General features: G+C 41.4%; 2 protein-coding genes across 7 annotated transcripts; one reads left to right on the top strand and one right to left on the bottom strand.

Annotated features, from left to right (window-relative positions):
• Nucleotides 1–5,039: 5,039 nt before the first annotated feature.
• On the bottom strand, nucleotides 5,040–20,343 carry LOC138854336 (uncharacterized). 3 transcript variants are annotated; one of them, XR_011393535.1, is made up of 3 exons: nucleotides 20,261–20,343; nucleotides 12,817–12,900; nucleotides 5,040–10,895 (listed from the first exon to the last, which is right to left on the bottom strand). XR_011393535.1 is itself a non-coding variant. In XM_070096838.1 (2 exons), exon 1 carries the CDS (start codon nucleotides 16,430–16,432, stop codon nucleotides 12,965–12,967), a length of 3,468 nt encoding a protein of 1,155 aa, XP_069952939.1. In that variant the 5' UTR covers nucleotides 16,433–16,575; the 3' UTR covers nucleotides 5,040–10,895; nucleotides 12,817–12,964. The 3 variants fall into 3 exon arrangements, 2 of the variants coding, with proteins under 2 accessions (XP_069952939.1, XP_069952940.1); XM_070096838.1 differs by lacking the exon at nucleotides 20,261–20,343 and having other exon boundaries at nucleotides 12,817–16,575; XM_070096839.1 differs by lacking the exon at nucleotides 20,261–20,343 and having other exon boundaries at nucleotides 12,821–16,575.
• A 41,076-nt stretch (nucleotides 20,344–61,419) lies between these two features.
• On the top strand, nucleotides 61,420–129,755 carry LOC128699012 (protein PF3D7_1417600). 4 transcript variants are annotated; one of them, XM_070096834.1, is made up of 16 exons: nucleotides 62,474–62,558; nucleotides 64,304–64,520; nucleotides 67,197–68,686; nucleotides 69,034–69,300; nucleotides 78,630–78,948; nucleotides 82,566–82,750; nucleotides 99,796–99,909; nucleotides 110,337–110,461; nucleotides 111,726–111,855; nucleotides 112,333–112,460; nucleotides 113,464–113,593; nucleotides 114,073–114,200; nucleotides 115,214–115,343; nucleotides 116,891–117,018; nucleotides 118,033–118,162; nucleotides 126,348–129,754. In XM_070096834.1, the coding sequence occupies exons 3-16, from the start codon at nucleotides 67,924–67,926 to the stop codon at nucleotides 129,335–129,337; spliced, it is 5,667 nt and encodes a 1,888-aa protein (XP_069952935.1). In that variant the 5' UTR covers nucleotides 62,474–62,558; nucleotides 64,304–64,520; nucleotides 67,197–67,923; the 3' UTR covers nucleotides 129,338–129,754. The 4 variants fall into 4 exon arrangements, with proteins under 4 accessions (XP_069952936.1, XP_069952937.1, XP_069952934.1 ...); XM_070096835.1 differs by lacking the exons at nucleotides 62,474–62,558; nucleotides 64,304–64,520 and adding an exon at nucleotides 61,420–61,494; XM_070096836.1 differs by lacking the exon at nucleotides 64,304–64,520 and having other exon boundaries at nucleotides 62,467–62,558; nucleotides 67,197–67,508; nucleotides 126,348–129,755.
• Nucleotides 129,756–144,179: the final 14,424 nt, after the last annotated feature.

Here is a 144,179-nt window from a genome sequence, read left to right as displayed (position 1 = left end):
TAAGTTTAGGTCTATGACGAGTGGGGGGGGGGTGTTGCCAGGGATGGGATTTAGTGATTATTCTTACTGCAGCTTTTTGTTGGGTTATTATTGGCTTTAGGTGTGTTGCTGCAGTTGATCCCCAAGCACAAATAGCATAGGTGAGGTATGGATAAATAAGTGAGTGGTATAGTGTGAGAAGGGCATTTTGCGGCACGTAGTATCGTATCTTGGAGAGGATCCCAACCGTTTTGGATACTTTTTTGGTTATATGCTGGATATGGGTGCTGAAATTCAGGTTGTTGTCAAGGTATAAGCCTAGGAATTTGCCCCCATTATTTCTGGTAATTAGAGTGTTGTCAATCTTAATGTTAATTTGTGCATCTCCTGCTCTGCTACCAAACATAATATAGTAGGTTTTGTCAGTGTTAAGCATAAGTTTATTGGCTGTCATCCAAGTCGATATTTTAATCAGCTCCTCATTCACAATGGTGTTGAGGGTGGCAAGATTAGGGTGAGAGATGACATAAGTCGTGTCATCAGCAAAGAGAATCAGTTTTAGGTGTTGGGATACGTTTGGAAGGTCATTGATGTATATGAGGAAGAGCAGGGGACCAAGGACACTTCCCTGCGGAACTCCAGTATCAAGTGGCCGTGTTGCTGATGCTGTGTCTTTAATGGTGACGTACTGATACCTATTAGTAATATAAGATTTGAAATAAGCAAGCACATGGCCTCTTATACCGTAATGATCAAGTTTGTGGAGTAGGATGTCGTGGTCTACTGTGTCAAAAGCTTTTCTTAGGTCAATAAAAATTCCTAGTGGATATTCCTTATTTTCCAATGCTGTGTAAAGCAGATCTAGCATTTTTATGATTGCATCATTAGTGCTTTTATTTTTCCTGAATCCAAATTGGCAGGGGTTGAGTATGTTTTGAGCCATTATAAATGAATACAGTCTCCTGTGCACGAGTTTCTCAAAGATTTTGGATAGCAATGGTAAGTTAGATATTGGGTGCGGGAGCTGGAAGATTTTCCAGACAGTGGTCAATTTTTAACAACTGTTCCTGGAATTGCTGGGATGTTGCATCTGGAGGTTTGCTTGTAGACTACCACAATGACTAGGTTTTGGTTCTCGACCTTTACTGCTAAAACTTCCACTACATCATTTGAGGCATTAAGCAGTTCTGTGCAAACAAGTGACTCTGCAATGTACAGGCCAACCCCCCCCCCCCTTTTGCCTGTTCACTCTGTCACATCTATATAGGTTGTAACCTGGGATCCATATTTCGTTGTCCAAATGATCCTTTATGTGGGTCTCAGTGAAAGCTGCGAACATTGCCTTCGCCTCTGCAAGCAGTCCACGGATGAAAGGTATTTTGTTGTTTGTTGCTGGCTTTAGACCCTGTATATTTGCAAAGAAGAATGTTATCGGACTGGTGGTATTGTTGGTACTGGGGGGGGGATTTTTTTTCCGGCATTAGTATCTGTATCTGTTGGTTTGGAGTGGAGGCCATCGACTGTGGTTCCACTCCAGGAATGACTGGATTTGGTGTACGATTTCTGCCATTTCCTGCCAGTTTTTTTTCCTTCCTGGCACTAAAAAACCTCTCCCTCTTGAGTGGCTGTGGCTACCCAGGTTTTCCCATGGCCTGGATGTTTTGTATCTTTTTGTCCCCTTTAGATGGTATGCCTGGCAATTTAAGTTAAAGCACAGTCTTTCCTGTACTGAAGAGGTACACAGTTCAGGGTGAAAAAGCTTACAGGAAGGGAGTTTGCATTTTCCTGTTGTCATATGGGCATGGCATTTTCTAGGGTGGTCATAGTTGCATGTCCCATCTGTTTTTCCAGATTTCCCATGCCAGCAGATACCAGGTGCATAGTATGTGCACAGGCTTGGTTTCCGTTTGCCTTGGGTTTCTGTGACTGTATTCCCTGTTGGTGCATGTTTCCCTGTCTTACTTCTATCCTCCCTAGCACCAACAATGGAGCTCCCACCAGTTGTTTTTGGTAATATATCCTCACTATTGCTAGTGGAGTCCTCTTGTTTGCTATTTCCTGCAGTATTTCTAGTTTGCAATATTGGTTTTATCTTATCTTTGACTACACTTGTTTCCCTACTATGGCTCCTGTCCCCTATGAGGTCATTTATATGTATTCCTTCCTGCATATAATTCCCGACTACCTGGACAAAATCTCCAGCTTCACCATTACTGTCTCCCAGGACAGCATCTCCAGCTTCACCATTACTGTCTCCCAGGACAGCACCTCCAGCTTCACCATTACTGTCTCCCAGGACAGCACTATCAGCCCCACATTTACTGACTACCAGGACTTCATCTCCAGCCTTACAGTTTCTGACTACATGGCCAGTATCAAGGGCAGTACCATTCAGCCCAGACTTTTTATGTTCCCATCTGTTGTAGAAAGCTTCCAGGTTTTCTATGAAAGCAGCTTTGATGTTGTCCTCTTTTAATACCCTTGTGATTTTAGTCCACAGATTTATCTCATTTGGGCATACCCAAAAACACTTCCCTGTTTTAACACTGCTTGTAGCTAGTTCTTGGATATCTGCACAAGGGGCGTGACACCAATTTCCACAAAAATGACAATTTACCCATGTGGAAGCCCGTTTGTTTGACTGACCACAGACTACACACAGCTTCATAATGATTTGAATGGTTGATTTACTGCAATTCTAGTAGCAACCTCTTGAATATTTTATTAATAACCTCCTTAAATGAAGCTCTAGCTATTTGTATTTCTGTTTCTAACTGTTTTTGTATATTGGACAGAAGGAAAATATCTTAATATCACTCACCAATTTGACTGGAGATTAATGTGTATCATACTCAGAAAACCTCTGTCTATACATGAAAATAACAACTGGCCAGAGTTATAACATAATAGACTTATCTGAGGTTCCTGGAGCTGTCTTGTCCAGTCGCCTGATATCTCAAGTTATGCAGGAATGCACATCCAACAATTTTGCCTCCTATTTGAGAGGTGTCAGCCCAATTTTTAACCTCTAGAGCACGAAAATTCCTTCCCATTACACTAACGTTGTATCCAATTCAAATTAACAATGGCGACTGTCCATCTTTTAAAAGTACACTTTTATTAAATACAATACAGGGCATCTATTTCCCTATAGATTACCGTATTTCTGGAAAATATACAGTATTTTCCACACTGCGGCCAGGCGGAGTTCGTTGCTAAACGACTCAAATTAATCCTTCCTTTAGGAGACAATTCCAGCCGGTTCTGGCTTGAGTGGCTGTTCTCCTAGTAGGTCTTACTACGATTTCATTTTCCGGATCACTTGGTCTGCGTTATCTTCCATATCACTCGTGTCACTTTCCCTCAGATTTTCATTTACGTTTGATTGAACACCTAATTCCAAGGGAATCAATTTATTAATTGTGCGTAAACTTTCCTGGCCATGACACAACACTTCGATATTCCTGACAACACCTTGTGCATCTGGGTACAATGTCAATACTTTGCCCAGAGGCCACAATGTTCAATGTTGTTCAGTGTCAATTAACACAATGTCACCTGGTTGAATGGTCTGTTCATTTACTGCCTCTGTCGCACCAAAAAAGTGTTCACGTAGTGTAAGAAGATATTCCTTATGCCACACATTAGACCAATGATCAATTACTTTATTTAACATTTTAAATTTATTACACAACACTGCTGCATCATTGTAATCTTCATCACTTTCTTCCGGATTATCTCTATAGACAGGGGCAGCTTCCAATTTCCTTCCACATATTAGGTGAGAAGGTGTTAATACATCTGCATCAGGTGTATCACTCATGTATGAGAGAGGCCTATTATTTATACGATTCTCCGCCTCCACTAACACTGCATGGAATTCCTCCAAATTAATTCTCTTCCGGTGTAGTACTTTACGGAGACACCTCTTCACTGTGCCTATCAGTCTTTCATACAGCCCCCCCTGCCAAGGGGCTCTAGGAGTAATAAATTTCCAGGTACACCCTCGTTGGGTTAACAGAGATTGAACATCGTTACTATTATTTAATTCTATCAAGTGTTGAGCACCTGCTACAAAATTTGTGGCATTATCCGAAATCATCAATCTCGGACAGGATCTCCTAGCTGCAAATTTTCGAAACAGCTGTATAAACTGTTCTGCAGACAAGTCCTGTGCCACTTCTAAATGAACTGCCCTAGTAGCAGCACAGGTGAACAAACAAACATACATTTTCAGTGGAACACCATCTGAAGTACCTGTTAAAATTATTGGACCACTATAGTCTACACCTGTTACATCAAATGGTTTCACTAATTGTACACGCTCCTTTGGCAATGGTGGAGGACCTGGGTACATATAGGATCTGGCATCCACACGGCGACATATTACACAAGATTTAATCACCCTTTTTACACTTTGCAGTCCTTGTGGAATCCAGAAAGTTTCCCTAATACAATTTAAGGTATCTTGTACCCCACCATGCATTACATTTTTATGGGCATTTAGAACAATCAAATTTGTTAGATGATGAGTTTTGGGCAGTAAGATAGGGTGTTTAGCATAATCACCCAATTCAGCATTTTGTAACCTACCTCTGCACCTAATTACATTGTTCTCTAAATACAGCCCCAATTTCTCTATTATAGAACCTTTCACAATTTTTCTTTCCATCATCAATTTAATCTCATTTCCATAGATTTCTTCCTGTACCCTCTTTATCCAATATTCAAGAGGATGTGAAAACTTATATGAAATATTTATCTTGTTTATAAATTCAAACACCAACTTAGTTACATTGATCAGTTTGGGTAAAGAAGAATACATATTTATATCAATGGATAAAGAAGGACAAACTATTGGAGCGGTGGTCATAGTAATTTCAACAGGAGCAATATACGCCTTTTGTACAGGCCAATTAGCTTTATTTACCAACCAGCTCAGTCCTTTAAACCATGATACAGCATTTACAAATTTAGCATAAGGTAAACCTCGAGACAAGAAATCAGCTGGATTCTTCTCACCAGGTATATGATTAAATGTTAACATATGCTGACCCAAACTATTATACTTCTCTTGCATCTGATAAATTTCAGCGACTGTTTTGTACGTACACAATTTTACTGTTTCCATTGAGAATCCATTGTAAGGATACCTCATCAGACCAAATTACAGTGTTGCTAATATTTACCTCCTGCAACTTATTTCTTATATAATTAGCTAATTTGACACCTACATAAATGGCTGTTAATTCCAACTGAGGCAAGGTACGTGATTTAATTGGAGACACTTTAGCCTTAGACATAACAAGAGAAATAACACTATTACATTGAAGGTAAGCAACTGCTCCATATGCCAATTTTGAAGCATCACAAAAAATGTGGAGTACATTTTTCCCATTTGGATTGGCCACCTGGCGTGGGAACTCCAACATTGGAATTTTCTCATAATCACCAATTAATTCATCACACCTGTTAATGAATTCCTCAGGTAGAATTTCATCCCAAGCACATTTAAGTTTCCATGCTTCCTGAATTAATAATTTCCCTCTTATAGTAAGGGGTGACACTAAACCTAGTGGATCAAAACATTTGGAAGCTTCAGCAAGCAAAACTCTCTTAGTTAATTTATTGGGCATACTGTAATTATTAGGTTTTAACATTAACAAATCTCTCTCAGTATCTCAATTTAAACCCAATACATTACTACATTTTGGTACTTCATCTCCAGGGTAATCTTCACTTATTTTGTCCTTCAGTTTGGATGAATTACTATTCCATTCTCTCAGAGGCATATTTGCACTTTGCATTATTTTATTAGCCTCTCCATAAGTCATTAACAGTTCCTCTTCAGTTGACGTCACACCCAGGAAATTGTCCAGATAAAATTGTTTGCTCATTACCTTACTCAATGGACTTTCCATACGTTCAAGGTGTGCATTTATCGTCGCTTGAAGTAGGAACGAACTGGATGTAGCACCAAATAATACGCTCCTAAAGCGAAAGGTTTTCAGAGGGCTAAGTGGGTCACTAGGATTCTCAGGCCATAAGAAGCGGGTACAATCCCGGTCAGCCAATTGTAAACCCACTCTTAGGAAAGCTTTACTTATGTCAGCCGTAAAGGCATAGTGCTTCACTCTGAAATTTAATAAGATATCTCCTAATTTTTCCGTCAACGACGGACCTGTCATCAAACAGTCATTTAAACTAGGTACATTTTTGTTACTCCTGGCACTACAATTAAACACAATCCTCAAAGGAGTGGTCTTAGAATCCTTCTTCACTCCGTGATGTGGCAAATAGTGACCATAAATTTTGGCTTGCTCAGGAGGTACCTCTTCTATAAATTTATTAATTAACTGCTCAGCAATTATATCATTATAGGCAGTTAACAATTCTGGTGTCTTACTCAGTTCGCGGAGCTGAGCCTTTAACTGTCCATATGCCATTCTGTAATTAGTGGGCAATTCTGGATGGTTCAGTCTCCACGAAAGTCGCACCCAGTATTGTCCAGATTCAAATTTTACATCTATCGGGTATTGCTCCTGAGTAAAAGAATCGTCTGGACTTTCTTCATTTACATTTATTCCAATGCTGTCTAATTCCCACAATTTATGCACTGGCTCAACACCATCCTCTATGGAAGAATTATACTGGGGTACGATTTCATGAGTAAGACACACAGTTATGGTATTTGTAGTTTCCTCTAGTCATGAATTATTATTACGAGGAATCCTACCATACATTACATGGCCTCCTGCAGTCTTCAAAAGGGTGACACCACATTTCTTTACCATACCCTTTACAAAGGAGGCATAATAGTCACTACCTATCAAAATATTTATTGGGCCTACAGAATCATCACTTACACCAGAAGGTGCTAAATTTACATTATGTGAGAGTCTTTCTGTAGCTTTACTAAGCCCTACTGTAGATATTTTCTCTGGAAGTCTATCTACAATTACTGCATTAACACATTTTTTCTCATTGCCCAACCTGACAGTTACATAAACAGTGTCATACAATTGAGCTCTTTTATCTGAGAGAAAACCAGATAATTTTAAAGTTGTGGGATCTCCCATCTGTACTTTCATACCATCAAAACATTTACATTTTATGAAAGTACGCTGGGATCCCTGGTCCAATAATGCATTTACATTTTTTGATTTATGCCTTTTATCATCAATTTTGACCTGTAACACAGGTAAGGCTACTTCAGCAAAACCATCATTATTAACATTAGCAGCAATTTTTACATTAGCCACTGTTGTGTCAGGATTGTCAACATTATCATTATTATCAACATTATCATATAGACCTTTACACATGACTATATGGTGTCTTCCTTTGTGACATTGATAACAGAAGTTTAATTTGGCATAACAATCCTTTACATTGTGATTACCCAAACACCTGATACATCTGTCAAGTTCCTCCAATCTTTCAACTTTATCATTCCATGAATTGTATGCATTGCAATTCTTAGAAAAATGAGTACCCTTGCAGAAGAGACAATCTCTCTTTTCTTTGACTGGTTTCTTATTAACTGGGCTACTCTTAGGAGGGTACTTATTCTTCTTACCTTGTGGAGAATCATTATTTCTGATTCCTGCTACTTGATATGCACCTATGCAACTCTTTCTAGGAAATGAATTTTGATTATTAACATTTTGATAATTTTTCCTTTTGTGAAACTTGTCAGATACCTCAGAGTTATTATGTGTTGCATCTTTAAAATGAGTTGGTTGGCTGGTCTGCAACTGCACAATTAATTCTTGTAGACCTAGTCTTATTTCCTCCAGACCAAAATAATCCTTGTGATATTTGTTTGAGAATCATTCAAGTGTTTTACAGCTTAATTTATTCTGTACCATGACACTCAATAACCAGTCTGATTCCTTCAGATTACGTATATTTATTACTTAAAGTTTTGAGAGTGCTCTCCAGTTTAACTCTAAACTGCTGTAAACCTTTGTAAGTGTGAACTGGAGATTTTAAATTAACAATGATATTCACTAAATCCAACCTACTTTGTTCTATATTACCGTAAGTGACCTTCAACAAGTCAACTGCTTCCTTGTAAGAGTCATCTACATTGGGAAAGGCTTGTATGAGTATGTGAGCATCTCCTCTTACCTGTCCTTCGAGGTAAAATAATTTAGTTACACAGGCTAGGTCACTCCTGTCATGCACAGCTGCTTTAAAAATTGACCAAAATTTCTCCCAGTTTTCTCCAGGATTAAACACAGGTAAACATAGTTCTCGGAGTTTTGGCAAAGACATATTATTTGTTGGAGCAGACAGTCTTCAAGCTGGCACTGGACAAGCACCTAAAGTCGGTTCCTGATCAGCCGGGCTGTGGCTCGTACGTTGGTTTGCGTGCAGCCAGCAGTAACAGCCTGGTTGATCAGGCTCTGATCCACCAGGAGGCCTGGTCACAGACTGGGCCGTGGGGGCGTTGACCCCCGGAACTCTCTCCAGGTAAACTCCAGATTAACTGCCTGGTTTACACATTTTAATTTATTCAAGGCCTGACTTTTACAAGAATCTTTTCTTCTAATTCATAATACTGATTAATCATAAGATCTACTTCAGTCTCATCTACACAGTTTACTAACAAATCTCTTTCATATTTGTTGTAATATAATTTGTATGAATCATATCTATTATCTAAAGCATCTAAATACAATTTTAAATCATCAGTATTCACAGTTTCTTGATTCATTAATTCCAAACATTTATTGTATGCTTTTGTTACATGCCCTTTTCTTTGCTCTATATTCCATGTTTGTCTTCTACATTAATTTCCTCATTTTCAGCCATGATGCAATGTATTAAATTCAACTTAATAACACTGATTATGTACTAAATTATGCACTTTATAAAGGTAAATAGTACAACTTACCTTTAAATAAATTCTAGCTACTTGAGCTTAGCAATTACATGTATAATATAAATTTTAAATGTACATTAATACAAACTTGGCTCATCAAAATTAATATTATACAAATTAATAAATCCTTGCCAGAATTTGGCATAGCAAAATTAATATTATACACATTAATATTAGTTACACTTGGCTTATCAATTACACATACACTGATATAAATCTTGGCCAGAATTATCTTATCAAATTAATATTATACAAATACATTAATATAAATCCTAGCCACTTTGGCTTTGCAAAATTAATATACACATTAATATAATTAGCTACACTAGGCTTATCAATTACACATACACTTATACACATTAATACAATCTTTAGCCACACTTGACTTATCCAAATTAATATTGTAATAATTATAATCCACTACACATTAAGTAAATTTGTGAATTTAACATCCACCTCTTTCTGTCATTTCACATATAATTATTAAGTAATTAGCTAATTAATGACTTCATTAATTACCTCCAGTTCAAGAATGACCAAAGGGCAAAATTAAATGTGGAAAATTGCATTTATCTGAATGTAACTAATTATGTACATAACAGTAAATGATAACAAAGATAATTATTATTTATCAATGTTACATAGACAAGTAGGAATTTGGGACACCTAGGTCGCAAAAATGTCCCCCTTCGATACCTACCACTGTCATAACCACAAGTTGCTCTGGACCTATTAATTAAATGAAATATACATATACCAGGAATACTGGTAAATATATAAATTTGTGGACTGTATATTAAAAATGATTATATATAAATTCACATATACATAACAGAAGAAAAATATATCTTAATATCACTCACCAATTTGACTGGATATTAAGTTGTATCATACTCAGAAAAACCTCGCTAACTAAATTTACGAAACACTGGCCAGAATTATACACAAATCTACAGAGCTTATCTGATGTTCATGGAGCTGTCTTGTCCAGTCGTCTGATATCTCAAGTTATGCAGGAATGCACATCCAACAATTTCGCCTCCTATTTGAGAGGTGTCAATCCAATTTTAACCTCTAGAGCACGAAAAATTCTTCTCATTATATTAACATTGTATCCAATTCAAAACCAAGATGGCGAGTCTCGTCTGCCCAGACGCAGGCTTTCCGTTTTCTATGACATAAATATTATTAAATACAGTATGGCCATATATTTATATATAAATACTGAATTTCTGGAAAATATATACAGTATTTTCCACAAGCCCCTTACCAGCGTCAAGCAACCTCCCTCCAGGGGGCACTAGGGTCATAGAGCTGGGACACCTTCAATAATTTAGTTTAATCAGAAGGAAGCGCTAATCTGGTAGGTGTTACGTAAGAGCCCCGGGTATGTAATCCATGGAGATTATTACGTTCATGGTGACGGAACCCTAAACCCATAAGGGAAACAAGGCAAAAAACAAAATCCATATTAAATTTGGGGAAGCACTAAATCCACACAGATCATTCAGCACATGGAATTTAAATTAGTTTGACCAAAGGAGATAGGTAAAAGTTATTTCATACACTAAACCCATGTGAGTCTTACAGTGCTCCGGGTATGAGTCAGTGGAGGGGTTTATTTGAAAATTTGAATGGGTACATTATTACAATCAAAACTAAGCGGTAAACCCACAAGGACCATACGGCGCTCAATAATCGATACACTAGGCTAATTTCCATTAAAAAATTAAGTCTGCATTAAAAGTGGGGCGCTGAGCAAGTCAAGTGCGTTGGTTCCTGTAGATGACGAAGGTGTATCCTATGTGCCTGCTGATGCGGGACAATCTACAGCAACATCCGTGTTCCTGAACTTTTCGATCTGTTGTTGCTGGAACCAGAGGTTAAGAGACTGGATCTATTTCCCAGTTCAATCAGGCTGTGATGCATGCGTGAACCGGAGGGCCGCCAACAGCAACAGCCTGGTCGACCAGGCAATCAACAGGGAGACCTGGCCCAGGCCACACGAGTAGTAAATCTTCTGAAACTGGTCACAAGTATTGACATAAGGTGGCCAAATGTTCGTAAAAATGATTATGGGAAACAGAATTATAGTAGTTTCTTAAATACTGTATTTAATAAATTTCTCAAACTTTTAAATTGACTATTGAAGTATATGGATGTCATGTCAAATTCTTCGAAAAACAAAATCCCTCAGAATACTATATAATTACACATGCATAAAATAAAAAAAAAAACTTCGTAAAACATTAGATGATATTTTCAATAAATTCTTTAAATGAGTTTTGTTTTACTTGGTAGAAACCTTATTAGTATTTAACAAAATGCTTTAAAATGGATTTAATGAACAGTAGTAAAAAATATAAATGTACTTAACAGATAAATGTAAATAATATATCAATAGCATGGACAAGTGATGAGGCGTGTGAAACAGCTGGGTAGCTTTTTGGTGAGATGTTTCTGCCAATCTAAAGCTTGCTACACGGGCGAAATATCTCATCAAAAAAGATATCCAAGTGTTACACATGTGTGATATTTGACACACCACCATCATGGAATTTGGTACAAAGAATATAACATATATGAGGGTAAATGTCATACGTTGGCCATGAAACAGAATTTCTTATTCCAGCCAGTGTTTAATCACAGCAAAAACTTAACAGAAGTAAATACTAATACGTTTTGTTTCTCAATACGTTGGATTAATTTGTAGTGAATTAAAAATTCTCTTTCATGTTCACTGGCCCACCACGATGAGGTCTACGACAAGGGGCCAGGCCAGGCCAGGCCAGGCCAGGCCAGGGTTACTCGTCCAAAGGCGCAAGTCTTTGTTCATGGAACGCTGAACCATGATGGCTCTGGTGCCCTGGTGGTTAACACTCTCGCTTCACACGGCGAGGGCCTGGGTTCGATTCCCAGCCAGAGTAGAAACAGTGGGCGTGTTTCTTTCCACCTGTAGTCTATGTTCCCCATCAGTAAAATGGGTACCTGGGTGTTAGTCGACTGGTGTGGGTCGCATCCTGGGACACTGACCTAATTTGCCCGAAATGCGGAGTGTGAAAATTTGTGTGGACTGCCTCCAAGTGAGTCGCCTACCCTGGCAAACTCTGTTGACACCGAGCTCTGAGGTGGGTACCTCAGCCTCACAAGTGGCTTATAGAACAGATTTTCACAAATGATTGGTATTGCAAGAAACTTGCCTGCATGCACGTATAAAGGACTAACTTACTTGGTGTTGCAGCATATATCCTGATCTTCAACTTCCTAAGCCTAGCTTTAGCCCCTTTGGACTTCCCCTTGGGAACCACGTGCAACCAGGAGCATTAATTCCTGCAATATTCAATCGTTATTAGTGTCCTTCCTGCACCTCAGAAATTCCTATATCCAAGAGGGTATGTATCCCCTAGTAAACTATGCAGACTCAGACACTAGCTTCTGATGGCTCTGAGATGCTGGTACTTACTGGGCATGCTCTCTCTCTGTAGCACGCCGAGCCCACAGTAACTCAACCCACAATCTCCTAAGATACTGGCCAGATCCTACGGGAAAAGGTGAATATCTCGTCTTACTGTATGGGCTGATGGAGGAGATCATCTACGGTACATCGAGGTGCCTCTACCAGATTTCCCCAGGTCTCAGATGTGAAGACACGTGGGGGCGCCGCCTGCTGTTCATGGCACGTCTTGTCCAGTCGGTGTCTATCGTAAGAAGGACGCTATTCTGTCTTTGTGACCTGCGCCCCGCCATCCAAGCCAGGGCTGCCAGTTCTCCCTAGCTAACTTATCCTAGTGTTTGCCTACATTATCGGCCTATTACTACCTATGTTAAGGTCTTAGGTCTACTCTATCATTATCTACAGATGCCTTAGTAAACCTAATATTAGTGTACTACCAGTAAACTACTTACTCCTTCCCTGAAGAGTAAATCTATAAATTAAATAAGCTTACCAACCGCCAACCAGAGAATGCCGTGTTTGGGAGGGTTTAAGGGCCGCTCGGCTCAGACGACCAGACGCCCATGCTGGATCCGAGCTGTGGAAGTATTTGGACCAAATAAATTTCCACATCCTCCCGCCGGCGAAGGTAGGCGCTAAGTCTAGATCAAGTCTGCCTCCCGCAGGCCCCCCCAGTGGGCCGTGGACTCGAGCGCCGTTCGACGGGTCGTCCGGCCGCTCAGCTCACTCAACCTCTGGTCTGATTTCTCATGTCCCGGTCCCACCGTGTGGACCTCGAGAGACAAAAGCCTGTTGATGGGTCTTATTGTCTCGACACCGTTCATTCTCACTTTCACAATTCTCAACTGCCCAGCCTTGTCTGGGTGGGTTGACACTACCAGGCCAAGAGGCCAGTATGCCCTCGGCGCCTCGGATTCTACCAGCACCAGGTCCCCTTCACTTAGCATCATCTTATTCGCCTCGGGGTCGGCACCATAAAAATGTTCCCACAAGGTTGTCAAGTAATCCCTGCGCCACACCTGGTTCCATTTGTCCAGGATGTTCACCAGTCTGTTGTGACTCCTGTGCAGTTCTTCATTGATGGGGGGACCATCTGGCCCATAATAATCCAGCTCCTTGGAAGACTGACTTAAAATTGCGGGGAAGGGCTCAATCCTTCTTCCAAACAGCATGTGATTGGGGGTGAGGGCTTCTTGCTCGTCAATCCCATTTTGTACGTAGGTCAGAGGCCTGTTATTAACTCTTGCCTCTATCTCAACTAACACTGTCCTCAGTTCATCACAGCTCACCCTCCTGCCGTGCAAGACCTTCCGAATGCACCTTTTGACTGTGCCCACCATGCGTTCATAGAATCCCCCTTGCCAGGGTGCCCTGGGAGCTATGAACCTCCACTCGCACTCTATTCTCTTCAGGTGTTCTCGTACTTCTCCGTTGTCCCTAAGATTCCTGAAAACTTTATCGGCCGCCCTAAAGCTTGTGCCACTGTCCGAGATAATCAATCGCGGGCACGAGAATCTGGCAGTAAACCTCCTGAACAACTTCACGAAAGTCTCTGTTGTCATATCTTCTGCCAACTCCAAATGCACCGCTCGAGTAGTGGCACAAGTAAACAGGCAGACATATACTTTCTGAGGGCCCTCCTTAATGTCTCCTGGGTTCTTCAATGTGATAGCCCCAGTATAGTCTATTCCTACAGTCTCAAAGGGCCTGTCACTATGTACCCGCTCCTGAGGTAGCGGTGGTGGACCTGGGTATGGTAGGGTCCTCCCATCGTACCGCCGGCAGACCGTGCAACTCTTTAGCACCCTTTTGACGGCAGCTCGACCCTTCAGTACCCAGTAATTCTGACGTAGGCAGGTGAGGGTATCTCCAAACCCCCCATGTAAGGTCCTCTGATGGGCATCTTGTATCAATAGCTCTGTCGCCCATCCCTCCTTTCCCAGTAGCACGGGATGTTTGGCCCCATAGCTGAGCTCAGAGTTTTGTATTCTTCCCCTGCATCTTATTAGCCCCGCATGATCTAGGAACAATCCCAATGAGTGAACCAATTTGCTGTTCCCTGAGTCATCATCGTTGGACACGCGTCCTGACGCCATAACCTGCTGCCGGGTCGCAAGTACTTCCAGCACTCCTGGAAACCTCCCCCTTTGGTACTGCCTTATCCAATATTCTCTGGGACCCACTAGAGACAACTGTCGACCTTGGCTTACCTTGTCATGCAGCTTCCTCACGAATCGAAATACCATTTCTGTGACTCCTATAAGTTTTCTCCACGAGGAGTAGCGCCTGGGGTCAAATAATTCAGTGTCGTGTTCCCCCGCAAAATGTACTATGCTGCTGATTGTCTCCACGAATTTCTGCTCCGGCCAGCAATCCCTTGCCGGTAACCAGTCTGGGCCTTTGAACCAAAGCTCGCTTTTACTCAACTTTCTGTGTGTCACCCCTCGGCTTATCAGGTCGGCTGGGTTTTGATCTGTAGGCACATACAGAATTGTTGACGTTGACTGTAGTTCCCGTATCTCCTTTACCCGATTCCTGACATAGGGGAGCTTAGACCTGTCATTCTGGACCCACTGTAAGGCCACCTCCGAGTCTGTCCATACATAGGTGTGTGTCACCCTCAGATTACTTAACACCTCCTCTACGTACTTACCCAGTCTTGCTCCCAACAACATCGCCGTGAGCTCTAGCTTTGGGATCGAGCAATCCTTCAGGGGTGTCACCCGCGCACGACTGGTGACCAGATTGACTTGGTCCCCGGCCACCAAATACGCTACTGCCCCATAGGCCCTGGAGGAGGCATCACAGAAGACGTGCAAGTCATAATACCGCCCGGTGCACCCGATGGACCTGGGGGATGTGAACTCGTGCAATTCCGCTAGGTCTTTGTTAACCAGATCCCACTCCTGGCAGACTGTTTCTGGCAGTGGGTCGTCCCAACCTAGGTTCAGCTCCCAGGTCTGTTGCACCAGCATCCTCCCTCGAATGGTGATGGGTGTCAACAAACCCAAAGGATCGAAGGCAGTCTGCACTTTGCTCAGCAAAGACCTCCTGGTCAGCTTCCCTTCCCCATCAGGCTTCCTCTTTAGCCTAAGTCTGTCTTCCTTGATTTCCCACTCCAGTCCCAACACCGATGTTACCTCAGGCACTGAGTAGCCAGTATAGTCACGTTCCACCGTGCCCCGCAACGTTGGATTGTTTGTCACCCATTCTCTCAATGGCATGTTAGCCGAGAGCATCTCCTGATTAGACTCTCGGTAAATGTCCATCAACAGCCTTTCATCTGAGGTGGTACCCTGCATGTTGTCTACATAAAATAGGGTCTTCAGTAATTCTTTAAGCGGGCTGTTACAGTTCACAAGGTGGTAGTCTATGGTAGCCTGTAATAGGAATGGTGAACTAGTGGCACCAAACAACACTGCCCTGAATCTATAGGTATCATACCCTTGCTTGGGCATCTCCCTGTTAGCCAACCACAAGAATCTTGTGTAGTCCCTGTCCTGTGGCTGCAACCCAATACGTAGGAAGGCTTTGCTAATGTCTGCCGCATAGGTGTACTGTTCGGTCCTGAATCTCAACAACACATCTGCTAATTTCTGCGTCAGGGAGGGCCCTGCGAGCAGACAGTCGTTCAACGATGGCTCTCGGGGACTCGCCTGCGAGCTGCAGTTGAAGACTACTCTGATGGGAGTGGTTACCAACTCCTTGGTGACTGCCATGTGTGGAAGATAATGGGTGTTTTCCCCAGGGTTGGCATTGGGCACTTTCTCGATGAACCCAAGGGCCAGCTGTTCCTTAATAATATCATCATATTTCCCCACCAGACCCTTCTTGGTCAGGCTGTTCACCAATGAATTCAACTGACCACGTGCCCTCTTGAAATTAGTGGGCAGCGTTGGGTGGCCCGGTTTCCATGGGAGTCGCACCCAATACTGTCCGTCCCTGAACTGCACATGGTTCAAGTAATCTCGATATGTCTCTTCGTGTTCGGGGGGCGGCTGGTCACCTTTAATACCTACTACATCCAGGTCCCATAGTTTATGGACCGGCTCACTGTCAGATATGCCAACTTGCGCCTCTGACAGGCCTTCGTGCACACCAATCCGCATCACCAGTACAGCCTGTCGCTGTAATACCAGAGCCCTCCTTTCCCGGGGTCGCAGGGAAGTGAGCTGGTATTCTGCCTCCTACGATGTACCCCGCTGGAGTCCTGTACAGGCCCACACCTTCCTTGATAACCCTTCTCGTAGACACGAACTCGTCTAGGTAATCCCCTCCTACCAAGATGCCTACATTACTAACATTGTCTGTAGCAATGTCTGGTTCTGCTAGCTTCACACCCAACTCCCTCAAACGTTTGACTGCTGCAGCCAGTCCCCTAGTGGTAATGATATTGGGCAGCCTCTTCACCATCAAGGCTGAAATTTCCCGTCGATGCCCGGCTAACCTGACCGTCACATTGACTACTGGATAAGACCTGCGTGGGACTTCCCCACCAAACCCTTCCACCTTCATGTCAACTTTACCAACTGTCTCCAGCTTCAACCTAGTTGCTAGACTCTCCGCTATGAAGGATCTCTGTGCCCCACTGTCGAAGAACAAATGGGTTGTTTCAGACTTCTTCCCATTCGCGACCACCGCCATTATGGTGGGCAAGGCCACCGAGCCTTGAAACTGCTCACCAGAACAAATTCTCGGTGCCGTACTCACCACACTCATCGCTACTTCTGACTTGTTCTTGCTCTCCGCCCTTTCTTGCGGTTTGCTCTCCTTAACTTGTGCTAATCCGGCATCATTAGGACACAGTGCACTGTGGTGCTTTCCCTTCCGGCAGCCCCGACACTCCCTGAGCATGGTGTTACAGTCCCTGGCAAAATGTTCTCCACAACACTTGAAACAAAGTCTCAACTCTCTTAGCCGTTGAACCCTTTGGTTATAGGTGGTGAAGCTTGAACACCCTGAACTAGCGTGTTCTTCATCACAAAACACGCACCGTCTCATACTGGCCGCTTTAGTGGCTTCTCCCTTGGCCCTGTGGGTGGAGGGCTCGCCCTGGGCATAATACGTGCCTACTTTAGTGGGAGGTGGTTTAGGTCTATCTCTCGAATGTCTGGGGAAGTCGACCGACTTCTCCTTGGTAGGTAATTTCTCCCCCTGACCTATGCTCAGGTGAGATATGAGATCCCCTAACCCTTCAATAATTTGGTTTATCGTGAACCTATTCGTCCGATATTTTAAGTGTAACTCATGCACTGTCGTGCTAGCCAGTTTCCTCTGAATCACCTGGCTAAGGACCCATTTTGAATCATTCTCATCATGCAAATCTCTGAAACTATTGGTCAAGCTCATAACCTCAATACGGAACTTCTCTAGACTTTGACGGTCATGTCGGCAAGCCTCTAGATCCAACAACCGATAAAGTATAGCTACCTTTATCTCCTCAGTGTTGCCAAACATGTCTTCTAATTGGTCTTTGGCATGTTGGTAATTAGTGTCAGTAATCGGGTAGTGCCGGACCAGATCTAAGGCTTTACCCTTGAGCTGCGACCGCAAATACTGCAACTTGACGGCATCTGACAAATCATTTCTGTCATCTATCTGGGCTCTAAACTGATCCCAGAAAGCAATGTACTCTGTTAAGGTCCCATCAAACGTTGGTAAATTCAACTGGGGCAATCTGGCCAACACATTAACAGGCGTGCTGTTGTTCGTGTTCCTTGAAACATTTGCTGCCCCTGCTGTACCGGCCTTCAAAGTCTTTATTAACTGCCTGCAGAGTCTCATCTCTGCTTTACACTCTGCCCTTCGTTCGTCATAGTCTGTCCGTGCTACTTCGACCGTATATTCAGACTCACCTGTAGTATAGGCCTCTGTCTCATAAAGGATAAATGATCTCTCAAAGGCCTCCAGTCTTTGCTCCAAAGGTTTCAGGCAACTCTCTAGTTCCTCCCAGTCTACGTCCTGATCTTGCCTGACCATACGACACTCCTCACATGCTTTGCTCAGGCGCCCCTTATAGGCTCCCATAGACCGCTTTAATTGACTTAGAGCTGGGACAGCTGGTACTGCATCTTCACCTACCATAGTTGCGGTTTAGTTAAGATCACGGTGCTAATTTGTATTTCAATTAGCCCACCCCACAGCACAAACGGTATTAGGTGAGAATGAACGAGTCTTAAGGCTTCTCAACAAGCTTAACAATTCCCTTTGTCAAATTGACTACTATGAATCAAAAATGTACACTGTTAGCTCTCAAATCCCAATCAAAAATGTGTATCGATGTGAAAGCTTAATCTAGCACTCAACTGTACAATGCCAGCAAATAATTACAGGACTTAACCTAGTCTCAGGTTTAATTCACAAATCCCACATTAACATGAATCAAAGATGATGAAAATCACAATAAAAGTGCAGTATACAAATTAAAATCACTTGGTTAACACAAGTAAATTCAACAATTCAACTTGTGAAACAGTAAATAAATAATGTATGTAAACAGCTTGGCCTAACTGCCCAGCTTACTCTGTTTAGCGTGGATGGTTGGATAAGGTAAATCCTAACCTAGCTAGTGTGCTATAACTTAAACCTGGCTTTATAACTCCCTGTAAATAATAACTAGGTTAAATCTGTCCTAGCTACTATAACCTTTTGTAAATATTGCACAAGCCTAGCCTAACTGTGGCTACCTTGCAAATCCACTGTAAGTAATTAACACACAAGTCTCCTACTCTGGATTACTTGTAATCACTGTAAATAATTAAACTCACAAGCTTCTCTAGCCTACCTGGCCTGCCTGTAAATTACTGCAAATAACAACTTCTATGTATAGTCAGCTTGGCCTAGCTGTGATAGCTTAACCTAACTCTGTAAACTGGTTCTTAACTGTAGCCTAGCTATGATAGCTTAACCTAACTCTGTAAAACTGGTTCTTAACTGTAGCCTAGCTATGATAGCTTAACCTAACTCTGTAAAACTGGTTCCTAACTGTGGCCTAGCTATGATAGCTTAACCTAGCTATTCCACATCCGGTTTTCGAAGGACCACTTTTGTGAAAATTTGTGGACTGCCTCCAAGTGAGTCGCCTACCCTGGCAAACTCTGTTGACACCGAGCTCTGAGGTGGGTACCTCAGCCTCACAAGTGGCTTATAGAACAGATTTTCACAAATGATTGGTATTGCAAGAAACTTGCCTGCATGCACGTATAAAGGACTAACTTACTTGGTGTTGCAGCATATATCCTGATCTTCAACTTCCTAAGCCTAGCTTTAGCCCCTTTGGACTTCCCCTTGGGAACCACGTGCAACCGGGAGCATTAATTCCTGCAATATTCAATCGTTATTAGTGTCCTGCCTGCACCTCAGAAATTCCTATATCCAAGAGGGTATGTATCCCCTAGTAAACTATGCAGACTCAGACACTAGCTTCTGATGGCTCTGAGACGCTGGTACTTACTGGGCATGCTCTCTCTCTGTAGCACGCCGAGCCCACAGTAACTCAACCCACAATCTCCTAAGATACTGGCCAGATCCTACGGGAAAAGGTGAATATCTCGTCTTACTGTATGGGCTGATGGAGGAGATCATCTACGGTACATCGAGGTGCCTCTACCAGATTTCCCCAGGTCTCAGATGTGAAGACACGTGGGGGCGCCGCCTGCTGTTCACGGCACGTCTTGTCCAGTCGGTGTCTATCGTAAGAAGGACGCTATTCTGTCTTTGTGACCTGCGCCCCGCCATCCAAGCCAGGGCTGCCAGTTCTCCCTAGCTAACTTATCCTAGTGTTTGCCTACATTATCGGCCTATTACTACCTATGTTAAGGTCTTAGGTCTACTCTATCATTATCTACAGATGCCTTAGTAAACCTAATATTAGTGTACTACCAGTAAACTACCTACTCCTTCCCTGAAGAGTAAATCTATAAATTAAATAAGCTTACCAACCGCCAACCAGAGAATGCCGTGTTTGGGAGGGTTTAAGGGCGCTCGGCTCAGACGACCAGACGCCCATGCTGGATCTGAGCTGTGGAACTATTTGGACCAAATAAATTTCCACACGGAGCATAACAAGGGACTTTCTATATAGTAGTATGTCATTGTTATCAGCTAGGACTGTATACCCTGTACATGTACTTGTAGTAAAATAAAGATATTATTATTATTATTATGAACCAAACAAGTAAAACTAATCTCCCCCAACCTGACTTTGTAATACGGTCACTTAGCCTCACCCGGTTTGTTTACATTCCGTCAGATCCGGAAGCACTAAGTCTCTCCATTATATCTGGAAACTCCAAAATTTCAAGTGTTTTTAAAAGTTATTTCATATTTTATAATTACTTGTTTGAGTACTTTGGCATTTTTAGCGGCAGTAAGCTGCCGCTAAAAATAGTTATTTTTAGTGGTAGCCGAAACTACCACTAAAACTGGGTATTTTTAGTAGTAGCCTAGGCTACCACTAAAAATACATAATGTACTGATGTACACACCTGTACATCAGTACAGTACCCTTCTCCCTAAATATAATCATTCATCAACCTGTACATCAGTACAGCCCCTGTATCTCTCCATTACCATATTCCTCTACTTATACACAACTGTACATTAGTACAGCTCGCTTATCTCCATTACTTTCAACTTGTACACAACTGTACATCAGTACAGCACCTCTATCTCCATGATTACCATCTTCCTACTTGTACACAATTGTATATCAGTAGAGCACCTTTATCTCTCCATAATTATCAACTTGTACACTCCTGTACATCAATACAGCACCTCTATCCATGATTACCATCATTCATTAACTTGTACACAACTGTACATCAGTACAGCACCTTTCTCTGATTACCATCGTGTACACACCTGTACATGAGTACAGCTCCTTTATCTCCATGACTACCACCATTACACTTGTGCACACCTGTGCATCAGTACAGCACCTTTATCCATGATTACTATCATTCAACTTGTACACAACTGTGCATCAGTACAGATCCATTATCTCCATAATTACCATAAACTTGTACACAACTGTACATCAGTACAGTATTCTCCTAGTACGTACACACAAACACTTGTACATTATCAATAACACTAAAAAAATGTTATTAACAGTAAAATATCAATGCTTAATCTTTACAAAAACAAAGTTAATCTTACTATATGATTATTTGATAGTTATTAAAGATAATTATTTAAAAATTGATACTGCAATATAATTATAATAGTTTTATTAATATGATTGTCACTGTAAAGCACTAAGACATTTTGAGACTATTTTTAACTAATTAAAAAAATATTAAAAAAATGTTATGCTTAAAAATGAACGTTAGGGTGGAAGAGAAAAAACTATTAGGCTGAAAGAGAAAAAAAATAGGCTGAAAGGAAAAGATATTAGCCTGAAAGAGAAAAAAAGATATTAGCCTGAAAGAGAAAAAAAAATATTAGCCTGAAAGAGAAAAAAATATATTAGCCTGAAAGAGAAAAAAATATATTAGCCTGAAAGATGGCTAAGCGCTTCTTTTTCATTATAACAATAATAGCCTGAAAGAGAAAAAAAAGATATTAGCCTGAAAGAGAAAAAAAAGATATTAGCCTGAAAGAGAAAAAAAAGATATTAGCCTGAAAGAGAAAAAAAAAAATATTAGCCTGAAAGAGGACCCAAGTCCCCTTAGGTTGGAGGGTGGACCCTAGTCCACAGGTTTTGGAGGGTGGATCCTAGTCAACTGCTGTTGGATGGTGGACCCTAGTCCACTGCTGTTTGAGGATGGACTTTAGTCCACGAGATTTTGGGGGCTTATCCTAGTTCCTTTGTGGAGAATGGACCCTAGTCCACTGGTTTTGGAGGTTAGGTTAGGTAAGGTTCGTCAGGAAACAGGACAAATGTTTCCTGACGCGGGTCTTAGTCAGATGATGACCCGCCTTTGGAGCTTTTGGTCATCTGACCGAGGCCTTCCGCTGGCTTACCGGTCCACCCCTTTAAAAATTATGGTCATTTATAACCAGTCTGTGGTTTTGGAGGGTGGATCCTAGTCCACTGGTGTTGGACGATGGACCCTAGTTCACTAGTGTTGGAGGGTGGAACCTAGTCCATTGGTGTTGGAGAATGGACTCTAGTCCACTGCTGTTGGAGGATGGACTCTAGTCCACTGGTGTTGGAGGATGGACTCTAGTCCACTGGTGTTGGAGGGTGTACCCTAGTCCACTGGTGTTGGAGGGTGATCCTAGTCCAGTGTTGTTAAGGGTGGATCCTAGTCCACTAGTGTTGGAGGGTAGATCCTAGTCCACTGGTGTTGGAGGGTGGATCCTAGTCCACTGGTGTTGGAGGGTGGATCCTAGTCCACTGGTGTTGGAGGGTGGATCCTAGTCCACTGGTGTTAAGGGTGGATCCTAGTCCACTGGTGTTGGATGAACTCTAGTCCACTGGTGTTGGAGGATGGACTCTAATCCACTGGTGTTGGAGGGTGGAACCTAGTCCACTGGTGTTGGAGGGTGGACCCTAGTCCACTGGTGTTGGAGGGTGGATCCTAGTCCACTGGTGTTAAGGGTGGATCCTAGTCCACTGGTGTTGGAGGGTAGATCCTAGTCCACTGGTGTTGGAGGGTGGATCCTAGTCCACTGGTGTTGGAGGGTGGATCCTAGTCCACTGGTTTTGGGGGGTTTATCCTAGTTCCTTTGTGGAGAATGGACAATGGTCCACTGGTTTTGGAGGGTGGATCCTAGTCAACTGGTGATGGAGGGCAGACCCTAGTCCACTGGTGTTGGAGGATGGACTCTAGTCCACTAGTGTTGGAGGGCGGACACTAGTAAACTGGTGTTGAAGGGTGGATCCTAGTCCACTGGTTTTGGAGGGTGGATCCTAGTCCACTGCTTTTGGAGGGTGGATCCTAGTCCACTGGTATTGGAGTGTGGATCCTAGTCCACTGGTGATGGAGGGCAGACCCTAGTCGACTGGTGTTGAAGGATGGACTCTAGTCCACTGCTGTTGGAGGGTGGATACTAGTCCACTGGTTTTGGAGGGTGGATCCTAGTCAACTGGTTTTGGAGTGTGGATCATAGTCCACTGGTGTTGGAGGGTGGACCCTAGTCCACTGGTGTTGGATGAACTCTAGTCCACTGGTGGTGGAGGATGGACTCTAGTCCGCTGGTTTTGGAGGGTGGATCATAGTCCACTGGTGTTGGAGGTTGGTCCCTGGTCCACTGGTTTTGGAGGGTGGATCCTCGTCAACTGCTGTTGGAGGGTGGACCCTAGTCCACTGGTGTTGGATGAACTCTAGTCTACTGGTGGTGGAGGATGGACTCTAGTCCGCTGGTTTTGGAGGGTGGATCATAGTCCACTGGTGTTGGAGGGTGGACCCTTGTCCACTGGTGTTGGATGAACTCTAGTCCACTGGTGTTGGAGGGTGGATCCTAGTCCTCTGGTGTTGGAGGGTGTATCCTAGTCCACTGGTGTTGGATGGTGGATCCTAGTCCACTGGTGTTGGAGGGTGGACCCTAGTCCACTGGTGTTGGATGAACTCTAGTCCACTGGTGGTGGAGGATGGACTCTAGTCCGCTGGTTTAGGAGGGTGGATCCTAGTCAACTGGTTTTGGAGTGTGGATCCTAGTCCACTGGTGTTGGAGGGTGGACCCTAGTCCACTGGTGTTGGATGAACTCTAGTCCACTGGTGGTGGAGGATGGACCCTGGTACACTGGTTTTGGAGGGTGGATCATAGTCCACTGGTGTTGGAGGTTGGACCCTGGTACACTGGTTTTGGAGGGTGGATCATAGTCCACTGGTGTTGGATGAACTCTAGTCCACTGGTGTTGGAGGGTGGATCCTAGTCCACTGGTGTTGGAGGGTGTATCCTAGTCCACTGGTGTTGGAGGGTGGATCGTAGTCCACTGGTGTTGGAGGGTGGATCGTAGTCCACTGGTGTTGGAGGGTGGACCCTAGTCCACTGGTGTTGGATGAACTCTTGTCCACTGGTGTTGGAGGGTGGATCCTAGCCCACTGGTGTTGGAGGGTGCATCCTAGTATACTGGTGTTGGAGGATGGCCCTTAGTCCTCTGGTGTTGGAGGATGGACCCTTGTCCCTTTATGTTGGAGGAGGGACCCTAGTCCACAGGTTTTGGAGGGTGGATCCTAGTCCACTGCTGTTGGATGGTGGACCCTAATCCACTGGTGTTCGAGAGTGGACCCTAGTCCACTTGTGTTGGATGAACTCTAGTCCACTGGTGTTGGAGGGTGGATCCTAGCCCACTGGTGTTGGAGGGTGGATCCTAGTCCACTGGTGTTGGAGTGTGGATCCTAGTACACTGGTCTTAAGGGTGGAGCCTAGTCCACTGGCGTTGGAGGGCGAACCCTAGTCCACTAGTGTTGGAGGATGGATCCTAGTTCACTGGTGTTGGATGAACTCTTGTCCACTGGTGTTGGAGGGCGGACCCTAGTCCACTGGAATTGGAGGATGGACTCTACTCCAATGGTGTTGGAGGGCGAATACTAGTCCACTGGTTTTGAATGGTGGATACTAGTCCACTGGTTTTGGAGGATGGATCCTAGTCCACTGGTATTGGAGGGTGGATCCTAGTCCACTGGTGTTGGAGGGCGGACAATAGTCCATTGGAATTGGAGGATGGACTCTACTCCACTGGTGTTGGAGGGCGAATACAAGTCCATTGGTTTTGAATGGTGGATACTAGTCCACTGGTTTTGGAGGATGGATCCTAGTCCACTGGTTTTGGAGGGTGGATGCTAGTCCACTGGTGTTGGAGGGTGGACCCTAGTCCACTGGTTTTGGAGGGTGGATACTAGTCCACTGGCGTTGGAGGATGGATCCTAGTCCACTGGTTTTGGATGGTGGATCCTAGTTAACTGGTTTTGGAGGGTGGATACTAGTCCACTGGTGTTGGAGGGTGGATCCTAAACCACTGGTTTTGGAGGGTGGATTCTAGTCTGCTGGTGTTGAAGGGTGGACCCTAGTCCGCTGGTGTTGGAGGCTGAATCCTAGTCCACTGGTGTTGGAGGGTGGATCCTAGTCCACTGGTGTTGGAGGGTGGATCCTAGTCCACTGGTGTTGGAGGGTGGATCCTAGTCCACTGGTGTCGGAGGATGGCCCTTAGTCCTCTGGTGTTGGAGGATGGACCCTTGTCCCCTTGTGTTGGAGGAGGGACCCTAGTCCACAGGTTTTGGAGGGTGGATCCTAGTCCACTGCTGTTGGATGGTGGACCCTAATCCACTGGTGTTCGAGAGTGGACCCTAGTCCACTGGTGTTGGAGGATCGACCCTAGTCCACTGGTTTTGGAGGGTGGATCCTAGTCGAATTATTTTGGTTGGTGGATCCTAGTCCACTGCTGTTGGAGGGTGGACCCTAGTCCACTGGTGTTGGAGGATGGACCCTAGTCCACAGGTTTTGGAGGGTGGATCCTAGTTCACTGGTGTTGGATGAACTCTAGTCCACTGGTGTTGGAGGGTGGATACTAGTATACTGGTGTTGGAGGGTGGATACCAGTCCACTGGTTTTGGAGGGTGGATCCTAGTCCATTGGTTTTGGAGGGTGGATCCTAGTCCACTGCTTTTGGAGGGTTTATCCTAGTCTACTGGCGTTGGAGGATGGACCCTAGTCCCCTTATGTTGGAGGATGGACCCTAGTCCACAGGTTTTGGAGGGTGGATCCTAGTCAAGTGCTGTTGGAGGGTGGACCCTAGTCCACTGCTGTTTGAGGATGGACTCTAGTCCACTGGTTTTGGAGGGTGGATCCTAGTCCACTGGTTTTGGAGGGCGGACTCTAGTCCACTGGTTTTGGAGGGCGGACCCTAGTCCACTGGTTTTGGAGGGTGGATCCTAGTCCACTGGTTTTGGAGGGTGGATCCTAGTCCACTGGTGTTGGAGGGTGGATCCTAGTCCACTGGTGTTGGAGGATGGCCCTTAGTCCACTGGTGTTGGAGGATGGACCCTTGTCCTTTTATGTTGGAGGAGGGACCCTAGACCACTGGTTTTGGAGGGTGGCTCCTAGTCCACTGGTGTTGGAGTGTGGATACTAGTCCACTGATATAGGGTGGACCCTAGTCCACTGGGGTTGGAGGATGGACCCTAGTCCACAGGTTTTTGAGGGTGTATCCTAGTCCAGTGGTGTTGGAGGGTGGAACCTAGTCCACTGCTTTTGGAGGGTAGATCCTAGTCTAGTGCTGTTGGAGGATGGACCCTAGTCCCCTTATGTTGGAGGGTGGACCCTCTTCCACTGGTGGTGGAGAGTGGACCCTAGTCCATTGGTGTTGGAGGATGGCTCCTAGTCCACTGGTTTTTGAGTGTGTATCCTAGTCCACTGGTGTTGGAGGATGGATCCTAGTCCCCTTATGGAGGGTGGACCCTAGTCCACTGGTGTTGGATGAACTTTAGTCCACTAGTGTTGGAGGATGGACTCTACTCCACTGGTTTTGGAGGGTGGATCCTAGTCCACTGGTGTTGGAGGGTGGATCCTAGTCCACTGGTGTTGGAGGGTGGACCCTAATCCACAGATTTTGGAGGGTGGATCCTAGTCCACTGCTGTTGGAGGGTGGACCCTAGTCCATTGGTGTTGGAGGGTGGACTCTAGTCCACAGATTTTGTAGGGTGGACCCTTGTCCACTGCTGTTGTAGGTTTGGTCCTAGTCCACTGGTGTTGGAGGGTGGGTCCTAGTCCACTGGTGTTGGAGGGTGGATCCTAGTCAACTGGTGTTGGAGTGTAAGCACTAACAGGAATCAGTGGAGACTGAATACTGCCCTGTGTTCTGTTATTTACCTAAGAATGGGCCTAGTGTTAGCCATAAACCTTGAGTACACTGTGTTGGAGTGTTTACCTGGAGTGAGTTCCGGGGGTCAACGCCCCCGCGGCCCGGTCTGTGACCAGGCCTCCTGGTGGATCAGAGCCTGATCAACCAGGCTGTTACTGCTGGCTGCACGCAAACCAACGTACGAGCCACAGCCCGGCTGGTCAGGAACCGACTTTAGGTGCTTGTCCAGTGCCAGCTTGAAGACTGCCAGGGGTCTGTTGGTAATCCCCCTTATGTATGCTGGGAGGCAGTTGAACAGTCTCGGGCCCCTGACACTTACTGTATGGTCTCTTAACGTGCTAGTGACACCCCTGCTTTTCATTGGGGGGATGTTGCATCGCCTGCCAAGTCTTTTGCTTTCGTAGTGAGTGATTTTCGTGTGCAAGTTCGGTACTAGTCCCTCTAGGATTTTCCAGGTGTATATAATCATGTATCTCTCCCCCCTGCATTTCAGGGAATACAGGTTTAGGAACCTCAAGCGCTCCCAGTAATTGAGGTGTTTTATCTGTGTTATGTTCTCTGTACATTTTCTAGGTCAGCAATTTCACCTGCCTTGAAAGATGCTGTTAGTGTGCAGCAATATTCCAGCCTAGATAGAACAAGTGTGATCTCTTTTAGCTCCCTTGAGTTTTTATAGAGTGAACACTGCTCAGCTCCCTTGAGCTTTCTCAGAGTGAACACCGCTCAACTTCCTTGAGCTTTTTAAAGAGTGAATACCACTCCTATCATTCAGTCTAGAGACTAAATGCCATGGACTTTGTCCATACTCTATATATATGGGACTTTGCGATATTACTGAACTGTTCAGTAATATTGCACTGTGTCCCTTATATATATTTCCATTTATATACGGGATTGTCTGCAATGTTACTGGACTGTGTCCAGTAATGTTGCGTTGTGGCCCGTATGTACTTCAATTTATATGGGATTGCAATATTACTGGACTTCGTCCAGTAATATTGCATTGTGTCCCCATATCAGTTTATATGGAACTGTCTGTAATGTTACTGAACTGTGTGCAGTAATGTTGCTTTGTGTCCCATATATCACTGCAATCCTTCCCAGCATTTATGCTTCATAGTTTTTCGTTGTATCGACGTTGCCTAAACATCATAATTGGTAATGTCCACATTGTGATGTTGACGCAACATTGTTGGAGCGTAAGTTATGTGGTGTTAGCTGGGGTTCCCAATTTTATCCTTCCCCCACCCAGCTCTCTCTCGCGCCGCTCCCTACGGGAGCTGGCCTGCCGCATATCACCTTCAGCCTCTTGTCCTGGCAGTTGGTGAGCGATTTCTGGTGGTAGCCTAGCTGCCACTGGTTATCAGCCAAAGTAACCTTCGGTGCATGGTTTAGGGTTCCATGTAACAAAGGTTCTCTATGAGAACCTTTGGACGAGTAACCCTGGTCCGGCTCGAAGATCGCAGACCTCATCGTGGTAAGCCGGTGTAACTTGGAGCTGCATTTATCTCTTAAAATATGGTGAATTAGGCACATGTACAACATCTGGGTATCTTTATTTGTAGATGTTTCGCCAGCCAGTGGCTTTGTCAGTACAATACAAGGCCATAACCTGAAGAATGTAGAAATATATGCAAAAGATGAGATAATCAGTCCCTCAGCCTTGGAGTTGAAGATCACCGTAGTCTTCAAGACTACGGTGCTGTTCACTACAAGGCTGATGGACTGATTACCTCTTTGTAAACGTTTTTGCACTCTTCCTTGTACTGATAAAGCCACTGGTTGGCGAAACGTCTATTAATATGGCCAGATGTTGCACATGTCTTAATTCATCTTGAAGATATTGTATACCATTCATATACATCTATTACCTGGAGTTTACCTGGAGAGAGTTTCGGGGGTCAACGCCCCCGCGGCCCGGTCTGTGACCAGGCCTCCTGGTGGATCAGCGCCTGATCAACCAGGCTGTTGCTGCTGGCTGCACGCAAACCAACGTACGAGCCACAGCCCGGCTGATCAGGAACTGACTTTAGGTGCTTGTCCAGTGCCAGCTTGAAGACTGCCAGGGGTCTGTTGGTAATCCCCCTTATGTGTGCTGGGAGGCAGTTGAACAGTCTCGGGCCCCTGACACTTATTGTATGGTCTCTTAACGTGCTAGTGACACCCCTGCTTTTCATTGGGGGGATGGTGCATCGTCTGCCAAGTCTTTTGCTTTCGTAGTGAGTGATTATCGTGTGCAAGTTCGGTACTAGTCCCTCTAGGATTTTCCAGGTGTATATAATCATGTATCTCTCCCTCCTGCGTTCCAGGGAATACAGGTTTAGAAACCTCAAGCGCTCCCAGTAATTGAGGTGTTTTATCTCCGTTATGCGTGCCGTGAAAGTTCTCTGTACATTTTCTAGGTCGGCAATTTCACCTGCCTTGAAAGGTGCTGTTAGAGTGCAGCAATATTCCAGCCTAGATAGAACAAGTGACCTGAAGAGTGTCATCATGGGCTTGGCCTCCCTAGTTTTGAAGGTTCTCATTATCCATCCTGTCATTTTTCTAGCAGATGCGATTGATACAATGTTATGGTCCTTGAAGGTGAGATCCTCCGACATAATCACTCCCAGGTCTTTGACGTTGGTGTTTCGCTCTATTTTGTGGCCAGAATTTGTTTTGTACTCTGATGAAGATTTAATTTCCTCATGTTTACCATATCTGAGTAATTGAAATTTCTCATCGTTGAACTTCATATTGTTTTCTGCAGCCCACTGAAAGATTTGGTTGATGTCCGCCTGGAGCCTTGCAGTGTCTGCAATGGAAGACACTGTCATGCAGATTCGGGTGTCATCTGCAAAGGAAGACACAGTGCTGTGGCTGACATCCTTGTCTATGTCGGATATGAGGATGAGGAACAAGATGGGAGCTAGTACTGTGCCTTGTGGAACAGAGCTTTTCACCGTAGCTGCCTCGGACTTTACTCTGTTGACGACTACTCTCTGTGTTCTGTTAGTGAGGAAATTATAGATCCATCGACCGACTTTTCCTGTTATTCCTTTAGCGCGCATTTTGTGCGCTATTACGCCATGGTCACACTTGTCGAAGGCTTTTGCAAAGTCTGTATATATTACATCTGCATTCTTTTTGTCTTCTAGTGCATTTAGGACCTTGTCGTAGTGATCCAGTAGTTGAGACAGACAGGAGCGACCTGTTCTAAACCCATGTTGCCCTGGGTTGTGTAACTGATGGGTTTCTAGATGGGTGGTGATCTTGCTTCTTAGGACCCTTTCAAAGATTTTTATGATATGGGATGTTAGTGCTATTGGTCTGTAGTTCTTTGCTGTTGCTTTACTGCCCCCTTTGTGGAGTGGGGCTATGTCTGTTGTTTTTAGTAACTGAGGGACGACCCCCGTGTCCATGCTCCCTCTCCATAGGATGGAAAAGGCTCGTGATAGGGGCTTCTTGCAGTTCTTGATGAACACAGAGTTCCATGAGTCTGGCCCTGGGGCAGAGTGCATGGGCATGTCATTTATCGCCTGTTCGAAGTCATTTGGCGTCAGGATAACATCGGATAGGCTTGTGTTAATCAAATTTTGTGGCTCTCTCATAAAAAATTCATTTTGATCTTCGACTCTCAGTCTGGTTAGCGGCTTGCTAAAAACTGAGTCATATTGGGACTTGAGTAGCTCACTCATTTCCTTGTTGTCATCTGTGTAGGACCCATCTTGTTTAAGTAGGGGCCCAATACTGGACGTTGTTCTCGATTTTGATTTGGCATAGGAGAAGAAATACTTTGGGTTTCTTTCGATTTCATTTATGGCTTTTAGTTCTTCCCGCGATTCCTGACTCCTAAAGGATTCTTTTAGCTTAAGTTCGATGCTTGCTATTTCTCTGACCAGTGTCTCCCTGCGCATTTCAGATATATTGACCTCTTTTAGCCGCTCTGTTATTCTTTTCCGTCGCCTGTAAAGGGAGCGCCTGTCTCTTTCTATTTTACATCTACTCCTCCTTTTTCTTAGAGGAATAAGCCTTGTGCATACATCGAGTGCCACCGAGTTAATCTGTTCTAGGCATAAGTTTGGGTCTGTGTTGCTTAGTATATCTTCCCAGCTTATATCGGTTAGGACTTGGTTTACTTGGTCCCACTTTATGTTTTTGTTATTGAAGTTGAATTTGGTGAATGCTCCCTCGTGACTAGTCTCATTTTGTCGGTCTGGGGCTCCACGTATACATGTCTGAACCTCAATTATGTTGTGATCTGAGTATATTGTTTTTGATATGGTGACATTTCTTATCAGATCATCATTGTTAGTGAAGATGAGGTCTAGTGTATTCTCCAGTCTAGTAGGCTCTATTATTTGCTGGTTTAAATTGAATTTTGTGCAGAGATTTAAAAGCTCGTGTGAGTGTGAGTTTTCATCAGAGCTGCCTCCTGGTGTTATTACTGCAACAATATTATTTGCTATATTCCTCCATTTTAGGTGCCTTAAGTTGAAATCCCCCAGGAGCAAGATGTTGGGTGCAGGAGCTGGAAGATTTTCCAGACAGTGGTCAATTTTTAACAGCTGTTCCTGGAATTGCTGGGATGTTGCATCCGGAGGCTTGTAGACTACCACAATGACTAGGTTTTGGTTCTCGACCTTTACTGCTAAAACTTCCACTACGTCATTTGAGGCATTAAGCAGTTCTGTGCAAACAAGTGACTCTGCAATGTACAGGCCAACCCCCCCCCTTTTGCCTGTTCACTCTGTCACATCTGTATAGGTTGTAACCTGGGATCCATATTTCGTTGTCCAAGTGATCCTTTATGTGGGTCTCAGTGAAAGCCGCGAACATTGCCTTTGCCTCTGCAAGCAGTCCACGGATGAAAGGTATTTTGTTGTTTGTTGCTGGCTTTAGACCCTGTATATTTGCAAAGAAGAATGTTATCGGACTGGTGGTATTGTTGGTACTGGGGGGGGGGATTTTTTTCTGGCATTAGTATCTGTATCTGTTGGTTTGGAGTGGAGGCCATCGACTGTGGTTCCACTCCAGGAATGACTGGATTTGGTGTACGATTTCTGCCATTTCCTGCCAGTTTTTTTTCCTTCCTGGCACTAAAAAACCTCTCCCTCTTGAGTGGCTGTGGCTACCCAGGTTTTCCCATGGCCTGGATGTTTTGTATCTTTTTGTCCCCTTTAGATGGTATGCCTGGCAATTTAAGTTATAGCACAGTCTTTCCTGTACTGAAGAGGTACACATTTCAGGGTGAAAAAGCTTACAGAAAGGGAGTTTGCATTTTCCTGTTGTCATATGGGCATGATATTTTCTAGGGTGGTCATAGTTGCATGTCCCATCTGTTTTTCCAGATTTCCCATGCCAGCAGATACCAAGTGCATAGTATGTGCACAGGCTTGGTTTCCGTTTGCCTTGGGTTTCTGTGACTGTATTCCCTGTTGGTGCATGTTTCCCTGTCTTACTCCTATCCTCCCTAGCACCAACAATGGAGCTCCCACCAGTTGTTTTTGGTAATTTATCCTCACTATTGCTATTGGAGTCCTCTTGTTTGCTATTTCCTGCGGTATTTCTAGTTTGCAATATTGGTTTTATCTTATCTTTGACTACACTTGTTTCCCTACTATGGCTCCTGTCCTCTATGAGGTCATTTATATGTATTCCTTCCTGCGTATAATTCCCGACTACCTGGACAAAATCTCCAGCTTCACCATTACTGTCTCCCAGGACAGTATCTCCAGCTTCACCATTTCTGTCTCCCAGGACAGCACCTCCAGCTTCACCATTACTGTCTCCCAGGACAGCACTATCAGCCCCACATTTACTGACTACCAGGACATCACCTCCAGCCTTACAGTTTGTGACTACATGGCCAGTATCAAGGGCAGTACCATTCAGCCCAGACTTTTTATGTTCCCATCTGTTGTAGAAAGCTTCCAGGTTTTCTATGAAAGCAGCTTTGATGTTATCCTCTTTTAATACCCTTGTGATTTTAGTCCACAGATTTTCCTCATTTGGGCATACCCAAAAACACTTCTCTGTTTTAATACTGCTTGTAGCTAGTTCTGGGATATCTGCACAAGGAGCGTGACACCAATTTCCACAAAAATGACAATTTATCCATGTGGAAGCCCGTTTGTTTGACTGACCACAGACTACACACAGCTTCATAATGATTTGAATGGTTGATTTACTGCATTTCTACTAGCAACCTCTTGAATATTATATTAATAACCTTAAATGAAGCTCTAGCTATTTGTATTTCTGTTTCTAACTCTTTTTGTATATTGGACAGCTTACCGTCACGTTCCTGATTTTTAATGTTTGTGTTTATAAGGGCGCCTACAAACCCATCCGTTTACAGTCTGCTTTATTGTCCAACGAAACTGTTTGAAACCAGTCCCGGGTTCGGACCAGTCAAGGGTTCGGACCAGTCAAGGGTTCGGACCAGTCGATCTGCTCTGATCAGTGGGTCACTTATTTAAAACATACTGGTCGGTGATTTGAGCTAACACATGAAGGATCTACTGGAAACTATCTACCCGAGTAATATGTGATTTGACTGATACAAAAGTATAACTTGCGTGTTGAAGAGCCGGTGATATCTGGCAGCTCCTACAATGACGTACAGTCGACCTCTTTGTTTATCAATCGCTGTATCTGGCTTTTCTATTTTTGTTTTTTCCGTCTCCACCACAATAAATGCTATATTATCACTATAGTTGACTGGTGCAAATTTTGGAGGAAGGACGCTTTTTCTGTAGTAATAATTGCTTCTCGTTGTGTATATTGCGACCGCTGGTAACTACAGGTTATATGAAATTCACAGTAACGTCTCGTATTTCAAGAAAAAAAAACTAATGAAAGTCACTCCACTCCACTAAGTACCATTATAATACTGGTTAGTTGCTACTACAACACTGTATTCTGCTATTCACTGGTATCACTAGATTATATGCGAGTACACTAGCAGGCCAGGAAGATTATTAAAAACAACTGACCTGTGGTAAGTTTCTGGCGACTTCTGGCACCTGCCTCTATAGGCTTATCACTTCATTTACAAATTCACCTGTTTTCAAATGACACTTTAGCCTTTATCATCAATATACTAGGGAGCCACTGTAGTATACACTATACACTATGTATACTCAATGCTTTCAGGGAGACTTTCTTTCCTCTGACACAAAGTTCAATTATTATTATTTTTTTCACATGGAAAACAGGCCTATGATTCCCCTCTGGCAGTAAACTCTGCTAGGTAATGCACACTAATTCTCCTTTTTTGACTCAGTATATAATGTTTTCCGCCCAAGATTGGTTCCAGGCGCTAGAGGGATGTATCGTATAGGATTGATGACACAAATTAAAGTTCTAGCACGTAAGAGCGACCGTGAAAACACCAGAAAACCGGGAGCACAACGAGGCACGCTGACAGACACGCTGGACGAGGTTGTTAAAAGCAGTAACCGTACCTTGAATATACTTTTTATTTGTTGCCTGATAAATGCCACTTCAAGGCTAACATGCGATCATTTCTTTCTGAAAAAAAAAACACTGAAATAAAACCTCAGAATCTTAGTGATCGTTTTATTAACCTGGATAAACTGATGGGTTTAAATAAAACTGTATATATAGCTTTCACTTGGCTGGTCAGCACCAGCGAGTTCTTGCTCTCCAGGACTAGCAACAACTCTTGCATGCCGGGGGATAGTAAGGGCTCTTGATTCAAGGAATTGACGGCGCAGTATGACCCTTATGGGTTTAGGTCTTAATGCTCATTGTAAGAATTTAACCTACCCTTGCGCTGTATAGCCCCTACGGATTTAGCGCTCCCCCATTATTGTAATTCCCCTTGGACCTCATTATTCCTAAAGCGCTCTTTGACCCCTATGGGTTTAGCGTTTAAAAAAAAAATACAAATTACCTTAGAGGTGCCTTGCAAATGAGGGGCTCTTGATCCACGGCATTAGAGATGCCCCCTCTAGGATCGAATCCCCTCAAGGGAGGTACCTTGATGCTAGTGAGGGGCTCTTGATCTAAAGAATTGGATCTGTGCAGGAGTTCCCCGAATTAAGCCTAAATATCTTAATCTTCCACAGGCGCTGTATAAACCTACGTGTTTAGCGCTCCCCATGATTATGATAGCCTATGGAATAAGCACTAGATTGGGTTTCGTGTGGAGATGTATTGTCCAGTGACTCACGAAATCGTAACACGACTGCAAACCACGGAACAGATGAGGTTTGAACTCGTGGCGAATCAGCCGTAAAACTCCTGTGGTTTGTAAATACACCTAATTGGATTAATCGTATTGTAACCAGTTGGCCCAGTGTCTTGCGCACTGGCCTGGAGTTGTACGACCCGTTCCGTGGTTTGTCCCAAGATCTGGTGAGGGGCTCTTGATCTAGGGAATTGGATCTGTGCTCCAGTTCCCTGAATTAAACCTGAATGCATTCCATATCCCCCCACAGGCGCTGTATAATCCTATGGGTTTAGTGCTTCCCCCTTGATTATAATATTAATTGTCCCAAGATATACACACTAAGAACATGAAGATATGTTTATAACTTTGACCATAATTTTTAAAGGGGTGGACCGGTAAGCCAGTGGAAGGCCTCTATCAGATGACCAAAAGCTACAGTGACAGGTCATCTAAGACCCGCGCCAGGAAACACTTGTCCTGTTTCCTGACAAACCTTTCGTAACCTAACAACCTACACTAAGAAGCTGTCGGCTATTTTGTTGCATAATCCTATATCTGACATAGACAAGGATGTCAGCCACAGCACCGTGTCTTCCTTTGCAGATGACATCCGAATCTGCATGACTGTCTTCCATTGCAGACACTACAAGGCTCCAGGCGGACATCAACCAAATCTTTCAGTGGGCTGCAGAAAACAATATGAAGTTCACCGATGAGAAATTTCAATTACTCAGATATGGTAAACATGAGGAAATTAAATCTTCATCTGAGTACAAAACAAATTCTGGCCACAAAATAGAGCGAAACACCAACGTCAAAGACCTGGGAGTGATCATGTCGGAGGATCTCACCTTCAAGGACCATAACATTGTATCAATCGCATCTGCTAGAAAAATGACAGGATGGATAATGAGAACCTTCAAAACTAGGGAGGCCAAGCCCATGATGACACTCTTCAGGTCACTTGTTCTATCTAGGCTGGAATATTGCTGCACACTAACAGCACCTTTCAAGGCAGGTGAAATTGCCGACCTAGAAAATGTACAGAGAACTTTCACGGCGCGCATAACAGAGATAAAACACCTCAATTACTGGGAGCGCTTGAGGTTCCTAAACCTGTATTCCCTGGAACGCAGGAGGGAGAGATACATGATTATATACACCTGGAAAATCCTAGAGGGACTAGTACCGAACTTGCACACGAAAATCACTCGCTACAAAAGCAAAAGACTTGGCAGACGATGCAACATCCCCCCAATGAAAAGCAGGGGTGTCACTAGCACGTTAAGAGACCATACAATAAGTGTCAGGGGCCCGAGACTGTTCAACTGCCTCCCAGCATACATAAGGGGGATTACCAACAGACCCCTGGCAGTCTTCAAGCTGGCACTGGACAAGCACCTAAAGTCAGTTCCTGATCAGCCGGGCTGTGGCTCGTACGTTGGTTTGCGTGCAGCCAGCAGCAACAGCCTGGTTGATCAGGCTCTGATCCACCAGGAGGCCTGGTCACAGACCGGGCCGCGGGGGCGTTGACCCCCGGAACTCTCTCCAGGTAAACTCCAGGTATGGGTTTAGCGCTCCCCCACGATTATAATTGTCGGCTATTTTGCACGATTTATTACCTACAGTCCCCTCAGGGAAGGTTCCTTGATGTTGGTGAGGGGCTCTTGATTTAGGGAATTGGATCTGTGCTCCAGTTCCCCGAATTAAGCCTGAATGCCTTCCACAACCCCCCCAGGCGCTGTATAATCCTACGGGTTTAGCGCTTCCCCCTTGATTATAATAATATTACCTACAGTCATCCATACTAAGTCGCCACGTGAAGGTGGCTGCTCTCCTGTATACAAGTGAACTCATCACCAAGCCGAGGCGCTGTATGATTGTAGGTTTAGCGCTTCTTTCTGATGATAATCATACCGAATATGTTTATGGACTTCTTGAAGGAGCGGTGAATGTAGCTGCCACAAGGTCAGTCGCGTTGAGTAAGTCCTTGGCAGAAATAAGAAGGTCGAAACTGTCCTCTCCCTATCCTTTCATATATATTCTGGCTACCTCATATCTGACATAGACAAGGATGTCAGCCACAGCACCGTGTCTTCCTTTGCAGATGACACCCGAATCTGCATGACAGTGTCTTCCATTGCAGACACTGCAAGGCTCCAAGCGGACATCAACCAAATCTTTCAGTGGGCTGCAGAAAACAATATGAAGTTCAACGATGAGAAATTTCAATTACTCAGATATGGTAAACACGAGGAAACTAAATCTTCATCAGAGTACAAAACAAATTCTGGCCACAAAATAGAGCGAAACACCAACGTCAAAGACCTGGGAGTGATCATGTCGGAGGATCTCACCTTCAAGGACCATAACATTGTATCAATCGCATCTGCTAGAAAAATGACAGGATGGATAATGAGAACCTTCAAAACTAGGGATGCCAAGCCCATGACACTCTTCAGGTCACTTGTTCTATCTAGACTGGAATATTGCTGCACACTAACAGCACCTTTCAGGGCAAGTGAAATTGCTGACCTAGAAAATGTACAGAGAACCTTCACGGCGCTCATAACGGAGATTAAACACCTCAATTACTGGGAGCGCTTGAGGTTCCTGAACCTGTATTCCCTGGAACGCAGGCGGGAGAGATACATGATTTTATACGCCTGGAAAATCCTAGAGGGACTAGTACCGAACTTGCACACGAAAATCACTCGCTACGAAAGCAAAAGACTTGGCAGACGATGCAACATCCCCCCAATGAAAAGCAAGGGTGTCACTAGCACGTTAAGAGACCATACAATAGTGTCAGGGGCCCGAGACTGTTCAACTGCCTCCCAGCATACATAAGGGGGATTACCAACAGACCCCTGGCAGTCTTCAAGCTGGCACTGGACAAGCACCTAAAGTTGGTTCCTGACCAGCCGGGCTGTGGCTCGTAGGTTGGTTTGCGTGCAGCCAGCAGTAACAGCCTGGTTGATCAGGCTCTGATCCACCAGGAGGCCTGGTCACAGACCGGGCCGCGGGGGCGTTGACCCCCGGAACTCTCTCCAGGTAAACTCCAGGTAAACTCCAGGTAAACTTGTAATATTCCAAGATGGACCAAAATGTCTTTATAAGCTTCTGTGTGCGGGTTATTTGTGTATTGTTCCAGTCACTGTATTGTGCTTGTGTGTTCCTCACTGTCGTGAATTTTACGTTTGAGTTGTCAGGTTCCAGTTTCTGTTAGCCACATACTGTTGGACTGCCCACTCTATCACGCAGAATTTACCTCCAACGTCCTCACCGCTCTACTGCCCTTATTTCACCTACATTTCTTGCTGATAGAGCCTCCTGAACCCAGACTCAGTGACTCTGATGATGCCTCTAGCACCCCTCAGTCCTTTCTACCTCAATCTCTTGCTACCCTTCTACCCCTGCACTATCCACTGCTCTGCTGCACTCCATGCCCTACTAATCATCCCTCTCTCTCGCTTGCTACCCAATACCCCTGCATCCTTCCCTGCTATGCTGCACTGTATGACCCTTGTAGGTTTAGCGCTTCTTTATTATAAAAATAATAATTACGCTTGAGTAGATCAATGGCTTATGTGCCTGGCACTCTGATGGAGAATAATGTCACCTCAGAACTACATAGCTTGTTCTTGACTCATAAGACATAAGAACATAAGAAAGAAGGAACACTGCAACAGGCCTACTGGCCTAAGCGAGGCAAGTCCAATTCTCTCACCGACTTAAGCCAATGCCTTGACCTAGTGAGGTCAGACACTTCACTTAAGGGAGGAGCACGGCATCCGACCTAGTAGCACAAACTAGTCAGGTCCAAATTCCTGATCCGGAGTAGGTGCCCAGGTACTGATGGTACCCATACAGCTGTGGGATTATTTATAATTATAATCATGGGGAGCGCTGAACCCGTAGGATTATACAGCGCATGTGGGGGGATGGAAGGTATTCAGGCTGAATTCAGGGAACCGGAGCACAGATCCAATTCCCTATATCAAGAGTCCCTCACCAACGTCAAGGGGTACAGGGGTACAGCTGTGGGAGATGTTTTACTAGCATACGAGCCAGTGCATGTATAGAACTACTCAAAGATATTGGTCTGTGTTAATTTGATAAGCCACATGGATGAGCAGGTCAGAGGTTGTATGAAACAGTATGAAGATGTTCCCTTGTCATTAGTTTTCTTTTAATTAGTAACGTCACGTAGGCGACTCACTTGGAGGCAGTCCAGACAAATTTTCACATAAAGTAACTATATTATACGAGACACTACATAGTGAAATTGTAAGTATTATATAATTTATAGTGAATGTGACTGTCTATACCCCCCCCCCAACCCCGACCACCTCACAGAGTGCCTTCCTCCATGGTCAAACTTTCTTGAAAAAAAAAATGAAAATTCAAAAAATTATTTCTTTGCATAATATACAATATTTTTAAACACATTATTAATTTGTCTAGCACAATTTGACTTACGTGTAGGTAGTGTCCATGCCATGTCTTTCATATTCTACACCTGCTTAAAATCCATCTAGGTACCCCAGTGTTAAGTAAGCAAGTTTATTCAGGTATACACAAATACAGTATACACAAAAAAGTCAGAGTGACTTATTTCCATTGGGGTCCTTTATTTCCATTGGAAAATAGTCACTTTGTGTGACTTGTTTTTGGTTAGTTAGTTTAATATGTTTATTATGCACCCCATACCCATCCTGTGGCCGGTAGTCAAAAGATTACAGAGGTACATAATTGGTCCAGGGACTGGACTCCAAAGTTTTGATAGCTGAGCAAGTTACAGAGGTAATGAATTCACAATTTACAAAGGTAATGAACTCACAATTTACAAAGGTAATGAACTCCAGGTAGGTCTAGTCACAATCATGACAAGTTACAAAGGTATTTACAGATTGCAGAGGTACGTAATGGGTCCAGGGACTGGGCCCCAAAGTTTTGATGGCTGAACTAGGTACAAAGGTAATGAACTCACAAGTTACAAAGGTAATGAATCCTGTAAGAATGGTTACTTACGTTTATACATGGCTACAATCATGAACAAATTATAGAGTAATGAGCAATTCACACTTCCACACCCGGTCACAACTGTAGTGAGTTATTGGTGCAAATATTGATTGTTGAGACACACACACACACACACACATATATACAAATTCATACACACACACACACACACACACACACACACACACACACACACACACACACACACATACACACACACACACACACACACACACACACACATAAACACACACACACACACACACACATACACAAACTCATACACACACACACTCATACACACACACACACACACACACACACACACAAACACACACACACACACACACACACACACACACACACACATACACAAACTCATACACACACACACACACACACACACACACACACACACACACACACACACACACACACACTCATACACACACTCATTTATCGTAGGTAATATACACTGTATGATAATTGTACTTACGTACACCTGTGAATAAACAAAGTTATTAAAGACAATTTCGCTTTCATGCTGCAATTTTATAACGTTAGAATTACGCCGCAAATTGGCAGATGTTGAAGATATTCGTAGCATTTCTCTGCTGTATTAAATTGAAATGTTAACCCTTTACTTTGAACTATACACATTGTAATCTTACTTTCAAATTCACACAGTTGAGTTACTTAAGTAAGTAAGTGAGTAAGTTTATTCAGGTATACACAAATATAGTTACGTTGATTATCATACATAGTAACATATGTGTAGAGAACTTAGCTGTTTTAACTTTTAAAGCTTAATTTTTAGTTAGTTTAATGTTTATTATGCACCACATACCCATCCTGTGGGCGGTAGTCAAAAGATTACAGAGGTACATAATTGGTCCAGGGACTGGACTCCAAAGTTTTGATAGCTGAGCAAGTTACAGAGGTAATGAACTCACAATTTACAAAGGTAATGAACTCACAATTTACAAAGGTAATGAACTCACAATTTACAAAGGTAATGAACTCCAGGTAGGTCTGGTCACAATCATGACAAGTTACAAAGGTATTTACAGATTACAGAGGTACGTAATGGGTCCAGGGACTGGGCCCCCAAAGTTTTGATAGCTGAACTAGGTACAAAGGTAATGAGCTCACAAGTTACAAAGGTAATGAATTCTGTAAGAATGGTTACTTACGTTTATACATGGCTACAATCATGAACAAATTATAGAGTAATGAGCAATTCACACTTCCACACCCGTTCACAACTGTAATGAGTTATTGGTGCAAATATTGATTGTTGAGTCACATACGCACACACACACACACACACACACACACACACACACACACACACACACACACACACACACACACACACACACACACACACACACACACACACACACACACACACACACACACACACACACACACACACACACACACACACACACACACACACACACACACACACACAGAACACAAGAAGAAAGGACTACACTGAAAGAGAGGGTACAGAGACGCAAGGAGGAAGCAATGAAAATGAGCAGGACCCAGACACAGGAGGAAGGGCAAACACACCCCACAGAATCTCCCACCAAAAGACTCCACCCGCGACATTCCCAACGCAACTGAGCAACCTATACTACAACCCACTCACTGTTCCCTCTGCCACCAACCCCCATATCACAAACCTCACCCCAACAGCTGTCCCTTATGGGCATTCTGACCCCACCCCCATCAACACAAACCCCACCTACACCACAGCCCCATATAGGTCCCCACCAAGGCTCTCGCTCCCCCAACCCCAGTATTCTTGCATGACCACAATGATAGAAAAGAAACTCAAGGTTTGGTACACAAACGCGGATGGAATAACGAATAAACATGAGGAGTGGAACGAAAGAATCAGTGAAAAATCCCCAGACATCATAGCAGTCACAGAAACAAAACTCGCTGAGACAATAACAGACACAATCTTCCCAACAGGATATCAGATCCTGAGGAAAGATAGAAGGAGTAGAGGGGGAGGAGGGGTTGCACTGCTCATAAAACACCGATGGGGATTTGAGGAAATGGAAGGCATGGACATGATTGGAGAAAGAGACTACATTGTAGGTACAATTCAGTCTGGAGAACAGAAAGTAGTCATTGGAATGATGTATAACCCACCACAGAACTGCAGGAGGCCAAGAGAGGAGTACGAAGAAAACAACAGGGTGATGGTGGTCACACTGGCTGAGGTGGCAAGAAGAGCTCACTCGAGCAGAGCAAAGTTACTGGTAATGGGCGATTTCAACCACAGGGAGATCGACTGGGAAAACCTGGAGCCACATGGGGGTCCCGAAACATGGAGAGCCAAGATGATGGATGTGGTACTTGAAAACCTCATGCATCAACATGTCAGGGACACAACCAGAGAGAGAGGGGAGGATGAGCCAGCAAGACTGGATCTTGTGTTCACCCTGAGCAGTTCAGACATTGAGGACATCACTTATGAGAGGCCCCTTGGAGCTAGCGATCATGTGGTGCTGAGTTTTGATTATATAGTAGAGTTACAAGTGGAGAAGGTAACAGGAACTGAAGGGGTCAGGCCAAACTATAAAAGGGGGGACTACACAGGTATGAGAAACTTCCTGCAGGAGGTTCAGTGGGACAGAGAAATGGTAGGAAAATCAGTAAACGAGATGATGGAATATGTGGCAACAAAGTGCAAGGAGGCAGAGGAAAGTTTTGTTCCCAAGGGAAACAGAAATAATAGGAAGACCAAAACGAGTCCTTGGTTTACCCGAAGGTGTAGGGAGGCAAAAACTAAGTGCAACAGAGAATGGAAAAGGTACAGGAGGCATAGGACCCAGGAAAACAAGGAGATTAGTAGAAGAGCCAGAAACGAGTATGCACAGATAAGGAGGGAGGCCCAGCGACAGTATGAAAACGACATAGCATCGAAAGTCAAATCTGACCCGAAACTGCTGTATAGCCACATTAGGAGGAAGACAACAGTCAAGGACCAGGTGATAAGGCTGAGGAAAGAAGGTGGAGAACTCACAAGAAACGATCAAGAGGTATGTGAGGAGCTCAACACGAGATTTAAGGAAGTATTTACAGTAGAGACAGGAAGGACTCTGGGGGGGACAGACCAGATGGGGACACCAGCAAGGAATACACCAACAAGTGTTGGACGACATACATACAGATGAGGAGGAGGTGAAGAAACTGCTAAGGGACATCGATACCTCAAAGGCAATGGGACCGGACAACATCTCCCCGTGGGTCCTTAGAGAGGGAGCAGATATGTTGTGCGTGCCACTTACCACAATCTTCAACACATCCCTGGAAACTGGGCAACTACCTGAGGTATGGAAGACGGCAAATGTAGTTCCCATTTTTAAAAAAGGAGACAGAAAAGAGGCACTAAACTATAGACCTGTGTCATTGACGTGTATAGTATGCAAAATTATGGAGAAGATTATCAGGAGGAGAGTGGTGGAGCACCTGGAACGGAACAGGAGTATAAATGCCAACCAGCACGGATTCACGGAAGGCAAATCCTGTGTCACAAACCTTCTGGAGTTTTATGATAAAATAACAGAAGTAAGACACGAGAGAGAGGGGTGGGTTGATTGCATCTTCTTGGACTGCAAGAAGGCCTTTGACACAGTTCCTCACAGGAGATCAGTGCAGAAGCTAGAGCATCAGGCGCATATAACAGGAAGGGCACTGCAATGGATCAGAGAATACCTGACAGGGAGGCAACAACGAGTCATGGTACGTAATGATGTATCACAGTGGGCACCTGTGACGAGCGGGGTCCCACAGGGGTCGGTCCTAGGACCAGTGCTATTTTTGGTATATGTGAACGACATGACGGAAGGGTTAGACTCAGAAGTGTCCCTGTTTGCAGATGATGTGAAGTTAATGAGGAGAATTAAATCTGATGAGGACCAGGCAGGACTTCAAAGAGACCTGGACAGACTGGACACCTGGTCCAGCAAATGGCTTCTCGAATTTAATCCTGCCAAATGCAAAGTCATGAAGATAGGGGAAGGGCACAGAAGACCACAGACAGAGTATAGGCTAGGTGGAAAAGACTGCAAACCTCACTCAAGGAGAAAGATCTTGGGGTGAGTATAACACCGAGCATGTCTCCGGAAGCACACATCAATCAGATAACTGCTGCAGCATATGGGCGCCTGGCAAACCTGAGAACAGCATTCCGATACCTTAGTAAGGAATCATTCAAGACACTGTACACCGTGTATGTCAGGCCCATACTGGAGTATGCAGCATCTGTTTGGAACCCGCACTTGATAAAGCACGTCAAGAAACTAGAGAAAGTACAAAGGTTTGCGACAAGGTTAGTTCCAGAGCTAAGGGGAATGTCCTATGAAGAAAGATTAAGGGAAATCGGCCTGACGACACTGGAGGACAGGAGGGTCAGGGGAGACATGATAACGACATATAAAATACTGCGTGGAATAGACAAGGTGGACAAAGACAGGATGTTCCAGGGAGGGGACACAGAAACAAGAGGCCACAATTGGAAGTTGAAGACACAAATGAGTCAGAGAGATATTAGGAAGTATTTCTTCAGTCATAGAGTTGTAAGGCAGTGGAATAGCCTAGAAAATGACGTAGTGGAGGCAGGAACCATACACAGTTTTAAGACGAGGTTTGATAAAGCTCATGGAGCGGGGAGAGAGAGGGCCTAGTAGCAACCAGTGAAGAGGCGGGGCCAGGAGCTAAGACTCGGCCCCTTCAACCACAAATAGGTGAGTACAAATAGGTGAGTACACACACATGGTAATGCATTATTTACAGCTAGCAAAGTCAGGGTATTTCTCCAGAATGGTTTGTAATATACCACTGTGGATAAAATACTTTGCCATTTCTTGAACATTTCTGAGTGAGTTGTTTCTAAATTCATTAATTTGATCACACTCCAGTACATAATGACGCAAGGTGTGACAATAGTCCATCTGGCAAAGTTTACATTTCTTTTGGTCTACATCTGGTGGTGGTGATTTAACCTGCCAAAGATACTTGTAACCCAGCCGGAGCCGGGTAGTAGTGACATCCAAGAGTCTGCTTATCTTGTTGGATGCACCATAGACATGTGGCTCCTCCTGCATGATGGAATGATGATAGATGGACTGACTTGTGTCAATCTCCCTAAGTCTTAAGTCGATAAAGTTCATTTGAAGTTCTTTTCGTATTATTGTTCTCAAACTGCTAACTGACAACCCAAGATTGTAATCTACCCCCTCTTTGAAAGCATACAGATTAGCCAATTTATCAGTTCTATCATGCATCTGAAGACCAATGTGAGATGGAATCCACAGCATGTGCACTCTGACTCCACTGTCCACAATCTTACCATACCTATGTCTGGCTTCTGACACAAGCATGCCACAATTTATACTTAATGAGTTGAGAGCATTTATGGATTCAAAGTTTATTCTCTATAAGGATTACAATGCTGAGTTTACAGAAATTTGGTTATTGTTTGGTTTACATGTAGTAAAATTGAGATTACAGAGTGTACCACTAGAACGCTTAGCATGGCTAGGCATTTCGGGCATACTTAGATTTATTCTTAAATGTAAAATATTACAAATTATGAGGTAAGTTGGTATTATGGCTAAGTGACTAAATACTATTTTGTGAGTTTAGCAATGTGAATGCTTTTGTTTTGGCACAGTATATAGTTTCAGTATTGGAGTATCACAGGATTCATTATTTTAAGACTGAGATTAATATTTCTGTTTATGGTCAAATGAGTGAGCGAGTGTAAGTGTGAACCACCAGGTGGTATTCGTGAAGTTAGTTGACGGGGTGTATCAGGGAGATAAGATGTTTTCTAATGGTAGTTTTGAAGGTGATGAATGTGTCTGCAGTTCTAGAGTTCTCAGGTAGGGTATTCCAGATTTTAGGGCCTTTGACATACATTGAATTTTTGTAAAGGTTTAGTCGGACACGGGGAATGTCGTAGAGATGTTTGTTTCTGGTGTTATGCCTGTGGGTTCTGTCACAACTATCAAGAAAGCGTTTTAGGTCAAGGTTGATATTAGAGTTTAAGGCCCTGTAGATATAGATTGCACAGTAGTAAGCGTGGATGTACTGAACTGGGAGTAAGTTTAGATCTTTGAAGAGTGGGGGGGTGTGCTGCCAGGGATGGGATTTAGTGATTATTCTTACTGCAGCTTTTTGTTGGGTTATTATTGGCTTTAGGTGTGTTGCTGCAGTTGATCCCCAAGCACAAATAGCATAGGTGAGGTATGGATAAATAAGTGAGTGGTATAGTGTGAGAAGGGCATTTTGCGGCACGTAGTATCGTATCTTGGAGAGGATCCCAACCGTTTTGGATACTTTTTTGGCTATATGCTGGATATGGGTGCTGAAATTCAGGTTATTGTCAAGGTATAAGCCTAAGAATTTTCCCCCATTATTTCTGGTAATTAGAGTGTTGTCAATCTTAATGTTAATTTGTGCATCTCCTGCTCTGCTACCAAACATAATATAGTAAGTTTTGTCAGTGTTAAGCGTAAGTTTATTGGCTGTCATCCAAGTCGATATTTTAATCAGCTCCTCATTCACAATGGTGTTAAGGGTGGCAAGATTAGGGTGAGAGATGACATAAGTCGTGTCATCAGCAAAGAGAATGGGTTTTAGGTGTTGGGATACGTTTGGAAGGTCATTGATGTATATGAGGAAGAGCAGGGGACCAAGGACACTTCCCTGCGGAACTCCAGTATCAAGTGGCCGTGTTGCTGATGCTGTGTCTTTAATGGTGACGTACTGATACCTATTAGTAATGTAAGATTTGAAATAAGCAAGCGCATGGCCTCTTATACCGTAGTGGTCAAGTTTGTGGAGTAGGATTTCGTGGTTTACTGTGTCAAAAGCTTTTCTTAGGTCAATAAAAATTCCTAGTGGATATTCCTTATTTTCCAATGCTGTGTAAAGCAGATCTAGCATTTTTATGATTGCATCATTAGTGCTTTTATTTTTCCTGAATCCAAACTGGCAGGGGTTGAGTATGTTTTGAGCCGTTATAAATGAATACAGTCTCCTGTGCACGAGTTTCTCAAAGATTTTGGATAGCAATGGTAAGTTAGATATTGGCCTATAGTTGTTTAAGTCTGTAGGGTCACCACCTTTATGTATTGGTGTAACCCTTGCCATCTTGAGTAGTTTCGGGAAGGTGCTAGTCTCTATTGACTTGTTAAAAAGTAATGAAATAGCATGTGAAAGGACATGGGCCGCTCGCTTGTACAGTAATGGTGGGACATGAGACAGATTCCCCGAGTTATTTTTAAGTGACTTTATGATCTCAATGACTTCCGTGGGCTCAGTTGGTGCAAGATAGAAGGAATTAGGGAAATTTCCATCTAGGTAGTCCCCGGCATGGGCATTGGTATGTGGGATTTTACTGGCGAGATTAGATCCTATGTTTGAGAAGAAGTCGTTTATCTTGTTAGCTGTGTCAGTGGGATGTAGTGGTGTTTCATTAGGTTTAGTTAGGACAATATTCTTGGTTTTTCTCAGTTTGTGGGTCCCTAGAATCTGAGAGAGTGTTTTCCAGGTCTTTTTTATATCTCCTCTAGTGTCTGTGAATCTACTGGAGTAGTATAGTTGTTTGACTTTTTTATTACTTTGGTGAGAGCTGATGAATAGTGTTTAAGAATATCTTTGTGTATTAAGCCCTGTCTATATTGCTTTTCATATTGGTGTTTCTTGTCAATGGATTTCAGAATGGTGCTGGTTAGCCATGGGCAACCAAGCCGTTTGTTTGTGATCTGTTTTGTTTTTATAGGACAATGTTTGTTGTATAGTCTAAGTAATTTGTTAAGAAAGATGTCTGTCCAGTCAGAGAGAATCAGAGAATCAGAGAATCAGTTACAATTAAAGTGTCAACCTTAGATACATGGACGCATTTGAGTGCAAGGAGTATGGCAAACAGTTCTGTTTGAAGGGTAGAGGCCCAGTTATTGATGCGTGCTCCAATTTCTTTATGAGAGCCATCACTCTGTGTGACAACAGCAGCACTACCAGCTGCACCATTGGACTGGTGAACAGAACCATCAACGTAAATAATTTGTGAAAGAGTATTCTGTGTGACTAAGTTATCAATACAGCTTAAGGCATCATGTTTGGCTTCAAGACGAAGCTTTGGTTGTGATTTAAGAAGAGTTTTGGGGAGAAATGGAGGAATGGTAGTTTGGAATGGGGTAATATCCCATGAAGCAGGGAAATGTCTCTGTTGTCTAACTTGATATAGATCATGTAGCTTGTTCATGCGGAGGTCGGTTCCAGTTTTTTCGATCCATCTGGAAGGATGTTCACCAGTGCTGAGGAAAGTTTGGAGGGCTTCTGTGCAGGGGTTTGAATGGGCTAGCCTAAGCATATTGACCCCAATAAGGATATTTCTTTCAGTAACACGATCTCTAATGCTTGGAATATTAAGTTCTTTCCGCATATTTAAAATTTTGGCAGTACGAGGGCATCCTAGGATGATCCTCATTGCTTCGTTTTGCAGTTTTTTCAGCCCTCCAAGCTTCCAGTCAGACACGAGTGCAAGTAGTGGCGCCGCATAATCAACCAATGATCTAATATTAGCAAGATACGTCATTTTCACAATTTTAACATTAGCTCCATACCTGGGATGAAAACCTGCCACAACTCTAAGTGCTCTCAGCCTTTCTTTGTATTGGCGACAAAGTCTCGTTACAACAGGTCCAAGTAGTGGAACCTCAAAGCCTGTATCTGCTTACATATTCTAGAAGAGACCCATCATGCAACTGGATCTGACGAACTGTGCCTCTCTGCCGAGGAGGACGCCTGTTGAGTATCTTTGTTTTATCCCCTGAGATTATTAACCCCAGGTCCTGACACGAGGCAAGTACATGATTAAGAATGTTTTGGGTGTTGGAGAATCCGGTGGTGTGAATCATTATGTCATCAGCAAAACTAACCATATAATGATGGGGCTGGCTAGGCATGGCATTAAGTAAGGCATTAATCAAAATGTTGAAAAGGGTGGGACTAAGCACACCTCCCTGTGGGGTTCCTAATTCAAAATCTTTAGTTACACTTCTATGTCCCTGGAACAACACAGACGACTTTCTGTTGGACAGGCAACCTTTAATCCAGCGGAGAAGCCATCCTCCAACATCCATTCTGGCAAGTTCACTAATGATTACATGTCGGCTGGCTACATCAAAAGCGGATTTAAGGTCAAGGAAGGTAGTGTATGAACTGTCAGTGTGCAGAGTGAGAAAGGTGGTAATGCAATGATGCACACTCCTTCTGTGGAAAATACTGTATATATTTTCCAGAAATACAGTAGTTATTAAATGTAAATAGATGGCCATACTGTATTTAAAATTTATGTAATCGAAAACGGGAAGCTGCGCCTGCGCAGAAGGAGACTCGCCATCTTGGTTTTGAATTTTGTACAAACGTTGGTGTAATGGGAAGAATTTTTCGTGCTCTAGAGGTTAAAATTGTGTTGACACCTCTCAAATAGGAGGCGAAATTGGTGGATGTGCATTCCTGCATAACTTGAGATATCAGACGACTGGACAAGACAGCTCTAGGAGCCTCAGATAAGCTCTCTAGATTTATGTGTAATTCTGGCCAGCATTATTTTTATAGATTTAGTTAGAGTGAGGTTTTCTGAGTATGATACACATTAATCTCCAGTCAAATTGGTGAGTGATATTAAGATATATTTTCCTTCTGTTATGTAATTGTGTATATATATAACCATTTATTATTTTTAATATACAGTCCACAAATTTATATATTTACCAGCATTCCTGGTGATACAAATCATTTATGATTAATAGGTCCAGAGCAACTTGTGGATATGACAGTGGTAGGTATCGAAGGGGGACATTTTTTGCGACCTAGGTGTCCCAAATTCCTACTTGTCTGTGTAACTCTGATAAATAATAATTATCTTTGTTATCATTTACTGTTATGTACATAATGAGTTACATTCAGATAAATGTAATTTTTCACACCTTCCATGCATGAAGCCATGCAACCGGGGAGACAAGAATTGCTTAATTCTGTGCATAAGACGATTAAGAATCATCCTTTCGAATGTTTTACACAAGCAGCTAGTAAGGGATATTGGGCGAAATGAGTTTTGTTGATTGGGCTTCGGAATGGGAATAATGAGGCTATTGGTCCATGATTTAGGGAGCTCCCCAGTGACATAACTCATGTTATATAATTCAAGTAAAGGATTACCTGGTACTCGACACAGCAATCTGAGTATGTTGTAAGTAATACCATCCTCACCAGGCGACGTGGAGTTGCCCTTAGTTAGTGCTGCATCAAGTTCATAATTAGTGAAAGGAATGTTGCAGTCATCTGCCTTGCTGAGCATAAAGCAAACAAGTCTCTCCCTTGCATCATATTTGTCCATTAATTTTGCCTGTGTGGTACTGGGAAGACTGTCATAGCTAGATGTAGCAGCCCAAGCACTGACTAACTCATTCGCCCTATACAAGGGATGAGGGTGCGCGGTCTGCCCAGTTCTATTACCCTTAATTCTATTTATGTCCCACCATGCCCGGCTAAGTGGGGTGTGAGCATTGAGACCATTGACAAATTGTTCCCAGTCTGCCGCAGCTCTGTCATACGCTCTCTGGCAGCAGCAAGGGCAATTTGGAAGAGGCTCAGCATTTCAGGGGTACGATGGTTTCTGTAGGCTAGGCCTAGTCTGCGAGCAGTACGTTTCAATGTTCGAAGTTTAGAATCATTGTAATAGGTATGGTTTTTATAAGACTTATGATTATTATGGAAGTCATTTGGATTTAGAGTAGCATGAGGTTTCAGAGGCGGCTCAAAGAAGTTCTGAATACTGCTCACAAGGTCATTGTTAAAAGTCTCGACAGAGGTACACTCATAGGAATTATACCAGTCACATGTGCAACAAAGTCATGTTGATCAGGAGAAACATTAAGACGTTTCCGTTTGAATATCCCACCAGGGAGAATAGTATTACCAATATCTAGAGAGGTTACCCTTGGGAAATGATCAGACGCTATATCTGTTACAATGGAAGACTCACAGCTGGCAGAAGTAATGTTGAAGCCCAGGCACAGATCAAGGACACCTCCATAGATATGTGTGGGTTCAAGGTCACCTACAATTTGCACATTATCATGACTGTTTAAGAGTGACAACAGTTGATTGCCATTACGATTACCAAACTGAGAGTTTCCAATGCTTTTGTGTCTTGCATTATAATCACCAATAATGAGAGTAGGTTCAGACTGAGCACAAGTTGGGAGCTCCAAGTAATTAAACTTATCAGCAGGAGCATACAAGTTAAATATGTTGAGAGCAGAGTTCCCAATATAAATCCTAACACCGTGATACTGTAGCCCATCTGTTTTCTTATGTGCAAGAAGTTGATGGGGAAGTGATTTTTTTAATATATAGAACACAAGAATTAGTAGATTTGAGGTTATATGTAACAAATGATGGCAATTTAGGGGGTTGGGATTTTTCAGGAACTCGGCACTCTTGTGGGCTAGACCCCGGTATCCTTTCCCCTACCTAGGAACTAGCGCGCCTGTGGGAGAAATCCCAAAGGCCAAAAAGAGGAAGGGCAAAAGGGAGGGGTGGGGTGGAGGAGTAGGAAAGGAAAAAGGGGAGGATGGGGAGGATGGGATAGGGGAGGGGAGATTGGGGGGTAATTAGGTTCGGTCTGAGGAAGAAGACCGACAGGTCTAATTCCTCAGACCAAGAGCCTCTTCACCACGCCAAGGAGCCCCCCTTGAAGAGGATTTTAAAGCCAGACATAAGAATATTGGTGGGTCTATAACAAACACCAATGGAACTAAATTAGTGAAATTGCTAAATGAGCATGATAATGTTCGAATTGTGGGCACTACTGAGCCTACTCACATATATGGTGGCATACTAGATCTGTGTCTTGGATTTAATACATCATATACGATGCATGACTCTGTCATAGTTGATGATCTTCTATCTGATCACTTCCCAAGACTAACAACTGTCAATCTTGATCACATCTCCAGCAATCAAGGAGCTGAATACAGAAGGAGGAAACTTATTCTCAAACCAGAACACAGACAACTTTATTAACCACTTGGATCAATGGTATAAGAATTACGAGCCCATTGGCACACAAAAATTTAATGATGATTTAATTACCACTATTGAGAGTGTTCTCACAGATCAAGTGGGCAGGAATAGGAAACAAAGACCCTCCACCCTAAATAACAATAAAAACCAATGTAAATACTATAATGATCCAGAGCTACGCAATCTAACACATGCAGCTAGGAGGATTGGTAAAGCATACCGTGAATGTAGAACCCCAGACCTGCTCAGAACGTTCCAAGCTGCACTAACAAATGCAAGGAATAGAAAGCAAGAACTTAGGCAACAGGAATGGGAACAGTTTGTTAGTGGATTAAATAGGTCCACCCCTTTAAGTTTGGCTTGGAAAGGTATAAATAAAATAACCAGGAAAAAGACTGGCAATGTTGCTCATCCCTTTCCTCTTGAAAAAGCAAATGACCTCATAAATGACTGGTCCAAAACATCCAGGCATGAAAACCTTCCATCTCATATTAGAAAAAATTTAGAGAGTGCTTCTGAAGAAATGTTGAAACTGATTAATTTTATGAGCCAAAATATTGATGAGAGTGATTGCCTCTTTACCGAGTATGAATTAGATAATGTATTAACTAAAGGTCGATCAACTGCTCCTAGAGAGGATGGTATAACCTATGATATTCTCAGAACTCTAAGGCACGTGCCTGATAACCCTTTGTTGGCACTGTATAATCTCAGTTACATTGAGGGCGTTCTTCCTACTTCCTGGACCAATAGTCTCATTGTGCCCATCCCTAAGCCCCAACAGCCTAATACATTTAGGCCGATCTCCTTAACTAGTTGTCTTTGTAAAACTTTTGAAAGAATGATACTTAACAGACTGTACCACAGAATCAGACACCAACTTTCCCCCTACCTCTATGGGTTCATGAAAGGTAAAAGTGTGCAGAACTGTATTTCCACCTTTCTCACTGCACACACCTCTACTAGTTTTACCACTTTCCTTGATCTAAAATCTGCATTTGATATTGTGAACAGAACCGTTATTACCTGGAGTTTACCTGGAGAGAGTTCCGGGGGTCAACGCCCCCGCGGCCCGGTCTGTGACCAGGCCTCCTGGTGGATCAGAGCCTGATCAACCAGGCTGTTGCTGCTGGCTGCACGCAAACCAACGTACGAGCCACAGCCCGGCTGATCAGGAACTGACTTTAGGTGCTTGTCCAGTGCCAGCTTGAAGACTGCCAGGGGTCTGTTGGTAATCCCCCTTATGTGTGCTGGGAGGCAGTTGAACAGTCTCGGGCCCCTGACACTTATTGTATGGTTTCTTAACGTGCTAGTGACACCCCTGCTTTTCATTGGGGGGATGGTGCATCGTCTGCCAAGTCTTTTGCTTTCGTAGTGAGTGATTTTCGTGTGCAAGTTCGGTACTAGTCCCTCTAGGATTTTCCAGGTGTATATAATCATGTATCTCTCCCTCCTGCGTTCCAGGGAATACAGGTTTAGGAACCTCAAGCGCTTCCAGTAATTGAGATGTTTTATCTCCGTTATGCGCGCCGTGAAAGTTCTCTGTACATTTTCTAGGTCGGCAATTTCACCTGCCTTGAAAGGTGCCTGGAGTTACCTGGAGTTTACCTGGAGAGAGTTTCGGGGGTCAACGCCCCCGCGGCCCGGTCTATGACCAGGCCTCCTGGTGGATCAGCGCCTGATCAACCAGGCTGTTGCTGCTGGCTGCACGCAAACCAACGTACGAGCCACAGCCCGGCTGATCAGGAACTGACTTTAGGTGCTTGTCCAGTGCCAGCTTGAAGACTGCCAGGGGTCTGTTGGTAATCCCCCTTATGCAGTTAGTGTGCAGCGATATTCCAGCCTAGATAGAACAAGTGACCTGAAGAGTGTCATCATGGGCTTGGCCTCCCTAGTTTTGAAGGTTCTCATTATCCATCCTGTCATTTTTCTAGCAGATGCGATTGATACAATGTTATGGTCCTTGAAGGTGAGATCCTCCGACATAATCACTCCCAGGTCTTTGACGTTGGTGTTTCGCTCTATTTTGTGGCCAGAATTTGTTTTGTACTCTGATGAAGATTTAATTTCCTCATGTTTACCATATCTGAGTAATTGAAATTTCTCATCGTTGAACTTCATATTGTTTTCTGCAGCCCACTGAAAGATTTGGTTGATGTCCGCCTGGAGCCTTGCAGTGTCTGCAATGGAAGACACTGTCATGCAGTGGTAGCTTACTCTGCTGGATAATAGGATACCTGTCAAATAGAGTATCCTCTGTCCTTTACCAAGGCTTCAGAAGTGATTCTAAAGAAATGTCTTTAGGTACACCGCAGGGAGGAGTTCTTAGTCCCATGCTATTTAATATTCTGATTAATGCTCTCCTAAATGCTCTACCTGCCTCACCTAAACATACAGCTATAAGCTATGCTGATGATATCATGATCCATACAACAGGGCATAAGAAGATGAGTACCATTCTTAATGAAGTTCAAGCAATTTGTAATCGACTAGGCCTCATAATATCTTCCTCTAAAACAAAGATATTAACAAGCAAACGACATCCCCCACCCATCTATTTGCAGGGTGAAATCATTAGCTACGTTAAAATTTACAGATATCTTGGTGTAGATGTACCCTTTAACAAATCCACTATACCACAACTAAACAAGAAATGCAAAGCTAGGCTAAATGCTCTCAAAGTTGTTGCTGGCTACAACCCCAACTATGGTGCTAATGTTGCTGGCTACAACCCCAACTATGGTGCTAATGTGAGAATCGTAAGAATGATGTACATAGCCTATGTTAGGTCCTTAATTGATTATGCTGCTCCCATGTTGATATTGGCTAGAGAAAGTTCTCTCCGACCCTTGGAGTTAATGCAAAATGAAGCTCTCAGGATTATTCTTGGCTGTCCCAGATCTACAAAAGTTCTTAACATGAGGAAGGAGCTTGGTATTTCTAGTATCAGTAATAGGATTATTGAGATTAACACTACTCGGTATTAGAATGTTGAGAAACGTACCAGACACTGTCACAATGAATCTTACGAAGTGTCTAGAGGTAAATACACACAGATCTAAATGGATTGTGAAAACGTGCAATTACATCAAGTTTTATAACCTGCATGAACTGTATCACTGTAGGCAACAAGAGAATTTCACCCCTCCGTGGAAGATATGTTCATTTAATATCACATACCTACAAGTCCCTCCCAAGAAGCTCATTGCTAGTAATCCCTTCCTTAAATCTCTTGTTAGAGCAACTGCTCAAGAAGAAATTTCTCACCTAGTTGGTAGTAATAAGTTATCACAAGTTATATACACTGATGGATCTAAACAGGAGTCTTCTGGCAGGGCTGCATCTGCTCTTGTTGCCACCTCCCTTGTTAAAAACGATAATAAATTTGTTGGTGGGAGCTCCATTGTTGGTGTTAGGGAGGATAGAAGTAAGACAGGGAAACATGCACCAACAGGGAATACAGTCACAGAAACCCAAGGCAAACGGAAACCAAGCCTGTGCACATACTATGCACTCGGTATCTGCTGGCATGGGAAATCTGGAAAAACAGATGGGACGTGCAACTATGACCACCCTAGAAAATGCCATGCCCATATGACAACAGGAAAATGCAAACTCTCTTCCTGTAAGCTTTTTCACCCTGAACTGTGTACCTCTTCAGTACAGGAAAGACTGCTATAACTTAAATTGCCAGGCATACCATCTAAAGGGGACAAAAAGGTACAAAACATCCAGGCCATGGGAAAACCTGAGTAGCCACAGCCACTCAAGAGGGAGAGGTTTTTTAGTGCCAGGAAGGAAAAAAAACTGGCAGGAAATGGCAGATATCGTACACCAAATCCAGTCATTTCTGGAGTGGAACCACAGTCGATGGCCTCCACTCCAAACCAACAGATACAGATACTAATGCCGGAAAAAAATTCTCCCCCCAGTACCAACAATACCACCAGTCCGATAACATTCTTCTTTGCAAATATACAGGGTCTAAAGCCAGCAACAAACAACAAAATACCTTTCATCCGTGGACTGCTTGCAGAGGCAAAGGCAATGTTCGTGGCTTTCACTGAGACCCACATAAAGGATCACTTGGACAACGAAATATGGATCCCAGGTTACAGCCTATACAGATGTGACAGAGTGAACAGGCAAAAAGGGGGGGGGGGTTGGCCTGTACATTGCAGAGTCACTTGTTTGCACAGAACTGCTAAATGCCTCAAATGATGTAGTGGAAGTTTTAGCAGTAAAGGTCGAGAACCAAAACCTAGTCATTGTGGTAGTCTACAAGCCTCCGGATGCAACATCCCAGAAATTCCAGGAACAGCTGTTAAAAATTGACCACTGTCTGGAAAACCTTCCAGCTCCTGCACCCAACATCTTGCTCCTGGGGGATTTCAACTTAAGGCACCTAAAATGGAGGAATATAGCAAATAATATTGTTGCAGTAATAACACCAGGAGGCAGCTCTGATGAAAACTCACACTCACGCGAGCTTTTAAATCTCTGCACAAAATTCAATTTAAACCAGCAAATAATAGAGCCTACTAGACTGGAGAATACACTAGACCTCATCTTCACTAACAATGATGATCTGATAAGAAATGTCACCATATCAAAAACAATATACTCAGATCACAACATAATTGAGGTTCAGTCATGTATGTGCGGAGCCCCAGACCGACATAATGAGATTAGTCACGAGGGAGCATTCACCAAATTCAACTTCAATAACAAAAACATAAAGTGGGACCAAGTAAACCAAGTCCTAACCGATATAAGCTGGGAAGATATACTAAGCAACACAGACCCCAACTTATGCCTAGAACAGATTAACTCGGTGGCACTCGATGTATGCACAAGGCTTATTCCTCTAAGAAAAAGGAGGAGTAGATGTAAAACAGAAAGAGACAGGCGCTCCCTTTACAGGCGACGGAAAAGAATAACAGAGCGGCTAAAAGAGGTCAATATATCTGAAATGCGTAGGGAGACACTGGTCAGAGAAATAGCAAGCATCGAACTTAAGCTAAAAGAATCCTTTAGGAGTCAGGAATCGCGGGAAGAACTAAAAGCCATAAATGAAATCGAAAGAAACCCAAAGATTTCTTCTCCTATGCCAAATCAAAATCGAGAACAACGTCCAGTATTGGGCCCCTACTTAAACAAGATGGGTCCTACACAGATGACAGCAAGGAAATGAGTGAGCTACTCAAGTCCCAATAAGACTCAGTTTTTAGCAAGCCGCTAACCAGACTGAGAGTCGAAGATCAAAATGAATTTTTTATGAGAGAGCCACAAAATTTGATTAACACAAGCCTATCCGATGTTATCCTGACGCCAAATGACTTCGAACAGGCGATAAATGACATGCCCATGCACTCTGCCCCAGGGCCAGACTCATGGAACTCCGTGTTCATCAAGAACTGCAAGAAGCCCCTATCACGAGCCTTTTCCATCCTATGGAGAGGGAGCATGGACACGGGGGTCGTCCCACAGTTACTAAAAACAACAGACAGCCCCACTCCACAAAGGGGGCAGTAAAGCAACAGCAAAGAACTACAGACCAATAGCACTAACATCCCATATCATAAAAATCTTTGAAAGGGTCCTAAGAAGCAAGATCACCACCCATCTAGAAACCCATCAGTTACACAACCCAGGGCAACATGGGTTTAGAACAGGTCGCTCCTGTCTGTCTCAACTATTGGATCACTACGACAAGGTCCTAAATGCACTAGAAGACAAAAAGAATGCAGATGTAATATATACAGACTTTGCAAAAGCCTTCGACAAGTGTGACCATGGCGTAATAGCGCACAAAATGCGTGCTAAAGGAATAACAGGAAAAGTCGGTCGATGGATCTATAATTTCCTCACTAACAGAACACAGAGAGTAGTCGTCAACAGAGTAAAGTCCGAGGCAGCTACGGTGAAAAGCTCTGTTCCACAAGGCACAGTACTCGCTCCCATCTTGTTCCTCATCCTCATATCCGACATAGACAAGGATGTCAGCCACAGCACCGTGTCTTCCTTTGCAGATGACACCCGAATCTGCATGACAGTGTCTTCCATTGCAGACACTGCAAGGCTCCAGGCGGACATCAACCAAATCTTTCAGTGGGCTGCAGAAAACAATATGAAGTTCAACGATGAGAAATTTCAATTACTCAGATATGGTAAACATGAGGAAATTAAATCTTCATCAGAGTACAAAACAAATTCTGGCCACAAAATAGAGCGAAACACCAACGTCAAAGACCTGGGAGTGATCATGTCGGAGGATCTCACCTTCAAGGACCATAACATTGTATCAATCGCATCTGCTAGAAAAATGACAGGATGGATAATGAGAACCTTCAAAACTAGGGAGGCCAAGCCCATGATGACACTCTTCAGGTCACTTGTTCTATCTAGGCTGGAATATTGCTGCACACTAACAGCACCTTTCAAGTCAGGTGAAATTGCTGACCTAGAAAATGTACAGAGAACTTTCACGGCGCGCATAACGGAGATAAAACACCTCAATTATTGGGAGTGCTTGAGGTTCCTAAACCTGTATTCCCTGGAACGCAGGAGGGAGAGATACATGATTATATACACCTGGAAAATCCTAGAGGGACTAGTACCGAACTTGCACACGAAAATCACTCACTACGAAAGCAAAAGACTTGGCAGACGATGCACCATCCCCCCAATGAAAAGCAGGGGTGTCACTAGCACGTTAAGAGACCATACAATAAGTGTCAGGGGCCCGAGACTGTTCAACTGCCTCCCAGCACACATAAGGGGGATTACCAACAGACCCCTGGCAGTCTTCAAGCTGGCACTGGACAAGCACCTAAAGTCAGTTCCGGATCAGCCGGGCTGTGGCTCGTACGTTGGTTTGCGTGCAGCCAGCAGCAACAGCCTGGTTGATCAGGCTCTGATCCACCAGGAGGCCTGGTCACAGACCGGGCCGCGGGGGCGTTGACCCCCGGAACTCTCTCCAGGTAAACTCCAGGTAATAGGAATTAACTGGGCGTCTACACTGCAAACTGAATTGTTTGCAATCCTAATGGCGATAAAGCTAACCTATGACACTGAGCTTGACTCTATCATCATTACTGATTCTATGTCATCATTGAAGGCTCTTGACTCATATAATGACTCCAACAACATGCTCATTGGAGAAGCCAGGTATAGATACTCAAAAATTAGGGACAAAGGAATTAATGTACAATTGCTATGGATCCCATCACACATTGGATTACTCCTTCATGATAAAGTTGATATGTTAGCCAAGAAGAGTACCCAGAAGGAGAATGTAGAATATAACTTTGGGCAGTAAAGCAACAGCAAAGAACTACAGACCAATAGCACTAACATCCCATATCATAAAAATCTTTGAAAGGGTCCTAAGAAGCAAGATCACCACCCATCTAGAAACCCATCAGTTACACAACCCAGGGCAACATGGGTTTAGAACAGGTCGCTCCTGTCTGTCTCAACTATTGGATCACTACGACAAGGTCCTAAATGCACTAGAAGACAAAAAGAATGCAGATGTAATATATACAGACTTTGCAAAAGCCTTCGACAAGTGTGACCATGGCGTGGTCGGGCTGTGGCTCGTACGTTGGTTTGCGTGCAGCCAGCAGCAACAGCCTGGTTGATCAGGCTCTGATCCACCAGGAGGCCTGGTCACAGACCGGGCCGCGGGGGCGTTGACCCCCGGAACTCTCTCCAGGTAAACTCCAGGTATAACTGTGTCTAGCATTAGGAATAATATTAGGAGAGAAGTAAATAATGAAAATTATTGTTTTAGGAATGCAGTTAGAAGCCTGAGTAGATCTATAACCCATTATGAAAACATGAACGTAGATAAGTATGTTTATGGAGCAACGTGCAATGTGAACAGACTGACTGATGTTGTAGTGGCCAGGCTTAGGCTTGGTTACAAGTACTTCTGGCAGTTTGGGAGACACACAGATGATGATCAAACTAAATGTAAATTATGTGATCAGGCATGTGGTCACTGTCTTCAACACTATGTGCTTAATTGTCCACTTATTGAAGAATACAGAGACAGACAGTATAATAACCTATGTGACATGTCAAGATATCTTATTAATGAAAATAAGATACCAGATATACTAAGCAAATTTCCTAAATTTGCTTGTAACAGATAAGTGAACTATAGATATGTAGATATAAATCCATATGTATCCCTGTTAACCCTTTGGGGCCTAGTTCCTAGGCCTTTTGTGTATCCACATGCTCTCGCGCTACCGTCCACAGGATGGATATGGGGTGCACAATAAACTAGTCACTTCGGTGGCAAAATCTAATCTAATCTTGTAGACACACAATATCAATGGATTCAGTGGTTACTTCATGATGCAGGTCAGAAAATCTTTTTCTAAGTGACGCAATATTCAAACTTAAAATAAATAGTTTATACGAGTTTGGTTCCATTATAAAAGTCCAGGGATAGAATTCAATTTGTCAGTAAAATGAAAAAACTTACTAATTAACAAACAGACATAATCAATATCAATATCATCAGTATTATCCTCATCCATGAGTCTCTTAAGTGCACTACCATTATGGAGAACTCTTGGGAGTCTTTGTTTAGAGAGGGCACGGCGCTCTTTGTCTGTGAATGTATGGAAGGTGACACTATCCCTCGCACTCACCTCTCCGCTTTTATTACACTCATCACTATCATCACATGTATCACTTCCCTCCTCATTATGACCAGTGATACATACACCATTATCAACAACCTGGTCATCTCCACACTCAGTATCTATCAATACATTACACTCATCAATTTGACTATCATGATGGTCTTCACTGCCCTTATCATCTTCACTGTGATTGTAAACACCACTATCAGATTCATCATTTTTGTAATTATTAACACCACTGCAATCATCAGTTTGTTCATCATCACCACACTCATTTTCATAATGGCTGACAATCATTTGCAACCTCTGTAAGTTTTTCCTCGTGATGCTCAAGTTGTTTCAAACACCATTGTTGCTTCTCCAGTACTGTTACGCGCAGTTGCATGTTGTGTACCACTCCAGCAAGACTAGCTTCATCTGGAGGTATGAAGTCCCTGTCAGCTGAGCCAGGTGGCTGACTGACAGCTGACTCAGCCAGACAGGTGGTGTCAACACCAGCAGCATTACTTTTTTTTTTATATTTTATCAGCAGCATTACTAGTGTTGATAGCAGATGTGATCGTGCTCTGTTGATGTACTCCCAGAGTGACTCGCTCAACCATATTGTCTGAAATCAGGCATGGGTCAGTATTCAGACATGAAGTATCTGGTAGGCCTACTGCCTCATCATGGGGGTGATGGGTGAGGGGGAGCCCTGCAGCTGGCGATGTCCGCAGCTTTCACTCTGCAGTCAGCATGAGCAGCTGTGACTCCTGGAGTCTTACAATTGATACATTGTAATGCAACGGTCTGGTGTTTGTTGATCATATCATAGCACTGGTGAGAAGGATGGGCCTTGGCACACACTGCACACCAAAGCTATATTGTAACTCCTGTTAAGCGCTGCACGAGAGTAGATATATGATGGTGCAGTCCCTTGGCCAATCCACTCAGCCAATATCAGATCATTTGGAAGTCGACGAGGGTTTGCAACTTGATTTGACAACAGGAATTTAGGATCATTACCTTTGCAATTATTCATGAGTGTGACCAGCTCTACCTGGAGCTCATTACCTTTGTAACTTGGTCATGATTATGACCAGATGTAGTTCATTACCTTTGTAACTTGCTCAGCTATCAAAACTTTGGAGTCCAGTCCCTGGACCAATTATGTACCTCTGTAATCTTTTGACTACCGCCCACAGGATGGGTATGGGGTGCATAATAAACATATTAAACTGAACAAGTACTTATTGATATTTTTAAAGCTTAAATAATAAGATATTACAAGTACACCAGTAAGTAAGTTTATATAGGCACATTTACACAAGTACAATTATCATACAGTGTAAATTCTCATACTAACTAAAATTTTGAAATAATTTTAATTTAAGCGCCAAATATTAGTTAATAAGACCGTTTTCTGTGTTAGATGGAGAGACGTGCTAACAACAAAGCTGTGATCGGGAGTCTTGTAGTTAAACACTTTTTTAACAGCAATAAGAGAGGTTGGTACAGTTAAATGTTGACAAATAACCTTATTGTTGATTTTGTGACACGATGACATTATTTGACATTGAAATTTGTATCGCACATCTGTGATGAGACATCATTGAACTTCACAGTGAAATTCTGTGTAAAACATACATGTAAGCAGCATTATGCATAAAAGATAGAACTAGGCCTGAAAATACATTATTAATGGTGTTATTCATTAGCCTTGCATAGTGAGCTCACGCAAAAAAAAATGAAGCCTCTGTAGGCTATGATAACTTAGGACCACATGACCCCAATGGAAATAATTCTTTGTTTGCCTTTTTTTTTATGATGCTATATATGATAATCTGTGTAACTGTATTTGTGTATACCTGAATATACTTACTTATGAAGTCAAACACTTGTTAAAGAATGTAAAAATGCAGTAAGAATAGATCATGTATACGAGATATTACTTATTTATTTATTTATTTATTTATTTCCAATTTGTGCACACATACAGAGGTACAAAAAAAATACAGATAAGAGCAGCATGCCAAAGCCACTTATACTATGCATAGCATTACGGGCTGGCTTAAAATTAACTTAAGATTAACTAAGCAATGATTATTATTATTATTATAATCAAAAAGAAGCGCTAAGCCACAAGGACTATACAGCGCTGCTACTAAGCAATGATGAAATCAGTGATAAAACATTAATGTAAACAGATAACTATAAAGCACAAGTGAGTATTACAAAGACAGGTCATATGGTTGCATTCAGTTAGGTAGTGATTCTGTTAGGTAGTGTATTTAAAAAATAATAAAGTTAGATTGGGTTTTAGGTTTAACATTTATGTGATATAATTGTGAGAAACATTTAAGATATACAATTTATAATGTTCAGTTATTCAGTATTTATTTGGTTTTGGGTGAGTAAGTAATCTTTGAGAAGAGACTTGAATTTATAAACAGGTTGTGTTTCTTTTATATTTACAGGTAATGAATTCCAGATTTTAGGGCCTTTTATGTGCATTGAGTTTTTGCATAGTGTGAGATGGACACGAGGAACATCAAAGAGTGATCTGTGCCTTGTGTTATGGTCATGTGTTCTGTTGAGGTTGGCAAGGAGATGTTTGAGGGGAGGGTTAATATCAGAGTTAAGTGTTCTATGTATGTAATAGGTGCAGTAATAAGTATGGATGTTTTGTATGGTGAGTAGGTTTAGTGTTTACCTGGAGTTACCTGGAGAGAGTTCCGGGGGTCAACGCCCCCGCGGCCCGGTCTGAGACCAGGCCTCCTGGTGGATCAGAGCCTGATCAACCAGGCTGTTGCTGCTGGCTGCCTGTAGTGAGAATTTGTTATCATTCTAACTGCAGCCTTTTGTTGGGTAATTAGTGGTCTGAGATGGTTAATTGTTGTTGAGCCCCATGCACAAATTCCATAGGTGAGATAGGGGTAAATAAGAGAGTGATATAGGGCCAGGAGGGCTGACTGTGGAACATAGTACCGTATCTTCGATAGTATGCCTACAGTCTTGGAAATTTTCTTAGAAATTTGATGTATATGTGTATGAAATTTGAGTCTATTATCAAGGTGGATTCCTAAGAATTTTCCCTCTGTTAGTTTTGTGATAGGTGATCCATTTATCATTATGTTAAGAGGGACATCTGTAGCTCTGTTACCAAACTGAATGAAGTAGGTTTTGTCAATGTTTAGTGTAAGTTTGTTAGTCCTCATCCAGGTAGATATTTTCTGTAATTCGGTATTTACAGTATTGGCTAGCGTGACTGGGCTCGGGTGAGAGAAGACGTATGTAGTGTCATCTGCAAATAGTGTGGGTTTGAGTAATTGCGAAGCATTTGGAAGGTCATTTATGTATAGGAGAAAGAGAAGAGGGCCAAGGACACTTCCCTGTGGGACACCAACTGTAATTGGTTGTGCAGAAGAGTTTGCCCCATTTGCGTACACATATTGGCTTCTGTTGCTGAGGTAAGACTTGAGGTAGTTGAGGGAGTGCCCTCTTATACCATAGTGTGACAATTTTACGTGGAGCAAATCATGGTCAACTGTATCAAAAGCTTTACGTAAGTCAATGAAGATCCCCAGTGGGACTTCTTTTTTCTCTGTTGCAGTGTATATATGTTCTAGCATGTGTATAATAGCATCATTAGTATTTTTATTAGGCCTGAATCCAAATTGGCAGGGGTTGAGTATGTTTTGGGAGATAAGGTAGGAGTAGATTCGTTTATGAATTAATTTTTCGAAGATTTTTGAGAGAGGGTGTAAGTTGGATATTGGCCTATAGTTATTCAACTCTGTTTGGTCTCCTCCTTTGCTGAACTGTTACGACTCGATAAACAACATGTACGCTAAGAGACAATATAATAAGTGTCAGAGGCCCAAGACTGTTCAGCTGCCTCCCAGCATACATAAGGGGGATTACCAATAGACCCTGGCTGTCTTCAGGAAGGCACTGGACAGGCACCTAAAGTTAGTACCTGATCAGCCAGGCTGTGGTTCGTACGTCGGTCTACGTATGGCCAACAGTAATAGCCTGGGTGATCAGGCTCTGATACACCACGAAGCCTGGTCACAGACCTGGCTGCGGAGGAATTGACCCGCGAAATCCTCTCCAGGTATACCCAGCTAAGTTACTGACATGGGTTATCCTTGGTAATTTTCTTCAACTATGTTTGATAATTATATTGTGTACATGTACTTAAATAAACTTACTGTAGCTTGGTTAGTATCACACTCAGCTTGTACATCGAGAGGTCTGTGGTTCGATCCCGGTAAGGATATACTCTACCAGGATTATATCGAGAGGGTGTTCCAGGGTCAACACCCATGTGGCCTGGTCCATGATCAGGTCTCATGGTGGATCAGGGCCTGATCAACCAGGCTGTTACTACTGGCCACACACAGACCAACGTACAAACCACAGCCTGGCTGGTCAGGTATTTAATTTAGGTGCCTATTCAGCTGCTCCTTGAAGACAGTCAGGGGGATGGCTATTGGTAATTCCCCTTATATATGCTGGGAGGCAGATGAACAGTTTTGAGCCCCTGACACTTATTATGTTGTCTCTTAGCATACTCATGGCACCCCTGCTTTTCATTGGGGGGGATATTGCATGGCCTGCTGAATCTTTTGCTTTTGTAGGGAACGGTTTTCATGTGCAGATTTGGGACTAGTCCCTGTAGGATTTTTCAAGGGTATATTATCATGTGGCCTGGTAGGCAATACTCACTTCACGTGCTGAGTGTTTGTGGTTTGATCCCGGCAAGGGTGGGAACATCAGGCTGAGTGTGCTAGCTTGATTGCTAGTGCACTTGGCTCACACTGAGGTCTGGAGTTTGAATCCCCAGTACGGCTGGAAAACAGGATGTGTTTCCATAAGACACCTGCTGTCCATGTTCACCCATCAGTATAAAATGGGTACCTGGGTGTTAGGTGACTGGTGTGGCTCACATCCTGGGGGACAAGATTGAGAACCCCAGTGGAAATAAGACACAGTCCCTTGATGACTCACTGCCTTTCTGTTCTCTACCTTCCCTATATTTCCAGTCTTTCTAATGTCTATTTCATGCGCCTCTTGTCCTCTTCAGTACTTTGGAGGTACTGGCCACTCTCTTTCTGACAGACTCGAGGAGCAGAAAAGAAGTGTTAGACATGCCAATGTCAATAATGCTTTTTTCTGTTATGTTAGAAATCAGTCACTCTTTTGACTCGTCCTCTTCTAAAACTGTATACCCTACTTCTAACTTTCAGAGTCGTGATCTTGTTGAATCATCCCTTATACACAACTTTTCTTGTATGAATCTTAGCCGTGGCTTTGTCTCTGTTATATGCTTCCTTTCTCATTACATTGTCAAATTCTCCAAACTCCAAAACACTAGAGACTTAACCTGATCCTGTCTTCCTCTCCCTCTCTTTCTCTTTTCCTTTCCTTTCCTATTTTTCCTTTTTCTTTTTTTGTTTTCTATTCTTCTGCCTAGAGTGCTCTGTTCTTCGTTTTTTTTTCCCCGTGTTTTTGGTTCTACCCCTTTTGGACCCTTAGCTCTCCTTCAGTGCTCCTTTTTCTTGCCCTTTGACTGACCCCATTTCTACTACTACTGCTATACTACTCTACTACCATTCCTACTATGTACATTTGCCACTACCATTACTTTTGCCTCCACCCTTCCCTTTCCCTTCTATCTCTTGTCCCACTAAAACTACTCTCCCTACTTCTACTACTACTACAACTTTCTCTACCAGCCTTGCCACTACCACTACTACTCCTTTCCATGGTCCTGTCCCTGTCCCTGTTAGCTTGCCTATATATACTCCCTCTCTCTTTTTGTTAGTTTGACCTTGTCAGTGGTCCAAGTCAGACCAAAATATCATTGTAAGCTTCTCTTACCTATGTGTGGGTTATTTGTGTAGTATTTCTATAGTGGTTGTAACTACCATGGTTTGTTTCCTAAGGTTTGTGAGATTAGTACCTTCTTGTCTCCTTGGTCCAAAGAATTGAAAGTGCCCTCTTATTCCTTGAATCGAACCTCCCATTGCACAAGTATGGTATAACCCCATGAATATAATATTAAAAAATAATAATTTGGTATGTTTTACTAAGCTGATGTAGTAAATGATAATGCATTAATATCTTAATGTTTTTCCCAGGGTTATTGTCTGAAGATGATGTTACATCTGTGCTAGCTTAGACAACCATTACAACAAGAAGAGGAAGCAGAACATTCTAGATTATCTATTATGACAACATTCAGTGGGTGGATATTGTCAGTACTTCATCATTTATGTGATCTCTGAAAGACTTTATAAGCCTTAGTGCCTTACTTTTACTTTTAATATGAGCTCTACAAAGCTGATACATTCTAATGAACATTTTACATAAATTCCTGTGATACTGTTGCATTTGTTATCAGAACTAAAAAGTTGAAAAATACAGAAATTGCAACTTGCAGATAAATCAAGGTAAAATATCATCATCCTCGTATTTTTTGTGTATAAGTTTTTTTTTTATCAGATAAAATATAAAGACCAGTAGCCAAGTTAAAGAAGTTCTTGCAATAATTTTATTTTTATTATTTGCTTATGAATCAGAAATATAAAAATGGTATCACAGAGCAATATTTATTCCTGAAATGTATGGATCAAGCAGTCAAAATGAGGATTATGAAAGAAAATTATATACTTGCTTGATGTGATTTTATTCTCAATATGCCTTTTATGAGTAATGATACTGCACTTATAATGGAAACAGAGTAATCAGAAACTTAGGAGAAGAATACAACCCCAGCTAGGAAATAATTATCACTTGAGCATACTAAGAAAGTCATCACATTAAAATAGAAAAATTGAATATCTCTAGTAAGATATATAATTAAACATGTCATTTAGTGTGAAAATGGATGAAATGAGAGCCCTGCAGAGGCAAGATGAAGCAACACTCCCAATATTACAAAATAGACCACTATTAGATTCGGCTGATAATAGAGGAAGTGTAGTATCACTTCCACATATATCTCAGAGATCAGAGTTAAAGCCAGTGGAAGAAAATCTGATTCCATTATTTAACAGCAAATCACAAAATGTAGAAAAAGGATCAATATCCCCAACAGATAAGGGAAATTGTGAAATATTTCCTCTTATTCAAGAAGACCGTCATCCTTTATCTCGCTTAAAAGATGTTGAGCAAAATACTGTTTCCAAAAATCTGAGGCAAGAAACTGCACCATCATTTCTCTCAAAAAATGTGAAAACACTGGACAACTCTGTTAATGATGTTCCAGTCGTTTCCTGGAGGCTCAAATGTACTCCAGGTTTACTAGAAATCTTGCAGAGTCACATGCAGTGGTTCAGGACATTAATATCAGTGTATTGCAAAACACGAGGAGCAAATTTTGTTGAAGCAACAACATTTGCTGATTATGTTCACTTGGTGAAACTTGAGGCCGGTGTTGCTAAAATTTTTAGTAAACATAAAAATAAATCTGAATCAATTTTTACTACAGAATATCTTTATTCACAAAGTGCTTCTTATGGCATCCATACCCTTAATGTTTGTCACTTAAGGGACTTGCTTACACAAAGTCCCCTCTTTGTGTATTCTGCTGCCACAGGATTATGGAAGAAACATTATCTTAATAATGGTTAGTGATTTTCAGTGTTTCAGTGAAAATAATGTAAATATTGTATGTTAACTGAAAACACCCAGCTAATAAAAAAAGTTACTGACCCCATTAGTGAACTGAAAATTTGATTAGGTCTCTCTATCCCCTTCAGGAAATGCCTAATGTTATAGTAATCATACATGTTCCTGTTTAACCATATTCTTGATTATGTCACTAGTTTGCCAGAGAGCATGCTTTGACTATTTTTTGCATTCACTTTGTTGTAATTGTTAAGTATCATAGCTGGAACAGTTCACAACTAACCCACAATATATACAGATCTGTAGTTTCATGTATATCTTCAGTATAATAATTTTTTTTTTCAGATCCTAACATACTTAACGAAGAGTTTCATTGGCGAGGAATATTATGCATGAGACACGTGTGGACTGCCTCAATCATGTCCCAGTCCACAAACAGTGTCCAAATTGCAAGCTTAGAAGCTGTTGTTGGCAAGTCAGTTATGACTGATCATCAGATATTCCAACAAATTTGTTATGCTTTGCATATGCCTCGTTGTGAAGAGATAATGGAGTCCATGAAGAGTCTACTGGTATTATCATCATCATTTACCATTTTTGAAAAAGGAAGAGGTTGGTATCTTGAAATGTTGGCAAAAATTTATTTTTCGAAACCCAAAAACCATTGTTTTTAACCCTTTCAGGGTTTCAGCCGTACTAGTACGGCTTACACACCAGGGTTTTTGACGTACTAGTACGCCTAAATTCTAGCGCCCTCAGATCTAGTGAGAGAAAGCTGGTAGGCCTACATATGAAAGAATGGGTCAATGTGGTCAGTGTGCACAGTATAAAAAAAATCCTGCAGCACAGTGTGTAATGAAAAAAACAAACTTTGACTGTTTTTGGATTAAAACATCGACTTTGCACTGTATTTTCGTATGGTATTTATTGTTGTATTCTAATTTTCCTGGTCTCATTTTATAGAATGCAAGACATATTACAGAAATTGAGATGATTTTGACTGGTTTTACAAAGAAAACTACCTTGAAATTGCACTCAAAGTAGCAGAAATGTTCGATTTTTACCAAAGTTCAAAAGTAAACAAATCATGCTATGCGTCCAATACACGTCAACTGGTGAGTCTAATATTCTTTCACAAGTGCGCTGATAATATTTATACCATTTCTACACCAATGCAGTAGTCTGCATAACAGTAAATCTTCTATTTTTTTGTGAGAATAAAACTTCAAAGTGGAAAGCAAAAGAATGTAAGAGGGGCATGGGGACGTGACTAATGAACAGAGGAAATGTTATTTTAGTGCCAGGAATGTCTTTCTTGTTTATTCTGGACCCTATTTGGAAATTGGCATCTTTTGCAATTTGTGTGAAATTGGCAAAATTGCTAAATTCTGACCACTTTATTGGATAGTTGAAATCGGTAAATAGGTGGTTTCTTGTACTCATTCGATAGAAAAAATGGAGTTCTAGCGAAATAGTTATGATTTTTGTCAAGTACACTGGAATTGGCCGAAAATAGGGCTCAAAGTGGGCAAAATCGCCGATGCGTAAACATCGTCAAGACCGCTAATTTCATGAAAGCATAATTCCGTAAGGTTTCCATCAAATTTCATACTTTTGGTGTCATTATGATCAGGAAAAGATTCTCTTTTCATAAGAAAATATTTTTTTTTGTTTAAATTTGGCCGACCCTGAGAACAAGTCTCTGAGAGGGCCTGTTGACCCTGAAAGGGTTAAAAGCAAAAAAAAAAAAAAAAAAAAAAAAAAATTGTTGGTTCTTATTTTCAGCAAAATTTGTTGATGAAACCCCACCCATTCTCTTATTTGTTCTCCTTTTACACTCCCTAACCATTCTCTTAACCTCTCTTTTACTCTCTATATACTTGAGTCCTGGAAATGGGAAGTACAATGCCTGCACTTTTAAAGGAGGGGTTTGGGATATTGGCAGTTTGGAGGGATATGTTGTGTATCTTTATACGTATATACACCTACCATCCGACTTACGACCGAGTTCGGTTCCGAGAAACCAGTCGTAAGTTGAAATGGACGTAAGTCGAACTTTACTACTGAATATCAATATCACATTTTTGTAATGACTATTTTATTGTTTTATTATGGTATTTCATGTTTTAATTTACTTTTTATGCTGTTAATACTGTATTTTATACTGTAAGGTTTAGTATAAACACTGTGTACAACACAAATAGTTGTTTATTTCCCAGAAATTTGGCAAAAAAAACAGTCGTAAGTCGAGTGGTCGTAAGTCGAGTGGTCGTAAGTCGAGTGGTCGTAAGTCGAGTGGTCGTAAGTCGAGTGGTCGTAAGTCGAGTGGTCGTAAGTCAAGTGGTCGTAAGTCGAGTGGTCGTAAGTCGAGTGGTCGTAAGTCGAGTGGTCGTAAGTCGAGTGGTCGTAAGTCGAGTGGTCGTAAGTCGAGTGGTCATAAGTCGAGTGGTCGTAAGTCGAGTGGTCGTAAGTCGAGCAGGTCGTAAGTCGAGCAGGTCGTAAGTCGAGCAGGTCGTAAGTCGGATGGTAGGTGTACTTCTAAACTGTTGTATTCTGAGTACCTCTGCAAAATCAGTGATTATGTATGAGTGAGGTGAAAGTGTTGAATGATGATGAAAGTATTTTCTTTTTGGGGATTTTCTTTCTTTTTGGGTCACCCTGCCTTGGTGGGAGACGACTGACTTGTTAAAAAAAAAAAAATACTCTACCCTCCATGTATCATTTCTGCTTTGTAAAAACCTCTCATAATCTAACTTTTTCTCCCTTACCACTTTCTTTAACATGTCATTCCATCAGTCACTCCTCTTCCCTCCTGTATCCATCCTCCTATATTCACAAGCTTCTGCTGAACACTTAACATTGCATTCTTAAATCCCATATACTGCTTCAACCTACTCCTCATTACCTATACTCTAGCCCATCTTTCTCTTGACATGTAAACAGTCCAAACGTATACAGGAGGGCCCCACTTACATGGCGGGTTAGGTTCCAGGCTACCGCCGTAAAGCGGAAACCGCCGTAAAGTGGAACACCCTTTTTTTCCACTTACAAATGCATACAAACACTAGATAACAAGTTTATACTAACATATATTATGTTAGCAATAGAACCAGGCATCAAAAAACAATAAAAAAGTACAATACACACATAGTGCACTCATTACTTACCTTAAAATATTTATAGTCTTAATCTAGGGTGAGACAAGCAGTGTTTATTGTAAGAAATCAAGTGTGGTATGTATGGTAGTCAGCCAGGCTACCATACCAGGCCACCCCACCCACACATACTATTCTATGATATTTAAGCATCCCAGAGCGATAAAATGTATATACAGTTCACTCATTACTTACCTTAAAATATAGGGTGAGATGAGTAGTATTTATTGTAAAAAATCAAGTGTGGTATGTATGGTAGTCAGCCAGGCTACCATACCAGGCCAACCCACCCACACATACTATTCTATGATATTTAAGCATCCCAGAGCGATAAAATGTATATACAGTTCACTCATTACTTACCTTAAAATATAGGGTGAGATGAGTAGTATTTATTGTAAAAAATCAAGTGTGGTTTGTATGGTAGTCAGCCAGGCTACCATACCAGAGAGAAAGAATGAGTGCATGAGAGAGGACAGGCGCAGAGTTATGTAAACAAACCAGGCGAAGGTAAGTTTTGTAAACAGTGTACACGTCTGGTTTGTGTACAAGTTACATTGTGTACAGGTTGTCTCTACATTGATACGGTAGAATAAATAAAGAAGAACACTCCCATTCTCATGTAACATCATTTTGAGAAGAAATGATGCTCTGAGTGAAGGCAATGGAAGTAAAAGTCACTCTGACTTTTTTGGGTTATCCTAGGTTCTCTACACATATGTTATGTATTTATGTTATTTATCGTGTTTATTATATAATTTTGAAAAAAATATCACGGATGGATTAATGAAAATGTGTATATTAACGTAATATACAACATTTAATGATACACCGAGCTCAGACAGCGTAAACAAACAAACAAACTGAACAGGTTGTGGACGATCACTCGGTCAGGCGAAATAGACGGTATTAATACGTGTCCAGTTTTAGTTCATTCATGTACATTTGTTAGAGTTTGTGAAACTTTTACCTTATAATATTTTTATTATAATAAATCACGAAACAAATACTCTTACACTGTGTACAAGTTAGTACAGAATTATAGCTATAAAGTGAAGGCATACGAAAGGAATATTTTTCTACAGTTATCCATAGTAACAGGTGACGGGCTAGAGAAAACGTAATTCTTCCGACACTTCTACAAACCGTTTGGTAAACATCTCATATATATTTGTATAAATTTTTATACTGTGGGTGCATGTATCATGTTTGTGTGTTACATAATGTGTTTCTTATATAATTTTGAAAAAATATCATAGATTAAGGGAAATGTCTATATTAACGTAATATGCGACATTAATGAGCCCAAGAGATTATTATTATTATTACTATTATTACTATTATTATTATTATTATTATTATTATTGCATCAAGAGTAGAGAGACTCTTAGTGATTTTAATGTGTACCTACATGCCAACACAGTGTGTAAGTTTATTTAGGTACAGGTGTACACAAGTTTATCAAGTACAATACATATAAAATATACAATAACTTTAAAACACTTGAAATTTTGGAAAGTTTCCAGACATAATAAGGAGATGTGCTCAGGGAGAATGTAAACAAACTCGGTGGGCCGCTGTGACCGTATTAGAAAGACAGGTGGGGGGAGCCGTATAGCGAGTTTTGGTCATAATTTGAAATGTCCGTATTAGCGGAACGCCGTAAAGCTGGGACCTGCTGTATATACGTTCACTACCCCAGTGCCCTGAATATTTTGAAAAATAAAAAAATAGTTTTTCTTTTTTAATGAAAATAAAGAGCACATTTTTCTAAGTGTTATAGGATAAAAAAAAAATTAGGGTCAGTACTTAGAGATATGAGGCCCAGAAGTTGGCACTGGATGCTCACGTGACAGCAACATCGAGTCCTGCTGCTTGCAGAAGTGTTGCCGATATACCTTTTTTTTCTATTTTCATATTTTATATAATTTTTATGTTCTGATAATCATAATTTATAGTAGTTCTTGTCATTTCATAACCAATCTTTGTTCTGACACTAGTGTTAGGTACTGAAATTGTACTCTAATTGTCACAAACAAACTGACAGGTGGACATTTACACCTGCCTTGGCCATTTACTATTGTCTGGGAATATATACAAAGTATTTATAGGTCCCAGCAATGTTTTGGATATGTGGAAGTATATAATAATAATGAGGAGGAGGAAGAGAAAGAGGAGGAGGAAGAGGAGGAGGAGGAAGAGAAAGAGGAGGAGGAGGAGGAAGAGAAAGAGGAGGAGGAAGAGAAAGAGGAGGAGGAAGAAGAGGAGGAGGAAGAGGAAGAGGAGGAGGAAGAGGAGAAGGAGGAAGAGGAGGAGGAAGAGGATGAGGAAGAGGAGGGTGAGGAGGAGGAGGAGGGTGAGGAGGAGGAGAAGGAGGGTGAGGAGGAGGAAAAGGAGGGTGAGGAGGAGGAAAAGGAGAGTGAGGAGGAAAAGGAGGGTGAGGAGGAGGAAAAGGAGAGTGAGGAGGAGGAGGGTGAGGAGGAGGAGGAGGAGTAGGAGGGTGAGGAGGAGGAGGAGGAGGGTGAGGAGGAGGGGGAGGGTGAGGAGGAGGAGAAGGAAGGTGAGGAGGAGGAGAAGGAGGGTGAGGAGAAGGAGGGTGAGGAGGAGGAGGAGGAGGGTGAGGGGGAGGAGGAGGGTGAGGAGGTGGGTGAGGAGGAGGGTGAGGAGGAGGAGGAGGAGGGTGATGAGGAGGAGGAGAAGGAGGGTGAGGAGGAGGAGAAGGAGGGTGAGGAGGAGAAGGAGGGTGAGGAGGAGGAGGAGGAGGGTGAGGAGGAGGAGGAGGGTGAGGAGGAGAAGGAAGGTGAGGAGGAGGAGAAGGAGGGTGAGGAGGAGGAGAAGGAGGGTGAGGAGGAGGAGGAGCATGAGGGTGAGGAGGAGGAGGAGGGTGAGGAGGAGGAGGAGGAGGGTGAGGAGGAGGAGGAGGAGGGTGAGGAGGAGGAGGAGGAGGGTTAGGAGGAGGAGGAGAAGGAGGGTGAGGAGGAGGAGAAGGAGGGTGAGGAGGAGGAGAAGGAGGGTGAGGAGGAGGAGAAGGAGGGTGAGGAGGAGGAGAAGGAGGGGGAGGAGGAGGAGTAGGAGGGTGAGGAGGAGGAGGGTGAGGAGGAGGAGAAGGAGGGTGAGGAGGAGGAGAAGGAGGGTGAGGAGGAGGAGAAGGAGGGTGAGGAGGAGGAGAAGGAGGGTGAGGAGGAGAAGGAGGAGGGTGAGGAGGAGGAGAAGGAGGGTGAGGAGGAGGAGGAGACCTAATAATAATACATGTAATAGGTAATAATAAGTTCCCTTGTAGCATGAAAAACAAGTCCACCCCTGACAGTGACATGATAAGATGAGATAACATTTGATAAGAGCTGACATTTGATGAGCATGGCCCTGCTTTGTTGTCGCTGGTACACAAACATGTCTGTCTATTTGTCTGTCTGTCAAGCTCCCTGTCTATCTGTCTATCCGTCTAGCTCTCTGTCTGAGAGAGAGCCACAAGACTGGGTCATCACGTTTACTCATATCTTCAAGGAGAGTTTAGCACTTTGTCTGGATTTTTTGGGTTATCCTAGGTAATTTACACTATATATACTTGTATTTATGTGTACCTGTGAGACAGACATAGACAGATAGGCAGAGATAGACCGAGACAGAGACAGACAGAGCTAGAGCCTGGCCACCAGCAGCCGGCCAGCCACGCAGCCGGCCAGCCATGCAGCCGGCCAGCCAGCCAGCCAACCAGCCAACCAGCCAGCCAATCAGCCAGCCAGCTAGCCAGCCTGCCAGCCAGCCAGACAGAATTGTTTCTCTTTACTTAGGGCATAGGTTATAAGACATTCTGAAAGGGTGTTGCACAAATGTTGCACATGGGTTATTATGGAGATTTTTTGATATTTCATCGACCACTTATGGTCACATCCACCACAAAGCCACTAAACTCGGGGTCAAAATCACTTTCCTCTTAAAATGGGAGAGTTAATACTACATGAAATCAGTGAATCCCAGGTGTTTGCTGCGCTGTTTGCTCTAACTGGCGCTCATTTGAACTGGTACTTCCACAAGGTGCTAAGTGGTCCCAGATTTTTTTAATGCCGTGCACACTAAGTGTTAGGACCCATTCTATGCTGACAAGGCATCTCAGGCCAATCGTCCCAAATTTGAAGGCAGGAAAAATAAAACGTATATAAATACGTTTGGGGCACTAGCGGTAAAAACATGTATATACGTTTGGACCGTTTACGGGTTAACAGTTGCTTATATTTCACCCAGACTATCTTCTTTAATTTATAATCTTTTACTTCTTTCCTCAAGATATTCTCTTTGTGCCCTTTTTTTCTTTTCCTCTTACTGTAGCTGCAACTAAATACATGTATTGATCTGATATACCCATTACCTCTCTAAAATTATGCACATCCAGAAGTCTACCCATCTACCTTTTATCTACTAATACAGTGTCACAAACTGCTGTCATTGGGCCTATATTGTATCTTGTGTACTTATTTGTCCTCTTTTTTTTTGTTTTTTCCTTAAAACATGTTCTGCTTATTACTAAACCTTTTTCTATACAGCCTCTCCTCACTTAGTAATGTACACATACTCGTTTACCGACGCCTCGGACTTATGATGGGATCTCCGACTAGTATTCATACCTAAATAATGTATATTAGAGCTGATTTCCTCTACAGCCTCTCCTCACTTAACGACGGAGTTAGGGGCCTAGGACCCCATCGGTAAAGCAATTCGCTGCTAATTGAGGAATCACCCCTTACTGACACTTCAAAAGTGTCACCACCCAAATTAAAACATTAAGTTTTATGTTTGCTGGGAGATTCCTTTCAGTCTGTTTATTATTAACCGTAATACAACATGAAATAGGTCAGTGACTTCCGAGATATTTCAGGAAACGTGTGCATAGCTAATTACAAATCATGCCATGTGTCCAATACGTGTCAACCGGTGAGTCTAATATTGTTTCACAAGTGCACTGATATTATTTATGCCATTTTTACAATAATTCAGTAGTCCGCATAACAGTAAATCTTCTATTTTTTGTGAGAATAAAAATTAAAAATGGAAAACAAGAGTAATATAAGAGGGGCCTGGAGACATGACTAATGAACACAGAAAGTTATTTTAGTGCCAGGAATGTCTGTCTTGTTTATTCTGGACCCTATTTTGAAATTGGTGGGATTGAACTCCAAGAGCTAGTTACTGGACCAGGCCTGCAGCCTGTCCAGATCGCTTTGTAGTTCTGCCTGGTCCTTGTCCGATTGAATTCTTCTCATCAACTTCACATCATCTGCAAACAGACACACTTCTGAGTCTATTCTTTCTGTCATGTCGCTCACAAATACTAGAAACAGCACCAGTCCTAGGACTGACCCCTGTGGAACCCTGCTAGTCACAGGCACCCACTCTGACACCTCACCATGACTTGCTGTTGTCTTCCTGACAGGTATTCCCTGATCCATTGCAGTGCCTTCCCTGTTATCTCTGCCTGGTCTTCCAGCTGTTGCACTAATCTCTTGTGTGGAGCTGTCAGATGCCTTTTTACAGTCCAAGAAGATGCAGTCTACCCACCCCTTTCTCTCTTGTCTTATTGCTGTCACCCTGTCTTAGAACATGTGTGTGTGTGCACTCACCTGTTTGTACTCACCTTTGTGAGATTGCAGGGGTCAAGTCATAGCTCCTGGCCCTGCCTCTTCACTGATTGCTACTGGGTCCTCTCTCTCCATGCTCCATGAGCTTTATCAAACCTCGTCTTAAAACTACGTATGGTTCCTGCCTCCACTTTCTAGGCTATTCCACTTCCTGACAACTCTACGACTGAAGAAATACTTCCTGATGTCGCTTTGACTCATAGGAGTCTTCAACTTCCAATTGTGACCCCTTGTTTCTGTGTCCCATCTCTAGAACATCCTGTCTCTGTCCACCTTGTTAATTCCTTGCAGTATTTTATATGTTGTTATCATGTCTCCCCTGACCCTCCTGTCCTCCAGTGTTGTCAGGCTGATTTCCCTTAACCTTTCTTCGTAGGGCAATCCCCTTAGTTCTGGGACTAGTTTCATTGCAAATCTTTGCAATTTCTCTAATTTCTTGATGTGTGCGTGCGTGTGTGTGTGTACTCGCCTAGTTGTAGTTGCAGGGGTCGAGTCACAGCTCCTGGCCATGCCTTTTCACTGGTCACTGCTACGTCACTCTTCCTGCTCCGTGAGCTTTATCATACCTCTTCTTAAAACTATGTATGGATCCTGCCTCCACTACATCACTTCCTTGACTACTCTCATTGAAAAAATCTCATTACAATTAATTGATTTGAATCTTATGTGCAAGTGAGGATGAATGATGCTCTTCAGAGGCTACGTTACTTTATTTGGGTTCTTGGTACACAAGTAGTGTGTTCAAATGCCCTGACCCAGGAGAGTGTGACGGAGTAGACCTTGTTTCCCGAGTGAAGTCGGCCGCCTGAGTGAGAGCCAGGTAAATGTGGTGCGGGCTGTGCTGGGTAGGCTTATAGGTGGCAGCTCCAGCATGGCACAAAATATGAACCCAGCTGGGCATACAATACTTCCTAACATCCCTGTGATTTATCTGAGTCTTCAGCTTCCAATTGTGACCCCATGTTGCTGTGTTCCATCTCTGGAACATCTAGTCTCTGTCCACCTTGTCAATTCCTCTCAGTATTTTGTATGTCATTATCACATCCCTCCTATCTCCTGTCTTCCAGTGTCATCAGTTATTGCAAATTCATCAACTTCATTGAATTCTTCCAAGTTAATTTATTTGCAATTTTTTTGTGTGTTTTTTTTGCAGATACTGCAGTTAAGAATAATACTACACTTGCAGACACAGTTATTGCAAATTCATCATCTTCACTGAATTCTTCCAAGTTAATTTATTTGCAAAAGGAGGGAAATGAAAAACAAGAGCCCTGTATGCAAATGTTACCAAAGACAATAAAGTCTGAAGATTGCCAGACAATGCAGCCATCATGTCCTGGGACAGAAGTATCACAAGACTTAACACCAACCTTCCAGGTTACACCATTAGCAACCTCACAAAGAGTGGTTGTTGAGCAAAACAGTGAATTGGCATCACATCCACAGACTGAAGATACACATCAGCAGAAACAGTAAGTCTGCGTATATTTATGTTGAACCACTGAGGAATCACCCTCTGTAGTTATACCCTTAACCCTTTGACTGTTTCAGGCCCCTCTCTGAAACTGTCATTCTATGTCGCCAAATATTCGAAAAAAAAATTATTTTTTTCTTATGAAAATGTTAGGAATATTTTTAGTAGTGTTTTAAGCCTAAAAAAAATTTTTTGCCATCAGTACTTACCGAGATATAGAGCCGCAAAGTTTGCAGAAAGTGACGTGCGTACGGCAACAGCGGCGACCGCCGCCCACCCGGTATTCTTTTATTTACTCTAATTCAAAGGTTTCTTGCATTTTTCAATATTTTTCTGTTCCAGGTAACTTATGTGGCCTGTGAGACCAATGTAAGGTGCATTCTTCAAATATACACTCATTGTTTACAACACAATAACAGAACAAACTTTATCACTATTAGTTTGTGTATACACTTTGTTTACACAAACAAACAATACAAAACAATGTTTATTACTATTGTTCCATAATATATATACATATGTACAGTCACTAAACACGTTCCTAGAACTGCTGTAGCTTGTGGAACTCTTTGAAACATGGGTATATGCAGAGGGGCACTTCACACTCCTAACACATAAAATGAGTGTCTCTGCGTGTTTGTGGGCGTTTTGTGGTATGCATACATACATAACACCTCTTCTGAGCATTTTTCTTGGCAGTAGTAGGAGGCAGTTGTATGGGGTAGTGATCACCAGACCTCAAACGAGATGACGTCTGTGGGCGCTGGTCTATTGCAGGAGTTGCTCCTTGGTACTTTGCAATTATTTGTCTGATTACTGACAGGCAAAATTCACCATATTTTGGTGTTTTGTTGGTCTTCAACTTGTATATGTTATAAGCATTTAGCATAGAGATATCAACAAGATGGAAAAAAAGTTTTATATACCACTTATAACTCTTGTGTACACAGTCTGCAAACCCAATCTGCATGTCACATTTGTCCACTAAGCGCATATTGAGGTTGTAGTCCATGACAGCTGCAGGCTTTAGAATGGGTTCATTGGTCTCTCTGTTGTCCCTGCCACTGGGTACCATTTCGTTTCTGTGAACTGATGTCAACAATGTGACATCACGTTTGTCATGCCACCGAAATGCCATGATGTCATTGGCAGCAAAAGCTTGCACCTCACCTCTGCGAGTGCCAGCGTTGAGCCTTGGCATATGTTTACGATTACCACGCACTGTGCCACACACGTCTGTCAAGTTCACTCGCAAGAAATCACTGAGTAAGGGGCTTGTGTACCAGTTATCAGTAAATAACATATGCCCCTTACCAAGATATGGTTCCATCATTGTTCGAACCACATCACCAGAGATACCCAATAACTTCATGGTATCTCTCAAAGTATTACTGCCAGTATACACAATGATATCCAAAACTAGACCACTTCTGCAATCACACAGTACAAATAGCTTTATACCAAAGCGTTTCCTCTTGCTTGGTATATATTGCTTGAATGAGAGTCTTCCTTTGAATAAAATCAAGGACTCATCAATAACAAGCTTCCTGAAGGGATAAAAATACATGCAGCACTTTTGTTTCAGGTACATAAACACATTTCTGATCTTATATAACCTGTCGCTTCTGTCAGACCTGGTTTTGTCTGAAAAGTGTGACATACGTAACAGTATCGGGAAACGATTGACACCTATAATGTCACTAAAACCTGGAGTTGAAATCAGGCGTTCTGTTGCCCAGTATGTGGTGACAGTGTGCTTATACACATGTGGCATAAGCATTATTGTGGCAAAAAACAGGTACATCTCTGCCACAGTTGTCTCCTTCCACTTGTGTAGCCGTGATTTTGGTGAGAGAATTGTATTTGCCATGGTGTAATCACAGTATGTGTTTGTTTCCCTGACAATGATGTCCATCAGGGGTTCATCGAAGAATAACTCAAAGCAGTCCAGTTCACTGGCATTGTTCCCAAGTGGACAAGATGGCTTTATTCCACTTTGTGTTTCATCAAAGTCATGGGGACTGGGAACAAACTCGTCACCGTCCTGCCAATCCCAGATGCGGTCTGCTGGTGGGGTCTGGATATTGTACTGTGGTTGTGGTTGTGTAGGTTGTGGTTGTGCAGGTTGTGGTGGTGCAGGTTGTGGGAGTGTGGGGTAGGGTGAGGCTGGTTGTTGTGCTGCGTCAGCAGCGTGGGTAATAGCGTGGCCCGCTGATGGTGCCACATGGGCCGTGCCACCCTCACTATCACCACCACTGTCTCCTCCCTCACTGTCACCATTCATACCCATCGTTACAATATCGTCATCTTCACTATCAGGTCGTGGTGTAGGGCCACGGGATGTGCTCCCAGAGTTTCTCCTTCCCCTTGGAACAACATATGAAACACTACCAGACCGCATGCTACGTCGTACATACTGCCGCTTCACTGGGGAATATTCACTCTCACTGTCACTAGAACTGCTTTCAATGACCTTGAAATCACTATCACTGCTATCATCTGGGTGTTGTACACGACCAAATAGTTTCCTCTTTCGTCCTGGTACAGGCGAACGTGAACGTGAACAAGCCGGCACAGCACCAGAGGTGGAAGGCTGTGGGTCATCTGGGTTTTCATCACTAATTACGTTATCCTGGGCACTTTTTCCGGTAACACTCGCTTCAAAACCCTGGAATTCACTGTCACTGACATTTTCATCGCTGTTAGAGCTATCACTTGGGAACAAAAGACCTCCAATCTGCCGAGGAGTGAGGAACTTCTTACCGAGAGGCATGGTGAAAATGGACTAACAACATGGCGTTCCCACAATGCACCGCTGGGTCCCAGATTTTTTTCACAGGGTGCACACCGACCACTGAGACCCATTCTCTCTCGTGTAGGCCTACCAGGCCTTTGGCGCTTGATTTGAAACTGCTAAATTTGTGCGTATAAATACGTCAGAAACATTGGCTCGTAAGACATATTTATACGTCGGAAACAGTCAAAGGGTTAAACCACTGGACTTGATCCTCATTAATATTTTCTGCTCAATCTAGCCTGCTGATTTCCATCCTGTAATGGGTTCCTGTTTTGTATGTTCACATAAGACTAGGATCACATAAGACTAGGAATTTGTCAATTCAGTGCAGTTTTTTTTTTTTTAAATTCTTCGACACTGAGTAGGGGTCTCAACAGTGAAAGGGTTAGAACAGTTGTCTAACACCAGTGTTACCTATTTATTGCTCAGTGAACAGGGGCATTGTGTAGGAAAGCATGTGCAAAATCTCCAGCCTTCCCAGGATTGAACCTGGGGCCCTTCTCAGATGGAATAAGATGTCAGTGACAAGAATTTAGGAATATATTGAGAGAATATAATTTTTTTTTAATATCCTTGTAACATTGTTGTATACAATGAAATTTTCTTTTAAAGGAGGTGTTTGGGATATTTGCTATTTGGAGGGACATCTAAACTGTCATCTATGTGTGCCTCTGGCAAGCAAGTGATAGTGTGAATGATGGTGAAAGTGTTTCTTTTTCAGGTCACCCTGTTTTGGTGGGAGACAGCCAGCATGTTTACAACAAAATAAATACTCATTTTGCCCTTTTGTAATTTTTTACTTTTGTATAACATTTTAGTAAGCCAATGCAAGTGGAGCAGCTAGGTGGCTCTCGCAAAACTGTGGAGAAGAATAATGCACCTATTACTAAAAAAAAGAAGTCATGCATTACTAAGAAAACATGTAAACAGCAGAACATGTCAGATCATCTCTCCAAGATTCTTAGTGCACCTCAGGAGCAGTACTTAGCACCTCTTCTCCAAGGTGAGTACTTTTATAGTCTTATGTAATTTAAAGTACAGCATACAGTATGATTACCACTCCTCTTTGCAAAGGATTCAGTAAAAAATAAAATTCATCAAGGATAAGGTATCTGTGCCATCAGTGCCAGGATGATACACAACCATGAATCTCTGAATTTGCTGATGACAATTTGTTGCTCCTTGGTAGTAGGTTGGTAGACAGCAACTGCCTAGGGAGGTACTACTGTTCTGCCAAGTGTATGTTAAATGAAAGCTTGTAATTGTTTTAAATGATGGTAGGCTTGCTGGTGTCTTTTCTCTGCCCCATAAACATGCAAGATTTCAGGTGTGTCTTGCTACTTCTACTTACACTTAGGTCACACTACACAAACATATATACACACCCCTCTAGGTTTTCTTCTATTTTCTTACTAGTTCTTGTTCTTGTTTATTTCTTCTTATCTCCATGGGGGAAGTGGAACAGAATTCTTCCTCCATAAGCCATGCATGTCATAAGAGGCATCTACAGTGCCAAAAGCAAGGGGCTAGTAACCCCTTCTGTATATATTATTAAGCATATGGGGATCTTTATTCAGGAAACGTTTCGCCACACAGTGGCTTCATCAGTCCAATACAAAGAGGAAGGTGTAAGGAGAGGATGAGAATGAGGTAATCAGTCCCTCAACCTGGAGTCGATGGACTGAACACATCGACTCCAGGTTGAGGGACTGATTACCTCATTCTCATCCTCTCCTTACACCTTCCTCTTTGTATTGGACTGATGAAGCCACTGTGTGGCGAAACGTTTCCTGAATAAAGATCCCCATATGCTGCATAAGTGTCTCAATCTTCAACTTGTCGGTTTTTCAAACCATTCATCACATATATTATTAAATTTAAAGAGAAACTTTCGTTTTTCTTTTTGGGCCACCGTGCCTTGGTGGGATACGGCCGGTGCGTTGAAAAATAAAAATTGTTACTACAGTGTTTCCATTACCTCAGATGACACAACAGGCTGACCAAGTGGTATATGATGAACACTTGACAGAAATGAAAAATAAATAACTTCAACTTCACCATCCCGAGCTGTAGCTGAACTTGAAATATGGTAAATTAAGGATGACCTGAGGAAAGCAGCTGCAGCCAATGCTATTTCAGGCTCAGCCTACAATTTCTAAACATGTTTTCTATGTCATCTTAAGTTCACACAAACCCCTAATTCCAAGAGTAGCAGCCAGCAGCTGTTCCCAACAATTCCCCATCAATGAATGTCCAATTGACATGCTCAAAGCCATGTTTGAGGCATATACATCCAAATTCCAAGAGTACCTAAAGCTCAACAAACATATGTGAGCTAAAGTACAGGTTTCCCTCAACATTCACGTTTTCAACTTTCACGGGCTTCACACATTCGCGAATTCCCAACCGCCAAATTCCCAGCCACCAAATTCCCAGCAGCCAAATCATATTTAAGTTTCCCGCCACCTGCGAGTCCCTACTACCCTCCCTCCGACCCCCGCAACTGGCAGCCAGCCCTCCCACCACTCAGTGTGGTGAGTGTTTTGTTTGTTCATTATTTGCTATTAAACTACAGTATAAATAATGTAAACACATTCATGACTGCATATTGGAATGGCTATTCGGACAGGTATTAGACAGTGACATCATGTGTTTACTCTTGAACACTGCAAAGAATTAAAAATTTCTGCTACAGCTAATAATAACAATAGTAATAATAATAATAATAATAATAATAATAATAATAATAAATATGATATAATTGAAGAAGGAAATTGTACAAAAATACGAGGGAGTGGTTGACACATCGTCAGTGTGACTTTGTTTATGCTGGAGTGAACATTAGTCTCCGTGCTCTTCCAAACATTTCACAATAATTCATTGTGTTTGGTACTTGTAGATTGAGTGTGACTGGAGTGGTAGAGGCAGTGATTGAGGCAATGGTATTTAATAACATACATGTTAATAATAATATATGTTATTAATATGTACTATTATTATTTATAACATATGTTATTAAATACATACATGTTAATAAGAAGAAAATTGTCAAAGTGGGAATTCTGAATGTGCGTGGATGTTGTGCAGATGATAAGAAAGAGATGATTGTGGATGTTATGAATGAGAAGAAGCTGGATGTCCTGGCTTTAAGTGAAATAAAGCTGAAGGGGGTGGGAGAGTTTCAGTGGAGAGGAATAAATGGGATTAGGTCAGGGGTTTCAAATAGAGTTAGAGCTAAAGAAGGAGTAGCAATAATGTTGAAGGATAAGCTATGGCAGGAAAAGAGGGACTATAAATGTATTAATTCAAGGATTATGTGGAGTAAAATAAAGATTGGATGTGAAAAGTGGGTTATAATAAGCGTGTATGCACCTGGAGAAGAGAGAAGTGTAGAGGAGAGAGAGAGATTTTGGGAAATGTTGAGTGAATGCGTGGGGAGTTTTGAATCAAGTGTGAGAGTAATGGTGGTTGGGGATTTTAATGCTAAAGTGGGTAAAAATGTTATGGAGGGAGTAGTAGGTAAATTTGGGGTGCCAGGGGTAAATGTAAATGGGGAGCCTTTAATTGAGCTATGTGTAGAAAGAAATTTGGTAATAAGTAATACATATTTTATGAAAAAGAGGATAAATAAATATACAAGGTATGATGTAGCACGTAATGAAAGTAGTTTATTAGATTATGTATTGGTGGATAAAAGGTTGATGGGTAGGCTCCAGGATGTACATGTTTATAGAGGGGCAACTGATATATCGGATCATTATTTAGTTGTAGCTACAGTTAGAGTAAGAGGTAGATGGGAAAAGAGGAAGGTGGCAACAACAAGTAAGAGGGAGGTGAAAGTGTATAAACTAAGGGAGGAGGAAGTTCGGGTGAGATATAAGCGACTATTGGCAGAAAGGTGGGCTAGTGCAAAGATGAGTAGTGGGGGGGTTGAAGAGGGTTGGAATAGTTTTAAAAATGCAGTATTAGAATGTGGGGCAGAAGTTTGTGGTTATAGGAGGGTGGGGGCAGGAGGAAAGAGGAGTGATTGGTGGAATGATGAAGTAAAGGGTGTGATAAAAGAGAAAAAGGTAGCTTATGAGAGGTTTTTACAAAGCAGAAGTGTTATAAGAAGAGCAGAGTATATGGAGAGTAAAAGAAAGGTAAAGAGAGTGGTGAGAGAGTGCAAAAGGAGAGCAGATGATAGAGTGGGAGAGGCACTGTCAAGAAATTTTAATGAAAATAAGAAAAAATTTTGGAGTGAGTTAAACAAGTTAAGAAAGCCTAGGGAAAATATGGATTTGTCAGTTAAAAACAGAGTAGGGGAGTTAGTAGATGGGGAGATGGAGGTATTGGGTAGATGGCGAGAATATTTTGAGGAACTTTTAAATGTTAAGGAAGAAACAGAGGCAGTAATTTCATGCACTGGTCAGGGAGGTATACCATCTTTTAGGAGTGAAGAAGAGCAGAATGTAAGTGTGGGGGAGGTACGTGAGGCATTACGTAAAATGAAAGGGGGTAAAGCAGCTGGAACTGATGGGATCATGACAGAAATGTTAAAAGCAGGGGGGGATATAGTGTTGGAGTGGTTGGTACTTTTGTTTAATAAATGTATGAAAGAGGGGAAGGTACCTAGGGATTGGCAGAGAGCATGTATAGTCCCTTTATATAAAGGGAAAGGGGACAAAAGAGACTGTAAAAATTATAGAGGAATAAGCTTACTGAGTATACCAGGAAAAGTGTACGGTAGGGTTATAATTGAAAGAATTAGAGGTAAGACAGAATGTAGGATTGCGGATGAGCAAGGAGGTTTTAGAGTGGGTAGGGGATGTGTAGATCAGGTGTTTACATTGAAGCATATATGTGAACAGTATTTAGATAAAGATAGGGAAGTTTTTATTGCATTTATGGATTTAGAAAAGGCATATGATAGAGTGGATAGAGGAGCAATGTGGCAGATGTTGCAAGTATATGGAATAGGTGGTAAGTTATTAAATGCTGTAAAGAGTTTTTATGAGGATAGTGAGGCTCAGGTTAGGGTGTGTAGAAGAGAGGGAGACTACTTCCCGGTAAAAGTAGGTCTTAGACAGGGATGTGTAATGTCACCATGGTTGTTTAATATATTTATAGATGGGGTTGTAAAGGAAGTAAATGCTAGGGTGTTTGGGAGAGGGGTGGGATTAAATTATGGGGAATCAAATTCAAAATGGGAATTGACACAGTTACTTTTTGCTGATGATACTGTGCTTATGGGAGATTCTAAAGAAAAATTGCAAAGGTTAGTGGATGAGTTTGGGAATGTGTGTAAAGGTAGAAAGTTGAAAGTGAACATAGAAAAGAGTAAGGTGATGAGGGTGTCAAATGATTTAGATAAAGAAAAATTGGATATCAAATTGGGGAGGAGGAGTATGGAAGAAGTGAATGTTTTCAGATACTTGGGAGTTGACGTGTCGGCGGATGGATTTATGAAGGATGAGGTTAATCATAGAATTGATGAGGGAAAAAAGGTGAGTGGTGCGTTGAGGTATATGTGGAGTCAAAAAACGTTATCTATGGAGGCAAAGAAGGGAATGTATGAAAGTATAGTAGTACCAACACTCTTATATGGGTGTGAAGCTTGGGTGGTAAATGCAGCAGCGAGGAGACGGTTGGAGGCAGCGGAGATGTCCTGTTTAAGGGCAATGTGTGGTGTAAATATTATGCAGAAAATTCGGAGTGTGGAAATTAGGAGAAGGTGTGGAGTTAATAAAAGTATTAGTCAGAGGGCAGAAGAGGGGTTGTTGAGGTGGTTTGGTCATTTAGAGAGAATGGATCACAGTAGAATGACATGGAAAGCATATAAATCTATAGGGGAAGGAAGGCGGGGTAGGGGTCGTCCTCGAAAGGGTTGGAGAGAGGGGGTAAAGGAGGTTTTGTGGGTAAGGGGCTTGGACTTCCAGCAAGCGTGCGTGAGCGTGTTAGATAGGAGTGAATGGAGACGAATGGTACTTGGGACCTGACGATCTGTTGGAGTGTGAGCAGGGTAATATTTAGTGAAGGGATTCAGGGAAACCGGTTATTTTCATATAGTCGGACTTGAGTCCTGGAAATGGGAAGTACAATGCCTGCACTTTAAAGGAGGGGTTTGGGATATTGGCAGTTTGGAGGGATATGTTGTGTATCTTTATATGTTTATGCTTCTAGACTGTTGTATTCTGAGCACCTCTGCAAAAACAGTGATAATGTGCGAGTGTGGTGAAAGTGTTGAATGATGATGAAAGTATTTTCTTTTTGGGGATTTTCTTTCTTTTTTGGGTCACCCTGCCTCGGTGGGAGACGGCCGACTTGTTGAAAAAAAAAAAAAAAAAAAAAAAAAATGTTAATAATAATACATGTTATTAATAATAACATGTACTATTATTATTTATAACACATATGTTATTAAATACCACTGCCTCAACTGCTGAATTATTGTGAAATGTTTGGAAGAGCAGGGAGACTAATGTTCACTCCAGCATAAACAAAGTCACACTGACGATGTGTCAACCACTCCCTCGTATTTTTGTACAATTTTCTTCTTCAATTATATCGTATTTATTATTATTATTATTATTACTATTGTTATTATTAGCAATAGCAGAAATGTTCGATTCTTTGCTGTGTTCAAGAGTAAACACATGATGTCACCGTCTAATACCTGTCCGAATAGCCATTCCAATATGCAGTCATGAATGGGTTTACATTATTTATTCTGTAGTTTAATAGCAAATAATGAACAAACAAAACACTCAACACATTGAGTGGTGGGAGGGCTGGCTACCAGTTGTGGGGGTCGGAGGGAGGGTAGTAGGAACTCGCAGTGGTGGAGGCATTGGTGGAGTCTGTGGTATTTAATAACATACATGTTATTAACATACATGTTATTAAATAACATACGTTATTAAAGCATAACATGTATATATTTAGTACAATTTACGAAGTTTTCATGTATTTTATGATTATTCATGGTTCAACAAGTTAAGGAAGCAGTATTGTAATATATTTCCCTACAATATATTGGGGCACCAAACATTCACGGTTTTTCAACATTCGCGGTTTTTCAACATTCGCGAGGCTCTTGATCCCCTAACCCTCGCGAATATTGAGGGAGACCTGTATGTGATTACTAAGTGCTTGACGAAATGGAAACAGATTCTAGCTCTTCCATTTAATAATGAACCAAAGCATTGTTCATTTTCATCTCCAGTTTGTTAGTTAGTGATGATTTGTCCCAGCCATTGTATTGACTTTTATTCTTCATTTGATGATATCTTAATTGAAGCTAATAACTTGTCCAGATCTTTCCTAAGGATATCACTCATCTTTTCTTGTTTGGTAACATTTTTTATACAATTTTTATTTATTATTGATAGATCATGATTTTTTTTTTTAAACAAGTCGGCTGTCTCCCACCAAGGCAGGGTGACCCAAAAAGAAAGAAAATCCCCAAAAAGAAAATACTTTCATCATCATTCAAAACTTTCACCTCACTCACACATAATCACTGTTTTTGCAGAGGTGCTCAGAACACAACAGTTTAGAAGTATATACGTATAAAGATACACAACATATCCCTCCAAACTGCTAATATCCCAAACCCCTCCTTTAAAGTGCAGGCATTGTACTTCCCATTTCCAGGACTCAAGTCCGGCTATATAAAAATAACTGGTTTCCCTGAATCCCTTCACTAAATATTACCCTGCTCACACTCCAACAGATCATCAGGTCCCAAATACCATTCGTCTCCATTCACTCCTATCGAACACGCTCATGCACGCCTGCTGGAAGTCCAAGCCCCTCACCCACAAAACCTCCCTTATCCCTTCCTTCCAACCTTTTCGAGGACGACTCCTACCCTGCCTTCCTTCCCCTACAGATGTATACGCTCTCCATGTCATTCTACTTTGATCCATTCTCTCTAAATGACCAAACTACCTCAAAAACCCCTCTTCAGCCCTCTGACTAATACTTTTATTAACTCCACACATTCTCCTAATTCCCACACTCTGAATTTTCTGCATAATATTTACACCACACATTGCCCTTAGACCGGACATCTCCACTGCCTCCAACCGCCTCCTCGCTGCTGCATTCACAACCCAAGCTTCGCACCCATATAAGAGTGTTGGTACAACTATACTTTCATACATTCCCTTCTTTATCTCCATAGATAACGTTTTTTGTCTCCACATGTACCTAAACGCACCACTCATCTTTTTTCCCTTATCAGTTCTATGATTAACCTCATCCTTCATAAATCCATCTGCCGACATGTCAACTCCCAAGTATCTGAAAACATTCACTTCTTCCATACTACTCCTCCCCAATTTGATATCCAATTTTTCTTTATCTAAATCATTTGATACCCTCATCACCTTACTCTTTTCTATGTTCACTTATAACTTTCTACCTTTACACACACTCCCAAACTCATCCACTAGCTTTTGCAATTTTTCTTTAGAATCTCCCATAAGCACAGTATCATCAGCAAAAAGCAACTGTGTCAATTCCCATTTTGTATTTAATTCCCCATAATTTAATCCCACCCCTCTCCTGAACATCCTAGCATTTACTTCTTTTACAACCCCATCTATAAATATATTAAACAACCATGGTGACATTACACATCCCTAAGACCTGCTTTTACTGGGAAGTAGTCTCCTTCTCTTCTACACACCCTAACCTGAGCCTCACTATCCTCATAAAAACTCTTTACAGCATTTAGTAACTTACCACCTATTCCATATACGTACTTGCAACATCTGCCACATTGCTCTCGTATCCACTCTATCATATGCCTTTTCTAAATCCATAAATGCAATAAACTTCCCTACCTTTATCTAAATACTGTTTTGGGTCACCCTGCCTCGGTGGGAGACGGCCGACTTGTTGAAAAAAAAAAAAAAAAAAATATATGCTTCAATGTAAACACTTGATCTACACATCCCCTACCCACTCTGAAACCTCCTTGCTCATCCGCAATCCTACATTCTGTCTTACCTCTAATTCTTTCAATTATAACCCTACCGTACACTTTTCCTGGTATACTCAAATTGATTCCTCTGTAATTTTTACAATCTCTTTTGTCTCCATTCCCTTTATATAAAGGGACTATACATGCTCTCTGCCAATCCCTAGGTACCTTCCCCTCTTTCATACATTTATTAAACAAAAATACCAACCACTCCAACACTGTATCTCCCCCCTTGCTTTTAACATTTCTGTCATGACCCCCTTTCATTCTATGTAATGCCTCACATACCTCTCCCACACACATCCTGTTCTTCTTCACTCCTAAAAGATGGTACATCTCCCTGGCCAGTGCATGAAATTACCGCTTCCCTTTCTTCATCGACATTTAAAAGTTCCTCAAAATATTCTTGCCATCTACCCAAAACCTCCATCTCCCCATCTAGTAACTCCCCTACTCTGACTTGTCAGTTTATAAAATTTTATTGTTAGCTAATATTATTATTATATTTGTGGAAAGCACTAAAGTCATAAGGGTTACAAAATACTACATAGCAGAGGTGAAAAATGTGGTAGAAAAGTCCAAAAACCGAAGTAATATTTCCCATAAGAATTAATGTAAATATTTTGAATCCACCTAGGTAGTAGGTTGGTAGACAGCAACCGCCCAGGGAGGTACTACCGTCCTGCCAAGTGAGTGTAAAATGAAAGCCTGTAATTGTTTTACATGATGGTAGGATTGCTGGTGTCCTTTTTTCTGTCTCATGAACATGCAAGATTTCAGGTACGTCTTGCTACTTCTACTTACACTTAGGTCACACTACACGTACATGTGCAAGCATATACAGTGGACCCCCGGTTAACGATATTTTTTCATTCCAGAAGTATGTTCAGGTGCCAGTACTGACCGAATTTGTTCCCATAAGGAATATTGTGAAGTAGATTAGTCCATTTCAGACCCCCAAACATACACGTACAAACGCACTTACATAAATACACTTACATAATCGCATTGGGAGGTGATCGTTATGCGGGGGTCCACTGTATATACATACCCCTCTGGGTTTTCTTCTATTTTCTTATTAGTTCTTGTTCTTGTTTATTTCCTCTTATCTCCATGGGGAAGTGGAACAGAATTCTTCCTCTGTAAGCCATGCGTGTTGTAAGAGGCGACTAAAATGCCGGGAGCAAGGGGCTAGTAATCTCTTCTCCTGTATATATTGCTAAATTTGAAAGGAGAAACTTTCGTTTTTCCTTTTGGGCCACCCCGCCTCGGTGGGATACGGCCAGTGTGTTGAAAGAAAGAAAGATTTTGAATCCATTCTAGACACCCAAAAATATTAACAAAAAATACATTTTTGAAGAGTAACATACACAAAACAATGAGAACTAAATAAAATGACTAATAAAATGGATATGAACATTTAACATCACATTTACCTCAATTGAAGATTCGTGTTGGCGTATGGAAGACATGGAGGAGGAGAAAGGGAGGACTGAATAGTGTTTGGAAGGGGAATCCCCTTCCATAAGGACTTGAGGTATGAAGTCCCTGCCCAGGGTTACTTGCCTTCTTTGTCTTTTGCTGGCACTAGGACCAGCTTGAGGGGGCAGTAGGGCAAATTTCTGCGCGCGCTCACCGAAAAATCTAAAAAATATGGAAATTGAGTTATATATACTGAAAAATAGCTCAACTCTTTGGCAACACAATGGTACCAGAATGAATGTTCTACGACGTTTCTACAAGAAATTATAGTCATTTATATCAGGTATGGTGACGGCGATGTTGGTAGCGAGTCTGCTCACGGCCCGTATATTTTTTGGAGTTTTTTCCTTGTTTTTTATCGCTTTTTCTTGCATTATTCTTTCTAATATAATAACTGACTATTTGGCATCATAAAACAGTAGGTGGGACTTACCCGTAGACTTAGAGACAACCGGGAACCAGACGGGAATGCTCGGCAGTGTTCCCGCTCCCGAGAGTTCCAGCAGGAATCACTCATTATTACGCTTATATATCAACTCTACGGCTTATTTGTCTATCAGAATTGATCTAATATGATATAATAAACACTCTAAATAACATACAAACATGTTATATACTCTAGACTGAATAAAATAGGCCATAATATGGCGAAAGACCATCGGGAATATTTCGATATTATTTGAGTTACACCTCTCCATATCGTATTCTTTGGACTCTGAGTAAGAGAAAACGGTGTTTTGAGGATAACTGCACTAGAAAACATCAGTTTACTAAGAAATACACCCAAACAAACGCGATTTTCGCTAATTTTTTTTTTTTTTTTTTTTGAGACGGGTGCCGGCCGGCGCTCCCAGCCGATATCTGGCAAGTAACTTATTCACCTAATGTCCAAAATTCTTCCTCTATTACTTAATTAAATGGAATAAAATGCTCACAGAAATTGTAGAATAATGATTTCTCTATTTTCCGGTGACCAAATTTTGGAAATATTCCAAATACTTTGGGAGTTATGTGGGAGTAAAGGGCAGATTTTTTTGCAATATTCCAGGAACTAACAAACTTTATTTTTTTGTGGAATAAAGATAAGTTTATTTAGAGAAAAGGACTCACCGAAAATTAGTATAAGCATTGTTCTCTCGGCACCAAGTGTCCAAACAACCTTACGTAGTCCCATATAAGAGAAAATTTGGCCACAAGGGCATTTTCAGTAAATCAGTCTTTTCTCAGTTGTTGTTTGAGGTATACTTTTGATAAATATTTTCAAGAAAGAGTGAAAACACTTTGTCTTGTGCACCAAAACTGGAGAAAATCGGACAGTAAACAAAAGAGTTACAGATTTTGCCCTATAGCACCCTTGAGAGTCACTGCACCCCTGTCACACAAAAAAAAATGTCCAGAGAGGTCTGTTTCTGAAGACTTGCCTGAAGTGGGATGAGGTTTTGTCACTGAATTCTATCATGTTTCTCACTTTCTTTTCCAAAGGGCGGGCACTAGGAACTTTCTTTGGGCCCTGGGTGGCTTATTTCGCAGTTGCACTCGATAAACAACCACAGAAAACAGTGGATTATAACGAAATGTTTGGATGAATGCATGAAGTGTTGCTCACTCACTGAGAGAAACAGCCAGACTGACTTGCGCATGCGGTGTGGCGGACGGACGCATCCAATATGGCCGATTTCCGAGTTGCCGGCTGAAATCCAGGATAGAATTTTGGACAAAAAAGCGGCCGTAATTCGATTGGCTGATATCCTCACCAGCCGATATCTGGGGCTCCACTGTATTTTAGGAAGTCTGAATAAATGAAGAGTGGATACAATTGAGAAACCACTGCATTAGCAAAACACTGTAAATCAAAGTGTAAAGCAGGTCCTGCCTCTGTTTAAGAATTGGGAGGTAATAAGGTTTGATCCAAGGAAGAGAAGGTAGTGCTAGTTCCTTAGATGAAGAGCCCTTTACCAGTATGAAAGCACTAACCTTGAAGGGAGGAGGAAAACAGAATTTGGTTAGTATGTGTGGTTGACTGTATCATCATGGTGGTGGTTGGTAAGAAGAAAAGTAGTATTAGTGTTTCCTCTATTTGCTTGTATTGCAAACCTGAAATGCTACCAGGTGATATGGCATCTCCTGCATGTTAATTTATTTGTTTACTTTGATTTTGTTGTTGTTCGAAGTTCGAAGTTCTCTGACCTGAGGGTTGGTGAGAATGGGAAGGAAGAGGGAGGGGAGGGCTGGAAAAATGGAAGAGGTTGGGAGGGTGGAGTAGGAGATGAGGTTGCAGAGGTGAGTGGCCCGTCCACTCTGGAGCGTGATGTGCAGAGGTACTGCAGGAGGTTGTGTTGGAGCGAGATGTGCTGTTGGCAGGAGTGTCAGTAGGGTAGGGCTGGTACTCAGGTGCCCGGCAGGAGAAGGCTGGTGGTGCCCAGGAAAACAGGGTCTATTGGAGCCACACCCCAGCTTTAGCTAAATAGCAAAGTGCTGGGGAACTTCAGCTTGGTGGTGGTTGGTTATGCACTTGATCCGCTGCTGACTGCATTGAATCTTGTTCTGGAGAGGTGTAACACGTTGACGGGGGAGTTGGAATCATATGTGGTTGTTGAGGTGGTGTATTATCTCTTTGAGGGTAGTTGGTCTTTCGTGGTAGGTGAATTTTGCAGTATTGTCTTGGAGTCGTTGGATGAGTTCTTCGCGAGGCATTGCTTTACTATATTGCTTCATGGTGTAGAACGTGACTCCTCTGTACTGTAGGGGAGGTAGGGTTGGTGGAGGAGGTGGGGAAGGTGGAGAGGGTGGAGGTGAGGAAGGTGGAGTGGATGTTGGAGCTTGGTTGATCGTGGTGGTTGTGGGAGAGACTGGAGGTGGGCTCTCATTGGTGGGATTCTGCTGTGGTTCAGTGGTCTCTGATTAGTTGAGCTCTTGAGCGGTTGGTAGTGGTGGAGGAGCAGAGGTGATGTTGATAATGTTGTTAGTGGACTTCACACTGTCACTGGACGGTGGTGATGTAGGGAATATAAAGTTTGGCATGTTGTTGAGTTTGAAGAGTTCGTTGATCGTGGTGTTGAAGGAGCCTGGTGCTGCAATATTGTGGACGTGGGCATACATGATGCAGTATAGGATTTTGGTGGAGTCACCTACGGGCAATGGTGGAGATGTAGTTGTGGAGGCCTGGAGAACTGGGGTGGAGTCAGGTAGATTCCTGGTAATGGCAGCATATGAGGTTGCTTGGGTAGTTGGTGTCTGCTGTTGTTCAAGCTGTTTTTTCAGTAGTTCACGTCTGGTAGGGCATTTGGCCACCAAGGTGTGGTGGTCGTTGTTGCAGTTGAGGCATTTGGGTGGAGTGGTGGAGGTGCATGACTTGAAATCGTGGCCTTCAGTGCCACAGGTAGCACAGATCTTCTTGTCTATGGAGGGGCAGTTCTTCGTGGTATGCTGGTAAGAATAGCAGTTGTAACATTGAGGGATGTATGTAAATTTCTCTGCTTTGATAAATGTTGGATGGATGTGGAAGTAGAAGATGGCCAGGCCCTCATTAAGAGCTTTGATTGCCATGCTGACATCGCTGAAGGTGACCTTCAGCATGGAGGAAGCTTTGGGAATTCTTGTGATGTGTTCTATCTTGGCTCAGGTGTTCTGGTCTTCAATTGATGATTTGGTTACAGAAATCTCTTGGGTTGTGATGAGTTTGTCGAGCTTCTTGAGAAACACAGTTCTCTTGGCTTTCAGGGCTGGGGATGTTAGGACTTGGAATCCACATTGGTGAAGGGTGGAGATAACTTCGGTGGTGGTTAGTTTGTCGGCCTCGAGGTCATCTGTGCAGATGACCACAAAAGCTTCCTTGAGAGAGAGGATTGCGTTGCACTTGACTCGCAGAGCACCACTGATGGGAGATGCAAGGGCTAGTTTGGACGAGTCGTTGACTGTCCCACTCACAGGTTTGATCTTTACCCTGTTAGAATAATGCATGGTGAGTAAGCAGTGCTCCCCTCCCCAGCGGGGATCGTAGGGATGTCTAAAATGTTCTCATGTGCTCTCGGGGAGAGGTGTCTTCTGATTGGTCAACGCGGTGACCAATCACCGAGCGGCTTGAGGCCGCGGCTCACTCGCCGGCCAGTGCTACACGCACGTCCACACCGTCGGCTGGCTGCTACTCGAACGTCCACGTCTGCTGCCGCCGCCGCCGCCGCCCCCCCCCCCTCCTCCTCCTCCTCCTCCTCCTCCTCCTCCTCCTCCTCCTCCTCCTCCTCCTCCTCCTCCTCCTCCTCCTCCTCCTCCTCCTCCTCCTCCTCCTCCTCCTCCTCCTCCTCCTCCTCCTCCTCCTCCTCCTCCTCCTCCTCCTCCTCCTCCTCCTCCTCCTCCTCCTCCTCCTCCTCCTCCTCCTCCTCCTCCTCCTCCTCCTCCTCCTCCTCCTCCTCCTCCTCCTCCTCCTCCTCCTCCTCCTCCTCCTCCTCCTCCTCCTCCTCCTCCTCCTCCTCCTCCTCCTCCTCCTCCTCCTCCTCCTCCTCCTCCTCCTCCTCCTCCTCCTCCTCCTCCTCCTCCTCCTCCTCCTCCTCCTCCTCCTCCTCCTCCTCCTCCTCCTCCTCCTCCTCCTCCTCCTCCTCCTCCTCCTCCTCCTCCTCCTCCTCCTCCTCCTCCTCCTCCTCCTCCTCCTCCTCCTCCTCCTCCTCCTCCTCCTCCTCCTCCTCCTCCTCCTCCTCCTCCTCCTCCTCCTCCTCCTCCTCCTCCTCCTCCTCCTCCTCCTCCTCCTCCTCCTCCTCCTCCTCCTCCTCCTCCTCCTCCTCCTCCTCCTCCTCCTCCTCGAGATGAATTCAATTTTGTGTCATGTTGTTGTTATTACTCTAGACTTAATTTTGGGAGGATGGCTTTTCTATTCTTCTGTCTTGGACATTGTGTTGTATCATTTCATAATAGCTTGGATTGACTTTAGTAATATAGAAGGTTGAAAGTCAAAGTGAAGCACTATATGTGAAAGTGTGTAAAATAAAGGAGAGTTTTTTTTTTTTTTTTTTTTTTTTTTTTTTTTTTTTTTTTTTTTTTTTTTTTTTTTCGCATTACTATATAGATAACCATATACAGTGGAACTCTGGATTTTGTGCACACTGAATATCATAGGTTTTGGATTTAGACCACTTTCTGGGGTGAAATTTTGGTCTGGATTTTATACCTTCATCTGGAAATCGTATGTATCAGATGCGTCCCGCCCACCTCGGATGCCGCCACTCTCATGTGAACGTGTCTCAGTCTGACTCTGTCGCTAGTTGGGTGAGCATTCATCCGAAACATTTCGCATTTTTTGTGCTTGTTTATTGATTGCGACTGTGAAATAAGCCACCATGGGCCCAAAGAAAGTTCCTAGTGCCAGCCCTTTGGTAAAGAAGGTGAGAAACACGATAGAATTCAAGAAAGAGATTGTAGAAAAATATGAAAGTCGTGTACATTTAGCCGAGCTCGCCAGGATGTATGGGAAATTGAAATCAACAATCTCTTCCATCCTGGCAAAAAAAGTAGAAATCAAGGAAGCTAAAGTTGTGATAGGGGTTAATTTGCTAACGAAAGAGAGATCACAAACAATCAGAGATGTGGAGTTGTTGTTGGTGTGGATCAATGAAAAACAGTTAGCGGAAGATAGTGCTGTGGAGCCGATCATTTGCGAAAAGGCAAGGCAGTTGCATGCGGATCTCGTAAAGAAAATGCCTGGAACAAGTGCTGCTGTTAGTGAATTTAAGGCCAGCAGAGGCTGGTTCAACAGATTCAAGAAGCGTAGTGGCATACACAGTGTTGTAAGGCATGGCGAATCTGCAAGTTAAGACAAATGTGCGACCGAAGAATTTGTTGATGAATTCAAGGAGTATGTAGAGGCTGAAGGATTCCTCCCCCAACAAGTGTTCATTTGTGATGAAACAGGCCTCTTTTGGAAGAAAATGCCAAAGAGGACCTGCATCACACAGGAGGAAAAAGGCACTGCCAAGACACAAGCCTATGAAGGATAGGCTAACTCTTTTGTTCTGTGGTAATGCTAGTGGGGATTTCAAAGTGAAGCTTTTACTGGTGTATCACTCTGAAAATCCCAGAGTGTTCAAGAAAAACAGTGTTGTCAAGAGTAAATTGTGTGTAAAGTGAAAAGCTAATAATAAGGCTTGGATCATGAGGCAAATTTTCATTGACTGGGTCCATGAAGTGTTTGGTCTGAGTGTGAAAAAATACCTCCTGGAAAATAAATTGCCACTGAAGTGCCTCCTGGTAGTGGACAATGGTACTGCTCATCCTCCAGACTTGGAAGACCAGTTGTTTAGGGAATTCAGTTTTATAACAGTGAAGCTAGTGCCTCCTAACACCACTCCTCTCATCTAGCCCATGGACCAGTAGGTCATTTCTAACTTCAAAAAACTCTACACGAAAGAAGTGTTTCAAAGGTGCTTTGAAGTGACCTTGGACACTGCATTAACCCTAAGAGAGTTCTGGAGGGATCACTTCAATATCCTCCATTGCATAAGCCTTATAGGTAAGGCTTGGCAGGAAGTGACTTTCAGGACTTTGAACTCTGCTTGGAGAAAATTGTGGCCAGAATGTGTCCTCAAAGATTTTGAAGGGTTCGAGGCTGACCCTGTCGACCCTACGCCTGTTGTGGAACGTATCATGTCTTTGGGGAAGTCCATGGGATTGGATGTGAGTGGCCAGGATGTGGAAGAGTTGGTGGAGGACCACAGGGAAGAGCTAACCACTGAAAAGCTGCAAGACCTTCATCTGGAACAGCAAGAGACCACAGCTGAGGAAATTACTTCAGAGGAGGAGGAAGAGAGAGGGAGGAGAAGGTGCCTTCTTCAGTGATTAAGGCTATTTGTGCAAAGTGGAATGAGGTGCAAACTTTTGTTGAAAAATATTGTCCTGACCAAACTGATACAAGCTGTATCAGCACCATGTTCAGTGACAATACCTTGTCCCATTTTAGGCAAATCTTAGCGATGCCAGAAACAGCTCTCTAGACAGTTTTTAGTGTGACAGGGGTCCAGTGCCAGTAGAAGACAAAGCAGGGAAGTAACCCCGGAGAGGGCTTTGATACCTGAAGTCCTTATGGTGGGGAGATTCCCTTTCCAAACAATAATCTCAACTTCCTCTCCCCTCCTCACCTTCAATACACCAACAAGAGTCTTCACTAAAGATATGTCAAGTTCATTTATCATTAAAATTAGCCATTTATATTTATTTCTCATCGTTTTTTGTATGAAAACTATAATTATTCTTTAAAAAATGTATTTTTTTGTTAATATTTTTGGGTTTCTGCAACGGATTAATTGTATTTACATTATTTCTTATGGGAAATATTACTTTGGTTTTTGTACGTTTTGGATTTAGACCGACTTTCTGGAAAGATTAAGTACGAAATCCGAGGTTCCACTGTATTGTACCCTTCCTCTGTATCCTAGTCTTATTACCATCTCGCCTAATAGTAACCTATGCCGACTTATTTTAAAATTTCATAAAATATATTTTGAGACAATGGTGTGATGTAGTTATTTTATTCTCTCACTTGCTAACCAGTGATTGATTCAATATTTTCTTTGTCATCAGTCCATTCTAAGCATTTTTTAAATTATTTTTAGGCTGGGTACGTGAAGTGGTACGACGTGCCATTGCCGAGAAGAAAAGATGTGATGTTTATTATCATCCACCCAAAGGTCGGAAGCTTCGATCTCGTGTAGAGATTGTAAAGTATTGTAAGTAACGTCTTAGAAGGCAGCATAAAGTACCTGTATGTTAAGTAATGTATTAGTAGGCAGTGTAAAGTATTTGTATATTAAGCAATATCTTAGTAGGCAGCATAAGGTATCTACATGTTAAGCAATGTATTAGTAGGCAGCATAAAGTACCTGCATGTGGGATTTAATAAGCACTTGCAGTTTGTGTATGATTGTTGCTTAGTTTTCCATATTACTGCATCATTAAACATATTCTACTTTAAGTAAATTTATTCATGTGATATGCTAAATTAAAATAAGTTTTGTATTTGATTTGAAAATTATCTTATTTTTGAGTACAGTAGAACCCCGATATCCGGGGGTTCAGTTTTCCTGGTTTCAGTTATCCGCAGTTTACTGTGGCTTAAAAATATCAAGAGGGGGAGCAGGATTCAGCTAGGAAAATTTTAATAATAGTCCAATTTCAATTATTTTTTTATTGTAAGTTAAGAAGATGGTCCAAACTGAATACTAAAAATTTCATGAAGTTTGCCTAAAAATAAGAAGAGAAAAAATAATGATTTTTGATATGGCAACATGTTGGAAAAATTTATTCAAAATTGTTAATGTTTAAGATGTTGTAGTTGTCTTTACATGAACAAGTAAAGGCTGAAGACAAATTGTATGGAGGGACTTGAACTACATTAATTAAAGAATATTACAAAGTCCCTTCATTAGATTGTAAAACTATGATACCTGAATAATGTGTGTAAAAATCATAATGAATAACAAAGAAAATTTTACTAATAGGAGAATAACTTACTTTTGAAGAAAAAACTCAATCTCTCCCCAGTATAAAACACCGATTATAAAATAATCATAATAAGTAGTATTGTATATAGGTAGTAAGTTGGTTGACAGCAACCCCCCCAAGGAGGTACTACTGTCCTGCCAATTGATTGTAAAACGGAGCCTGTATTTGTTTTACGTGATGGTAGGATTGCTGGTGTTATTTTTCTGTCTCAAACATGCAAGATTTCAAGTACGCCTTGCTACTTCTACTTAGACTTAGGTCACACTACACATGCATAGACAAGCATATATATGTACACATGCCCCTCTGGGTTTTCTTCTATTTCCTTACTAGTTCTTGTTCTTGTTTATTTCCTCTTATCTCCACAGGGAAGTGGTACAGAATTCTTCCTCCGTAAGCCATACATGTCGTAAGAGGTGATTAAAATGCCGGGAGCAAGAGGCTAGTAACCCATTCTCCAGTATACATTACTAAAGTTAAAAGAAGAAGCCTCCTTTTTTCCTTTTAGGCCACTTGCCTCGGTAGGATACGGCCGGTTTGTTGAAAGAATAATAATAATATGTGAAACAGAAACCTGTAACTGTTTTGCATGATGGTAGGATTGCTGGTTTCTTTTTCTGTCTCATAAACACGCTAGATAACAGGGATATCCTGCTACTCCTACTTACACTTTTGTCACACGCACATGCATATATATATACATACATCTAGGTTTTTTCTCCTTTTTCTAAATAGCTCTTGTTCTTCTTTATTTCTTCTATTGTCCATGGGGAAGTGGAAAAGAATCTTTCCTCCGTAAGCCATGCGTGTCGTATGAGGTGACTAAAATGCCGGGAGCAATGGGCTAGTAACCCCTTCTCCTGTAGACATTTACTAAAAAAGAGAAGAAGAAAAACTTTATAAAACTGGGATGCTTGAATGTGCATGGATGTAGTGCGGATGACAAGAAACAGATGATTGCTGATGTTATGAATGAAAAGAAGTTGGATGACCTGGCCTTAAGCGAAACAAAGCTGAAGGGGGTAGGGGAGTTTCGGTGGGGGGAAATAAATGGGATTAAATCTGGAGTATCTGAGAGAGTTAGAGCAAAGGAAGGGGTAGCAGTAATGTTGAAGGATCAGTTATGGAAGGAGAAAAGAGAATATGAATGTGTAAATTCAAGAATTATGTGGATTAAAGTAAAGGTTGAATGCGAAAAGTGGGTCATAATAAGCGTGTATGCACCTGGAGAAGAGAGGAATGTAGAGGAGAGAGAGAGATTTTGGGAGATGTTAAGTGAATGTATAGAAGCCTTTGAACCAAGTGAGAGAGTAATTGTGGTAGGGGACCTGAATGCTAAAGTAGGAGAAACTTTTAGAGAGGGTGTGGTAGGTAAGTTTGGGGTGCCAGGTGTAAATGATAATGGGAGCCCTTTGATTGAACTTTGTATAGAAAGGGGTTTAGTTATAGGTAATACATATTTTAAGAAAAAGAGGATAAATAAGTATACAAGATATAATGTAGGGCGAAATGACAGTAGTTTGTTGGATTATGTATTGGTAGATAAAAGACTGTTGAGTAGACTTCAGGATGTACATGTTTATAGAGGGGCCACAGATATATCAGATCACTTTCTAGTTGTAGCTACACTGAGAGTAAAAGGTAGATGGGATACAAGGAGAATAGAAGCATCAGGGAAGAGAGAGGTGAAGGTTTATAAACTAAAAGAGGAGGCAGTTAGGGTAAGATATAAACAGCTATTGGAGGATAGATGGGCTAATGAGAACATAGGCAACGGGGTCGAAGAGGTATGGGGTAGGTTTGAAAATGTAGTGTTAGAGTGTTCAGCAGAAGTTTGTGGTTACAGGAAAGTGGGTGCGGGAGGGAAGAGGAGCGATTGGTGGAATGATGATGTAAAGAGAGTAATAAGGGAGAAAAAGTTAGCATATGAGAAGTTTTTACAAAGTAGAAGTGATGCAAGGAGGGAAGAGTGTATGGAGAAAAAGAGAGAGGTTAAGAGAGTGGTGAAGCAATGTAAAAAGAGAGCAAATGAGAGAATGGGTGAGATGTTATCAACAAATTTTGTTGAAAATAAGAAAAAGTTATGGAGTGAGATTAACAAGTTAAGGAAGCCTAGAGAACAAATGGATTTGTCAGTTAAAAATAGGAGAGGAGAATTATTAAATGGAGAGTTAGAGGTATTGGGAAGATGGAGGGAATATTTTGAGGAATTGTTAAATGTTGATGAAGATAGGGAAGCTGTGATTTCGTGTATAGGGCAAGGAGGAATTACATCTTGTAGGAGTGAGGAAGAGCCAGTTGTGAGTGTGGGGGAAGTTCGTGAGGCAGTAGGTAAAATGAAAGGGGGTAAGGCAGCCGGGATTGATGGGATAAAGATAGAAATGTTAAAAGCAGGTGGGGATATAGTTTTGGAGTGGTTGGTGCAATTATTTAATAAATGTATGGAAGAGGGTAAGGTACCTAGGGATTGGCAGAGAGCATGCATAGTTTCTTTGTATAAAGGCAAAGGGGACAAAAGAGAGTGCAAAAATTGTAGGGGGATAAGTCTGTTGAGTATACCTGGTAAAGTGTATGGTAGAGTTATTATTGAAAGAATTAAGAGTAAGACGGAGAATAGGATAGCAGATGAGCAAAGAGGCTTTATGAAAGGCAGGGGGTGTGTGGACCAGGTGTTTACAGTGAAACATAAAAGTGAACAGTCCCTCAACCTTGAGGTTGAGGGACTGATTACCTCATTCTCCTTCTGTTCTTCAAGTTTCTCCTACGTATGGACTGATGAAGCCACTGTGTGGCGAAATGTTTCCTCAATAAAGATACCCAAGAGTTGCACATGTGTCTAATTTATCAACATGTCGGTTCTCTGAACCATTCATCTACAAATGTCTTGTACTATGTTGATACACATCTCTGCCCACACCAACTGCTCATTCACCTCCTTTTCTGCCAGTGTCCACACCCTCACTCTACGTCCAGCAACAGTCTCCCTACCCATACCATCTGCCCCTATAATTCCTCTACAGCCACCTGCCTTCAACCAGCAACCTCCCCCTCCCCCCCCACACACACAGTCTGCCCATACAATTGCCCCCATGGTCACACTCTTACACCTATACCATTTCCCCATAACCACCATTACCTCATGGCCACATTCCCGCTATGACCTCACCCACACACTTTACCTGCCCTTTCACCTTAACATGCCATCCACATACCTAATCATTTAGTTACCCCCCATGCTCGTTACCACCAACTGCACAATCGCTCATCCAGTTACCCATCATCCAGTCACCCATACCAGGCCACTGACATAAACACCTTTTACCCACACCACTCCCCCCCCAGCTTCTAGTCATCACAACACCACATCCACACTTTACCCATGCTTTCATACCCCCCACACCCTAACATGCCATCTACACTTCTAGTCTTGTAGCCACCAACCACCCTAATTACTGCCCACACCAACTGCGCACACACACCTACTCAGTCACCCATCATCCACACTACCACCCACACTGGGGCATTGACAAAGCCACCCACATGGTCACTACCACACCACCTTGTTGCTTCCAGCCTCCATCCCTACACCCCTCCAACACCCGACATCATAGGTATGTGTGTAATTGAGAAACAACTTTATATATAGGGTTTGCTACTCTCCGCAGTTTCGGGCATCCGAGGTAGGTCTTGGAATGTATCATCCAGAAATATAGGGCAACTACTCTATATTTTCTTTGGCATTTGTTGGCCATGCTTCATTCTCAAGAATGGTCCTAGTTTTGCTTACTAAGTGATTAAAATTGAATTTTACAAATGTTTGTCCTGCAGGGGACAACTAGTAATTATAATCTCTTGTCTTGTACATAATAATGACTTAAGTGAGGAGTTTTTGTTCCTTGTATGTAACTGTCATTTTTTGTTTAATTGTTGTGTGACTAAAGTATCTTCATTAATGGACCCCAGTAATATAACTTGCATTACCAAAGGATTATTAGATTAAATTTTGATTTTAGCATTTTCACTAAATGCTTTGTTAAATATGATTAGCAGAAATAAGAAACAGAAAGAGCACTGCTTAAGTATCTGTAATAAAGCTAATGAGTTGCTCGGTTTATGTAGATTGGTAAAAGCATCAGGAGTTTAAAGGTTATTCTACAACTCCACACATCATTAATAAAACCTCATTTAGATTATGCAGTGCAACTTTGGTCTCTGTGCTACAAAACAGATATAAATGTGTTGGAAAATACATAGAGAAGGCTGATAGTTAATCCAATGTATAAGGAATGTTTCCTGTAAAGATAGCTCAAGAGCCCTGAAGCTATCTATACCCTCTTGGAAGGTATAGAATGACAGGAGATATTATTGAAGCATGCATTTGGAATATGAGTATAAATACAGTGCTCATTATTAACCCTTTCATTGTCAAGACCTACTCTAAAATTTACTCTCAGGGTCAAAGAATTAAAAAAAAAATTGATCTTATGAAATGATAGAGAATCTTTTTCCAAAAGTAATGAAACCAGAAGTACAAAATTTGATAAAAACTCATGGAATTATGCTCTCGTAAATTTAGTGGTCTCTGTGATATTCACACATTTGTGATTTCACCCACTTTGAGCTCTATTTTTGGCCAATTCCGTTGTTCCAGTCCACCAAACTCAACTGTTGCACTAATATTCCTTCTATCAATTGAGTACAAGAAACCACCCATTTGCCTATTTCAACTATCTACTAAAGTGATCAGAAATCGGTAATTTGGCCAGTTTCATACAAAATTCAATAATTGCCAGTTTGAAAATAGGGTCCAGAATAAATAATGTAGACATTACTAGCACTAAATAAACATTTCCTCTTATATTATGCTTACTTTTCATTTTGAATTTTAATTCACACAAAAAATAATTGTATAAAGTCAGTGCATTTCTAAATACGTATTAGACTGGATAGTTGGATCCATATTGTGTACTCTGCAATATTGGCAAAAATTGAACATTTCCACTAATTTGAGATCAATTTCAAGCCACTTTCATTCCGGAAATTAATCAAAATCATCTCTATTTCTGCAATATATCTTCCATTCTATCAAATGAGACCAAGAAACTGAGAATACAGCCATAAAAACCATACAAAAATACACCATAAAGTTGCCGTTTTAAAACAAAAACACGGTCACAGCTTTTATTTTCCTCATGATTTGTGTGCTGCAGGATTTTTTTTTTATATGGTGCACACTTACCACATAGACCCATCTTCTCATATCTAGGCCTGCATTTACCACTCACAGCTTATCTGTATGAGCTGAGCTAGTGGTGTCATACTACGGGACCGACATTGGCTTCAAAGCCACGATATAATGGGACCAACACTGAAAGGGTTAAACTGTACCAGCCCCCTCTAAAACTACAACTGCAAAATAGGCCATCTCTTGCACTCAAGGACTTAATACAACCATCTGGGAAGTGATTAAAACTCATTCTTCAGGGTTTCGTGAAGTAAATTTCTTCATAACTTGCAAATTGCATCCTCCAACTGTGGGAGTGGGTTGATATCCTTTCCCCCAGTAGATCTCTCAGAGGTTTCTTAAGGGGTTATAGTGTGGAGAATTTCCTGGTTAGTCGTCATAGATACCTCAGTCATGAGACTACTGAACATCAGATTTCAGTGTGGTAAGGAGCACTGTCTTGCATTAAAATAATTGAACCACACTTCAAAAATGATAGAGCAATTCTAGGTATGTTAGTACAGTGGACCCCCGCTTAACGATCACCTCCCAATGCGACCAATTATGTAAGTGTATTTATGTAAGAGCGTTTGTATGTGTATGTTTGGGGGTCTGAAATGGACTAATCTACTTCACAATATTCCTTATGGGAACAAATTCGGTCAGTACTGGCACCTGAACATACTTCTGGAATGAAAAAATATCGTTAACCGGGGGTCCACTGTATAGTTAAACCCGTACCTGCTAGTGTTGATCTCCGCTACAGTTCCGAATATTTTTATTTTTTTTTTTTTAAAAAGAGGGTAATTTTCTGTTTGTAATAAGACTGTTACACCATGTGATGGGAACATGGAGTCCTGCCACTTGCAGAAATGTGATTTTATAGCCAATCTTTGTTCTGGCACAGTTAGTACGAATATAATAATCAAGTACAGTGGACCCCCGCATACCGATTTTAATCCGTGCAAGAGGGCTCATTGGTATGCGAAATAATCGGTATGCGAATGAATTTTCCCCATAAGAAATAATGGAAATCAAATTAATCCGTGCAAGACACCCAAAAGTATGAAAAAAAAATTTTTTACAACATGAAATGTTAATTTTAATACACACAAACTGAAAAAGGCATGCACAATTACATGACACTTACTTTTATTGAAGATCTGGTGATGATTGATGGGATGGGAGGAGGGGAGAGAGTGTGTTAGTGTTTAGAAGGGGAATCCCCTTCCATTAAGACTTGAGGTGTCGAGTCCTTTTCTGGGGTTACTTCCCTTCTTCTTTTAATGCCACTAGGACCAGCTTCAGAGTCACTGGACTTCTTTCGCACAACATATCTGTCCATAGTGGCCTGTACCTCTCGTTCCTTTATGACTTCCCTAAAGTGTTTCACAACATTGTCAGTGTACAGGTTGCCAACACGGCTTGCAATAGCTGTGTGAGGGTGATTTTCATCCATGAAGGTTTGCACTTCAAGCCACTTTGCACAGATTTCCTTAATCTTTGTAGTAGGCAACTTCTTCAATTTCTCTCTCCCCTCCTCTGAACCAGTTTCCTCAGGTCTGGCCTCTTGCTCTTGAAGTTGATCTATCAGCTCATCAGTGGTTAGTTCTTCATTGTCCTCCTCCACCAACTCTTCCACATCCTCCCCACTAACCTCCAACCCCAAGGACTTTCCCAATGCCACAATGGATTCCTCAACTGGCATAATCCTCTCAGGGTTAGCCTCAAACCCTTCAAAATCCCTTTTGTCTACACATTCTGGCCACAGTTTCTTCCAAGCAGAGTTCAAGGTCTTCTTAGTCACTCCCTCCCAAGCCTTACCTATAAGGTTTACACAATTGAGGATATTAAAGTGCTCTCTCCAAAACTCTCTTAGTCAGTTGAGTTTCTGAGGTCACTACAAAGCACCTTTCAAACAGAGCTTTTGTGTACAGTTTTTTGAAGTTTGCAATAACCTGCTGGTCCATGGGCTGCAGGAGAGGAGTGGTATTAGGAGGCAAACACTTCACCTTAATGAATTTCATGTCCCCATAAAGTCGCTCTGCCACGTCTGTAGGATGACCAGGGGCATTGTCTAACACCAGGAGGCACTTAAGTTCTAATTTCTTTTCAGTTAGGTAATCTTTCACATTGGGGGCAAATGCATGGTGTAACCAGTCATAGAAAAAGTCCCTAGTGACCCATGCCTTACTGTTTGCCCTCCACAGCACACACAAATTCTCCTTGAGGACATTCTCTTGCCTGAACGATCTGGGAGTTTCAGAGTGATACACTAATAAAGGCTTCACTTTGCAATCACCAGTAGCATTGGAACACATCAACAAAGTAAGCCTGTCTTTCATAGGCTTATGTCCTGGGAGTGCCTTTTCCTCCTGAGTAATGTAGGTCCTGCTTGGCATTTTCTTCCAAAACAGGCCTGTTTCATCACAATTAAACACTTGTTCAGGTTTCAATCCTTCACTGTCTATGTACTTCTTGAATTCCTGCACATATTTTTCAGCTGCTTTGTGGTCCGAACTGGCAGCCTCACCATGCCTTATCACACTATGTATGCCACTACGCTTCTTAAATCTCTCAAACCAACCTTTGCTGGCCTTAAATTCACTCACATCAGCACTAGTTGCAGGCATTTTTAATTAAATCCTCATGCAACTTCCTAGCCTTTTCGCTTATGATCGCTTGAGAGACGCTATCTCCTGCTAGCTGTTTTTCATTTATCCACTAATAAGAGTCTCTCAACATCTTCCATCACTTGCGATCTTTGTTTCGAAAACACAGTTAAACCTTTGGCAAGAACAGCTTCCTTGATTGCCTTTCTGGTGCCCACAATAGTAGCGATGGTTGATTGGGGTTTCTTGTACAACCTGGCCAGGTCGGCGATACGCACTCCACTTTCATACTTATCAATGATCTCTTTCTTCATCTCTATTGGAATTCTCACCCTTATTGCTGTAGGGTTGGCACTAGAAGCTTTCTTGGGGCCCATGGTCACTTATTTTCCAGATAAAGCACCGAAAACAATGTAATAATACGAAATGTTCCGATTGTATGCTTGGATGTTACCGCGGAGGCTGGCTGGTAAACAATGGCATGGGCGGCACATGTGAGGCTGGCTGAGGGCGCACATTGGACGCGTCTCGGATGAACGGCGGTGAGCGGGTTTTTAAGCGGTATGCGAGGCAAAATTTTTGCGATTAAAGCAAGAGGTATGCAGATTAATCGTTATGTGATGCCAACGGTATGCGGGGGTCCACTGTAATCTTTACAATCTCGTTTGTCCCCCTTTCCTTTATATAAAGGAACTGTACACACACGCTTCCAATCCCTAGGTACCTTTCCCTCTTTCATACATTTATTTTTTCATTATTAACACACTGGCCGATTCCCACCAAGGCAGGGTGGCCCAAAAAAGAAAAACTTTCACCATCATTCACTCCATCACTGTCTTGCCAGAAGGGTGCTTTACACTACAGTTTTTAAACTGCAACATTAACACCCCTCCTTCAGATGCGTGCAGGCACTGTACTTCCCATCTCCAGGACTCAAGTCCGGCCTGCCGGTTTCCCTGAATCCCTTCATAAATGTTACTTTGCTCATACTCCAACAGCACGTCAAAAATACCAACCACTACAACACTATATCTCCCCTGCTTTTAACATTTCTGTCATGATTCCATCAGTTCCAGCTGCTTTACCCCTTTCCATTATACGTAATCCCTCTTGCCCCTCCCCCACCCCTCGCATCCGGCTCTTTTTCACTCCTAAAAGATGTTATACCTCCCTGGCTGGTGCATGAAATTATTGCCTCCCTCTCTTCATAAACATTTAAAAGTTCCTCAAAATATTCCCACCATCTTCTCAATACCTCCAACTCCCAGTCTTCTAACTCCCCTACTCTGTTTTTAACTGACAAATCTATTCATTTGTCATTTGCTGGGACCTATAAATAGATTTGTCTAGAAATATATACAAATTATTTATAGGTCCCAGCAGTGTTTTTAGAAGTACTGGACTATATGAAACTCATTGAAGCATGGTGTCAGTGTCACTCAGCATTGCTGATGGTGCTCTGCTTCCAGTGATCCTTGGCATATGTTTTCTATTTGCTCCCACTGTTCCATACACAAGCATGTCTGTCTCTTTCTGTCTGCCTCTCTCTCTGTCTCAGAGAGATCTGCTCATGAACCTGATTGTCAGCTTACATGAACAGGTATTACGTAGCCTCATTGATCAGGCTGTCTCCAAGGAAGTTTGGCTACAGGCTAGAATGTAGGAGTAAAATTCCTGAAACTGGTCACAGGCATCCTTCATGCTACAATAACATATTAAAGTGTGACACTCTTCTCTCCAGAAAGCACAAGTTTATATTGATAACTTTAATGTAATAATTTTACCCTGAGTACTTGTTTAAAATCTTGTTTTTCAGTGACAGAGGAAAATGTGACTGGCCTGACTATAGACAACTTTACTTTTTACCCATTTTGCCTTGGATTTAGAGAGCCATATGAAGTCATCAGGAGTGCTAAATTGTGTCATGCATTTAAAACAAAGGTGAGTTATTTATATACATTTCTGTTAGCTGAAGAATGAATGTTGTTGAAGAATGTTTCCTCCTCTGGATTACCCTGCCTTGGTGATAACTTGTTAGCACTTACAGTTGTAGAGGTCAGCTCATGGTGTATTATCATTGCCCCAAAATAAGCTCACCACTTCCCACCCTACCTCGGTGTGCTAAAAAATAATAATATAATCATTGTTATTACTGATTGGGAGCAATGGGCTTGTAACCCCTTCTCCTGTACAAATTATCAAATGTAAAAAGAAAAACTTTTGTTTTTTTAGGTCACCTTGCCTCAGTGGGAGATGGCCAGTTCATCGAAAAAAACAAAATTAATAATTTAGAGATTGTTATTCTTGAGCTTCTGTTCTTTCATGAAATTCAAAAATGGTAGCTCTAGAAATTAAAAAATGGTAGCTCTGGACAAGAAATGTGCTTTCAACTGAGATTGAAAAGCATAAATATATAAATATATAAATATATTAGTGAAGGGATTCAGGGAAACCGGTTATTTTCATATAGTCGGACTTGAGTCCTGGAAATGGAGGGGTTTGGGATATTGGCAGTTTGGAGGGATATGTTGTGTATCTTCATATGTATATGCTTCTAAACTGTTGTATTCTGAGCACCTCTGCAAAAACAGTGATAATGTGTGAGTGTGGTGAAAGTGTTGAATGATGATGAAAGTATTTTCTTTTTGGGGATTTTCTTTCTTTTTTGGGTCACCCTGCCTTGGTGGGAGATGGCCGACTTGTTGAAAAAAAAATATATATTTCTGACTTAACAGACACTGGCAACCTTAAACAATCTAAGTGCTATGTAAGAAAATGCTCTTGCTTTCAATGAGGTTGAAAGACAGTGAGTGTAGAGCTAGATCATAGTTGAGGTTGAAGGGCAGGGCGAGTGAGTGTAAATCTAGATCATGGTTGAGGTTGAAAGACAGGATGAGTGAGTAGTGCTAGATCATGGTTGAGGTTGAAGGGCAGGATGGAGTAAATAACTTTTTAAATGAGTTTCTTTTTATGAATATGCAAAAAAATTAGCATTCTTACAGCAAACAACTTGTGCAAATTCTATACACCTATATTTATTTTTATAAAGCATCAACTCGAACTTGTGTATACAATAAAAAAAATAAAAAAAATTATTTTGGTATCTATTTAGCAAATAAATTTTGTTCTACATACAGTAATATGTACATTGCTGTTTTTTAGTGTGCATTAATAATATTCATTGTCAATCTTAAATTATCCACAGAAGAAAGTTGAAGAAGAAAGAAAAATTCTCAAGAAAACAATTGAATGTGTTACAGCTGCTATGGCACCTCTGCAGGTGCCAGAGAAAAAGTGTAGCACCAATAATGACAAACACAACTTAAAAGAAAATGGTAATGTTCCACTAGTTATTTTTTTTTATTACTTACTAAAGTGGGCTTCAGATGCATGCCATAATATTCATTTATTTATTAATTTCTAGTTAATGGGGTTATTTTACACAGACTTTTGTGTTAATTACCCTATTAATTGTGGCTAAAATTTTGTGCATATAGCATATGTAAGCTTCCTCTAATTATAGTAATATTACTGTAATTTACATTCTGTAAATGAAGTTGTTTCAGTGTTAAGCTGATTTACCCACGGGTTGTTTTGTTCTATAAGTCTCTTGGTTTAAACTGATGGTTTATTCATCTTCATTGAGATGGTTTATTCATCTTCATTGAGATGTGTTGCCATCTGCTTCATCAAGTTCTCTCTTACACCATGTACATTTGGCTGTCAGGTGCAAAAAGTATTCAATGACCATGTCTTACCTTTTCCTGAATATGAAATGAAATTTCAAAATTAAGCAATTTTTTGTATTGCAGATGGATTTGAAGTTATTAGCGCGGCAGGAGAAACCACTGGATATGAAGATTGGATACAGTTGTCTTCAGTTCCACAGCTTGGTGCAGCAAAATTTAATACTAGAGAAAAAAATGGCTCTAAGAAACAGGTACATTCTTGTAAGTCCAGTAATAAGTATGAAGATCTGAATAAAGTAAAAAACATTCTAGTTCATGGAGCAAGCAGTAATACTACATTAGATGGTAAAAATAAGAATAATTTGATGGAATATGAAAGTAACTCTGAGATGTTTCTGTTATCAACAAATAAAAACTCAGTGTGCAACGATCTCACACTTGCAAGACAAAATAAGCCAGTGTTGGGTGTTAGTTCTGTCTTAGACAAAATTAAGTGAAGGGATTCAGGGAAACCGGTTATTTTCATATAGTCAGACTTAAGTCTTGGAAATGGAGTGGTTTGGGATATTGGCAGTTTGGAGGGATATGTTGTGTATCTTTATATGTATATACTTCTAAACTGTTGTATTCTCTGCACCTCTGCAAAAACAGTGATAATGTGTGAGTGTGGTGAAAGTGTTGAATGATGAAAGTATTTTCTTTTTGGGGATTTTCTTTTTTGGGTCACCCTGCCTCGGTGGAAGACGGCCGACTTGTTGAAAAAAAAAAATATATTTCTGACTTAACAGACACTGGCAACCTTAAACAATCTAGGTGCTATGTAAGAAAATGCTCTTGCTTTCAATGAGGTTGAAAGACAGTGAGTGTAGAGCTAGATCATAGTTGAGGTTGAAGGGCAGGGCGAGTGAGTGTAAATCTAGATCATGGTTGAGGTTGAAAGACAGGATGAGTGAGTAGTGCTAGATCATGGTTGAGGTTGAAGGGCAGGATGGAGTAAATAACTTTTAAAATGAGTTTCTTTTTATGAATATGCAAAAAAATTAGCATTCTTACAGCAAACAACTTGTGCAAATTCTAGACACCTATATTTATTTTTATAAAGTATCAACTCGAGCTTGTGTATACAATAAAAAAAATAAAGAAAATTATTTTGGTATCTAGCAAATAAATTTTGTTCTACATACAGTAATATGTACATTGCTGTTTTTTAGTGTGCATTAATAATATGCATTGTCAATCTTAAATTATCCACAGAAGAAAGTTGAAGAAGAAAGAAAAATTCTCAAGAAAACAATTGAATGTGTTACAGCTGCTATGGCACCTCTGCAGGTGCCAGAGAAAAAGTGTAGCACCAATAATGACAAACACAACTTAAAAGAAAATGGTAATGTTCCACTAGTTATTTTTTTTTATTACTTTACTAAAGTAGGCTTCAGATGCATGCCATAATATTCATTTATTTATTAATTTCTACTTAATGGGGTTATTTTACACAGACTTTTGTGTTAATTACCCTATTAATTGTGGCTAAAATTTTGTGCATATAGCATATGTAAGCTTCTTCTAATTATAGTAATATTACTGTAATTTACATTCTGTAAATGAAGATGTTTCAGTGTTAAGCTGATTTACCCACGGGTTGTTTTGTTCTATAAGTCTCTTGGTTTAAACTGATGGTTTATTCATCTTCATTGAAATGGTTTATTCATCTTCATTGAGATGTGTTGCCATCTGCTTCATCAAGTTCTCTCTTACACCATGTACATTTGGCTGTCAGGTGCAAAAAGTATTCAATGACCATGTCTTACCTTTTCCTGAATATGAAATGAAATTTCAAAATTAAGCAATTTTTTTGTATTGCAGATGGATTTGAAGTTATTAGCGCGGCAGGAGAAACCACTGGATATGAAGATTGGATACAGTTGTCTTCAGTTCCACAGCTTGGTGCAGCAAAATTTAATACTAGAGAAAAAAATGGCTCTAAGAAACAGGTACATTCTTGTAAGTCCAGTAATAAGTATCAAGATCTGAATAAAGTAAAAAACATTCTAGTTCATGGAGCAAGCAGTAATACTACATTAGATGGTAAAAATAAGAATAATTTGATGGAATATGAAAGTAACTCTGAGATGTTTCTGTTATCAACAAATAAAAACTCAGTGTGCAACGATCTCACACTTGCAAGACAAAATAAGCCAGTGTTGGGTGTTAGTTCTGTCTTAGACAAAATTAAGTGAAGGGATTCAGGGAAACCGGTTATTTTCATATAGTCGGACTTGAGTCCTAGAAATGGAGGGGTTTGGGATATTGGCAGTTTGGAGGGATATGTTGTGTATCTTTATATGTATATGCTTCTAAACTGTTGTATTCTGAGCACCTCTGCAAAAACAGTGATAATGTGTGAGTGTGGTGAAAGTGTTGAATGATGATGAAAGTATTTTCTTTTTGGGGATTTTCTTTCTTTTTTGGGTCACCCTGCCTCGGTGGGAGACGGCCGACTTGTTGAAAAAAAAAAATATATTTCTGACTTAACAGACACTGGCAACCTTAAACAATCTAGGTGCTATGTAAGAAAATGCTCTTGCTTTCAATGAGGTTGAAAGACAGTGAGTGTAGACCTAGATCATAGTTGAGGTTGAAGGGCAGGGCGAGTGAGTGTAAATCTAGATCATGGTTGAGGTTGAAAGACAGGATGAGTGAGTAGTGCTAGATCATGGTTGAGATTGAAGGGCAGGATGGAGTAAATAACTTTTAAAATGAGTTTCTTTTTATGAATATGCAAAAAAATTAGCATTCTTACAGCAAACAACTTGTGCAAATTCTAGACACCTATATTTATTTTTATAAAGCATCAACTCTAACTTGTGTATACAATAAAAAAATAAAAAAAATTATTTTGGTATCTATTTAGCAAATAAATTTTGTTCTACATACAGTAATATATACATTGTTGTTTTTTAGTGTGCATTAATAATATGCATTGTCAATCTTAAATTATCCACAGAAGAAAGTTGAAGAAGAAAGAAAAATTCTCAAGAAAACAATTGAATGTGTTACAGCTGCTATGGCACCTCTGCAGGTGCCAGAGAAAAAGTGTAGCACCAATAATGACAAACACAACTTAAAAGAAAATGGTAATGTTCACTAGTTATTTTTTTTATTACTTTACTAAAGTGGGCTTCAGATGCATGCCATAATATTCATTTTATTAATTTCTAGTTAATGGGGTTATTTTACACAGACTTTTGTGTTAATTACCCTATTAATTATGGCTAAACTTTTGTGCATATAGCATATGTAAGCTTCCTCTAATTATAGTAATATTACTGTAATTTACATTCTGTAAATGAAGGTGTTTCAGTGTTAAGCTGATTTACCCACAGGTTGTTTTGTTCTATAAGTCTCTTGGTTTAACCCTTTGAGAGTTTTGGTCGTACTAGTACGTCTTTCGCGTAGGGTTTTTTGACATACTAGTACGCATAAATTCTAGCGGCCTCAAATCTAGTGGGAGAAAGCTGGTAGGCCTTCATATGAAAGAATGGGTCTATGTGGTCAGTGTGCACAGTCTAAAAAAAATCCTGCAGCACACAGTGCATAATGAAAAAAAAAAAAATGACCATTTTTTTGGAATAAATCAGCGACTTTGCAGTGTATTTTCGTATGGTATTTATTGTTGTATTCTAGTTTTCTTGGTCTTATTTTATAGAATGGAAGACATATTACAGAAATTGAGATGATTTTGACTGGTTTTACAATGAAAGGTGCCTTGAAATTGAGCTCAAAGTAGCAGAAATGTTCGATTTCTACCAAACTTCAAAAGTAAACAAATCGTGCCAAGCGTGCAATACACATCAACTGGTGAGTCTAATATTCTTTCACAAGTGCACCAATAATATTTATACCATTTTTTACACTAATGCAGTAGTCTGCATAACAGTAAATCTTATATTTTTTGTGAGAATAAAAATTCAAAGTGGAAAGCAAAAGAATATAAGAGGGGCCTTGAGACGTGACTAATGACTAGAGGAAATGTCATTTTAGTGCCAGGAATGTCTTTCTTGTTTATTCTGGACCCTATTCGGAAATTGGCATCTTTTGAAATTTGTGTGAAATTGGCAAAATTGCTAAATTCTGACCACTGTACTGGATAGTTGAATTTCATAAATGGGTGGTTTCTTGCACCCATTCGATAGAAAAAATGGAGTTCTAGCGAAATATTCATGTTTTTTGTCGACTAGTACAGTGAAATTGGCCGAAAATGGGGCTCAAAGTGGGCAAAATCGCCGATGCGTAAACATCGCTGAGACCGCTAACCTTGCGAGAGCATAATTCCGTAAGTTTTCTATCAAATTTCAAACTTTTGGTGTCTTTATGATTGGGAAAAGATTCTCTATCTTTTCATAAGAGAAAATAATTTTTTTTTTTTTTAAATTTGGCCGACCCTGAGAACGAGTTTCGGAGAGGGCCTGTCGACCCTCAAAGGGTTAAACTGATGGTTTATTCATCTTCATTGAGATGGTTTATTCATCTTCATTGAGATGTGTTGCCATCTGCTTCATCAAGTTCTCTCTTACACCATGTACATTTGGCTGTCAGGTGCAAAAAGTATTCAATGACCATGTCTTACCTTTTCCTGAATATGAAATGAAATTTCAAAATTAAGCAATTTTTTGTATTGCAGATGGATTTGAAGTTATTAACGAGGCAGGAGAAACCACTGGATATGAAGATTGGATACAGTTGTCTTCAGTTACACAGCTTGGTGCAGCAAAATTTAATACTAGAGAAAAAAATGACTCTAAGAAACAGGTACATTCTTGTAAGTCCAGTAATAAGTATCAAGATCTGAATAAAGTAAAAAACATTCTAGTTCATGGAGCAAGCAGTAATACAACATTAGATGGTAAAAATAAGAATAATTTGATGGAATATGAAAGTAACTCTGAGATGTTTCTGTTATCAACAAATAAAAACTCAGTGTGCAATGATCTCACACTTGCAAGACAAAATAAGCCAGTGTTGGGTGTTAGTTCTGTCTTAGACAAAATTAAGTGAAGGGATTCAGGGAAACCGGTTATTTTCATATAGTCGGACTTGAGTCCTGGAAATGGAGGGGTTTGGGATATTGGCAGTTTGGAGGGATATGTTGTGTATCTTTATATGTATATGCTTCTAAAATGTTGTATTTTGAGCACCTCTGCAAAAACAGTGATAATGTGTGAGTGTGGTGAAAGTGTTGAATGATGATGAAAGTATTTTCTTTTTGGGGATTTTCTTTCTTTTTTGGGTCACCCTGCCTCGGTGGGAGATGGCCGACTTGTTGAAAAAAAAAATATATATTTCTGACTTAACAGACACTGGCAACTTTAAACAATCTAGGTGCTATGTAAGAAAATGCTCTTGCTTTCAATGAGGTTGAAAGACAGTGAGTGTAGACCTAGATCATAGTTGAGGTTGAAGGGCAGGGCGAATGAGTGTAAATCTAGATCATGGTTGAGGTTGAAAGACAGGATGAGTGAGTAGTGCTAGATCATGGTTGAGGTTGAAGGGCAGGATGGAGTAAATAACTTTTAAAATGAGTTTCTTTTTATGAATATGCAAAAAAATTAGCATTCTTACAGCAAACAACTTGTGCAAATTCTATACACCTATATTTATTTTTATAAAGCATCAACTCTAACTTGTGTATACAATAAAAAAATAAAAAAAATTATTTTGGTATCTATTTAGCAAATAAATTTTGTTCTACATACAGTAATATATACATTGCTGTTTTTTAGTGTGCATTAATAATATGCATTGTCAATCTTAAATTATCCACAGAAGAAAGTTGAAGAAGAAAGAAAAATTCTCAAGAAAACAATTGAATGTGTTACAGCTGCTATGGCACCTCTGCAGGTGCCAGAGAAAAAGTGTAGCACCAATAATGACAAACACAACTTAAAAGAAAATGGTAATGTTCACTAGTTATTTTTTTTATTACTTTACTAAAGTGGGCTTCAGATGCATGCCATAATCATTTATTTATTAATTTCTAGTTAATGGGGTTATTTTACACATACTTTTGTGTTAATTACCCTATTAATTGTGGCTAAAATTTTGTGCATATAGCATATGTAAGCTTCCTCTAATTATAGTAATATTACTGTAATTTACATTCTGTAAATGAAGGTGTTTCAGTGTTAAGCTGATTTACCCACGGGTTGTTTTGTTCTATAAGTCTCCTCTTCAAGGGGGGCTCCTTGGCGTGGTGAAGAGGCTCTTGGTCTGAGGAATTAGCCCTGTCGATCTTCTTCCTCAGACCGAACCTAATTACCCCCCATTCTCCCCTCCCCTATCCCATCCTCCCCATTTTCCATTCCTCCTCCCCACCCCTCCCTTTTGCCCTTCCTCTTTTTGGCCTTTGGGATTTCTCCCACAAGCGCGTTAGTTCCTAGGTAGGGGAAAGGACACCGCGGTCCATCCCATTCCGTTGAGGTTCTTGGCAGTGGCGTAGTTTGCCGTGGAATCTGGATTGCCTGGGGATGTCCCGATCCCTCTCCAGTATCCCGGAGTAGCTTTGGGTGTCTTTCGGGCGACGGGTGTATCTCTGGAAGCCACCTTTTGGATTCCGGGGGTGGTGGCCGAAGGAGGTATGCTTTGTGGCGGATATCCGGCCGCCCTCTCTTTTGTCCACCGAGGTAGCTCGGCAGATGTGAGGTTGCTATCCCTGATTGCTGGTTTACTGGCATGAAGGGTAGGGTATGGCACGGGTTCCATGCTGCATCTGCGCTACTAGCAGTGTTGAGGTCCTCTTGGGCGCGGAGGGAGATTTCCGGCCCTTTCATTCCTCCTGGGAACTATTCCTCCCCGCTCCCCCCTTTTTTTATTCTTTTTTTATTTTTATTTTCTTTTCTTCTTTCTTTTTTTTTTCTTAAAAACAAAAAGCAAAGGAGTAACCTAACCATGGCAGCCCTAGTCCATGAACCCACTTCCCCCGGGCCCCTTCTTGATACCGCACCCCATTCTAACCCTGCCTTGTGTTTAGATCACTCTTCGGACACTCCTGATGCCCCTGTACCTCTTTCTGGTGCTGTTTCCTCACCCGCTTCAGGTACCGGGGCTTCAACTGACTCCTTCGATTTGTCTGAACTCCGCTCTCCTTTGACTGTGCTTCCGGCTTCCCCCTCTACGGTACGGCAATTTTCGAATTGCCCGCCCATTTCACGCCGGACCATCTCCGGTCCTACTCCGAAACGCCAACGTCAATCTCCTGATGATGCTCCTTCGTTACCTTCCCATTCTACTCGGAAAAGACCGACACGTCAAGCACTCCCTCTCCACGCTCAGTTTCGGACCACACAATAGACTAAATTCTTTACTTTAAGACCGACTTCTTCTTCTGCCTACCTTTCTGACCATAGTATTGGCAAAGCGCTCCTGCGTCATGTTGGTAGAGATATTTCATTTCATGCTCTCAAGAGCGGTATGAGCATCGTCACTGTCCAGAATGCTACCCAAGCTCATGATCTTTCTCTCCTTTCGAATATCGATACTACTCCTATCACTATTGAAAAACATCTTTCTCTCAATTCTTGTAGTGGTACTGTCATTCTGCCCCATACCATAGTCCAACAGAATTTCCAGTCATGTGGCAATGACATTTTTGAACAGCTGGAACTCCAGGATCTCCCAATCCTCAAAGTAGACACTTATGTCCTTCCTGCCCGGGGGCGAAGACGTTACCCTTGCAATGTGGCTCGTTTAACTTTTGACAGCCGAGAACTCCCGTCCTCTGTATATGTCGCGGGACATCGGTTACAAGTTCGAAAGGTGATACCTACACCGCAACAATGTAGAAATTGCTGGCGTTTTGGTCACCCAGCGAAATATTGCAGATCTATGGCCGAATGCCCAGTCTGTGGTGCCGACGACCATTCTAATACATCTTGCAGTCAACCTCCATCTTGCCTTAATTGTAATGAAGCTCACCCTTCGTACTCCCGCCGTTGCCAGGTCTACTTAAATGAACGTGAAATCCGTTGCCTCAAAGAGGCAGAAGGTCTCCCTTATGCTATGGCAGTTACTCATCTCCGCCTCCAAGGGAGACTACCCCGTCCCCGTGTTTCTTATTCTCGTGTTTCCAAACATCCCCCCACTTCTCGGGTCCCATCTTCTGCAGCCTCCTCTGTTGTTACCCCTCCCATAGCCACTACGGCATCTAATCCTTTTGCTGTCCTTGGCTCTGACGTCCCGACTACAACTCAGTCTGTTCTCACATCTTCACGTCCTTCCTCACAAGCCCCAGTATCGACAAGACCTCGTACGACACCTAATACCAATCGCCCCTCTACTTCTCAGAAGTCCAAAAAATCCACATTGCTCAAATCTTCTTTGCCCCTTCCTTCCCTTCTTCCACCTCCACACTTTACCATTCCAGTCTCTGTACCTAGTTCTTCCCCTCTCTCTGGCTCTATTACAAGTGTGGAGATTCACCCTCCTCCTCGTACTATGCCTTCCACCCCCATCTCCTCCCAAGTTTCTCCCTCTTCTGCCACCTCCCAGGTTTCTGCCTCTTCTGTCCCCCCCCACACTTCATCTCCAGTTTCTTACATTCTTCCCTCCCCCTCTACTTTGGTACAGTCCATTACTGTCCCAATCTTTACTCACCCTCCTCCTTCTATCTCCAATATGGTCTCCCATACACCTTTGAATTCAGAAACACTTGAAGCCATTTCAGAATATATTGCAGAGACTATACCTTCAATGGACACTGATTCACTTCCTGTTCCTTCTCTTCCCTCTCCTCCATCTTCACAACCCCAATCTTCGCAACGCTCCGTTCCTTCGCTACTTGAACGTCTTCCAATGCCACCACACGTTGACTTTTCTAACCCCTCTAGTCCATAGGTGCCTTTACCTACAGATTCCTGGTATTTTCTTCATCGCCAATCATGGCCTATTTACAGTGGAATATCCGCGGCCTCAGGGGTAATCGGGGTGAGCTTCAGATGTTGCTTTCCAGGTTTTCCCCTGTTGGTGCTTGCTTACAAGAACCAAAATTACACTCTGCTGTCTTTCAACGTATCTCAGGCTATAATTTATTGTATTCTTCGAATCCTTTCTCAGATGGGACCTTTAATGAAAGTGCCCTTCTTCTACGCAATGATATTCCGTACTGTCAACTATTTGTCCATACCTCGCTGCATTACACTGCAGCCCGTATCCACTTGAATAAGTGGTTTACAATATGTTCTTTATATCTCTCTCCTTCTCGAGCATTTTCTATCCCAGACTTTGCCTTTCTTGTTTCATCCTTACCACCACCACTTCTGTTACTTGGTGATTTTAATGCCCACCATTTCCTCTGGGGGGGGGGTCTCATTGTGACTCACGTGGCATCCAGTTGGAGGCTTTTCTCGCCTCTCACCCCCTCCATGTTTTAACCCCTTCAGGGTCCAAGGCCCAAATCTGAAGTGCTGCCCCAGTGTCCAAGAATTTTCAAAAAAAAAATTTGTTATTTTTTCTTGTGAAATGGTAGAGAATCTTTTTGTGAAGGTAATAAAACAAAAAGTACGAAATTTGATGGAAAATTGACGAAATTATGCTCTCGCGAATTTTGATGTGTCAGCGATATTTACGAATCGGCGATTTTGCCGACTTTGACTCCCATTTTAGGCCAATTACATTATTCCAGTCAACCAAATTCTTAGCTATTTCACTAGTATTACTTCTATTCTATCGATTGAACACAAGAAATCGCCAAGTCAACTGTTTCAACTACAAATTAAAGTGATCGGAAATTGTTAATTTGGCCAATTTAACACAAAGTTCAAAATATTCCAATTTCAAAATAGGGTCCAGAATAAACAATGTAGGTATTCCTGGAACTAAACTAACATTTCCTCTGTTCATTAGTTACGTTTTGAGGCTTTACAAATAAATTCCATTTTCATTTTTTATTCACATATTGAATTTTTATTCACACCAAAAAATAGAAGATTTACTGTTATGCAATACTGTAATAATTGTATAAATATCATCACCATATTTGTGAATGCATATTAGACCCACCAGCTGGCGTGTATTAGACTTGTGATGTCGTTTGTTTACTCTTGAATATCGGCAAAAATTTAACATTTCTGCTACTTTGAGCTTAGTTTCAAGCCATTTCCAGTGTGAAAACCAATCAAAATCATCTCTATTTCTGTAATATGTCTTCCATTCTATCAAATGAGACCAAGAAATCACAAATAGAACTATAAAAAACATACGACAAAACACTGCAAAGTCGCTGTTTTAATCGAAAAATCATGATTTCAGTTTTTTTCTCTCATTATACACAGCGTGCTGCAGGATCTGTTTTATGTGGTGCACACATATCACATAGATGTATTCTCTCATATCTAGGCCCAAATGTACCACTCACAGTTTATCAGAGTGAGCTGAGCTCATGACGTAGATCTACGGTTTGGACCCTGAATGTAAAGCCGTAGATCTACGGGACGGACCCTCAAAGGGTTAAATACGGGTACTCCCACCCATTTTGATCTTCGTACTCATACTCTCTCTTGCATCGATCTATCAGTCTGCTCTTCCTCCACTGCACTAGACTTCACCTAGTCTGTTCTACCGGACTTACATGACAGCGATCATTTTCCGATCATTCTTACTTCTCCTTCCTATTCACCACCTTTCCGTAGCCCTCGCTGGCAATTTGATCGGGCAAATTGGGATCTTTACTCACACCTCACTGCTTTTAGTGAGGTTCCTTCTTCATCTTCCATTGATGAGCTCCTACACATCTTCTCGACGTCAGTTTATACCGCAGCTTCTCATTCTATACCCCAAACCTCAGGCAGACATTCTCAGAAGTGCGTGCCTTGGTGGTCTCCTGCTTGTGCTCGTGCAGTACGTTTGAAACGTGCTGCTTGGGGCAGGTACCGGTACAATGGAACTGCTGAGAGACTTCTTGATTTTAAGCAGAAGCGTGCGATCGCTCACCGTGTCATCCGTGAAGCTAAACGCACTTGTTGGCGAGACTATGTTTCCACCATCACCTCTGCTTCTTCTATGAGTGCAGTCTGGAAAAAAGTGAGGAAATTGAGTGGTAAATACTCTCCTGACCCGGCTCCGGTTCTACGGGTCGCTGGTGTTGATGTAGCAAACCCTCTCGACGTTGCCATTGAACTTGGCACACATCTGGTCTGTATTTCCCGAGGGCTCCATCTATGCCCCTCGTTTCTTTCCTCAAAGTCTGCCAGAGAGTTAGTACCCTTGGACTTTTCTTCTCTTAGAGAAGAACAGTATAATGTGCCTTTTACACTTCAAGAACTGGAGGCAACGCTCTCAGCTTGCCGATCATCGGCAGCTGGGCCTGACGACATTCATATTCGTATGTTACAACATTTTCATCGGTCAGCCCTTGTAGTCCTCTTACACCTCTTCAATCTTATTTGGGCACAAGGAGTTCTTCCCCAGCTGTGGAAATCTGCCATTGTTCTCCCTTTCTGCGAACCGGGTACTACAGGACATGATGCCTCCCACTATCGCCCCATCTCTCTTACTAGTGCAGTTTGCAAAGTGATGGAACGTCTCGTAAATCGACGTTTAATGTGGTATTTAGAGACACACAACAGTCTCTCCGCTAGTCAATATGGCTTTCGTAAAGGTCGTTCTACCATAGACCCCTTACTACGCTTGGATACGTATGTTCGTAATGCCTTTGCGAATAATCACTCAGTTATTGCCATATTTTTTGACCTTGAGAAGGCATATGACACAACTTGGAGGTATAATAGTTTGGCCCAGGCCCATTCCTTAGGCCTCCGAGGCAATCTACCATCCTTCCTTAAGAACTTTTTAACTGACAGACATTTCCGTGTTCGAGTCAATAATGTTCTTTCCCCGGACTTCGTCCAAGCTGAAGGTGTCCCTCAGGGATGTGTTCTAAGCACAACACTTTTTCTCCTTGCTATAAATGATTTGGCCTCTGTTCTTCCACCCAATATTTGGTCATCGCTCTATGTTGATGACTTTGCTATTGCTTGTGCAGGCGCTGACTGTCATCTTATTGCAGTTTCTCTCCAGCATGCGGTCGACCGTGTTTCCACTTGGGCCACCACGCATGGGTTTAAATTTTCAAGTACCAAAACTCACCAAATTACTTTCACTAGACGCTCTGTTATCTCCGATCATCCTTTGTATCTCTATGGCTCCCGTATCCCCGAATGTGATACAGTCAGGTTTCTATGCCTTCTCTTTGACCGTAGGTTATCCTGGAAACTTCACATTACCTCTCTGAAGGCAACTTGTCACAGCCGGCTAAACCTTCTTAAAACCCTTGCTCATCTTTCCTGGGGAGCTGATCGTCGAACTCTGCTTCGCCTACATTCAGCCCTCGTTTTATCGAAACTCGATTATGGTGACCAGATTTATTCCGCGGCCTCTCCTGCTACTCTCTCTAGCCTTAACTCTATCCATCACCAAGGATTACGTTTGTGCCTTGGTGCTTTTCGCTCTTCCCCTGTTGAGAGCCTCTATACAGAAGCGAATGTTCCATCCTTGTCTGATCGCCGTGATGCCCATTGCCTTCGCTACTGTGTATGCTCTCACGATCTACACAATCCTTCCATTTATAGAATGGTCACCGATATTAGTAGACATTCTTTATTCGTTCGCCGCCCCTGTTTGCTCCGTCCCCTTTCTCTTCGCCTACATTCACTCTTGTCTTCCCTTCAGTTACTACCTTTATATGTTCATGTAGCATCTCACTTTTCCCTAGCCCCCTGGGAAGTTCCAGCTGTTCAGGTCTGTTCTTTCTCACTCCCTTGCTCGAAAGCTCAACTGCCTACGGTGGCTTCCCGCTCTCTTTTTCTTGATCACTTCCACTCCCATTCTCATGCCACCGCTGTGTACACAGATGGCTCTAAGTCTTCAGACGGCGTCGGATTCGCAGCAGTGTTTCCGGACAGCGTCGTGCGGGGGCATTTACTATCTTCAGCTAGCATTTTTACTGCTGAACTGTATGCCATTCTTGCAGCACTTATTCGTATCGCATCTATGCCTGTGTCATCATTTGTAGTAGTCTCAGACTCCCTTAGTGCTCTACAGGCTATACGAAAATTTGATACATCTCATCCCCTAGTTCTCCGTATCCAACTTTGGCTACGCCGTATCTCTACCAAACATAAAGATATTGTTTTTTGTTGGGTCCCTGGTCATGTCGATGTACAGGGCAATGAACAGGCAGACACTGCTGCGCGGTCAGCAGTACATGACCTACCAATTTCCTATCGAGGTGTTTCATTTCTGGACTATTTTGCTGCAATAGCTACCCACCTTCGCACCCATTGGCAACAACGTTGGTCAACTCTGCTCGGTAACAAACTTCATTCTATTAAACCGAGCATAGGTTATTGGCCGTCTTCTTGTCATCAGTGCCAAGGTTGGGAGACCACTCTCTCCCGCCTTCGCATTGGCCACACTCGTCTTACTCATGGGTATCTCATGGAGAGGCACCCTGTTCCTCTCTGTGAGCAGTGTCAAGTTCCAGTATCGATTAGCCACATTCTGTTAGACTGCCCTCTCTATCAATGAGCACGCAGAATTTACCTCCAACGTCGTCTTCGTTCTACTACTCTCTCTTTACCTTCCCTTCTTGCTGATGGACCCTCCTTTAATCCTGACTCTCTCATTGACTTCTTGACAACGACTGATTTACTCCACACACTCTGATGATACTTTTCGCTCTCCCCTCAGCCCTTTCTAGTTCAGTCTCTTGCTGCCCTTTACCCTTTCACCATCCACTACCCCGCTGTTATCCGTAACCTATTACTCATCCATCTCCCTTTTGCCACCTGATGCCCTCGCTTCCTTCCTACCCTGCAGCGCTGTATAGTCCTTGTGGCTTAGCGCTTCTTTTTGATTATAATAATAATAATAATCTATAAGTCTCTTGGTTTAAACTGATGGTTTATTCATCTTCATTGAGATGGTTTATTCATCTTCATTGAGATGTGTTGCCATCTGCTTCATCAAGTTCTCTCTTACACCATGTACATTTGGCTGTCAGGTGCAAAAAGTATTCAATGACCATTTCTTACCTTTTCCTGAATATGAAATGAAATTTCAAAATTAAGCAATTTTTTGTATTGCAGATGGATTTGAAGTTATTAACGAGGCAGGAGAAACCACTGGATATGAAGATTGGATACAGTTGTCTTCAGTTACACAGCTTGGTGCAGCAAAATTTAATACTAGAGAAAAAAATGACTCTAAGAAACAGGTCCATTCTTGTAAGTCCAGTAATAAGTATCAAGATCTGAATAAAGTAAAAAACATTCTAGTTCATGGAGCAAGCAGTAATACTACATTAGATGGTAAAAATAAGAATAATTTGATGGAATATGAAAGTAACTCTGAGATGTTTCTGTTATCAACAAATAAAAACTCAGTGTGCAACGATCTCACACTTGCAAGACAAAATAAGCCAGTGTTGGGTGTTAGTTCTGTCTTAGACAAAATTAACAGTAGTGATGATAAACTGGAAATGGGTAACATAGAGATTAAAAGTGAACCACAAAAAGCAAAAAACAAAGTGAATTTTTTAACCAAAAATGGTGAAAGTAAATTCTGCACAAACCAAAAGAAAGCAGAGGCTAACACGCAGGGTTTAGATTGTAAACTAAAAAATGGAAATAAGAGAAACTGCGACTCTGATGAAGTCAGATGCAAAAAGAAAAGCAAAATATATAATACATCCAATGAGAAAGCAGCATGTAACTTGTTTGATGCAACTCAGAAGTGTAATAATGACCACCAGCAGGGTATTTCTCAAACAAATACTGTATATAATACTGAAGGAGAAAAATTGGATATGGAATTAAATCACACTGATAAAAGCTTGCTTGATTATTGTAATATGACATTTAAAGAAAATTTAAGCATAAAGACTGAGGAAAGTCTATGTGATGTTTTTGATATTAAGGAAGAAATATCAGAGATGCCCGAGGATGAAAGTTTTTATGAGAAACATTCAATGTATTCCATTGATATTAAATGTGAACCATTGTTAAGTACTCCTTTGGAAAATAATTTGGAAGGAAGTAATTTAACTGCACATGGATATTCTTCATATGTTATTTCAGAATATACAGATTGTGTAGGAAGTGAAAAAATGTATGCTAAAGATGCCAGTCTTCCTGTAATATCACAAATTCAAAGTGGAAAGGAAGTTGAAAAACATTTCTCACCCCTTGAAGAACCTCTTAAACTTTGGCATACAACACCAGCTGCAAGTTCACCGATAAAAATGAAAGTAAATGAAAGCCCTTGTTTAAAAAGTGTATCTGTATCTGATCAGCAGGTGAGCAAAGTATCACTGAGGACATTTAGAAAGTTAATTGAATGTAAAGCACCTGAAAATGTTACTGTATTAGATGGACAAATTTCTAAAGTACAAAGAGAGAAAATTATGCCAAGTGGAACAGTTAGACATGCAAACATGTCAGAACAGAAATTAAAGCAAAAGGTAAGCATTCCACCATTCTATCCAAGAAAAATACCACCACTACAAACTGCACCAGGTGAAAAAATAACTGACTCCCTCAGGACATTTAGGAAAATGGCAAGGAAAATGTCAATTGAAACAGCCATTTCAAGTAGTAAGAAAGAACAAGTAACACTACAACCATCTACATCAAGTGAAGAAATAAGGAACACACTCAGGGCATTTAGAAAACTGCAAAGTGACAACAATTCACAAGAGAGAACAGGCAAAAGGGTAAATAACCTAACATTACAGCAGGAAAATGCACACGTTCAATCATTAATATCAAGTGAACAAATAAATAACTTGCTACAGAAGAGAGAGCTGCCAACCCAGCCATTGCCATCAAATGGACAAATAATTAACTTACCATTACAGCAGAAGAATATGTCAATGCACACGTCTGCATCAAATGGACACGTATTAAAAATATTAGTACATAAGAAAAATAACACGCCAAGTCAACCATTAACAAGTCAAATGGATAACCTAACATCTCAACAGATAAAAACATCTCATTTATCAAATGCAGAAACAACTAATTTTACATCACAGCAAAATAATACATCACAGCAAAATAATACACCAATTTGGCCAGCTACATTCAGTGACCGCCCAAATTTGCCACAACCCAGTAACATGTTAACCCAGCCACCAAAGATAGGTGAACAAGTAATTAAATTAACTGTGCCATGTGTATCAAGTGCACAAATAATTAATTTGCCATCAAGTGAAGATGTAACTAACTTACCTTCTCACCAAGAAAACGTACCAATTCAAGTGCCAATATCAAATGGGCAAATAAATAATTTACCTATGTGCGTAAATATATCAACCCAGTTATCAGCATTAAATGAACCAGTAATTAAATTGACATCACAGAAGACAGAAACACAAGATAACTTGATAAATAATCGACCAAGAATACCAGCTGAACTTCCAACATCAAACATGAATGGACAGATAACACTTAAAACAGGTGGGCAAGTAAATAGCCTAATATCACAGCAAAAAATGCCAACTCGACCATCTGCTTTAAGTGGACAAATTAGAAAATTAGCACAAAATTCAAAATCAAGGAGTCGGTTTACTTTTCAAATGCAACAAAGAACATCAAATGGAGAAATAAATAACTTTACCTCAGAGCAAAAAAACATATCAGTTCAAACAGCTTCAAGCGAACAAACACCTGCAAATCTAAATAGACAAATAATTCACTTGGAATTGCAAAAGGGAAATGTACTACCCCAGCAAGCAACATCGAGTGACATTAAAATACCAGCGCAGCTGTCAGAACCAAATGGAAGAATAATTAATTTAAAATTAATGCAAGGAAACTTGTCATTAATTTTACCTGAATATGAAAAGTCTAAATTTAAAGTTCAGCTGATAAATATGCAAAACATACTAACCAATCCATCAGTTCCAAACCGACTAGTAACCTCAAGCAGACAAATATTTGACTTGTCAAAGCAGAAGGACATACTAAGCCAACCATCAGTATTAAATGAACGGAGCCATAACTCACTTGAGACAATTCACAAACTTAATAGGAATGAACCACTTGGAACATATGTATCTAGTCAGCATAAAAATTAATTGCATTGTCAAATAATTGTGCCACATACAGTTATAGTACACTGCCAAAAAATCACAAGAAACAAGTGAACATATTAAGAAGTAACTGTTATGAGAGAGAAGCATACAAACTCACCCAGAAGTGTTATCAACAAATAAACAGTTTAATAATAAAAAACCCAGCTGTCAATGTCAAGTGGACAAATAATTTGACATCACAGTAGAAACAGCAACCCAGCCATCAATTTGAGCGACCCAGAATATTACTTCTTGTCAGGGCAATCTGTATCAACAATCATTAAATGGACTTGTTGAAAAAAAAAAAAAAAAAAAAAAAATATATATATATAATATATATTTTTTTTTTTATTTTATTATCACACCGGCCGATTCCCACCAAGGCAGGGTGGCCCGAAAAAGAAAAACTTTCACCATCATTCACTCCATCACTGTCTTGCCAGAAGGGTGCTTTACACTACAGTTTTTAAACTGCAACATTAACACCCCTCCTTCAGAGTGCAGGCACTGTACTTCCCATCTCCAGGACTCAAGTCCGGCCTGCCGGTTTCCCTGAATCCCTTCATAAATGTTACTTTGCTCACACTCCAACAGCACGTCAAGTATTAAAAACCATTTGTCTCCATTCACTCCTATCAAACACGCTCAAGCATGCCTGCTGGAAGTCCAAGCCCCTCGCACACAAAACCTCCTTTACCCCCTCCCTCCAACCCTTCCTAGGCCGACCCCTACCCCGCCTTCCTTCCACTACAGACTGATACACTCTTGAAGTCATTCTGTTTCGCTCCATTCTCTCTACATGTCCGAACCACCTCAACAACCCTTCCTCAGCCCTCTGGACAACAGTTTTGGTAATCCCGCACCTCCTCCTAACTTCCAAACTACGAATTCTCTGCATTATATTCACACCACACATTGCCCTCAGACATGACATCTCCACTGCCTCCAGCCTTCTCCTCGCTGCAACATTCATCACCCACGCTTCACACCCATATAAGAGCGTTGGTAAAACTATACTCTCATACATTCCCCTCTTTGCCTCCAAGGACAAAGTTCTTTGTCTCCACAGACTCCTAAGTGCACCACTCACTCTTTTTCCCTCATCAATTCTATGATTCACCTCATCTTTCATAGACCCATCCGCTGACACGTCCACTCCCAAATATCTGAATACGTTCACCTCCTCCATACTCTCTCCCTCCAATCTGATATTCAATCTTTCATCACCTAATCTTTTTGTTATCCTCATAACCTTACTCTTTCCTGTATTCACCTTTAATTTTCTTCTTTTGCACACCCTACCAAATTCATCCACCAATCTCTGCAACTTCTCTTCAGAATCTCCCAAGAGCACAGTGTCATCAGCAAAGAGCAGCTGTGACAACTCCCACTTTGTGTGTGATTCTTTATCTTTTAACTCCACGCCTCTTGCCAAGACCCTCGCATTTACTTCTCTTACAACCCCATCTATAAATATATTAAACAACCACGGTGACATCACACATCCTTGTCTAAGGCCTACTTTTACTGGGAAAAAATTTCCCTCTTTCCTACATACTCTAACTTGAGCCTCACTATCCTCGTAAAAACTCTTCACTGCTTTCAGTAACCTACCTCCTACACCATACACTTGCAACATCTGCCACATTGCCCCCCTATCCACCCTGTCATACGCCTTTTCCAAATCCATAAATGCCACAAAGACCTCTTTAGCCTTATCTAAATACTGTTCACTTATATATATATATATATACATATATATATATATATATATATATATATATACATATATATATATATATATATATATATATATATATATATATATATACACATGTATATAATTTTTTTTTTTTTTTTTTTTTGCAACAAGTTGGCTGTCTCCCACTGAGGCAGGGTGACCCAAAAAAGAAAGAAAATCCCCAATAAGAAAATACTTTCATCATCATTCAGCATTTTCACCTTGCTCATACACAATCACTCTCTTTGCAGGGGCTCTCAGATACGACAGTTTAGAAGTCCCTCCAATCTGTCAATATCCCAGACCCACTCCTTTAACCCTTAACCCTTAAACGGTCCAAACAAATCGACGTTCAAATTCGTAGTGCTACAAAAGTAGATCTACTTTTTTTTTTTACATATTTTCAAATATAACAAAAAAAAAAAATGTAGATAAAAGCTTTTTTTACACGTTTTCAAATGTAAAACAAAAAAAAAGATAATTTTTTTACATACTTTCAGATGTTGAAAAAACGTATATATACGTTTGGACCGTTTAAGGGTTAAATGGTCCAAATGTATATATACGTTCACCTGCACAGCGACCCGAATATTTTGAGAATTTTTTTTTATAGGAAAAAAGAGCATGTGGTACCCAGGCATCCTCAATTTTTTCATATGGCACACACTGAGTGTGCACACCCATTCTCTCATGTCTAGGCGACTCAGGCATATCATGCCAATGTTGAATGAATGACAAATGAAACATATATATATACGTTTGGGGTGCTATGCAAGAGAACGTATATATACATTTGGACCGTTTAAGGGTTAAAGTGCAGGCATTGTACTTTTTTTTTTTTTAAACAAGTCGACCGTCTCCCACCGAGGCAGGGTGACCCAAAAAGAAAGAAAATCCCCAAAAAGAAAATACTTTCATCATCATTCAACACTTTCACCTCACTCACACATAATCACTGTTTTTGTAGAGGTGCCCAGAATACAGCAGTTTAGAAGCATATACGTATAAAGATACACAACATATCCCTCCAAACTGCCAATATCCCGAACCCCTCCTTTAGAGTGCAGGCATTGTACTTCCCATTTCCAGGACTCCAGTCTGGCTATGTAAAAATAACCGGTTTCTCTGAATCCCTTCACTAAATATTACCCTGCTCACACTCCAACAGCTCGTCAGGTCCCAAATACCATTCGTCTCCATTCACTCCTATCGAACATGCTCACACACACACACACTTGCTGGAAGTCCAAGCCCCTTGCCCACAAAACCTCATTTACCCCCTCCCTCCAACCTTTTCGAGGATGACTCCTACCCCTCCTTCCTTCCCCTACAGATTTATGCACTCTCCAAGTCATTCTGCTTTGATCCATTCTCTCTAAATGACCAAACCACCTCAACAACCCCTCTTCAGCCCTCTGACTAATACTTTTAGTACTCCACACCTCCTCCTAATTCTCTGAATTCTCTGCATAATATTTACATCACACATTGCCGCTAGACAGGACATCTCCACTGCCTCCAGCCGCCTCCTTGCTGCAGCATTTACAACTCAAGCTTCACACCCATGTAAGAGTGTTGGTACCACTATACTTTCGTACATTCCCTTCTTTGCCTCCATAGATAACGTTTTTCGTCTCCACAGATACCTCAATGCACCACTCACCTTATTTCCTTCGTCAGTTCTATGGTTAACCTCATCCTTCATCAACTCCCAAATATCTGAAAACATTCACCTCTTCCATACTCCCTCTCTCCAATGTGATATCTAATTTTTCTTTATCTAAATCATTCGATACCCTCATCACCTTACTCTTATCTATGTTCACTTTCCACTTTCTGCCTTTACATACCCTCCCAAACTCGTCCACTAACCTTTACAACTTCCCTTTAGAATCTCCCACAAGCACAGTATCATCAACAAAAAGTAACTGTGTCAACTCCCATATTGTACTAATTTAATCCCACTCCTCTCCCCAACACCCTAGCATTTACTTCTTTTACAACCCCATCCATAAATATATTAAACAACCATGGTGACAGTACACATCCCTGTCTAAGATCTACTTTTACCGGGAAGTAATCTCCTATTCTTCTGCCTATCCTAACCTGAGCCTCACTATCCTCATAAAAACTCTTTACAGCATTTAGTAACTTACTACCTGTTCTGTACACTTGCAACATCTGTCACAGTGCTCCTCTATCCACTCTATCATATGCCTTTTCTAAATCCATAAATGCAATGAGAACTTCTCTACCTTTATCTAAATACTGTTCACATACGTATGTGAACACCCCCTACACACACTGCCAATCCCTGGGTACCTTCCCCTCTTTCATACATTTATTAAACAAAAAGACCAACCACTCCAACACAGTATTTCCCCCTGCTTTTAACATTTCTGTCATGGTCCCATCAGTTCCTGCTGCTTTACCCCTCTTTCATTCTATGTAATGCCTCACAAACCTCCCCCACACTTGCATCCTGCTCTTCTTCACTCCTAAAAGATGTTATACCTCCCTGACCAGTGCCTGAAATTACTGCCTCCCTTTCTTCATCGACATTTAAAAAGTTCCTCAAAATGTTCCCGCCATCTACCCAATACCTCCAGCTCCCCATCTACTAACTCCCCTACTCTGTTTTTAACTGACAGATCCATTCGTTTGCTAGGCTTTCCTAACTTGTTTATCTCCAAAAAATTTTCTTATTTTCTGCAAAATTTCTTGCCAGTGCTTTTCCTACTGTTTCATCTGCTCTCCTTCTGCATACGCTAACCACTCTCTTCACCTTTCTTTTACTCTCCATATACTCTGCTCTTCTTACAACACTTCTTTGTAAAAACCTCTCGTAAGCTTCCCTTTTCTTTTATCACACCATCTACTTCATCATTCCACCAATCACTCCTCTTTCCTCCTGCACCCACCCTCCTATAGCCACAAACTTCTGCCCCACATTCTAATACTGCATTTTTAAAGCTATCCCAACCCTCTTCAACCCCCCCACTACTCTTACTTGCATTAGCTCGCCTTTCTGCCAATAGTTGCTTATATCTCACCCTAATTTCCTCCTCCCTTAGTTTATACACTTTCACCTCTTTCTTACTTGCTGTTGCCATTTTCCTTTTGTCCCAGCTACTTCTTACTCTAACTGTAGCTACAACTAAATAATGATCTGATATATCGGTTGCCCCTCTATAAACATGTACATCCTGAAGCCTACCCATCAACCTTTTATCCACCAATACACAGTCTAACAAACTACTTTAATTACATGCTATATCATACCTTGTATACTTATTTATCCTCTTTTTCATAAAATATGTATTAGTTATTACCAAACCTCTTTATACACATAGCTCAATTAAAGGCTCCCCATTTTCATTTACCCCTGGCACCGCAAATTTAAATACTATTCCCTCCACAACGTTTTTGCCCACTTTAGCATTGAGATCCCCAATCACAAGTACCCTCTCACTTGGTTCAAAACTCCTCATGCACTCACTCAACATTTCCCAAAATCAATCAATCAATCTCTCTCTCTCTCTCTCTCTCTCTCTCTCTCTCTCTCTGTCTCTGTCTCTGTCTCTGTCTCTCTCTCTGTCTCTCTCTCTGTCTCTCTCTCTGTCTCTGTCTCTCTCTGTCTCTGTCTCTCTCTCTGTCTCTCTCTCTCTCTCTGTCTCTCTCTCTCTCTCTGTCTCTCTCTCTCTCTGTCTTTGTCTCTCTGTCTCTCTCTCTCTCTCTCTCTCTCTCTGTCTCTCTCTCTGTCTCTCTGTCTCTCTGTCTCTCTGTGTCTCTCTCTCTCTCTCTGTCTCTCTGTCTCTCTCTCTCTCTGTCTCTCTCTCTCTGTCTCTCTCTCTCTCTCTCTCTCTGTCTCTCTCTCTCTCTGTCTCCCTGTCTCTCTGTCTCTCTCTCTGTCTGTCTCTGTCTCTCTGTCTCTGTCTCTCTCTCTGTCTCTCTCTGTCTCTCTCTGTCTGTCTCTCTCTCTCTCTCTCTCTCTCTCTCTCTCTCTCTCTCTCTCTCTCTCTCTCTCTCTCTCTCTCTCTCTCTATATATATATATATATATATATATATATATATATATATATATATATATATATATATATATATATATATATATATATATATATATATATCTATCTATATATCTATCTATATATCTATCTATATATCTATATATATATATATATATATATATATATATATATATATATATATATATATATATATATATATCTATATCTATCTATCTATCTCTATCTCTATCTCTCTATATCTATCTATCTCTCTATCTCTCTATCTCTACATACATACATACATTCACACATACATATACAGTGGAACCTTGACTTGCGAGTTTAATCCGTTCCAGGAGCTAGCTCGTAACTCAATTTACTCGTGTATCAAATTAAATTTCCTCATTTAAATTAATTGAAAAGGCATTAATTAATTTGTTCCTGCAGTATGGAGAGATGAGAAAAAATACTTGAATATGACGTTATCATCAACTGTACGGCTTATTAATCTATCACAATTCATCTAATATGACATAATAAACAATATAATTAACACAGAAACATGATATATACTCTAGAATGAATAAAATAGGCCAAAATATGGTGGCAGCAAAAGCGTCTGCCTTTTCCTGTCCAACTTTGACTATAGTATCTTCTCGTGCTCTTACTGTAAGAGAATACAGAGTATTTTTGAGGCTAACTGCAGTAGAACACTAGTTTTCTAAGGAAAACACTGAAAATATCATATATAAACACATAATAAATCATAATACACTACAGAATGTAAAGAAATAATAAACTGTTGACATGAAGTGTATATGTACTTGCACACTGAACATAACTGATACGGTATCTCCTGTGAGCTGCTCTTCTCTCAACCACGTCAGCAGCGGCTTCTCCATCTTTTCATGGACAGAGGTCGCAGCTTAGATGTTGTTGTAACTCCCTTGGCTGGTCCTACAGCCTTTAGTATCGTACGTATAGTAGATGCACTGCGCTGGTATTGTCTGGCTAAATCTACGGCTCTGTGCACCTCACAAATGTTTATCTATGATTTCATGCGTTAATTCCATGGAAATCATCGTCTTTCTCTTCTCAGCATTGTCCTTTGCACTTATTTTCTTAGGACCCATAGTTAGAAAAGTGAAATTTGGCCAAGTGACTCAAAATTGTAAGCAAAGCAGGAGAGAACTGCTTTGACAGTGATGTAAACATGTGTACTGCCATCAGCTGTGCCAACTAGTGGCAGCATTCTGAATTACTATGTACATATTATATACATTATTATTAGTAGTAGCATTATTATTATTATTAATTTAGGGAACTGAAGCTCTATCGTTATTGCAATAATTATTATTATTATTATTATTATTATTAATTTAGGGAACTGAAGCTCCATCGTTATTATAATAATAATAATTCCTATTATTATTATTAATTTAGGGAACTAGATCAATATATATATATATATATTATATATATATATATATATATATATATATATATATATATATATATATATATATATATATATATATATATATATATATATATATATACATGTACACATTTATTTATACACACTCATCTGAGTTTTCTTTGATTTTATCTTAATAGTTCTTGGTCTTATTAATTTTCCTTTTATATCCATGGGGAAGTGGAATAAGAATCTTTCCTCCGTAAGCCATGCGTGTTGTAAAAGTCAACTAAAATGCCGGGAACAATGGGCTAGTAACCCCTTTTCCTGTAAAGATTACTAAAAAGAATAAGAAGAAGAAAATTGTTTGGTGGGAGACAGCCGACTTGTTGAAAAAAAAAAAAATATATATATATATATATATAATTTTTTTTTTTTTTTTTTTTTTTTTAAACAACTTTGTCGTATCCCACCGAGGCAGGGTGACCCAAAAAAGAAAGAAAATCCCCAAAAAGAAAATACTTTCATCATCATTCAACACTTTCACCACACTCGCACATTATCACTGTTTTTGCAGAGGTGCTCAGAATACAACAGTCTAGAAGCATAAACATATAAAGATACACAACATATCCCTCCAAACTGCCAATATCCCAAACCCCTCCTTTAAAGTGCAGGCATTGTACTTCCCATTTCCAGGACTCAAGTCCGACTATATGAAAATAACCGGTTTCCCTGAATCCCTTCACTAAATATTACCCTGCTCACACTCCAACAGATCGTCAGGTCCCAAGTACCATTCGTCTCCATTCACTCCTATCTAACACGCTCACGCACGCTTGCTGGAAGTCCAAGCCCCTTACCCACAAAACCTCCTTTATATATATATATATATATATATATATATATATATACATTTTTTTTTTTTATTATCACACCGGCCGATTCCCACCAAGGCAGGGTGGCCCGAAAAAGAAAAACTTTCGCCATCATTCACTCCATCACTGTCTTGCCAGAAGGGTGCTTTACACTACAGTTTTTAAACTGCAACATTAACACCCCTCCTTCAGAGTGCAGGCACTGTACTTCCCATCTCCAGGACTCAAGTCCGGCCTGCCGGTTTCCCTGAATCCCTTCATAAATGTTACTTTGCTCACACTCCAACAGCACGTCAAGTATTAAAAACCATTTGTCTCCATTCACTCCTATCAAACACGCTCACGCATGCCTGCTGGAAGTCCAAGCCCCTCGCACACAAAACCTCCTTTACCCCCTCCCTCCAACCCTTCCTAGGCCGACCCCTACCCCGCCTTCCTTCCACTACAGACTGATACACTCTTGAAGTCATTCTGTTTCGCTCCATTCTCTCTACATGTCCGAACCACCTCAACAACCCTTCCTCAGCCCTCTGGACAACAGTTTTGGTAATCCCGCACCTCCTCCTAACTTCCAAACTACGAATTCTCTGCATTATATTCACACCACACATTGCCCTCAGACATGACATCTCCACTGCCTCCAGCCTTCTCCTCGCTGCAACATTCATCACCCACGCTTCACACCCATATAAGAGCGTTGGTAAAACTATACTCTCATACATTCCCCTCTTTGCCTCCAAGGACAAAGTTCTTTGTCTCCACAGACTCCTAAGTGCACCACTCACTCTTTTTCCCTCATATATATATATATTATATATATATATATATTATATATATAATATATATATTATACATATATATATTATATATACATATAAAATAAAAATAAAAATGCAGTATTAGAATGTGGGGCAGAAGTTTGTGGTTATAGGAGGGTGGGGGCAGGAGGAAAGAGGAGTGATTGGTGGAATGATGAAGTAAAGGGTGTGATAAAAGAGAAAAAGGTAGCTTATGAGAGGTTTTTACAAAGCAGAAGTGTTATAAGAAGAGCAGAGTATATGGAGAGTAAAAGAAAGGTGAAGAGAGTGGTGAGAGAGTGCAAAAGGAGAGCAGATGAAAGAGTGGGAGAGGCACTGTCAAGAAATTTTAATGAAAATAAGAAAAAATTTTGGAGTGAGTTAAATAAGTTAAGAAAGCCTAGGGAAAGTATGGATTTGTCAGTTAAAAACAAAGTAGGGGAGTTAGTAGATGGGGAGAGGGAGGTATTAGGTAGATGGCGAGAATATTTTGAGGAACTTTTAAATGTTGAGGAAGAAAGGGAGGCGGTAATTTCATGCATTAGCCAGGGAGGTATACCATCTTTTAGGACTGAAGAAGAGCAGCATGTAAGTGTGGTGGAGGTACGCGAGGCATTACGTAGAATAAAAGGGGGTAAAGCAGCTGGAACTGATGGGATCATGACAGAAATGTTAAAAGCAGGGGGGATATAGTGTTGGAGTGGTTGGTACTTTTGTTTAATAAATGTATGAAAGAGGGGAAGGTACCTAGGGATTGGCAGAGAGCATGTATAGTCCCTTTATATAAAGGGAAAGGGGACAAAAGAGATTGTAAAAATTATAGAGGAATAAGTTTACTGAGTATACCAGGAAAAGTATACGGAAGGGTTATAATTGAAAGAATTAGAGGTAAGACAGAATGTAGGATTGTGGATGAGCAGGGAGGCTTCAGAGTGGGTAGGGTATGTGTAGATCAAGTGTTTACATTGAAGCATATATGTGAACAGTATTTAGATAAAGGTAGGGAAGTTTTTATTGCATTTATGGATTTAGAAAAGGCATATGATAGAGTGGATGGAGGAGCAATGTGGCAGATGTTGCAAGTATATGGAATAGGTGGTAAGTTACTAAATGCTGTAAAGAGCTTTTATGAGGATAGTGAGGCTCAGGTTAGGGTGTGTAGAAGAGAGGGAGAATACTTCCCGGTAAAATTAGGTCTTAGACAGGGATGTGTAATGTCACCATGGTTGTTTAATATATTTATAGATGGGGTTGTAAAAGAAGTAAATGCTAGGGTGTTTGGGAGAGGGGTGGGATTAAATTATGGGGAATCAAATTCAAAATGGGAATTGACACAGTTACTTTTTGCTGATGATACTGTGATTATGGGAGATTCTAAAGAAAAATTGCAAAGGTTAGTGGATGAGTTTGAGAATGTGTGTAAAGGTAGAAAGTAGAAAGTGAACATAGAAAAGAGTAAGGTGATGAGGGTATCAAATGATTTAGATAAAGAAAAATTGGATATCAAATTGGGGAGGAGGAGTATGGAAGAAGTGAATGTTTTCAGATACTTGGGAGTTGACGTGTCGGCGGATGGATTTATGAAGGATGAGGTTAATCATAGAATTGATGAGGGAAAAAAGGTGAGTGGTGCATTGAGGTATATGTGGAGTCAAAAAACGTTATCTATGGAGGCAAAGAAGGGAATGTATGAAAGTATAGTAGTACCAACACTCTTATATGGATGTGAAGCTTGGGTGGTAAATGCAGCAACGAGGAGACGGTTGGAGGCAGTGGAGATGTCTTGTCTAAGGGCTGTGTGGTGTAAATATTATGCAGAAAATTCGGAGTGTGGAAATTAGGAGAAAGTGTGGAGTTAATAAAAGCATTAGTCAGAGGGCAGAAGAGGGGTTGTTGAGGTGGTTTGGTCATTTAGAGAGAATGGATCAAAGTAGAATGACATGGAGAACTTATAAATCTATAGGGGAAGGAAGGAGGGGTAGGGGTCGTCCTCGAAAGGGTTGGAAAGAGGGGGTAAAGGAGGTTTTGTGGGCTAGGGGCTTGGACTTCCAGCAAGCGTGCATGAGCGTGTTAGATAGGAGTGAATGGAGGCGAATGATACTTGGGACCTGACGATCTGTTGGAGTGTGAGCAGGGTAATATTTAGTGTAGGGATTCAGGGAAACCGGTTATGTTCATATAGTCGGACTTGAGTCCTGGAAATGGGAAGTACAATGCCTGCACTTTAAAGGAGGGGTTTGGGATATTGGCAGTTTGGAGGGATATGTTGTGTATCTTTATACGTACGTATGTGTTTCTAAGCTGTTGTATTCTGAGCACCTCTGCAAAAGCAGTGATAATATGTGAGTGTGGTGAAAGTGTTGAATGATGAAAGTATTTTCTTTTTGGGGATTTTCTTTCTTTTTTGGGTCACCCTGCCTTGGTGGGAGATGGCCAACTTGTTGAAAAAAAAAAAAAAAAAACGTATATATATCTATATTATATATATTTTTTTTTTCAACAAGTTGGTTGTCTCCCACCGAGGCAGGGTGACCCAAAAAAGAAAGAAAATCCCCAAAAAGAAAATACTTTCATCATCATTCAACACTTTCACCACACTCACACATAATCACTGTTTTTGCAGAGGTGCTCAGAACACAACAGCTTAGAAGCATATACCTATAAAGATACACGCCATATTCCTCCAAACTGCTACTATCTCGAACCCCTCCTTTAGAGTGCAGGCATTGTACTTTCCATTTCCAGGACTCAAGTTCGGCTATATAAAAACTGGCTTCCCTGAATCCCTTCACTAAATATTACCCTGCTCACACTCCAACAGATCGTCAGGTCCCAAATACCATTTGTCTCCATTCACTCCTATCTAACACGCTCACACATGCTTGCTGGAAGTCCAAGCCCCTCGCCCACAAAACCTCCTTTACCCCCCCCTCCAACCTTTTCGAGGATGACCCCTACCCTGCCTTCCTTCCCCTACAAATTTATATGCTCTCCATGTCATTCTACTTTGATCCATTCTCTCTAAATGACCAAACCACCTCAACAACCCCTCTTCAGCCCTCTGACTAATACTTTTATTAACTCTACACCTTCTCCTAATTTCCACTCTCCGAATTCTCTGCATAATATTTACACCACACATTGCCCTTAGACAGGACATCTCCATTGCCTCCAACCGCCTCCTCGCTGCTGCATTCACAACCCAAGCTTCACACCCATATAAGAATGTTGGTACCACTGTACTTTCATACATTCCCTTCTTTGCCTCCATAGATAACGTTTTTTGTCTCCACATATACCTTAACGCACCACTCACCATTTTTCCCTCATCAATTCTATGATTAACTTCATCCTTCATAAATCCATCCACCGACACATCAGCTCCCAAGTATCTGAAAACATTCACTTCTTCCATACTACTACTCTCCAATTTGATATCCAATTTTTCTTTATCTAAATCATTTGATACCCTCATCGCCTTACTCTTCTCTATGTTCACTTTCAACTTTCTACCTTTACACACATTCCCAAACTCATCCACTAACCTTTACAATTTTTCTTTAGAATCTCCCATAAGCACAGTATCATCAGCAAAAAGTAACTGTGTCAATTCCCATTTTGAATTTGATTCCCCAAAATTTAATCCCACCCCTCTCCTGAACACCCTAGCATTTACTTCCTTTACAACCCCATCTATAAATATATTAAACAACCATGGTGACATTACACATCCCTGTCTAAGACCTACTTTTACCGGGAAGTATTCTCCCTCTCTTCTACACACCCTAACCTGAGCCTCACTATCCTCGTAAAAACTCTTTACAGCATTTAATAACTTACCACCTATTCCATATACTTGCAACATCTGCCACATTGCTCCTCTATCCACTCTATCATATGCCTTTTCTAAATCCATAAATGCAATAAAAACTTCCCTACCTTTATCTAAATACTGTTCACATATATGCTTTAATGTAAACACTTGATCTACACTACCCACTCTGAAACCTCTTTGCTCATCCGCAATCCTACATTCTGTCTTACCTCTAATTCTTTCAATTATAACCCTACCATACACTTTTCCTGGTATACTCAGTGAACTTATTCCTCTATAATTTTTACAGTCTCTTTTGTCCCCTTTCCCTTTATATAAAGGGACTATACATGCTCTCCGCCAATCCCTAGGTACCTTCCCCTCTTTCATACATTTATTAAACAAAAGTACCAACCACTCCAACACTATATCCCCCCCTGCTTTTAACATTTCTGTCATGATCCCATCAGTTCCAGCTGCTTTACCCCCTTTCATTTTACGTAATGCCTTACGTACCTCCCCCACACTTACATTCTGCTTTTCTTCACTCCTAAAAGATGGTATACCTCCCTGACCAGTGCATGATATTACTGCCTCTGTTTCTTCCTTAACATTTAAAAGTTCCTCAAAATATTCTCGCCATCTACCTAATACCTCCATCTCCCCATCTACTAACTCCCCTACTTTGTTTTTAACTGACAAATCCATGTTTTCCCTAGGCTTTCTTAACTTGTTTAACTCCAAATTTTTTTCTTATTTTCATTAAAATTTCTTGACAGTGCCTCTCCCACTCTATCATCTGCTCTCCTTTTGCACTCTCTCACCACTCTCTTTACCTTTCTTTTACTCTCCATATACTCTGCTCTTCTTATAACACTTCTGCTTTGTAAAAACCTCTCATAAGCTACCTTTTTCTCTTTTATCACACCCTTTACTTCATCATTCCACCAATCACTCCTCTTTCCTCCTGCCCCCACCCTCCTATAACCACAAACTTCTGCCCCACATTGTAATACTGCATTTTTAAAACTATTCCAACCCTCTTCAACCCCCCCACTACTCATCTTTGCACTAGCCCACCTTTCTGCCAATAGTCGCTTATATCTCGCCCGAACTTCCTCCTCCCTTAGTTCATACACTTTCACCTCCCTCTTGTTGTTGCCACCTTCCTCTTTTCCCATCTACCTCTTACTCTAACTGTAGCTACAACTAAATAATGATCCGATATATCAGTTGCCCTTCTATAAACATGTACATCCTGGAGCCTACCCATCAACCTTTTATCCACCAATACATAATCTAATAATATATATATACATATATATATATATAATATTTTTTTTATTATCACTGCGATTCCTTACCAAGGCAGGGTGGTCTTTAAAAAGAAAAAAACTTTCACCATCATTCACTCCATCACTGTCTTGGCCACAAGAAGGGTGCTTTACACTACAGTTTTTAAACTGCAACATTAACACCCCTCCTTCAGATATATATATATATATATATATATATATATATATATATATATATATATATATATATATATATATATATATATATATATATATATATATATATATATATATATATATATATATATATATATATATATATATATATGTATATATATATGTATATATATATATATTATATATATATATATGTATATATATATATATATATATATATATATATATATATATACAGCAGGGCCCCTACTTATACGCAGGTTAGGGTTCCAGGCTACCTGCAAAGTAAACCGCCGTAAAGTGGAACACCCTTTTTTCCAACTTATAAATGCATACAAACACTAGATAACAAGTACTAACAACATATACAAGTTAGCAATAGAACCAGGCATCAAGAAAAAACAATAAAAAGTACACATACACATATGCACTCATTACTTACCTTAAAATATTTATAGTCTTAATCTAGGTGAGACAAGTAGTATTTATTGTAAGAAATCAAGTGTGGTATGTATGGTTATCAGCCAGGCTACCTTACCAGGCCCCCACCACCCCACACATACTATTCTATGATATTTAAGGATCCCAGAGCGATAAATGTATATACTTCACTCATTACTTACCTTAAAATATAGGGGTGAGATGAGTAGTATTTATTGAAGAAATCAAGTGTGGTATGTATGGTAGTCAGCTGGGCTACCATACCAGGCCAAC

Source organism: Cherax quadricarinatus, chromosome 55 (assembly GCF_038502225.1).
Source record: "Cherax quadricarinatus isolate ZL_2023a chromosome 55, ASM3850222v1, whole genome shotgun sequence".
Classification (NCBI taxonomy): domain Eukaryota; kingdom Metazoa; phylum Arthropoda; class Malacostraca; order Decapoda; family Parastacidae; genus Cherax; species Cherax quadricarinatus.
This window is presented reverse-complemented; position numbering and strand designations above follow the sequence as displayed.

What these genes read in the sequence shown, in the direction of transcription:
- LOC138854336 (XM_070096838.1), bottom strand. Translation starts at nt 16,432, where the DNA reads ATGCGGATTGGTGTGCACGAAGGCCTGTCAGAGGCGCAAGTTGGCATA.
- LOC128699012 (XM_070096835.1), top strand. Translation starts at nt 67,924, where the DNA reads ATGTCATTTAGTGTGAAAATGGATGAAATGAGAGCCCTGCAGAGGCAA. An exon ending in GAAACATTATCTTAATAATG is followed by an intron (nt 68,687 to 69,033) that starts GTTAGTGATTTT and finishes TTTTTTTTTCAG; the next exon opens with ATCCTAACATACTTAACGAA. An exon ending in GATACACATCAGCAGAAACA is followed by an intron (nt 78,949 to 82,565) that starts GTAAGTCTGCGT and finishes ATAACATTTTAG; the next exon opens with TAAGCCAATGCAAGTGGAGC.